Here is a 144,179-nt window from a genome sequence, read left to right on the forward strand (position 1 = left end):
AATGTAAAGATTCAGTGTAGTCCTTGGCTTCAGCAACCGACGCAAGCCTTCAACTATCTCCCTCCTTCATTACGATAGTAAGCCTGGCCAGGAACAAAAACGTTGGTTTAGGCCCAGTTTGTCATGTTCAGACAACATTTCTTTGTACTTGGAACACTATTCCAGCACTTCCAGAGTCTTGTCCTCGTAAATAGCAAAGGAGTGCCGCTTTGGCCTTGCGATCCAGGCAATAAAAGGCATAGGCCTCTGACCCGGCCTCGGGTTGTTAGACAGCGACCGATGCGCTCTATCACTTTTCAGTGGAGAATCCAGGACTCCATCCCCAAACACTTCTGCGAGTAGCTCTGAGAAGTCAGAGGGCTGAGGTCCTTCACTGGATTCAGGTAGTCCAATAATTCTTATGGTATTACGCCGGCTACGGAATTCAAGATCCACAACTTTGGCAAGCAGTTCAGTGTTGCTCTCTGTTAACATAGCACAGGTCGTTTCTGAGGCGTGTGTGCACTTGTCCTGTGAATTTGCAAGCGAAGCAATCTTTCAGGCATGTTCCATCACAGTAGCTTGAATTTGGTCCAGCTTTATCTCGAGTGTCGACATAGTGGTTTTAAAGTCTTCAAAGCGAGCAACCTCCAGTAGGTTAGATATAGCTGCCATGCTAACATCTTTACCATCATCTCCGTATGCCTCATATGTTCTCATACTTTTATTTTGAAGGCAAAATCGCTAAAGACGAAGTGATTGTAAGTAACTGTTGCTGTCATGACAGATCTATTTCAGATCCAGCCACTATCAAAATAATCTGGCTGCGGGCACGGGCCAGATATTATTGCTTGCAGGCCGCCTGTTGGCAACCACTGCTCTACACCATCATACCAAACCGGAAATTATATTTTTAATCAAATGATTGCAGCCTTAGTGAGCATAAGAGACCTCTTTCAAAAATCTTACCCACCCCAAACAGCAGTGTATCTAATCTATGGTTGGATAAGGCAGACAGGGTCTCAGTGGACTGTCTCAGAATAGTCTACTTGCTCACCTGGTTCAGAGCTCCAAAATCATTTTGAATGCATCGTTCAGGACCCCAGATTCTTAACATGGCCAAGGGAGTTTTGGCAGGAGGTGTGAGATGGTTGCACACTTACAATAACCATTTACAAAATAACGAGTGAAGATGTTGCTGTCTCTTGTAAGTTTGCTGTTGTCAGTAGAAATAAAGATCTTTTTGTCTTCTTGTCATTTATCTTCCACATTATTTACCGGAGGAAGCGTTATTACGGCTTATTCACCGGTATTTTGGCTAAAAGTGAAAAAGACATTCTAAAGACATTAACTGATGGACTGAATTACTTGTGGATCACTGTGATGTTTTTAGCAGCTGTTTGGACTTTCATTCTGACGGCTCCCCATTCACTGCAGAGGACCCACTAAGCAAGTGCTATAAGATAAAGACAATTTGAGATTTGAGACTCCTCTTCAGCATTCAAATGGAGTGCAAGAAAGAGCGTGTTTGATATGAAGCATGAAATTTGCTATCACTGTCTATTGCAAAGCTTGTATTACAAAAGGGATAAAAACTCACAAAATGTAGTATAAAGAAACATGGTGTATCACACCACATTAAAAATAGGCCTGTGTGTTATAATGTGTGACCCAGGTCTGAATAACATCAATGTGTGTGATAATATCGAATGTTCATTGTAGTTGTCATATGTTTGTGTGTTCCAGAGTGTTGTGTGTTATGTTAAAGCAGCTTTCCCTCACATACTGGAGCTACTCAACACCCAATTCAGATACGCTAAGGACTCAGACAATTACCGCTATACTAACTCACTGAAGAACATGATCTACAACATTTACTCTCAGAGATGCATCACTCCAATCAATGAAGAGAATGAGGTAACAAAGTCCATCTTTATTCTCTTTGAAAGCAGTGGTGCTTAAAAATTTCTATCAGTTATAGTAGGATTATGGAAGAAGATATTTGCCTAGTACTGTACTTATTTAAGTTTCATACGTTACTGTATTTAACAACATAAATGTCTACAAATTTAAAAACAAATAATCAACAGGAAATGAAAGAGTAATTACTTTATGGAGCTGCTTAGAAATACCTCATACAAATGTTTGTGATAAAATGATAAATGATAATCATACCAAATAATTGAAAGACTTTTAAATGACAAATAACAAAACATCTTGCCGCTTAAAAAAAAATAAGCAGAAATATTAGCCATTGAATTCTAGGTACATAAATTTGACTTGTATAAAGTTTCAAGGTGAAAGTTAACAAACCAAGTAGCTAGTAGTTTTGGCAACAATGATTTTGTTGGCTTTTGTTAATGATTTTATTAAAATAGATTTTCTCACAGTAATGTTGGACTGTATTGCTAAAATGTTTTACTAAATATTGAATTCTGGCCATTTTTTGTAATATGGATGTAACCGGGGGAACTATGAAGTAGCAACATGTGTTTTTCTTGGGGTTTATTCTGACTGCTGTGTTTGGATAACTGTGTGACAGCGGTTGATGGGAGCAAAGTTTCATTGAACAAAAAGTTTAGAAAAGACTGATTTTTTTTTTTTATAACTTCACCAAAAGGAAAATGTTACCAGTTACACACCAAACAAATCTGACACAATAACGCTGAATGATAGTTAATAAAATAAAATATATCACAGTAGATAGATGCCAAATCAAATAAAATATAGAAGATACGCTACGTAACACTACATGGACTGAACGACAGCGGACTGCACTGAAACACACCGGATTTAAGCTAATTAATAAAAGGGAAAATTAAAATAAAATAGGGTGAAAATATGGCAGTGGCTAAGGCGGAAGAGAAATAAAAGCACAGTAGCAAAGCCACTTGACATGTTTTACGTAGGGTAGAGTGGGGTAAAAATGCCCCCTCAAGGACTGTGTATTTGTATGTTTTAAAAAAAGTAATTCTGTAAATAATTGTATTGATATTTTTCTTAAATAACATGTACTGCCTATCTACAGGCCTTAGTATTCTCATATCATATATAACGGTGATGTTCTAAAAAAAACAACAAGCTTTAAAACACTTTTTTTCTTTCTGCTGAAAACGAGATCACTGTGAAGTCTGTTTTCTCTCAGGTTCATCACCAGAATAAGCTTCATGGTGAATACTTTTACATGGCTCTAGTCAATGTAGTCAAAAGTTACAACAAATTTATCTTGACTTTTTCTAGCGGTTATTTTGAGAGCGTTTTTCAAAATATGAATCACCAGACATTCGCATTAAATCAAACATTAGCATAATCACATAACGTGGATTTTTTAACAATTTCTTTACCAGATATACGTAGATTATCTAATAAACACAATGCTGAAACATTTTATATCCTAAATCATGATACGTAGGCCTACGTTACCCAAATCTGCGTCACCATTCACGAAATCCACTCGTCACACACGCGTCACATACACTTGCATCTAATGAAATTTATAAGACAAATGTTTGTCTAGACTCAGCTTCGTGACATATCTGTGCATAATAAAGACATCATAGTGATATTTACCTACTGTAGAAAGGTGATTTTATCACATGATAAATTAGATCTATGCGAGCACTGAGCTCTTTACGACTTATCTGATCGCGCGCGCGCACAAACAATATCGCGAGAAAAGCTGTGGACGAAGGAAACCTCTTAAAGGGGCCACGAACATTTTGAAAACAATACTGAAACAGTGCCTACAGTAGGTATACAACCTGGTCACATGGAATTCAGAGTTGTGCCTATTTTAAGTTAACCTCTGCCAACATGAAATTAATTGGACCACATGCTTATATGATCTGTACCAGCTACACAAATTATTATCATTCATTATGTCTAAAAAAAAAAAGTCCAGTGAAAACCTTTCCAGTTGCAGTCCTAATTAAATCATAGATCAAAACCATATATCCTATTAACACCTCCCAAAAATATTATTACAATTTTTAACCGACAGTTCATCATCTCAAATGAAACAAAAAAAAAATAACAAAATAACAAAGAGTGGAATGAAATGCATTTCCACTGAAACAGAAAGGACTGCGCATGTGCAATGATGCAGAAATAGCATAATGACATACTGATGCGTGGAATGAATGGCTCTTCCTTTTGAATAAAGATTTGTATAAATGCATCTCCTGTCATTATAAAACTTTATCTTTCACTCGGCAGCTGTGAAGTGGAGCAGGAGAACTTCCCACCAGTCTTTGTTTTGGATATTTATATATAATTATTCATAAATGGATACATTTTAATTCTTCTGTTAAAAACAAATAGAGAAATTGTGTAGGAGAGTGGTTATATTATGTGCAAACATATTTGTGCAGTGTGCGCATAAAAAAAAAAAAATCCTATTTGACGCTTGTGACATACTGTAAATGCGCACATCAAGCTGATCACTTTATTTAGCATTCATGTAAACACTACATTCAGATTCATCAATTGGAATGAATTCAGTCCGATTGAACCAAAAATTGTTCATGCCAGTAACCTGTGTAGCCTGCCACCTGGTTTCCCAGCTGCTGCGTTCAGTACACTGCAGAGAGTAATCGCCTAATTCTGCTGGAAAAAAAAACATGTTTTACACCCTACAGGATAGCCCAATGAAGTTCCTAAGAACCCACATGACTTTACCCAGGGGAGCTTTGGAGAAAGCTGAGGAAGTGATTCGCATGTATATGGGTCTAATGACTCAGAGTGACAAGCCTGTGGACTGGAACTGTGAGGAGGAGTACACAGAAGATTTCCCAGAATCCACCACTGAACCTCTCAGCCAAACCGCAGGTAGCACAACTGCTGAGTCCAGTAATCATCTTAAATTACACACTGTCGGGCTCACAAGATTTCAAGAGCTTTTACGCAACAGTTTAACAAGAAGTTAAAGAACAATTTTGCCAATTTACAACCAGCTTATATGCAAGTGAACAATGTCTTTTTCTCCATGTTACCTGCACTCAGAACTACTTGTTTATTTGATAGTAAAAATATGTCATTTGGCATTATCAGGTGAGCTTTTGGCAGCTTCAGTGTTTTTCATACTTCATACTTGAAATGCATTTTTTGAACCACGGACAGTCAGATCGATGGGGGGGTGGCAGTCAGTGTATTATTTCTGTTGAAATTTCCCTACCTTTCTAGCAAAATGGAAACTATAGCCCCCTTTTTCTCTGTTTTCCCTTGTCAAGTATAGCACAGATTTTTTTTTTTTAGACAGACACTTATAAAGTTTTATATAAAAAAAAAAAAAAAAACATTTTGCCATCTGTGAATAACCCCTTTAATACTGAGTAACTTACATTTTAGACACAATGTTGCCAGATACTTTTTTTTTTTTTTTTTCTATTATCTCATTAAAGCAACAAACAAAATGACGTCGAAAAACTAAAAACCACAATGTCGCCTCCTACCAACAAAACAAATTCATATCTCAAATTCTTAACATAAACAATCATTTGTTTGTAATTGTTAGAGGAAATGATCCAAGACTGATTCATAAACAATCATTTGTTTGTTCATTTTTGAACGAATCAACGCTTTTGATCAAATCGTTTAACAAATACCCATCAGTAATACACAGACAAGCAGTGTAATACAAATGAAAAAGGGGGAAAGACCCTGAAATAGAGCAAAAACAGGCTCTCAGATTTAATCTCATTAGCAAAAGAATAGTGAAGCCCCAGCTAATCTTACTTTAGTTGTGATTTTATTATAATTTGCTTTACATTTCCATTACATTTCCTCTAGGTGCCTCTGATTGCCCCTGCATTTGTCCAACAGTGAGCACTGGATCATCTAAGACATCTGCATCCACAAACCATTGGAATATTCACCTGAAACCTAATCCATCCTCAAAAAGATCATCCTTTTCACCTGTGGTAACATTGCAGGGTGGTAATGAAAGAACTAAACAATTCAAGTCTGCTGTCCCACTAGCTCTAAGGACGCCTGCCACGTGGAGATCAACACAAGGAGATCTATCCAACTTCCTCTTTGATAGCACTCCAGCTTTTCATGAAGAAACTTCAAATTCAGAAATGGATCATTTGCCATCACCGGATCTTTTCCCTTCACTTACAAATTTTCAGGATGTATTTCCGAGCAGAACTGACTCAAGAGCTGAGTCAACCTCCTCTGGCCCCAATCAAAAACGCGATAGCACGCAGGACAGTGTGGAGAGGAGTACACTGCTTTTACTTGCCAAGAGGTCTTTAGATTCCAAAATCCAAGAAGGACCATCAAGTTCCTATGTGAAATTATCACAGAACTGGGTTATTGCAACATCGGAGCCAACATATAAAGATAATAAGAACACAGAGATAAAAGGCAAGCCTTTCCAAATGCTTCAACTGCATAAACACATTGTACCAGTCACAACCACAGTTCTATCTTTGAAAGCAGCTGCACATTCATCAGAAGGCCTGAGCACCCTTGTCGAACAGCCTGGTCATGTAAAGAGCCCTCCTGAAAATTTCCAAACACACACCCAAAGTCCGGTGAGGGTGCCAAGGAATTTCATGAGAACCATCCATGAGGTGAAGCTCAGCAAAAGTGAGAAAGATAGTAGCAGCGTTGTTTTAGTATTATTTATGTACTATTTTAGTTTTTATTAATATTTTGAATTAGCTTTTATTTTTATGTTTTCCATTTCCATTTTAATTTTAAGTAATTTTGTTGTGTGCTTTTGTCATTTTTTAATATCACTATTTAGGCTTTATTTTTAGTTTTTGTTTAAAGTTTTATACTTATTTAATTTAATTTAATAGGATAGTTCACCCAAAAACAAAAAAAATCCTTTCATCATTTTCTCACCCTAAAGTCGTTCCAAACCTGTATGAATTGCTTTCTTATATTGAGCAATCTTCAAAGTATCTTCTTTTATGCATACAGGTTTGGAACGACATGAGGGTGAGTAAATGATGACAGAATTTTCGTTTTTGGGTGAATTATCCCTTTAAGCTATATTTTAATGAACTATTCTACCTGAATAGTAGACATCAAACATGTTTCTCTTCAATCATGTGTTATTAATTCTGTGATGATTCACCAAAGATGCCTTTGGTTTTCACAGACAGCAGATCCCAGGAGGATAGGCAGGAGATGAAGGACCAGACGCATCCAGACAGAGAAACACACAGGAACTCTGCCACAGAACATTCTAGCTGTACAATCATCTCTTTTGGCACCGTGCTCATAATTACATTAGTGTGTGGTGGACTTCTGCTCATAACTGTACTGTTTTACAAACAACAAAAAGTAAGTGACTCACAATTCATTTTTGCTCTGCTGAAATGACCCACTTAGAATGGCATCTTGGTCAGTGCTGGTCTGGAGTTGGTCTGGCCTTGGAAACATGCTTTGACCAGTAACAAAAACATATGCTGGTGACTAGCTCTGGTGGTCTTTTCAGTCGGGTGTCCCATGTGATCTTGTTCAAACTGAAAAATAAACATAAAAAAACATTCTTTGAAGTTTCCAATATGAAAGAAAAACACATCATGAAGAACAGAAACCCAGAGATGATGGAGTTAAATATTATGAGACAAAATATTGTCCGGTTGGTTTTTCTTATTCTGTATATGGAATTACAAAACATTTTAAAAGACATCTTTTATTGCTCAAACGGTGCCTACAACTAGGATAGAGTACTAGAACAGGAAATTATTCATCTGGCAGATGGTCCATTGGTATGAAATATGAAAATATTTTAAGCACATTCCTGCACAAACTAAACTTGACACATTCATCTTCTCTTTGCACATTTTGACTTGGCAAACTCTTTCTTTCATATCAGTTAAGATTGTACTCATCTGGATATTCAAAGACACAAATATATATATATGGAGTGTATATAAATAAATATATACTGTATATACAGGGCAGGTAGAATGAAGCCACATTCTAGTGCCGACTTTTTGTCAGAAGCAAATAATGAATCTAATGATGTGCTTGGCTCATATTGTTAAAAGGAATCTAACAAAATATATATTTTATTCAGTACCAATACACAAATGAGTAAAACAGATTTACAATAAAACAAAACTGTTTACAATAAAACAATCTCATGTTAGTTAGGGTTTTTTTTTTCTTCATGTCTCTGTCTTGTCTCAGATGTGCATTATTTCATTGCTTTTAAGTCACATGCTGCTCCTCTCCTCTAACATATGACTTTAATTAAACAATAATAGATAGGGCAGAAGTATGTGCAAAGAATTAGTTGGCACAAAAATGAAAATACTGTTGTTATTTACAACCCATATACCATTGTGGACCAGTATAATGATACTTTCATTGTGCTTTTAAATGACACGAGGTTTAGTAAATAATGACAAAACTCAAAATTTTTGGTGAACTATCCAGTGAAAACACTTTTAGGCATAAAGGCATTTAAATGACGAGTCATGCTGGGAAAGGAAACTGTAAAGGACACAACACCAATAGCATGTCTGTTAGTGAGACATCAGTTTGACATTAGTTTCCTTTTATTCACATACTATACAAAAAAGTAAAAGTAACTAGAATCATTACCAAGATAATGATAAAAACAACAGATCTTACAGGAGAGAGTGGAGCAAAAATAGAAATAGTAGTAAAAAAAAAATGAGAGAACAAAAAGAGACTGAAAACAGTTTGTCAGCATTCCTACAGCCCTAAATTTTCGAAATGTGATTCTTGTGGTGTTTAAACTGAAATCTACCATAAAAGGTCTCAAACTGTGTGGTAATAAGGCTAGAGAAGTTTATTAATGTGAGGTTTCAGTAGTCAAACTTTCAGTGCACAAGAAATTAAAAACAATCATTTTTTTAATCATAAAGACATTGCAATACTGTTTACATACTGAAGCCTTCAACATCAAACATTGGAGCAATTAAGACATTTTAATGACACCTTAAAACATTTGATATACACCACTGTTCTTTGTTTTTTTTCCTTTCTATCTTTGGTTGTTTATAGTGCAAGTTTTACAACTTTATTCACTGGCTCATTAACATTGCATTGATAACCACAAAGTTAATTTCTTTTTGTAATGCATGTGTTTAAATGTCAGAAACTGGAATTAACATTTGTATGGTTTATATTAAGAGAATAAAACGAAGCCACATTGAAAAAAAAATGAGGAAGAATTTTTTTTCCACATCAACTCAATAATTTACACTGTATTTTTATTTCATTTTTTTTTTTATTTCTTTTTTTTTTGTAGTCTACAACACAGATCTTGCATGTGTTGGTGGATTTGGTGTTTAACCAAACCATCCAATTTCACATGCAAAACCTCTGTGGATGTGCCAAAAAATGATTGGAATCCTCCCTGTATCACTGACTTACGTTGCACAATAGTCAATCTCTTTTTACTGCCTGTGGAAAAGCACTTTTCTTTTTGTAATTAAAAGTTTGATTATGTGACAATGACACTATTTTTAAATATTTTTTTTTAAAAAAGTTTGATTTTATTAAGAATTTATTAAAAACAATCTATCTTGGACTAGCAACATGATGCACTCATCAGAGGCCATTATTGGTTGAATGTGAGCAATGCAATGGCCTTTCTTTCTTGTCCTGCCACTAAAGATGGAACACTCTTCAACTTCAGCATCTGTTATGAAATAAACTGTATTTCAACCTTAAACAGAACCACAGGCGGCATGTTTATTGCAAAGTTTCTATGACACAAAGTTTGCAAAAACATAGCAAAAGACATGCATTTTAAGATCTCTGAACTAGAATTATTTCATTCTGCAAGTTGAATTTAAAGCAGATGCACAAAAGGTTGAATCTCTGTGCAGTACCTGAAAGAAGCACCGCAATACACAACTAATTTTGTAAAGAAAATGCTACCTCAAAATAGAAGGGTTTCTTGGAACTTGGATGTCTCCTCTAATTATTCAAACATCTGTGTCTTATCAGAATAAAGAGGCTGACTTTTATAGTCCTAATGGCTTATTTTCAGAGTCTGTGATGATCATATATTGCTATGTGTGGTTAGGGTTAGCCTTATAATTAGAAGGATGACATAACATTGAATTTGTTTCAGTGTGCTGAATTTTCAGCAGATAACATCACAGCTTAACACATATTTCACATCCTAATAGGCTTTTTTATCGTGTTTACTTCATGCATGCAGAGCTATTGATACCACCAAGTGGTGGGACACTGTCAGTGCAAGTTGATGGGATCCATCATAATATTGGTATTTTGATGTGACAAATATCAAATATTAAATCTGTAAAAATCATATTAAATGTGGTGGTACTGGGATATATCAAAGTTACATTTTAAAATGGTCCTTTTATAACAATGTTCCTGAGAGATGGTGCATTACATCATGTGAGATTTTTATGGTTTCCCTCGGGTCCTAAATGAAAAATTATGCTTGGGGGTGGAAAAGCAAGTGTCAATGCTAAAAAGGAGCATGTTTGTTATCACAGTATAGCATTTGATGACTGGACATTTAGAGTAGTTATTTATTACTGTTAGACTTTCACAGATGTATGTCTACTTCCTTCCTGCAAGAATGTGGTTTTAAGATCTGAAAAATGCACTAAAAAGTGTGCCTGAAAATGCACTGAAAAAAAGCCTATTATCCCTTGTGTTTATGGGAATCATGAATATTTGTAACTTAATACATGCACATCTTCTTAAAGGATATTAAATGGAAAATTCATCTAAAAATTTAAATTCTGTCATCATTTACTGACCATCACTTGCATTACTTAAACTTTCTTCTGTGGAACTTAAAATAAGATTTTATATCTTTGCGTAAAAAATGAAATATCCACCAAGTTATTTTGGATCCCACTGACTTTTTAATTGTATGGGCGAAAACCTTCTTCAAAATATTTTTGGTTCCACAGAAGAAGAAAAGTCCTGAGGTTGAGTAAATGATGACAGAAATTTCATTTCTGAATGATCCTTTTAAGGCCATTTTTACAAAGGCTTCTTATCACATCTTTTATATCTGCCTTTGTAAAGACAAATATGGAGTAATCCATTTTTTTTATTCTTAAAGTCCACTAGTACAAGTGAAGCAGTTTCTGAAACATTTATGTAGTCAGAAGTCTTACGACGGTCTTCAAGGCTTACGTACCGTTCAGAGTTAGTGGAAAGATCTGTCAGCTGACATCCAGAAACTAACAAAAAACAAAAAATGCCAATAAGGAATTGTAATGTTCTTGAAATGGTGTGTAACACATCTGGAATACCTAATGGATGGCTTTCAGATGTGTGAGGAAGAAGTTAATGGTTTTCAAATGACTTACCGAGCCTTCAGGGATCACAGAACTAGTAGAAGATGAATTATCTGCGCGTAATTGTTGACAAGGCCAAAGCTTAGCGTGAAAGCCTCAGTGGATGAACAGTAAGACGTAAAATGTGTGTTTTTACCATCGCCTGAAGTAGGGGAAACACTTAATGCATTATTCTGATTCTCTATTCTCTCATGGATAGTGTCTCTTCTAACATCTGAGGTAAAAAAAAACAAAAAAAAAAAAAACTAACACATACCAAAGCTAAATATAATGATTTAAAAAAAAAAAATACTCACTAATAATACTAACAAGTACTTGTCATTTACTATGATATTAAGGAATAAATAAGCAATTAAACATAGTACTGTACTGCACTTATCACTTTTCATCGGGATGAACATTTTTAACAGAAGTATCAGGAAAATAAGAACTATGGCAGCAAGGAAGCAGATGTTGGCGTAAATCGATGGATAAAGATTTTTTTTCTAAAACAATGCAGAAAAAATATTGATATCTGGAATCATCACAAGATTCAATTACTGTATGTAGTGAGAAGAACAGTCCAAAACAATCAAAACCAACACTACAAACACAAAAAAAAAAAAATACAAAAAAACCCAAAGTAAAATATTATTATTATTATATTTTATCATAAATATTTAATTATTATTATTTTAAAGATTTTATTACAATTATTATGATATATTTTATATTAAACTATATAGTTTACATTTCTTGTTCTTGACTATAATCATAATGAAAATATATCAGCAAAAATAAAATAAAATCTATGCCAGGTGTCTTACCTGCCAGCACATTAAAGAGAAACACACAGAGTAATAATTAATACAGGGTAAATAATCCACATGATGCCTTCAGAAACTCAAATTATTTCGATTTTGAAATTCCTTCTTATAATGATCTTTAATATTTTTATTAAAGTGCTGTTCAAGTCCCCCCTTAAAAGCATGCCCACGGAAATGCTCAGTTATTACCTAGAGTCGATGACTCTATGAAAATTAAATTAAATTTCTACCTAAACACTAATACAGTTCATTTTGACTGTAAGTGCAGGAATATAGCAAGTTTACCATGCTTTACACACACACACACACACACACACACACACATATACAGTATATATATATATATATATATATATATATATATATATATATATATATATATATATATATATATATATATATATATATATATATATAATATACACACACACACACACACACGGAGATGATCAGAGAACCCAATGTGGTTATAAAATCTATTTAAATTACAATATTTGAATAAATATATACGTTACATATTTTAATAATTTCCAAATTTTCTTGATGAGCAGCATTATCACAGTTTACTTGTAATTATAACGGTCGATTCCTGAAAACAAGATTTTTTCAAACAATGTTTGTCATCAGCATGTGTGAACAGGAAGTACGCAAAACCATGAAAAAAAGGCTCTGATTCAATCATATTATCTAATAAAGTTCTTTTATTCAGGTTGTTTGACAAAACATTTTTATTAATTACTAGCAAAATGTGTCCTGACAGTTATCATAACAGCAGTTTACTAAAGTCTGTGAACTATTGCACTAATGTTATCTCCACAAATCAATCTACAGATCATTTCTAATTAATATAAAACCTCAAAGAACAATACACAAGATTTAAAAAGGCCCAGTGGACCTCACTTTATGGCTATCTTCTGTTTAAACTCTGCAAGCATGTTCTGCTCTCTCTTTCCATAGCGGAGGCCGAAGGAATTGAGATTGTAGTACGCAACATTCTGCTTCCTTTTTGTGTAAGGCCTTTCTGGAGACCACCACTGTGTGTTTCGCTGGGGATCTGCACTCATGGAGAAGTGCACTGAGAGCTTGGGAGAAGGAGATCCAGCTGTGGGATGAGTATCAGTTCCCCTGAGAACCCGGAGTGATGTTTCTTCAGGAGATTCATCTAGAAATACAACAAAAGATTGAAAGATACATGAGACCAAGGCCTACAAGTGAGATATGCTTTATACTTCCTGCATTTTATATCATGTCCAATACAAGCTTATAATATATCTTATAAGGTCACTTTTTAATCAACATTATGAAGCGTATTTTTCCATTAAACTTAACAATGCATCCAGAATTTTAGATATCTATTTTTATTTAAGTCATATTGTATTTTGCTGCATTAAGACTATTATTTAGTAACTGTTTGATATTAACTATATTGATGGTTTGTTAGAAGTTATTGCCAATTAACGAAGACAACACTGAACTTACCTTCTAAATAATACTGAAAATGCCCTGAAGGGTATGTATCGCCATTTGCCAATGACAACATCAAAATTATGGTAAATAGCATCATGTTTAATGCTTTGGAACCAAAATTAGTTTCTGCAAGAAAGCAATGCAATTAGAAACCAACACACATGGTTATTTTCTGAATCATGGGTTCTTTTTAGAAGATTTATTTATAAGATCACACGTTTTAATGGCATTTATATCAAACTTACAAAACTCAACACACAAACACACACACACACACACAAACACAAACACACACAGACAGAGACAGAGAGAGAGACACACACACACACACACACACACACACACACACACACACACACACACACAAAGAGAGAGAGAGAGAGAGAGAGAGATACACACTTCAAAGAGAATTTAAGTTATCAAAAGCATCAGAAATCAGTCTGTCACATCTGCTCCTATGCAATGCTGTTCACTGATGTAAAAAATGAAATACAAAAATTTCAAAATAAATATAATAATAATAATAATAATAATAATAATAATAATAATACAATAAAAGTATAATATAAATATTTTATAATAAAAATTAATTGTATAATACTAAATATATATATTTATAATGAATTTATATAATAAAAAATATATTTTTATTATATATTTATTTACAATACAAAATATATTATTTTTTACAATACAAAATTTATATAAATTTGTAACCAAAATGCTACTGATCTATTTAACAAACAATAATTATACAGCAACATAAAAGGTAAATATGAACAATAAAAAAGTCTGCTGAAATTGGCAGGAACAAACTGTACATTTATCTATTGCATGAGAAAAAAAAAAAAAAAAAAAAAAAACACTATGAAAAGGACTTAAGAGCACATTCAGTCTGTCTTGGTTTTTACTTGGCTAACCAAACCACCTACGTATACAAAAATAAAATGTTAACATGCATATTTACAACAAAAAAACAAATGTAAATACTTGAATGTCATTCAATCCATCCAAACCCTAATGACCATCATATATATATATATATATATATATATATATATATATATATATATATATATATATATATATATATATATATATATATATATATATATATATATATATATATATATATATGCACTTACACATAGACTGACAATTATGCAACTGAACATGGCAATGGGAGTAAATGGCTTACCTTTACACTTGCAGGTATGGAGGTTGTGTTTGGTTCATACAACCTCCACATACAATTTATCTTTCTCATGCAACAATATTACCTGCGTCATAGCCTCCTCAGTGAATCGCAGACCTCCACAACCCTCCCCACTTTCCCTCTGATCTTGTCTTTTTACCCCGGGGTGGGTCCACCACCCATCCCTTTCACAGGAACATTCCGGAACCACAAAGCCTTTATATATTTGAACTCAATATCATTTTCTATTTGAGGGTAGTTCATTGAAGTTGCAGGGAGCAGACAGATTAAATAAAAATGAGATGATTGGAAAAGCACTTCTCTAAAATCTGTATTCATAACTTGACCGACTAAGAGCAACAAGATTTTAAAGATCACTGGACATTTCATTTTTGCTTGTGTTCATCTCGAGAGGGAAATCTACAAAAGTGCAGACTTACCCACATCTTGTGCACTTCAAATCCTAATTTATTAATTTTTTATAATAAAAAAGAGATATATTTCAAATAACTCAAAAATAACATTCTTGACTAGAACACTGGGCATTTTATGGTGAGTTTATTCAACATATTATAAAGGTAATAATAAAATAATAATAATAAAATAAAAATACAATTTTAACAGTTCACTGCAGAAGCACCTCCAGATGTCCAGCAGCTGCTCTTACACCATTGAGGAACTATTTCCAGATAACTTGTTTAAAATCTGAGAGAAAGAGAGAGAGAGAGAGAGAGAGAGAGAGAGAGAGAGAGAGAGAGAGAGAGAGAGAGAGAGAGAGAGAGAGAGAATATAAACAACAGAGATTTTTTCAGCCGCTCACTGAATGTTTAATTACAGAGTTATATATTCAAAATAATAAAACAATTAATTTGGTTGCTCTTAAGTTTAATAGGTTGCTAAATTTATCGATGTTTTGATCCAAGCATGGTAAAACAGCTTTTGTTCCATACCGTAGTTAAAAAAGGAATGTTCAAGGCTGCTGCAAGAAATCCAGAAGCCATTGGAAAGAATGACCTACAAACAATATAAAATGTTGTTATTTGCTAGTTTAGGAGAAGAACAATCTAAAAACAATGCCAAATCAAGCAGAGAAATAGCATGTGTTAAGGGTAATGAATAATAAAAAAAAAAGGTTCCACAATTAGTTTAGGCAAAATGCATCTTGGTTGGTTTGAAGTAGCAATTTGGATGTGTCTGCCTTGCACATGAGGACAGGATATGATTCAACTATTTACTTACTTAAATAGAAGCACAAAGCCATAGGTCTCCACTAGCATGCCAATACGAGGCCATCTTAGTAGAACTAAAGCCACGCCTCCTAGAAAGAAGGCGGAGCTTCTGAGCTTCTGTCTCTGGAAAAAGAAGTGGGCCGTCCTCCTCAAGCCAATGATGAAGGCCAGACCAGACAGAAACAGAATCTGATGTAGAGGGAAAAGTTTGGAAAATTTATGCCTATACACTATCGATCAAAAGATGTTTTGATGTTAGTTAAAAAAAAAAATTATGCTCACCAAAGCTGCATTTATTTAAGTAAAAAATAAAATATTGTGAAATAGTATTACAATTTAAAGTAATTTTTGTACTTTAATGCATTTTTCGTGATGGCCAAGCTGAATACTCCAGTTTCAGAAATCATTCTAATATTCTAATTTGGTGTTCAAGAAGCATTTATGATTATCATCAGTGTTGAAAATATATATATGTATTTTTTTCAGAATTCTTTGAAGAATAGAAAGTTCAAAATAACAGCATTTATTTATCTATTTATTTATTCTAACAATGTAAATGTCTTTACTGTCACTTTTGATCAGTTTAATGCATTCTTGAACAAAAGTATATATATATATATATATATATATATATATATATATATATATATATATATATATATATATATATATATATATATATATATATATATATATATACAGACAAAAATTTTGAATGGTAATGTATGGATTGTTCACCCAAAAAATTAATTAAAAGTATTTCCAATAAAAATGTCTTTCACCCTCATTCTCAAAATGTAGAATAATGACACACGATTGAACAGAATGACAGAATTCAGTTTCTGGGTGAACTATCCCTTTAAGAAACCTTTCCCATGACCAAAGATCTACATAGTTTTTTGCGTCATGTCTAAACAACAGCTCATTACTGCACTTACGTTTCCAAATGCCAACAGGACCGAGTCAAAGTACAATAGTATTCCAAACAGCACAAAGAACACGCCAAATCCTGACAGACCCACACCGATTTCTAGAATCCAAGTCAGAATAAATTGGTTATAGTTGTATTCTTAGTTAGTCAATAAAGCAGATATTTCTGTGCTCATTTAAAAAGGAGAACAATGTGTTGAAATCTAGCCTCTGCAAACAGAAACATGTCTAAAATAAAGGCCACTCTTAATGTACTGATTTACATTGTTTTAATTTAACTCAACACCATAAAATTACATTAAGTGTGAAAATGAACATACAGTAGCAATGTGTCTGAGTTGAGTTGTAACTGTACAGTAAATCAAACAATGGTTAATGTATATTCAGTGAAAGAAAGACACTCACTCTGAAACTCTGTGATTGTGATCATGGTTTTCCAACTCTTGTCTTTCTTGGCACAGATCTCCTGGTTCTTGTTCCTCGGTTTATATTGGTTTGTGTCTTTCACACAAATGATTGACTTTTGAACCCTACTGTAGGGTGAACATTAACCAAACCTATTAGATGAGAGAGAACTCTCTGCCTAATGATCACTTTATCTCATGTACAGTCTATCACAGTCCATTCACTCGTCCACAAAAGCATGTGTCCACTCACCCTCCGCCCTCATCCTCACATCCCACTAATAACTTCATCTCTAGTATGACGGCTGACAGCTGACCACATGTATGCACCCTAAACAACACCCTTTCACAACTTAATATCCCCTGCCCTTTCATCAGTTTTAATGTAATGTACTTTATTAGCATGACAAATAATTCTACATTTATATTAGCTGTGTTAAGAAGAAAACCGTGCAAAACATACAAAAAAATAAAAAATAAAAATAAAAGCAAGTCAGTTTATCATACAATTTTGGTGACTAGATAAAATTATTATATGGCTTGTTGGAATACTTGATCCTGATTGGTCAGGAGCGGTGTTTCATTAAATAATTTTCCTGCCAAAAAATGTAAAAGTTAATTATGACTTTTTTTTCTCACAATTGCAAGTTTATATCACAATTCTTATCAGAACTGCATGTTTATAGCTTTAATTGCGTTAACTGCAACTTAAAAAAAAAAAAAAAAAAAAAAACACCATTCTGAGGGAAAAAAGACAAAATTACAAACTGACATCTCACAAGTCTGACTTTTTTACCCTCAGAATTCTGACTTAATATTTAGCGAATCTGACTTTTTTCTCATAATTCTGAATTTAAATCTCAGTTCTGTTTAGCTTCTCTCTCTCTCTTTCTCTCCTAATTCCAAGTTTACATCTTACAATTCTGTCTTTTTTCTTAGAATTCTGAGTTTATATCTCACAATTTTATTATTTTTTCTCAGAAATTAGTTTCGCTCTCTTATTTCATGCAAACACAACTGCTGCCATCTTCTGTCTGTTATCAACTGTAGAGAGCATGATCTTGAAGGACTTCAGTATTAATATTACTGTAATATTACTGCAGTGTTATAAATATACAAATCAATAATTTGTGTTCTTTATTTGATGAATAGCCCTTAAATAAACACATAATGTAGGCTGCAGTTCGCCTGTTGACTCAACATTAGCCCTTACATGTGGAAGTGGAAAACAACATGCTCAAATGCTACAAAAACTACACATGCACCTCTTTCTTCCTTATCTTTCCTCATTCACTTCCGACAACAGTGTTATTTAGACACCAATAGGCCTGCCATTACCAACTTTGTTACCTCAACCACAACCCATCCCTCTCTTGGTATCTACTGAAAGAATCTCCAACAAGCTCTTTATTTTCCATTCCACAAATACCTTCTCATTCTATCCACTCATTCTGTGTTTAACAAATTTCTATTTAGACAACCAACTATCCTTCACAACATTACTATAAAGTCGTAATACTTTCAATTAGAGCACGTATCATAAACATACATCGTTAGATATTTATTAGCACCACATTCCATACTGCCGACACACTTTCTTGGTTTTCACTTTGTGCTTGTGTTGTTATTGTCATAATATGCAGAATTTATAGATGCTTTCCAGAAAGGTCTCATCCTTAAAATGAAATGCAAATGTAAATTAAATAAAGCAAATATTCACCACTAAGCTTGATTTCTTACAAGCAATGTTACAAGTGGCCCAGAAACAATTGTGGTTTTAATAAGTGGTTGGGATTTCTGTGAAAAAACGTGTTGGAATGACTGACTTCTGGCTCAACATTATGGGTCTGATTGTGGCGTATTCCATTTTCAATTGCCAAAACAAGACTAAGGCTTCAAACTCTTGTAATAAATAGGCTTTGTATATTTATTGGGCTGAAATGAATCCAGTTTACCTCACAAGTTGCTAAAAAGAGCTTCTGTTGTAACTTGTAATACAGTGTAACCTTATCTTCACCCAGGGAGATTTGCATATTTGCAATGACAAGTGAATGAAATCTTTGTCTGTTTTAGAAGTGTGTCTCATGTTTAAAGTTAACAAATTTGATTTTTTGGATCCTACAAGTAACATCATAACATTTGCAGTATGGGTATTTTTCTTGTTCACCATTCAAATTAGGCAGCTTCTTGCCTTCATTTTCAATTACAGTACAATCACCTGAGGTGTCGAAATACAATTATGGATGTACAAACTCTACTGAAGAAAAGTGATAGGAATAAATGAAGAGTTTTAATTACAAAAGGTTTTAAATACATTCACTTTATTGCATGAGGGTACTTCTAAAGCAAGCACATTAAGTCTTCTGTTTGATTTGCATAGCTCAAGCAGTCTCGTTTTTTCCCCTTAAAATAACATTAGTTATGGTAAATATGAAGACATACAGTGTTTTGATTTGAACATATTTACACAGACCAATGTGCTTATTTTGAATTACTGTAGTTAATCCCACTTTATATGCTACATTTTTTTTTTTTTGATCAAATATTAGACATCTCTGCTTTGACTGTCCAACCGCAACTTTGACCATTTTTTCCAATTATGTACAAAACAACACTTAAAAATGACTTTTAAACAAGGCCTTTAAAAGGATGCTGTAAAGTTTAGGTCAATAAATTAAAAATATATCAGCCTCGATCAGTATCTCCATAATATATCAGATCAAAACTCTCTTTAATCATTTTAAAACCTCATTTTATACATATAAAAATATGCGATGCACTGATCTTGTTTTTCTCTTTCTGAAAAAAAAGGATAAAAAATAGATCTCTATCTTCCCATTAAGGGCCGTTTTTGCTTAAAATTTGCTTCTCTGGAACGTTTTTCTCTTTCCCAGATCTCATACTGCGTTTTAGCATGATTCAGGTTTTTGGTTGGTTGTGTTTTTTTTTTTTTTGTAATAAGAACAACATGATTTCCGTGACTGCAGAGAAATAATAATTAAATGACAGTTTCGTCAAACAAATTCTCACAAAACAGATCATACACAAGCTGAGGCCAGTGTTAAGTTAGACCAAAAACAGAATAATTTCACATAAAAAAAAAAATTATAATAAAAATAAAATTAAAAAAAGACAAGCAGAGAATACAGAATGGGCTAACAACTTGCATGGCATTTTAGAGGTTTCGATATGGGGAAAGATCACCTCAAAGTACAAACAGGAGATTTATAAGGTTTGGCAAATTGTTCTTTACTTTACGATAAATTATAATCAAGCTGCTTGATTACAGAGGTAATTACCTGTGATATAAAAATAATCCAAAATATTGTTCCATTTAATTCCATGTTAATCTATATTTACACAAAAAACTGTGCCGCAGCAGAAAATAAACAGCCAAATGAATCTCCAAATGGCACAACGAATAAGGGCTTTGATATTCTTTTGGGGCAACAGGTAACATAATTTAACATCAGTATATACAGGCTGTAATGCAAGTTGCTGGCCTCACATGAATACGCATTGTTTCAACAAGCAGACTTACAACTCTAAGGACACTTCCAATGTTTCGTCTTTCTCATCTTATTCATCTAACACACACGCTCACAAGTTTTTAGGTACCGATATTTGGTACTGTCCTAGCAGTAAAAGCACTATGATGAGTCCACATGGCTTTGATGCAAAGATTAGAGTAATAATCATATCAATATATATGCTTTATTTATAGATACACACGGTACTTAAAGGCCTGACAATGGTTTGAGAGACTGCAATGTTGACGGGAAGAGGGTTCTCAAGCCCTATTTTGAAACCAGAGAGGACAGTGGGAAAAGAGGAGGCCAGGAGGAGTCACAGTGAGTCTGGCCTTAAAGATGATGGAGGGGAAGTGCCCAATGCCAAGTCTTCTTGCATCAACAACATCCTTTGGATCAAGATAACAACGGATTCATCCATAGTCTACTACTGTCCCAAGCTCCTACTGAGGGGCAGTTTACACGACAACGTTTTCAGCCAAAAACTGGAAACTTTTTATGCATTTTGCCTGTTCGTTTACACGAGAACAGTGTTTTGGGGACTGAAACGCCTATTTTTGAAAACGGGTTTCAAAGTACAGGTTTTTGAAAACGCCACCAACCATTATCGTTTCTGTGTAAACACCCAGTACTGAAATCTTTGAAAACAGTGATGCCATGTGCGTGCGTAGTATGTGTTAAGTATGTAGACATGCTCAGTACGTGTCGATTTAAAAGGCAAGCACGAACAAACATACACAACAATGGTGGAGTACATGTTACTGTTGTTGCTGCTCAATAGTTTGCTAACGCTTCTTCAGCATAATGTGGATTTACTTCACCGATATTACAACCAACAGTGGAGACGCATCATATACAACATATAATCGTCACTTCCCTATAAGTAGTGTTTACTAACAAGGTGACAGCGCCAACTACTGGCCTGGCATACGTAATACAGCGTTTTTGGCCATTTTCGCAGATATGTGTAAACTCGAATTGTTTTGAAAAAGTTGTCGTGTATACGTGAAACTTTTTAAAAATGCAAGGGAAAAACTTTTCTGTTTTTGACTATATCATTGTCGTGTAAACGTAGCCTGAGAGTTCTGTTCATAAATCCTCAGGGGCTGATTGAACACAGATAATTATCATACTAGTAGTTCCAAATCTCTCTTCTTTTGACTTACACATAAACTGAGCTTTGACAACTTTGCTGTAGTCCTTGGTCTGGTTTTTACAACTTCCTCAAGCATGGCTATTTTCCTCTGGTCGCATCTCTGTCATGCTCCTTCCTGTCGCAAACGTGCTTGTTTCTGCAAGAATCCGCCCTGAGCAGCTGTACCCAGCATTTGTAGCATGAATTTGCTGTATATACTCCAGTCAGTAATGTGACTGAGAGTAGATATGAATCTGTAAACATCATCCACTCCTGGCTAGTTTGTAGCTTTTGTAATACGACTGCCATCCTCCGAGATCAAGTCAAAAAAGCTGATTAATTGAATTCAAAGTTCTGCCGCGGGTTATGTACTCCGAATGAGGATTGTGAGGAGATGTGGGGGCAGATAACCTCGCTTGTGAACAACCCTCCAAACATTTTGAAATATTTCTCTGCATGGTGTTGAGTAAATAATTGAAAGGAATACAATGTTTGGCGGAGGCAAAACAAAATGTTCTTGGTGTTCAGTGTTTGTTTTTTTTTCTCCATCTTTTTTTTTGTCTGTTGGACACTCAGAAGGGTTCACCGTCAAATTTGACAGCTGCAAGAGCTAGCTGGAAAAATGGGAGAAGAAGAGAGAACAAAGAGAAGAGGAGAACAAATGTATTGTCAGAGACTGTCGTATTTGTTTTGTTAAGCTGAACGTTTTTCACATTTAAACACAGAAAAATAATAATAAGGGCCAAAACACACTCTTGGCAAAAATGTGAATGCATCTAGAAATGTTTAAGAGATAGTTCTCCCAAAAATGTACATTCTGTCACCATTTACTCATGTCATTGCAAAACTGCATAAAGAACTTTCTTCTGTGGAACACAAAAGGAGACATTTTGAAGAATGATTCAACTCATTTTGTCCATACGAAGTCAATGAAGGAGTCTGAAACAACACTGAACCCCACTGATATTCACTGTACTGATAATTTTGTGTTCCACAGAAGAAAGTCATATAGGATATGAAGGGGCTTAGCAAATGATGACAGTTCTCATTTTTGGGTGAACTAAAGCATCCCCTGGTGCTTGTAAAATGCATGATGTATCAGACCCAATTGATAATGCAACGTGCTGCCACCAGGGGATGCTTTAGTGGACATTTAGTGGACAATTCTTATATTGACAATTTTTATGTCATGGAAAGCAACAATTTGAAAAGAATGACTCAGATGTCCCAGATGGCACTCTCAGCCATGTGTTCTACACTTGACCACACAGACTTCTGGGTAGTAGTGTGCCGGGAAGTCCGATCAGTGTGGGATTGGCAAAAGAATGTATTGAGAATGCAAAGCATTCACAATTTCTACCCACTTAAATATTTTAGAGCTTGGAATAACTAGAAAAATGCCCATGGATTTACAGGATTTAATTAATGAGGGTGTGAATTGAAATAGTAAATATCCTAATTTTTAGTAGATTTGTTTTAAGCCATCTTAAGGCTTCCTTGAAAGTTTGCCGAGGCCCCCTAGTGGGCCCCTGACCCTTGGTTGAGAACTACAGAGTAACAGTGTGTCTAGAAAAGAATCACCCCCTTTAAAATAATCACATTTTGTTGTTTTGCAGCCTGAAATGAAGATGGACACAGTTTTGTACTCAATGCAACTCATAACATCCAAGTAAAAGATAACACCAACATGTCAGTAAAAACACACAAAAAAAAAAACAGATTCAAAAAAGTATGAAAAAAGTTGAAAAAAGGATCACCCCCCTCCTAAAAATGACTTATAAACTCAATCAGGTGTAGCTAATCACCTCAATGGCACACAAATTTGACTTTCACCTGTGATCAGCTATGGTCATTGGTGGAAATCCAAGACATCTCACTATCCAAATAACTGCATTCCTACAGTAAAGCATGGAGGTGGTGAAATCCTGTTCTGGGTGTGTTTCTCTGCAGCAATTTTTTCAATGTAAAAAAAAAGTTCTGATATGTTGGTGTTTTATCTTTCACATGGATGCTATAAGTTGCGCTGAATAAATACAGCTGGATAAAACAAAAACTGTGTTCGTCTTCATTTCATGCTGCGAAAGCAACAAAATTTGATTATTTTAAAGGGGGTGATTCTTTTCTACACCCACTGTACATTAAACACACCATGTGTGACAGGGCCTACATAGTTAAAGTTAACGTTTATAAAAATAGCTACCTGAATAATAATATCTGGCTTAATTGCACACTTTATTACCCACGTGAATCTTTTGAATTCTGAGGTTTGCTACCAAGAGAGAAACGCAAATAGAATACATTCAGTATAGTTGTTCTTTTGCAAGGTGAATGGTTAAACATTCGCATCTGCATTCGCATACTTGTGTCAAGTGTTTCTGACCCAACAGTTAATAAGGTGAACAAATTGTACAACAGTTGGCAAAATAGCTGCATCTGGTTTCCATGTGATTATAAAAGGTGAAAATGTTCTTTAACAAACTGTTAATTAACCACAAGAGAAATTTAGTGTTTATGAAAGTCCACTGCGATATGATCAACTTCGTTACATGCAGTTTTAAACACCAGCATCACCTTTTTAAAATTCTAGTCACATGGTTTTGATCAAGGCTGACTATTATTTTGCCATGAGCTGACTGCAGCTGTTAAGTTTACAGTTAGTCTGTTAACAATGTGTCAAGACTTGATCACTGGATCAAGATCTAAAAATGATGCTGATAATACAGAATGAAAGCCAGTCAACACATTTGTAGGAGCTGTTTGTGGAATAGCCACAAGCCCTGTAATAAATGTGCAGTTAACCAAGATCAAGATTTCTGCTGCAATTTTTTCCATACCAGAATATTTTTCTACCAAAACAGGGTGGTGTAAATCAATATTCAGCGTTGTTATATTTCTAGCTCTACTGAAAGTAAAAGAAAGCAAGGGCAGTAATGAGCAGGACCAGGAAGAGAGTTTATGTGAGGAACTGGGAAGAGAAAGGAAGGGGCGGGGATTGTTGTGCAGTGGGTGGGACTCACCTTCACACCTTCATGATGTGGGAGGAGTCAGAGTACTCAGCAGAAGGGGAAGGGACCAGGCTGGCTGGGGAGGCAGAGGGACTGGGAACGCACTGTGCTGCAATGCAGTGAAATTATGGGGGGAAAAAAATGTCAAAAGAAAACATATGCCATGAAGCAAATGAAATAGGAATTGTGGGACAGAGAGGTGAATATATATACTGTCCTCTCTACAGAGCCACAAGCCAGAAGGCAAAATGAATCCATGCTAATTGAATTTTTGACCACAAAAAATATTGAATGAAATGAAAGAAAACTATGAAGGAAAGTCCAATGCATGATTTTAAATTGTATTTATCATTTTGGTTGCCCATAAATCTTAATCTAGAAACTGAGATCAAAGGCATGATGAATAAAAAAAATATACATTGTATTTTTTTAAATTCTCTCTATTTATTACTGATGTTTGTCCTCTCTGCCTTTGTCCATTCATATGTGTTCTGAAGTTAAAAATTTAGTGACAATAACAAACCTTTATATATTCATAGTCAATAATTTGAGGAAATGTCTTACTCTAGAGCAGTTCCTTAGTGAATTTAGATGGAACTAGAAAGTGTGCTTCAGTACCGAGGTCACACATCTAGATGGTATCTAAAAGCTTCATAAATGTGTTGTGAATTCTGAAACAGATCAATTACATATCAATTCATTATAAATTTCCTCTGCAAAATAGCAAATCTAATAGTTCAACTAAGTCAAACCATAACTATAATTAAAGTGCAACCTCAGCACTGAAGTGTGGTGAAGTGTACATTGAGGACATCGAGGAGCATGTGACATTGAAAGGGCATGAGTGTCAGACAGTGGTCAGACAGTTGGGGTCACAGCTTGCCCAGGCTCCTCAGGGCAGCAGGTTTCCTCACCGGAGAGCAGCCGGCTACGGCGGGAGGCCTCGGCAGCCAGAGCACAGGAAATCTCGATGCGTTTCTCCTGTTCATGAAGCTGCTGCTCTGGGTTACTGGGTCCTTCCACTGGCCCGTCCAACACCGGCACCACATTTTGCAGGCTGGAGAAAGACAGATAGGATAATATTCAATAATATATATATATCCACAGATGTAATAAAGTCATTTTCAAGTATTGATTTCACCTAGGAGGAAATTCTGCCAAAGATTACTCAATGTTGTTTGAAACCAAACCTGTAACCTGTTGTATTTTCCAAAGAACACAAAAGTGAAAAATCAATTATGGTCTTTTTGTACTTGTATTTTGAGAGCTTGACTTGATTTTAGAACTTTGGCAGTCCCTAGTTGTTCGGCAAGTGCTGCGTATGGTTTATGGCATAACAACAATGGCATAACAACAAATGGGTTTGGACGGACGAAACAAAAACAAAATAACGGTTACTCAGTGTGCAGTGGATGAGGACATGATGTGCATCATACTTAGATTTGGCAATCAGTGTCTTGATTCTTTCAACTTTCTTCTGTTTTTCCCGCAGCTCTTCTGGGCTGAGTGGTGTACTGGTCTCAATGTCCAAGTATCGCTCAGGGATCAAGACTTTGTCTGGCATGGATAACTAAAGAAACAATGACACAAATGTCCTTGCCTATACTTCACATCAACCGTTATTAAAAACTGGACAATGTTAATGGTGCTATGCGCAGTGCTGCTATGTGATTTCTAACCTCTTTGTTGAGATCCAGGTCATAGTGTTCAGGTTCCACCTGTCGTCGCAGACGAGCAATTTCTTCCCTGGGTGACTCCAAACCTTCTCCCCTTATGGCCGCCTCAAGATCTTTAATATCCACCTCATCAGCTGTTACTCTCCTCCGCACCTGGATATCGGGAAGAACAACTGGCTCAATCCTTAGCGTGACATAAACTGCAAAATTCATAGAATATATTTTATTTGTTTCACACCATTTTTTCTTGTTTTAATCATACATTTTATGGCACCCAATATAAATATTAGGGGTGTGCCTAAAGCAAATTACTTAAGGGAAATAGCTACTTTTTTTAAACCGCACAGGAACCGGTGAGCCAAAGGAAATCATGTTGATTTACATAAACCTCTAATATTACAACGCAGTAGCAAGTGTGTGAAGTAAAGGAGTGTAAATTCTATAAATGAAATAAGCGCAAATAAAATAGCAGTGTTGCACTTTCCTTATTCCATGCATTTCCTGGAAATTACTTAAATCAATTTCCATATTTCTAAACTGCACAGGAACCCTTACTGTTTTAATTAAAATATATTTAAATATTTATCGGATCACAAAAGGACCTCAAAACCCAAACACAAACTCACTACACCCCAAAAAAAACCTCACAAAATCTCAAAACAACTCAAAAACAAGAGTAACTGCTTCGACTGTTAGAAGATATTTAAATAAAAGTTATAATCATAAAAATATTTTTTTAGTTAAACACTGCATATTTGTTCAGTGATAACTACGAAAAAAAAGAAAGGCTGTAAAACCATAGACATAACGGTCTTAGCAACTATAACTGTACGAAGTTCCGGTTTTATCCGAATACAGATACAGATACAAATAATTTTGTGATTGTTACAGATACAAATACTGGCTTCGCTGCACACCTCTAATAATTATATTTAGAATATAGCGATAATATATTTTGCAGTCTTGCTACTTTTCAAGTAAATTTATTTCAAATAAATTTCAAGTTCAGATAATTTTATTGGACTGCTTTTTTTTCTGTGAAGTGCCTAAATGATCACAACTGACCCTAATAAATGGCTAGGGTATGAATTAAGGCAAGACACTAGAGGTAAATAGGGTAAAAACTGATAGATATCACCAGATTTAACCAGTTGATTAATCACAGTACATTAAGACTATTGTTTTGTATTATAAGTTTTCTTAAAGTTTGTTTAAATGAGCAAATGATGCATTATCAAAATCGACCAGTGCATGAAAAAAGCCAGTAGTGCCTCAAAAACATAAGCTTTTGTAATAAAGTGCATTAATAACCAGCTAAACCTGCAATAATGCGTTACTTCTTCAGTACAGAGAAAAAAATGCTTAAGAATATGACACTAACCACTCTGTAGTTAGCAGATGATTTTAAGCCATCATTGTTCTGGTTGCTGGAGAGGTTGAGGCTGCGCCTCTTGTCTCTGACAGAGTTGCTCTGGTTTCTTCGTATCCTCTCGTTCTGTTCCTCCACACTCATTTTAGACTTTACCTCTGCGGGGAACACTGCACTCTTTGGCCTCTCCTGGGACACACATCCATCACCATTACACAATGCATTTATAAAAGACTACCTATAATGCCACCTAGCCCTATACATTCTGAATCAGAACCCACAAATTGGATCTGTAACTTATATACAGTATGTTGATTAAACTAATGGTACTGGCTATATTTTATAGTTCCTCATGTTTTCTCATAAAATGTGAACCTATTATTGAAAACATGAAGAGTTTACTAGCACAGATTTAACTTACTCTGGAAATGTGACCATTGGACACCTTCCCATTTCTCCGTTGGATGCCATCAGAATTGTTCTTGTCTTCTGAAGGCGACTTGGTCCTTGGTGGAAAAACCCACACCACACAAAAAAACAAAAACAAAAAACAATATTTTTTATAAAACAGCCACCATTATGAAACAAAAAAATCTTGTTGATTATTTTCACATTTGTTTATACTATAACCATGATTTAAATATAAATGATCTTACAATTAAATATAATTAACTTCATATGCTCAGGAAATATCAAGAAAAATGTCAGCCCTTATTTCTTCCTACCTTTATTCTGGTTGGATTGCTCTGTATCAAAGTCACTGCTCTTTTCTCCCTGTGAGTTGTAGTTGTGCTGGAACAGAAGATAGCAAATGTAAACCCAAGTTAAAATATCCTAAAGGAACATAAAGTATTGCTAATAAAATTTCTGTCATAATTAAAACCAGAAATCCCATCCTGACAGGATTAAAAAATTCTTAACAGATTCTTAATTTAATTCTTTTCAGATTGGTTTCATATATATATACATGTATATATATATATATATATATATATATATATATATATATATATATATATAAAAACATACCTACATTTTTCAAGGAAACCATTTCCCCCCAAAAAAAACCCACACACACCAATTCATATTAGCAATTCATTATGTTATATTAGCATACTGAAACAAAAACAGTTGGCATGGGGCACACAGTGAGGGCTTCTACAGGTTGTTCAACAGCTTGATGAATAGCAGCCTGTAAATGCATGAGGTTGTTGAGGCAAATACGGCTATAAGTAAAAGCCATGGAAGCATTTTTACACATCACAGTACTATCACCAGCTTGAATAAATGCAACACTAGCACAGAAACAAGCAAGCAAAAATAAAACAGGTACTAAGGACAGAAATGGGGCAACTGTACAAGTGTATATATGAAGGAACTTGATCTTTCTACCACACACAAATGGAGGGAAAAAATGGGAGCTGTTGGAAGACAAGCTACTCTCATTTATTTATTCCAATATTTGCTATATCTTACAACAGATGTTATATTATGATGAGGTTTGGTTTGAGATAAAGTAATGCATAACAAAATTGTAAATATGTGAAAGCAAACAGATTATATGAAGTGAAATAGTGAAATGGAAAGAAAGGGAAATAATGAAGTTAACTGGTGTAGGGGAAAGGAAGATGTTGTTGACAATGTAGCGATGATAGAACATGGTGCGAAAATGGACACAGTCCTCATTCTCGTAGTGTGGCCGCCTCTCTGAGGTACCTTTCTGCTGCGGAAATCTTCGTTGTCCTTGTAGCCTTCCTGGTGGATGCCTGAATGGGGGCCCATGCTGCGCAGCCAGGCATTGCTGTCTATGGGCAGGGGAGGGACAGAGGGGGGAAAGGACTGGGAGGACTCCAGGGGCTGGTAAGACTTAGGAAGTGGAGGTCGGGGAGGACCAACCTCCTGTGGTAGGAAGGCAAGGGAAAAGAAAAAAAAACAGGAAGTTGGGAAGAGAGAGTAAAAGATATCGACAGAACAGAAATTAAGCAGAAGGGAAAGAAAGAAAGGCAGGGAGGAGGAGAGAAGAGAAGGGATGGAGAGGTGGAGAGTGAGCTGTGCATCAGTAGCAACTAAGCCAGGTGGAGGGCGGAGAGAATCATGGGAAGCATAGAGGCATGGATCCCTCACCACAACCACTAATAAACACTGACCTGCACGGCCATCTGCTTTAACATGGAAATGTACTGTGATGTAAGATTTGAGGTCTAAAAACAAACATTTAACTCAAGACCCACTCCATCTGCTTTAACATGGAAATGTACTGTGATGTAAGATTTGAGGTCTGAAAATGTGCAGTTCAGTCAGGGGCTGATTCTTCTGAATAAACGGCATGTGCCAGAATGGCGTAAAACTCTGGGCATATTTTGGTAGCGTATCACTGTGGGAGTGGGTCACCTATGAATACTAGCAAACACGCACAACCAAGTGTTTAAAAGTGACTACAGCTAAGTAACAACAAAAAACAGAATCATATAGCCAGAAAACAGGTATTAGACACAGAAATAATCTTTGAATCCCATTTCAAGTCATTTACAGGTAATTATCATTCCATGTAGAATTATTCAACTCTGATTAAAATCACTCCGCTTTCTCTTAAGCTAAAAAGCCAATATGGTGCAACAGTGCCCATATACTTTTTCAGTGACCATTATTTTACTAATTCAATTTGCCCATAGGGATTTAAAAAAGTCTTTGTTCAGGATTTATCAGCCACCCAACCAACTAAATACGAAGTGAATCAAAAGAAACTTTGATTTGAAGGGGAAAAGTATTTGAAAATCCGACAAAAAGCCAAAGGTACAAGACTGAATAAAAAAAAAAAACAATTAATTAAAAAAAAAAAAAAAAACTAATAATTGTGAAGGATATAATAAAATTGAAAATGATAAAAAAAAGTAAAACTGATTTAAAGATTCTAATTATGTATATAGAAAAACACATTTTACATTAATTGTAAAATATACAAATTATTCATATAAATATTTAAATAGCTTGAGAGTATAGGGAGAATGATTCCCATTATTATATCATTTGCAGTGATTCATGGGAGTGTGTGGGTGCTTGAAAGTTCTTTTGCTGCAATTCCCTAATTGGTGACAATTTCTCTGCAGAATCATGGGCAATATAGTATTTGACCAGGAATTCCACTGTTAAACATGATTATTAAAAAAAAAAAAAAATTAATTAATGCAGGCTGATGACTTTAACAAAAGCATATACCATCAGTTAACATCCTCGTAGCTCACAGTAGGTATGTAGTTAAAGATATTGTTCAAAATGTATTCCCTATGGAGAAAATGAATGGGATATTTACTACTATAACACAACTGTTGCTTTATTATGGTATCTTTTCAAAGTAAAAGCCTTTTAAAATTATCACCACAACTTCATGGCAGTAGACTATGGTTAGAGGTTTCTTTAATTGAGCATAGTACAGCAAATATAATTTATTGTGAGTCAGGAACAATTCAGGATGTCTGGGATAAACAAAAATAACAAGTCCTATGATCAGACTTGATTAATTACGAGAAGCAGAATGATTTGATATTCCCTTCTTCATTTAAATGAAATGGTCTGGTACTACAGCATACAGTATATGCTACTGCAATGTATTCTGTGCACTGTAATGAATAAGACAGTCTTTCATTGAAGAATAATGCTGTGTGAAATACCTCTGTGGCCAGCTGTTTAGTTGGAGAGGCCTGAGAGCCAGGGACAGGAGAGAAGGGGCTGAGAGGACTCGTCAGACTCACTGAACTCAAGGGACTTGCAGGACTGTTTGTGCTGAAGGAGCCGGATGCTCCACTGGCTACAGGAGACAGATAACAGAGTTAAGGGCCAATGTCACGACGTCAAAAGTAACCTAATATTCGTCCCTGTAATATGCTCTACTTTGCTGCATTTGTATTCCAATAAAAAATAATCAAATCATAAAACAAATGACATTGCTGTCTGTTTCCTGTTTCACAACATATGCACTGCATGAGAGCATTGCAGCATAACTGCAACAGCAGGCACACAACGTTCTCACAACATTCATGTTACATAAGAAAACTGCAGCACTATACAGAAAATACAGAACAGAAGTAGCGACAGATCTTTTCATCTGTTTTGTGACGTACAGCGAATTTGAATGAGAGCTTGTAGTTGACTGTAAGTAAGGGACAGGGTTTATGTAGACCAAATGAATTAAAAAGTCATTTAACAGAAGCATAAGTCATAAAAGAAGTCTGTTGTTTCACCAGACTAACCAGTTATGACATTTTAATTAAAAATTACAAACCAGTTTTACTAATTAAACATATGCATGGATGAATCATTCACAATAAGATCAATAACATGCATTTAAAAAATGAATAAAGTGAATTTTCATTTCATGCTGACTATAATAAATAGCCAGAAACTGGTCAGAAATAAATTATTCTTCTGCTCTGCAGCACCATGGTGCTGAGTGCCAGAATGAACTTGCATAGATTATGTGTGATGCCGCGCAGTATGGAGATCATCTGACCTCTGTGCTTGGCCGTATCCGTGCCACGAGACGGGTTGTTCTTGTGCAGCCCCTCCAAAACATCCTGAACCCTCCAGAACTCCTTCTGAATGTGCCTGTGTACCGGCTCACTCTATTATGAAAATAGAAACAGATAGACACATTTTCATTGAAACAGAGAGACACATGCATTATTGAAGCACTGTCAGGATCATTACAATAATGCATATTCATTCTTATTAAAAGTTCATGAGAGAATCACATGCCATTCAATTACTGATTGCATTATTAATTTCCATTCAAAGGACTTTGAGCAGTTCTTGTTGCATTAAACAGATAATTATTATGGATCTTAATTTAATATTTAAATGAATTCTGTACCATCAAGGTCACCTTTTTACTACAATAATGCCCTCATCACACCACCTACAGTGGATAAAGGTATACTGTATCAATCATGTAAAAATGACCATTTGCATGATAATTGCATGTGCTCATAAATAAATGATTGCCTAAATGGAAAGATGGCAAAAGTCATCAAGGGCTTGTAGTGTAACAGTTCAAGGTTTCCTGGTAACTAATGATGATGTGGAGCCAGTATCCAACGTACCTGCCCTCCAGCATTCAGGTGCTCCCACAGGTCCCCATGGATGCTGTTTACTTCATCCTCTAGTGCCTCAAACTCCATACGGGTGGTGGTCAGGGCCTGTGAAGTACAAGTAACAAAAAATCAGCAACACTTATTTAATCAAAAACATTAGCTTCGCTTATGTGTAAATGTGTTTTCATAAAAGTGTAAAATTGTCTGGTTTCCTACACTGGAGGCATGAGACAGCTCTCCTCTGATGTTAATCAGCTTGTTTTGTAGACTCTCTTTCTTCAGCTGAAGTTTCTCCATGGCCAGCGGCTGGTTCCTGTACAGCTCCATCTCCTGATGCGTGGCCACCAGCACCCCCTCCAAGCTGTCCTGGAAATTGCAGAAAACAATCAAGTAAGTAAGGACAGTAGTTTTAGGCATAATAAGTTGGTTTATATTGAGAATTTAATATTAATTTAATGCTGTAATATTTGTTTAAATATTATATTAAAATATATTATAATAGTATTTCATAACCCTTTTTTTTAGAGAACTCCTAAAAGCTACAAATATACCTTTTCCATTCGCAAACGATGGACTACAGCCTCCTGCTCTTTCACAAGTCGATTCTGCTCACACAAGCGGCCCAGTAGTTTCTGTACAGAGACAAAATGAATGAGTTCATGGGTCTGTTATGTGAATGACAATGATTTGCAAAGTTGTACATTAATGCACGTCTTTGATCAGACAAAAGTGACTTACACTGGTCTCAATCTCATTGAGCTTCAGTGTGGGATGAAGGTCACCGTACACATCATGGAATGGAGGCTCCTATAACAAGAGTGAATAAATAAAATGGGAATTTTAAAAAAAAAAAATCAAAACATTTCAAAACAAAAAAAAAACAAAACTTAAAAAAAACCCAACTACAATTGTTATTAATTTATTAATTTAAAAATTAAATACCAAAACCTTTCAAAACAAATAAATACCAAAACTTTTTAAAAAAATAGCCACTGCAATGTGCTGTTTGCATTATTCAGCAACAAAAACCATCCCAAATGTTGTTTCAATGATAAGCCCCTCCGTGTGAAGGCTATCCACTGAAAATGGCTTTCTTGCTTGATGGTATGAGTGGATAAGACAAATACTGTACACAAAGGACAAAAGCAAGATGACACAATACACAATGACCACACAATGGAGGATGTGATTTTGGGCAAACGAGCACTGGAAATGGCAGGATTCAGCTATTATAAAGCAAAGCAAAAAATCTTAAAACCAAAGGGAAACTGAAAATTGTGGCTCTCATAGCTGAACTTAAAAGTTAAGGCTCTAAAACTAAACCTCTGTTCACTTAAACCTAAAGCTCTATCAAAACAGCCAACATGCCACATCGACCAGGATGCACAAAGAGAGGCAGGCTCCATGACAACCTCAGAACAGCCTCGTTTGTGCCTAACTCTGTCAGAAAGAGGCTGAACTGAGCTTCAGTAGTGCAGGAATAGCAGGTAGAACAGCAGCCTGCCCCTCTAGAGGAGTCTCGACTCTCTTACTTGTGAGAATAGTTTTGCTCGAGGAGAGGAACGCTCAACCATTCTGGTTACCATGCCGATTAGGTGATCACCATCTGTCATCTAGGGCAGAACACATTATCATTCACCTGGCTATATCGCTGACCTTGAATATGGCCGACTTTGATGGAACCTAGCTTATACTTACAATATCCACAGCAGATAGAGGTCATAGGAGAGACCGGGGCAAGTTGTTACACTATTTTAACTCTAGTAAATATTTCTTGTGGTAGGTTTATTTTTGAAAATCATTACACTACACTACCATTATAAAGTTTGGCGCAGTAATATATTTTTTTAATGTTTTTGAAAGAAGTCTCTTATACTCACCAAGGTTGGAATTATTTGATGAAAAATACAACTTAAACAATACCATTGTGAAATATTTTTAAAAAATTAAAAAAATATATATATATATTTTAATATATTTGAAAATGTATTTTTTCCTGCAGATTTTCTGAATTTTCAGCAGCCATTACTCCAGTCTTCAGGCACATGATCCATCAGAAATTATTTTAATAATGAAGCATTTCTAACGGCCGATGTTTAAAACAATTGTTCTGCTTCATAGTTTTGTGTCAGGCTGTGATTCACTTTTCTCAGGTTCTTTGAAATCAGTAAAAAAAATGAAACAATAAACAATTCATAAAACTTCCTTAATCTGATATTAAAAATAATCATGAATCGTTAAAAAAAAAAAAATTAAACAAGCAATTCATAAAACAGCAAAACTGCAAAAGAAACTGTAATTAAAAGAATTATTGTATAGTTATTGTAAAATGTATACCTTGCAAAAATATAAAACATGACAATCTGACCCAATAAAAATGTTGGGCAAAAACTTCCTTAATCTGATATTAAAAATAATCATGTCCACAACTTTTTTTTTTTTTTATCAAGATTTTTCAAAACCAACACCACAGTTAAAAAATAACACAGCAAAAACAAACACATATCTCTTGACATACACATACACCTCCTTAAAAATAACCCTCGTGACAACTTCCCCATGTGACGATTACAAAGAAGCCATATATAGCCGCCGCTGCTGTTAACATGCAACTGTTATAAAATTAGAAAACGCTTTCAAACAGTGTGAGAACTGACACAGAGAGGAGATACGAGAGAAGTGAGAACAGGAGGTGGTGCTTCAGAAAAATGTTTGAGGACTGTGACTACATTTATGACATGGTTGTTAATGTCTTGAAGTGGACAACCAAACAACGGTCAGTTTGTCCTTTAATGTGAAGCCAACAATCAAAAGCTCTCTGTTTGAAACCTCTGTCTGTCTACATGCAGCTGTTTTCTAAAGAAGAAACAAAAATAAAAACTAAAATTGAAAATTTAAAACATAAAACAAATCCAAATATTAAACATAAAAAAAAAACTAATACACGTTTCATGCTTGAAATGCTGCTTAGTTGAGTAGCTCACTAGGTTTCGGAACAGAGCTAATGTGCTGTCAGCATTGAATCTCAGTTGTGGTTGTTGGATCGAGCCTCCTACCTGCTTATCTAGGTACTCCAGGTTCCTCTGAAGCTGCACATCTAAAATGTCCTCCTGATGTGTGCAGTGAAGCAGCAGCAAAGCCCAGTGTGTCAAACACAGCAGCAGCATACAGCACGCAAAAGCATTGGATGGAGAGACGGAGATTAAGACACAGATAAGGACGGTCAAGGCATTGCTAATCACAGCAAAGTGTGGTGCAGCACGCTCATACTCATAAGAACAGACAATTTCATGCCCTCATCAATCATTCATTAGCCAAGCTAGTGCACTTGATCTGTTGCACATACAAATTATCAGTCATGTGATCACATGATTTGCTGGTTCTCAATTGACAAGGCTGTAAATGGAGTGTATCATGTTGAACACATTCAGTGTTGACTTACCATTTTTCTATGGACCGAAGGGGATGCTGGGTAGTTGTAGGGGTACATTCCTTGACTGTAGGAGCAACGGTCTCCAGGGAAATCATACTAAAACAAGAATAATAATGATAATTTAAAGTAAGACACAAAAAAGGCAAGATCTGCTGGAATGTATGCTATTATATTCTACTGTATATTATATTATATTATATTATATTATATTATATTATATTATATTATATTATATTATATTATATTTTTTAATAATAAATGGTAGTGTTAGACAAGAAAAGGCAAGTCCTTCTGTAATATCTTGGTGTTGGGTAATATTTTCATATAATGTAATATAAATCATCACATATTATATTATATTTCTTTTGATAATTTAATACAGGAGTGACGATCTTCAGGGAAATAATATTTAAAAAAGAATTAATTATGGTAATTTTGTATCACTATATAATATATTTTGCAGTGGGCATTTCTTAGCCAGAATAATTTGTAATTGTCACAAGATAATTGATTATGGATACAGGTGCTTTACCTTAGGTGAGCTCAGTGACCTGCGGAGCCCGTAGACTGAGGGGTCAGCATATATACCTTCCTCTCTGAGTCGTCCGAGTCCCCGATCAAACCTGGCGCTGGGCGATCGGGCAGGTGAGGCGAAGCTGTGCGGAGAATAGGGTCCTCCTGATGAAGAGGAGGGTGAACGAGGGACTGACCGTGAGCGTGGCTGTATGGAAAGCCCTCTCATAGAGTTCTGCGCTGAGTCCAACTGGGGGTAATAGGCAGGGCCCTGGGGTCCCATCATCCACTGATGGTCTCGAGGTTGACCATATAAGGGTCCGTCTCGCAATGACCGCCTCCTCTCTTCCATATTCCAGCGAGGAGGTGGTCGGTTGTATGCAGCCGACATGGAGCAGATGCTCTCAGGTCGCACACCAGGTGGGTAGAGGGGATAGTCATCCACATATGGAGGGCCGTTATACACACCGTAATAGTCTGCTGACATAGCACGGTTCACTGTGTAGTACCTGGATGGACTAAAAAGAAGTGTAATTATCATTAAAAGAAAATTAAATAAAAATGTAAATAAAAATACACTAGCATTCAAAAGTTTTGGGTCAGTCAGTTTTAAGTCTCTTATGGTCACCAAGGCTGCATTTATTTGGTGAAAAATATCATTTATTTCAGTGACGACAATGCTTAATATTCAGCAGCCAGTCTTCAGTGCCATATGATGCATCAGAAATCATTCTAATATGCTGATTTGATGCTCAAAAAAACATTTCTTCTTCTTCTTATCAATGTTGAAAACAGTTGTGCTGCTTAATATTTTTGTGAAAACCATGATACATTTTTTTTTAGGATTCTTTGATGAACTATATAGCAATAAAACTAGACTACAAACAAATTAAATGATTAAATTAAATCAGTTTACTAATTGTACCTGTTTTATTTAGTTTAGTTTAACACACTTTTTTTAACACATATTAGAACTAAACTTAAACTATAAAATAAAAAAAAATAAAAAAATACAATAAAAAAATAAATAAAATAAAACTCCTGCTAAGAAGAAAATGATGAGGTTAGGAAGGCACTCTAGACCTCACCTGCGGCCGTCGTCTTGAGCCACTATGACCCGCCGCTGGTTGACCCACTGCTGCAGCTGCGTCATAGAGCTCTTCCTCTGGGCGAGTCTCTCTGGTGCCGTCCTAGGCACAAAGCCCCTCCGCATCACAACATTCTCCTCATGTGGCTCCCGCATGTCCCTCACGTTCTCTTGGGACTGGTATCTTGAACCATTGGGAGGACCATAGTTACCCCAGCCGTTGGGGTGATGGGGTGTCAGGCCTCCTTTCTCCCCCATCTTGCCCTCTATATAAGAGGTAACTGGGGTCACTGGGGTGCTGGGCATGGTGCCTCTGGTTTCTGTGCCATTAAGCTCATGTTTGACAGGCTCGTGGACATCTGGCCTCTGGCCGTTCTCTGCATGAGAGTTGGGCTCGAGACGTTTGGCTACCATGTCGTTTTGTTCTGCTGTAGGGACATGCTCAGATTTATTTCTGCAGAAACAGAAGGAAAGAGAAAGACAAAACATCTGTAAAATACTGTCATAAACAGAGTGATGCTTTTGATCTGCTCAGTGAAATGTTGTTTTATAATGAGTGCACATGACTGGATGTTCCAGAGTATCAGGGCAGCAGTATTAATGGCATGCTCTTGTGTTCCATCTGTGCTATTTTAGTTGTTGCCAATAAGTGTTGCAAACGGGACTTTTATTTTGGCAGCGCTGAAAACATGGCCCCTGAGTGCAGACCATAGACTGTATAAAAACATGGAGACGCATAGAAAACACACATGGATGCACTTGAGCAAGAAACTTCAAACTATGCTGCGATATTTCCAGTTGGCCATTATGTGGTCATATTATTTATGCCATATTCACTGTGTAGTAAATTTAAAATTAGCACTGCCTAGTCTTTATTTAAGAAAATAAGATTCCTACACAGCATGTTACTGGTACGTCCTGTTGCTTACAATGATTGGTTCCTTTTTAGTGACTTTTTTTAAACAATTTCTTCACTTTTGAAAAGGCCATAATAATAATACAGGATTTTATTTTAATTTTTTTTCCAGAAGAAAGAGAATCATGTGGTTTGGAACAAGAGGAGGGTGAGTAGCCTAAATGATCAAAGAATTTTCATTTTTGAGTGAATTAAAATGTAAATATTATAGATGCGCAGAGGCGGACAGTAGTGACGTATTTTTACTCTGCTTTAAAAGTACTTTTCAAGTGTCTGTACTTTATCAAGAGTGTTTTTTCTTTAGAAAACTTTACTTCACAACATTCCAAAGCATAATACTGTACTTTTTACTGCACTACGTTTCATATTAAATATCACTGAATACTTAATTTCATTAAAAAATCTAAAGTAAAAGTAATTCAAAGATTTGCTTGAGTACAAGAAAGTGCTACATTTTTATTGTTCTTAAAGATAAAACAAACAAAAACTTTTATTTATGAAATGTAGTGCAGTACAGAGTATGACATTATGTTTTAGAATGTAGTGAAAGAAAGTTTTCTAAAGAAAAACACTGATAAACTACAGATACTTTTTAAATTTACCTGAGTAAAGTAAAAATACTTCACTACTTTCTGCCTCTGTATGTGTGTGTGTACCTGGATGTGGCCGAGGTGTGGACCCTGGCAGCCTCAGTCATGGCTTGTATCCACTCCTCCTGCTCCTTCTGACTGTCTGCACTGAAGAAGTATGTACGAATTCCTGTGTGCTCAACCTGCAAACAGAACGCAATACTGCCCTTTAAATCCTCACTTTCCTCTTCCTCCTTCTCCTCCTCTTCGCTGGTTGCACACCACACCTGCAACAGAAAAAGAGAGAATAAGAGAAAATTACTGTACTGTCATATAGCCACTCCCACTGTGCAAGAAAACAACTGCAAACCCGATGCCACAGAGACAACAGAGCATGCAAAACAGATCCAACAGAACTCATGCAAAATAGTGCATTCAATTGTTCATATGTACATGAGCAAGCAAATAAAAGCCTACAGATAAAAGACATGCTTAAAGACATAAGCATAAATATAGAAATATTTTTTGGAGAAGTGTTTGGCTTAAATTAATAGTTCACCAAAAACGGAAATTTGCTGAAAATCTACTCAACCTTCAGGCCATCCATGGTGTAGATGAGTTTATCAGAACAGATAAGAAAATTAGAGAATTTGATTAAATTAAGAAACAACTAGTTACATATTAGATGGCCTGAGCTTGAGTACATTTTCAGCTAACTTTCATTTTTGAATGAACTGAAGTTGCAGTGCATGCAAACAAACATCGGTCATGCAGTGATGTAAAGTCATAAATCTAAATGTGGCCAAATTTGTTGACATTTAATATACAGCACAACATTGGAGAAAAGTGTGACTTGCACATGCAGATCAAACAATTATAGTGATTAAACGTTGAGATTTAGCTGAGTAATTTAGTCCAGTTTAATTATTTTATATTAACGACTGACATTAATTTCAGACTACGACATATAGGAGTTTGAAGATACTTATTTACTTTTGTCAACATAATCATTACTGTCAGCTCATGTTAGGAATGTAAGCAGGTGAGTGTGATCTTGTCACTTGTCATGCAGTTACAGGAGCAAAAAGAGGTGCTCTGAAATACCTACTAAATGTGGCTTATACACATTTTGGAGGAAACTCACTCAGGGGTCCGCAAAGATGGGGGGTATTGGGAACAGAGGAGAAAAGACTACATAAGGATGACTAGATCAAATATAAAAGTCAAATTTAGAAGCAGGTTACATGTGGGCAAGATGTGGTCAGGTTTATCATAATGGAGTGGTCATAATGTGTATTAATATCCTGAAAGAAATGGCAGTTAGTACAAAATGTGGCTTTGTTGTGTTGTTACAGATACAAAACATTAGCTTTATGAAGCACATAGACACCTGACAATGTAAAACCTTTATGTGGATATGCTACATTAAATAAGTAACACAATAGTTTACACACAAGCATGCTTATCCAAAACACTGTAGTTCAGAACTTTACCACATGGGGGCAATACAGAATGATTTAGAGTTGATTGTGGACAATATATTATGTAGTCCGTTAAGTAGCAAACAGCAGATACAATTCCAGCTTTTACATTTATGAGATACTTTTTTTTCTCTCCAAACCATTAAAAAAATACATTTTTTGTCCACAATTTAAATAACTGGGGCCTTTTTGTTACTTTCAGGTAGCGTCTTAGGTCATTTCATGATGCAGAAAGCCCATTACACAACCTCAGATTTCTATAAAAGACATGACAGTTTAACACACAGCAGGTTCTGAATAAAAAGGGTGTGTGACCACTGAGAAATCTGACAATTACTGGAAGCTAAAATAAACTGACCAGAAAATGTTGTAATTAAGCATCTCTACTAATGCCAATACTCTCAATAAGTGTCGCATAAAACAACAAACTGCACTTAGTCATCTGAAGGTGTGCCAAAATCTGTTTCATACAATCTAATAGTTAACTGCTCCACAGGACAGTTAGCTAACTGACACTACAAACCATTAAGGAACAAACTGTGTTTTTGAATAGACAAAACCTGATGAACAGGGTTTGTTTTACATACACACAGTTATAGGACTGTGTGAAATGTCTAGTAAGGAGAAAAACCCTGAGAGTTTCATTATACCATTCATTCCTCCATCAAAACAACTTCAATTAACAAGAATAACAAACCTGAAATAAAGTAATCAAACCTCTTATTTCCTGTTTGTTCACTCAACCGGTTACATGCTTTAATTTCTCTTGAACTGAGTAAGTCATTTGTGTCACAGGAAGTACTGTAGACTGTCAAAACAAAAGTTTGCTCTAAGTTTGCATTGCAGTGGTGGCTCAACAAACTTACAGAAATCTGATACAAAAATCTAGCCATGCTATTGCAAGCCTTTTGTTTACCTTTGTACCTGCCAAAAGAATGCCTTGTTTCCTTTGAATGAACCTCTCCCTGAGGAAACCGTCAAACACTCCTGCACAATTGGTTCATTGCAGGGCTTGCCAAATTCTGTGCTAACTGTTTGCATTTGATTTTACAGAGAAGACGTTGTTTTTATGCAGGTTATTCCTATGTGACTCTAAGCTGGCACTTTTAAATGAATGCTTAACTTTAATATAGCTGGTCTTCATTTAAACCTTCTTTATAGTGTGTCCAACCTTACAGCACAACTTTCTGTTGGCAGTTTATAAGTATGCAAAAGGTATTTGACATTGTTTTGTGAAGACGCATGACAAATGAACCATGTTCAACTAAAGTGGCATGATTTATTTGGTACTAATTTGTCAAGTTGTAATAACGAAACAAAACTAAACAAAACAAAACAAAACAAAATAAAATAAAATAACAAAACAAAACAAAACAAAATAAAATAACAAAACAAAACAAAACAAAACAAAACAAAACAAGGAATGAATACGGGAGAATAAATGACAACAGAATTTTTATATTTGAGTGAACTATTACTTTAAATCAACCTGCAGTTTTAGCAACCTAAACAGGTTTTAGTGATGCTTCAATGCTTACAAATCACTTCCTTAAAGGTGGATAGTCACCTGAGTCCAAGAGTATCCTAGAGAAATATTTGTGGTCTATAGGGGACATTTGCATGGCGTCACGTCAGACTGATCCATCTTTACAGACTTCCTCTTAATTAACTACCAGGTACCCTTCTATACAAACAAGCACAGGTGCCTTCTTTCCTTCTTTACAAATCAGAAAGAAGAGCTGACTTCCTGTCACATAGTATGCCAGTGTAGGATTTAGTTAAACCTTAATTATGACCTAATAGAAAATGTCTGTCATCGTTGGTGTGTGAAAAGAAATAACATGCATACTGTAGTTCTCTCAGGAACGTGAGAGCTCAATATCGTCCTCAGTAATACCACATGCTTGGTAAGATCATAGACAAGAACCAACACAACATCACTTTTATTGCAACTAGCCTGCGGATATAAGCCTACGCTTCTGAAAACCGGAAAGCATGTATTAGAATCTCGCTCTGTGGAGGATCTCATATTATAATGACGCCCTCTTTTTGTGCGTTTGATGATGCAAGTGATGGTAACACACCAGACTAGCAGATGATCTGATAAGACTGACAATCATTTCACCTTTTTAATGCACATAAAGAAAGGTCAAGCTACATAGTCTTATTGTAATAGGAGTGTGTTTTGTTGTCTCTCTCTGTGCCAAGAGCTCTCCGTCTCCTATGGCACTGGCACGGAGGTGCGGCCTGGGACACATTAGCAACACAGATCTATTACACAGTGGTGGAAAAGAACCATGTTTACACTGTAGACTTAATCGAATGTCCAAGAGGGCTAGTTTATTGTTAATGTTTGATCATATATTTCAACAGGTCACAATAAAAGTCATTGTAGGTTATTTCCTTTTAGTATAATATCCACAGACATACTTTCCCATCTTTCATCACAATATGTTTCTACAGTTTGGATGGGATTTCTTTACCATTTTCTTCTGGTAAATCCCTCAATGGCCTCTGAAATCCAAAACAAAACAAAACCAATTTTAGGGAGAATACAAAGTTTTTTTTTTTTCTTCTCAGAAGAAACCAGTTTTGTTGTGGTCTCTTATAACTGTAAGGCAAAGTTACGCATGTGGTATTTCATTGCAAAGTATTAGTGAATTCCACTTGTATTATTTTCCATATAATCCTCAATTTCAAACAAAACTGTCACATCTTGAGAACCATCTGGGAGGAAAAGCTCAGAGAGTGAGCAGTTCACCCGTCTACACTCACTGCATCAGACAATAGTCGATCTGAGCCTGAGACATGGTGGGACATGTCAGGCTGGAAAGCAGGTACCAGTGCCCAGAGCAGCTCAATATTAAAAAAGGAAGGCAATTCCCTTCCTTTGCTTTTTGGAGAGCCAGATGAAGGAGGAAGCAGACAGTCAAGCCTCAGCAGATATGGAAATACATTCTGTCGGTCTCTTTCTATTTCTGAGCCTCTGACAGGTAACTGTATACTCTCAGTCATGCAGAGCTACTAAATGTTTGCTGATCCTGGAGTTCAGGGATGTGAGATGTGCTTTTGTAGATAAAAAAAAGCTTTCAGAAAAGTATGATACCAAATAGGGTTTTTAAAATACCAAAAATACCAAATACCAAAAATATATCCATTATATATCCATAACTATTATAATTAAAAGAATGCAAATTGAATTGAAAGGCTAGATGCATGATTTATTATAAATATTTATAATAAAATAAACATTCCTTCAAGTTTTTTTATAAGTTTTATATTTAAAATCTTTATTATTTACTATACATTTATTTAAAAGTACTTAAAAACAACACACATAATTTAAAATAATTTTTAATATATGTATTTTAAACACATCCCTTTGACTGACTTTCTTTCATTCTTATATTAACTTAAATAATAATATAAATATTTAGATTTCGATTATTATTATTATTGTATAAATCAAAAATCTTCTATCCCAGCTGTCCAACCTGCCACACAGCTGGGCGAAGGAAAACAGATACACAAAAGTTCACATGCAACATAGCAGGAAGGTTACAGCCACAGCTGTAATCTGATGCTCTCCAACATGTTGACAAAGCAGTTAACAGCACGAGCTCAAACAACAGCAAAAATATGGGGGAGAGCTGCAAAATGAATGATTACAGCAACCTTTAATGACTAGGCATCATACAGGGCTGGACGGCTCCTTGCATGTGTGTGTGTTCTGTCTCCCACCGTACTTCACAAACACACACGCGCACACTCTCTGCATAGTGTCTGTCTGTTCTGAACACTCTGATGTGTACTTCATACGCTGCAAAGAGACATGTCTGATAAGAAAGACACCTCAGACTAGCGCACTAGGACAAGGTAACCAGCCCAAGGCTGCTGGGAAGAACAAAGTGAACTTGGGACAGACAGCAGAGACAGGGAGGTTTGATCCAAATCGCCATCAACAGCTCCTTCAAATTGGCTGCAAAAACCTGTTTTCATGGTCCACCCTACCACAGACAAATATGCCTATCACAAATCCATTACAAACTATATGAAAGCTGTCTGGCCATATCTGTGCATCCCACATGCAGGTTCTGCCAGTGGATCGGCTGCTGAAGACTTTTCCATCAGGAAAGGATTTCTCAGCTGTAAGTCTGATGGCCTGAGACTCAGACTCACCTCCTGATCTTTCATGTTTCTGCTGACCATCCCTCAGAGAAAAGATTAATCTGAGGCTGAAAGTGTTCCAACCACACAGCAGTTACACAACCAGCACTCATTAATATCGCAGCAACTCTATACTGGGACATAGGAACAAGAAAAATAACCAAAGAGAACACATAACACACATATAAATGTTTACTCCTAGCTATTTAAAATAAGTCGGTCACATTCTACTGATGTTATTGTTTTTATATACAGCCAGTTAGAATTACTGCAAACTAAAAGGTTGTTCGCAAACAAGGATGCTAAATAAATTTAGCTGATGATTATTGATTTTTAAAAAATGCTCTAATTCTATAAGAACAGCAAAGTCCACAGAGGCACAAAAATGATGAGGTGAGGTGATAAACGATAAAACACTGACAGAAAGTCCAACTTCAGAATCAACCCAACTTTAAAGAGCTCAAGCATTTTAGTCCATTGGTATGGAAACTAATATATTTATAGTTATAGTTCTTGGTGTGAACTGGTTTAACTCCAGTTTTACATTTAAAAGAGAGCCTTCCAGAAGAAAATTTTGTCAGATTTACTTATGACTTCTGTTTTGTCCCCAAAGTGTATCTAAATATCCACACACACACACACACACACACACACACACACACACACACACACACACACACACACACACACACACACACACACACACACACACACAGACACACAGACAGGTGTAAGGCCTAAAGCAGTGCAGAGCCAGAAAGTATTAGACTCCACAATGTGAAACCGAAGAATTTCCTGCGTCCAGATGACAAACGGCACTTTTGATCCTTGCACACTGGAGAATGAATTCATAAAAGATTTGGCAACACTTCCAGGAGACGAGACTGAATAAAAAGACCCAGGGCAAGATGCACTGCATCAGTGTTTCAGGGTCTTTTGTGAAGGCAACATGATACATGTAACCGTTCTCTGTCACAGAGCTCAATGAAGAATGGCTGACTAAACACACCTTCCTTTCTCCCTCACACATACAACATATGTGTCTCATTATTTCCTAGTTAATTATTAACACCAAGGTAGGTTATAAGTTCAAAACATGCACACAGGCATTTGTAGAAATACAGTGTGACATATATGATGGTGGCATGATTTTATTATGACTGCCAAGAAAAGAACACTGATCTGCGCTGACGTGGCTCCGTACCGAAACTGCAGCAGAGGGGTCTGTGATATGAAAAAGACACACTGCACAGCTTTTGCCTCAGGGTGCAGATGCAAGAAGCTACTGGATACTTGTGACTGATAGTTCGCTTTGTTCTGCAAATATATCTCTAGAGTAAAAAATAGTCTCTCTTTTGTAGGAGACTGAACAGCTTTGGATATGTTTTCAAAAACACGTGGATACAGAGATGGGTTTTAGTGAAGCTGTGTCTCAAAACCCGCCATTTCCACAGGGGATGAACATTAGAAGTAAATGTGTGATGTAAAAACCATAGTCAAAATACAAAAAGAGAACTTTGCTTTAAAGTAAATATGATCTTAAAGTCAAATAACTGAAATGATAAACCACCTCTTTCTTGAAAAATCAATATTAGTTAATGGACAACAACAATATTGTGGAAAGGACAAGCCACATGCTACACAATATTAGACAGGAGCTGTCTATGATAATGTAATTGAATTTAAATAGAAGCAGAAGTATATGATATATCTAAATAAATAATATTTAAGCCTTTATATTTAATAAATAACATTGTACAAATATACACAAAATATTCATAAATACAAATAAATAAATTAAAATATATTATAAATATAGTATACATTTATAATAATATAATCTTTCTTTATTTTAAAATATAAACAGTTATTTAACTTATTTAATAATATTTCACAATATCACTGTTTTTACTCTATTTTTGATCAAATAAATATAGCCTTGCTAAGCGCAAGAGACTTCTTTTCAAAATCATTAAATAAATCATAACCACCCTAAACTTTTGAACTGTAGTGTATATGAATAATATTAATAAAATAGGTCAAATAAGCACAAAATGATGTTTAAAATATAAGTGTAATTAAAAAGCATTTATAAAATATTAAACTCAAAAATGTATACGAGTACACCTGAATATTCAAAATGATCTTAAATATTCTAAATATAACCAAATATTCTAATTATTCAAGTAAATTCTAAATAACTACCACCTGATGTTTTTTAAAAGTAGTGTCAAAGGTCACCAACGTCTCAGCTTACATACTTCTTTTCTATTGGTCAGTTTAAAAGCCAGGTGCTATAATAAAAAGCAGTTTTACTAGAAACCTAACAAGACCTGCAGAGACACGACATGAGATTCTTGAGCATCTCCAGCCCAACCCTTAGGGGCCCCACAGAGCCGGAGGAAAGACATAAACACAGTTACCAAACACATAACGGTCTCCACAAGTGGAACGAGCACACCTACAGTCGTATGTTATTCCTATAAACACAGTACAATACACGTCCTCAGATGCTACCCAGCATGCACCCTGTCTAATCTAATACAGCCTCACAAACAGGCTAAACATAATCTTATTTTCTAAATTATGATAACTCACCACAACAACGTTCTCAGAGGCGTCATCTGCTCAGAAATCACAGCATACTTGTGATCTCTCATATATGCTTGCTCTAAAGGTCTATGTACTCAAACAAGTGTTGTTTTTGGTGGCCTGTTTTTAATTTTAGTCTTAGTCTAGTCTTTGTGTGAAGCTGTCATTTTAGTTTTTATTAGTTTTATTCACGTTCATACTCTTTTTAGTCTAGTCTAGTTTTAGTCGACAAAAACTGATGACATTTTAGTCTAGTTTTAGTCGAAGAAAACTGATGACATTTAGTCTAGTTTTAGTCAATGAAAATGGTATTTTAGTCTCTTTTTATTAATGCAATTCTATTTAACCCAGTCAATATAGTACAAGTACCTAGAAGTATAGACAAAACCAAAATTTTCTTTTAGCCGAACCCATTTTAAACAAGGTTACCTTATTATATTATTGTTACCTTATAGACTCAAGAATACATCCATTCCAGACACGGAAGACACTCTGATTTGAATTTACAACATTTATTTTACCAACCAAACATGTTAGAAGTACACACACATAAAAACAATAAAAATAAATAAAAACAATAAATAAAAAAATATTAATAATAATCAGCTAATTTTCCACCCAAAAACGAACCCCGGCTGGCCAGCCATCGGTCCCCTTCTCTGTCTCAAGGCTGATTTATATTCCACACGTACTCAAATTAGCTTGGGTGAGCGTGGAAAATATGACGTCATCACGGTGTTGCTTAAAGTTCACTTTGAGTGCTATTCGCATGGCGCATGGCGGAGTGCACGGCATTTTTTGTGATTCCTGACGTATTTAGAGGACAATTACTCCTCATCACTCCCCTGTCGTTTCAAAGAATAGTACAACGGCAAACGCGACAAGTATAAAAGCCTCATCCATTTGGGAAGGTGCGCTCGCAGTCAGCGTAGCCAGGCGGAAGTACAAATCCTGCTTAACTTTGTTTGTTTGTTTTCTAAATAATGCCGTGAGTGGGACTTGAGGAAGTTACGTCGGTCACGTCTGCACAGTGAGACAAAGGAAACAGAAATACTGCAAAATAATAATAATAACAACTAAATGAGATGAAATAACGTTATAACATTTCGTTTCGTCTCGTTTTGGTCAACGAAAATGAAGACATTTTAGCAGTTTTTATTTTGTAAACCACATTTAGTCTCGTTTTTATTTGTCAACAATATTGCATTATACATTTAATTATAGTCATCGTCACATAACCAGCATTTACGTTGCGTCTCGTCTCGTTTTCGTCACATGATAAAAGTTCGTTGACGACAATATTTAGTCATAATTTTTGTTGATGAAAGCAACACTAACTCAAACCCAGCTGCCTGGGATCCTGATAAAAATATAATCTGACATTATGTTTGTCCTAATGGCACATGGTGTGCAAACACACTCATGGACTGCATGCAAAGATGCAAAGTCCACTGCATGTGTGGGTGCTCAATCAGGGTAAATAGGGATTCAGTGGTTTATAATAAAAGCAGATACGCCGTCATTGTATCATGATTAATTCACACACACAGTTTGCAGTTTCCAATGATCATATGACCTACACTGACACCAAGTATCAGATTAACCTGTCACCCCGCCCATCCCTTATTCCTGACAGCATTCAAAACAGTTACCAAAACTGCACAAAGATCACCAACCTTAAAGGCAAACTTGCGGTTGATGTTGTCTGATGCCTGGACTGGTCCAATCTTGAAGCTGAGAAGAGGAAGGCTGCCCAAGACTACTTCTTCCTTCTCGTCTGAATGGAATAAACATTGAAAAGGGGAAGGAAATAAGCATTAAAAAGAAAATACAACAATGAAAAATAAAAACAAAACATCTGTATTCCAACCTAGATTTTAAAAAGCTGATTCTAAAATTAGGTGATAATTCCGTCCTAAATCAGAAAAGTCCAACTTCTCGTTGTGTGTCGCTACACTGGTGATGACAGGCAGTGGTAATAGAAAAGCAGGTAAACTGAAGGTGAATCCCATAATAGATATCCATTTTCATCTCAGCGTAGCGCTAATGACACTGACGCCAGAAGCGGCACACAGTCTGGGAGAGAAGAGCTCAGGCTGGTTAAATAATGGAGCACATCGTTAAATTTTCAACATGAGCAGAAGCGTGGAGGCCAACGGAGATCCAGCGTTCATATTCTCATTCTCCTGTACTGAGAGCTGCTGCCGGGGAAATGCAGTGAACCCACCCGCGTGTGTGTTCTGACAGCGTGGTGTGTGAATGAGAGACAGGGAGGGACGGAGGGAATCGAGGGGTGGAGCAGGTTGTGTTGGTGCTGAATAGATGTGGGTAGAGCGAGGGGGGAGGGGGGCAAAAGATAGCTATCATCCCTCAGTCACTCAGTGCTTCTAGCTCTCGACCAGCTGTACCTGCACTGAACAACCAATCAGAGCCTATTATTCTGTCAACAAAAGCCTAGACAAAACAATCCTGTGTAAGAAATATATATTTACATGGAAACCTATTTATTTTATCCCCACAACAAAATATGCTTGAAAACACAATGAAATGAACATTGCATAAACGAAGGTAATCAAAAGCACAATCCAAACCTGTCTGTCAGGGCTGTAATCAGTACAGACATTGACAAGGAATGTCACTTCCCATATTCAGATATGAGTTTTTTTCGATGGCTGATTTATTATGCTTAGTCCCCCAATCTTAGAAATGTGGTTACAGACTAGCTCTCTGCATAAAATCTAACCTGACTATGCTTATTCACCTTATTTATCTATCTGTTAAAGATTTTTAGATGTTCATCAACTTTTTGTATGCAAAATCCAGTCGTTTTTTTTATAGGAATCCCCACAAACTCAAATTTCTCAACGGGTTCAAATTGGCTACTCAAATTTGCCACGAAGGCCAACAGATCGCTATTAACAATGGACCTTTATACTTGCAAAATTTCGGTAAGATTTCATTCATGTGTCTGCACCTTAAGACTGGTGTCTCAGAGGGAAAATAGATCTGTTACTGAGCAACTGATATTTGTCAACATACACTACTAATCATAACCCCAGATCTATTTTCACATTTAACAATCATTTCATCTAAGTTTCATTTTTTCTGTTACCCTCTCTTCCTCGTACTTGGCATACAGCTCTGATATCTGCAGCGATGACAACAGTGGGTCATTTTTCATCGTCTCCCTGTGTTCAGAATACCAATTGAGGCATTAAATTGCTCTGTCACACATTCTCAACTCTTTTGCACAGCACAGTTGGGTAGATGAATCCGGGGTGATAAGAGGACGTAGGGTGTTGCGCCATCACCAAGATATTAAGGGCAGCTGTGGAGACGTATGGAATACAGCCATCTACTGGCTGTTGCTGATTGTGACTTTTAAGTAAATGACCCCTTCATCCCAGTGAGCCATTCAATCGAGGAAGGAAAGAAACTTCCTGGTGTTCCTGGAGTGTGTTACTAATACATGCTACTAACATCGACTCCTATTAACACTGTAATGTTGGTCAACTGTATGCAGTTATGTTTTTGAATGTACAGCAGTTGCAAAATGTATTACAATACAAGTGAGATGACATTATGTTTGTTGGGATACAAACCTGTACATCACTTTGACTCTAAAAAGACATTTTAGTGCTGCATCTAAGATTTTTCTGATTTCAACAGACACTGATGTCAAAAACAGGAATAATTCTAGAAACCAGCCCATTTTCTCACTCGCTACATGGGTAAGGACGATTTTAATAGTTTGATTTTAGCATGTTGCTAAGCTAACATGACACTCTAATAAACATTAAAATACAAAAAAAAAAAGTGATTAAATTACACTGAACTATTGTTCTTGATACTTTTCAGTATTATTCATAATCAATGCAATTATTCATTCATCTTGGCTCGTCCACCATCTTGTATTATTTTTTTCAGGAAACCGAGGGCATTTGGAGTTTGACATTAGCATGCTGTCAAGCTAAAAATGTAATATTCAGAATATAACAAAATGACAAAACAGACACCAAAATTGGGTAAAGTACACAATATAAACATGCGGTCTGTAAGTATGTTTAATGTCTTTAACAGAAATCTCTTAAGTGGACAAAGACTGCATTAATTTGATCAAAAATACAGTTAAAACAGTAATATTGTGAAATATTATTATGAATTAATATATGTTTTCTATTTAATATATTCTAAAATGTAATTTATTCATGTAATGGGAAAACCGATTTTCTGCAGCCATTACTCCAGTCTTTAGTGTCACATAATCTTTCAGAAATCATTCTAATATTCTGATTGGGTGCTCAAGAATATGTATTATCAATGTTAAAACAGTCAAAATAGAAATTATTATTTTAATTTATATAATATAATAATAATATAATATAATATAATATAATATAATATAATATAATATAATATAATATAATATAATAAATATAATATAATATAATATAATATAATATATAATATATATATTTTTTTCAGTATATATATAATAATTTTACATAATAAAATAAAAAATTTAGTTTATTGAGTTTTTTTTTAAATAGAAATTATTATTTTAATTTTTACTGACCAACCTTTTGAACAGCAGTATATATATAATAATTTTACATAATAAAATAAATTTTAAAATACACTGAAATATTTTTATTGACACGTTTTTAAGTACTGAATGTTTATTTATGATCAATTCTTGTATTTATTTTTTCACAATGCATTTGGGACCATTTTCTCTGTGAAGGATGTCAGGAGAGCTCTTATAAAGCCTTAAAACTCTCCCTCCACAGGCAGCTCACTAGGTTTTGGAACAGAACACGTGTTTTGATGTTGCCTTCAGAATATGAGGGTAATAGAGATGCAGTGTGAAGTAATTAGCCAGAAAGACGTGGGCAAAGTCAACAGGGTTGAATCATGCAGCTGTAGCCCCACAGGCCTTACTTGCTGCACTCACTAATATAATTAAACCTGCTTTGCTGCACACAGAAAAACATATTTGGCAGTGTAAGACATGTTGGTGTCATGGTACAGTTTTTGTTTGGCATGGAAATGGTTTAAATTACTCAAATACTCAACAGATCATCCAAAAATGATAATTATGTCATAATTTACTCATCCTCATGTTGTTCCAAACCTAGAAGGCTTACTCTCTTCTGCAGACCACTAAAGAAGATATTTTGAACAGACAGACAGAATGTGTTTGTCCATATTCAATGAAAGTGAATGGGGTCCAAAACAACAATGGACCTAAATGACACATTATTTGGATAAAATTTATGAAAGTATCTTCTTTTGTGTTCTATGCGACATTAAAATCAGTAAATTATGATTTTTTTTATTGTTGGGTGAACAATCCCATTTCACTATATGGTAAATTTGCATTCCATTTGAAAACTTTTTTGGCAAAAACAGACATGCAAAAAAAATAGTAAGTAGAAAAATAAACATTTTAAAACTGGTTGCATTTAAAATCCATTTTGGCTGGTAATCTAAAGGGATACGTGCTTCAACACTGTCAACTAGCATGATGCTTCTGAACAAACACGTAGTGCTAAAAAACCAAGATAACCTATGCGTGATTGCCGGTCACAATCTCACAAAACAAGTTTGTTTCTGATACGGTATGCAAGAATACAGATACACATGGAACAAGAAGCCAGTCTCTGAAAACTGAGAACACATTAAAAACAACACCAAGAGAAAGTGAAGAGTGAGTTTCACAGGAAGTCTGACATGTTTGGAGACGTTGGGAAACTCTGAGAACACAGTTTCTCATATTTGCATTCCCTCAGAGAGTATCACTGTCAACTATAGTCAGGTGCGCAAACATAAGTACACAAAAACATTTATTGGATCGAAAACCAAAACTACGTGACTGAATAGTAGTGTCATCAGTGTTGTAAGCTTTTTAAACAATGCGCAATGAATCAAAGACAAGGGTATTGTCATAAGATTACGTAACAAGATGAAAAAAAAAAAACATTGATATTACATAACTTAATGTTTTGATTTATATTCTTCTAAATGATAAACTAGTTACACCTTTTTGAGAAAATATGAAGACAAATCACTAAATGATATTCCCAGACGGTGGCGTAAGTGGATCTTAAATCACTTTAAAGTAAATTATATACATGCATATATATATATATATATATATATATATATATATATATATATATATATATATATATATATATATATATATATATATATATAAAGACAAGATAAAGTTATTACATAAAATTAGTGTTATTAAAGATTTTTTTTCTACCTTTTTGTGGGGTTATGTGTGTGAGGTGGTGGTGGTGGGGGGGGGGGTTGAAGACAGAAAGTCATGCTTTACAAACTTAAAAGAAGAAGGGTGGAAAGGAATCCACTGAGAGCCAGTGAACTAGCCTGTTGCTGTTGACATGATACTGGCTGTAGCTGCAGAGAAGGGGGCGGGACATGTGCTGGACATGCTGTCAGCTGACATGCATCATCCACACCTGCGGGGCAACCTCTCATGTACTGACATGCCCAGTGCAAACCCACTGCTTTCCAAGAGCATGCTATCTGCCTATGGAGTCTAAATTTAACCACAAGAGCATAGGTGGGGCTTGGGTGACAGAGAGGTTTGACATGTTCCAGTATCTTGCAAACCCAAAATAGGATGTTTGACATTCTTGTCAAGGAATTCATCTTCCTCAGGAATTATTAGTAATATAATATTTCACAACACTATTCTTTCTTTAATATGCTGACCATTTTTACTTCCCATCAGGACATTTCCTGATGGCATTAACTATTATGGACCCTGCATGTTTTCAAACACACACACACACACACATATATATATATAAAGCATGGACATAATGTTGGTGCTCCTGGAATATTAATCAAGTCTGAAAGGGTTAAAACCCCAGATGTGACCAGTGTTTGAAGAACTGAGCAGAACAGAACTCTGGGATTTAAATGAGAGAAGAACATGAAGGAACATCTGGACGAAGCTGTATACCAACTATCCTAACACCCTCCTCTATCCCACAATGCCTCTGGATGACGTTGATTCTCCATGCATGAGCTGTGAATGACCTCTGCTGCTAGTCTAAAGGAGATGGTCATGTATTCCCATCACACAGATCACAGACGAGAGCATGTGGTGGATGTGTTTGGATAGTATAGGAACTATTCTCCACTAATTTGTTTCAAACTTAAAGGTAAAGTGTGTCATTTCTGCACCAAGCTGAATTGAAAAAATAAAAATGTCTTTCACTGGACAGACAAACAGATAAACAGTGGGAAATTCCATCCAAAACTCACAACAGGTAGAGCAAATGTTGCTATGTCAAATCAAGGATACCTGAACAAACCGAATAGTTAACAGAGATATTTTTACCGTCTTCGGGGAATTCAGGGTTGTTGTTGTTTTTCATTTTATTAGGACTTATACCATATCTCAAACACATAAAATATTATGTAAACTTTTTAAAATACTTTTAGTCTTAATATAATTTATTTTCTTAGATCTCCAACATTACACACTCCTGAGGAATCCAGCTACACTTCATTAAATTCTTTCCAACAACAAGCTGATTATATATAAAAAAAATGAAATGTCATGTAAAAACATGTTATTATTTCAAAGCAAATCAAACTTAATTACCAATGTCTTTCTGTGCTTAGGGTAGAAGGCAACCACAAGTTGAATACTTCAGGTTTATGTAAAGCTCAAGAGTGCTGTCATGACAACATCAGCCCATGCGGCTGTCATGACAACATCACAGTGTCCATGAGAGATAACAGACATGACAAAACAAACAAGTCTAAACATGAAATCCTCTTTTTTCAGCACTAAATGTAATAAAAACTACTTATGTGCAAGATAATATGTTGATATATTGATTTGCTGCTCAAGAAATATTTCTCATTATTACTAACGTTGAAAACCACTGTGCTACTTAATATTTTTGTGGAAACATGAATATTAGAAACACAAATATTTTGTATCATTGTCTTTACTGTCACTTTTAATAATTTGAATGTGTCCATGCTGAATAAAAGTATACTGACCCCAAACTTTTGAAAGGTACTGTAGCATTTTCATGGTATTTCATGGTTCTTTAAAAACAATACCATGCATTTACAGTGCTTCATAATACAATAGTACATTTTTCTTTGACACAACATAGATAATAGTTTCCTAAGGCCTTCATGGAGGATGTGTGCTTGTGCTAGACTGTCATTACAGATCTACTTTTATACTTCTCTTCTCTACTATTGGCAGTACACAGCCTGTGTGCTGAAGTATTGCCATGGGGTAAATTCAAATGTTTTACAGAACAAACTGGTTTGGAAAAAATACATTAAAATCATACAACTCTGAGCTCTTGGGAACTCACTAAATGTTTAACCTAATTTAAGACTTATGCATAAACCAGCATTTACATAAACAACTTACCTTTATAGTAGAAGAGACATCGATCTGTCAGCACGAACCAGCGCTTGTTCCACTGTTTCATGCCACTGCTTGCCTACATTACAGAAAATGAGAAGAAAAAAAATCAAGGCCTTGAAATTACATCTAAGTGCCTAGAAGTTTTCGAAAGAGAGCTGCTTAAGTTCGGATTATGGAATGATGGCTTTGGGCTGTGTATGTGTTTTTTGTTTGTGTGGATGATGATGATGAGGTTTAAGGATGAGCAACAGTACCTGTTTGTGAAGCCAACCCTGCCGGGCCACCTCAGCGTTGGGGTTGCGCCGCATGGAGTTGGAGCGCTTCCCAAACGTGGCGGCTCTCTTGGGTGTGGGTGTGCGTGTGCCCTGGTGGGAGAGTCACAGAGGAGTGTTTACACACACAAACACACACACATACACACACACTCTTATAATAGATAATAGATGACAGACATCCACCATAGCAAGACAAGTGTTGTTATTGTTAAATAAAACTATTTTTAATAGTTGTATTATTTATTAATTAAAATCCAGCTGACGTAATATAAAATTGGAAATGTTAGATGTTATTTCTAATTAGAAAATAAGTGAAATTTGAAATGCAATTAAATTGAGACTAAAATAAATAAAAAAAAAACTAATAAAAATAGCAAAAACACATTAAAAAAATACAAAAATTAAAATAAAATTAAATATATAAATATAAAATCTAATTCAAATACAATAATAGTACAGTATATAAATAATATTAAAGCAAGACGAGACTTCTTATTATTCTTTGATTATTCTTCTAACAGTAATAATCTTACAAAATTGCAATATAATAAAAAAATGCAGATCTATAATTTTAAAGAAAATTGTTTTAATTTAAAATTCAATAATAATAACATCAAAAACAATAGTTTTTTACAGTATTATTTATCAAATTATTTATTAGTTAATAAAGATATATTTTATAATAATAAAAATAATTAAAAATGTAAATATTACAGTATTTATTCATCTTTGTTAATATTAGTTTATAAACATTAGTTTATGTTAGCTGAGGTCCATTAAATAATATTAATGGATACAAGAAGAATATTTTATTCTTTATGATTATAAAATTAATTTTAATAATAATACAAATAATTACAAATTATTATTAACTATATAATTCATATTTACTATTACTACTACTACTACTACTAATAATAATAATAATAACAATACTAATAAAAATAATTATTATAATGTCTAGTTCTATCAGCTACTTAATTTACAGCAGCTGTACTGACCCGTGGGTAGTTCTGGGAGTCCGGGGGCGTCTCAGAAACCATGCTGAGATTGTTGGTGTTGCTGTTTGCTTCACTGGCGTTGTTCACGGGCCCCCTGCCACCCGCCTTGCCATTCATTTCCGAATCAGAGCTCCTGTGAGCACACACACAAAGCCACTGAGCCATCCCAGCTTCTGATACATAACAAACTTCTCATCTGCCTGTGTTCAGTGCACCAATGCAGGGGAATCATTTTCAAACCAATGCACTGAGCTCAAACTGGTGAAAAACTGAGGGTTTATGGGAAGGAAGCACACAGGCATTTGGGGCGCAGCTATTTTTATTCCCAACTGGCACCGTCGCAAAGGCCGCACCCCTGATGTTGCAGTTTAAAAACAGGCCGTTGGTTCACAAAGAATGTGATTGGAGTGGCGAAGAGAGGAAGAAAGAGAAAGAGTTGTTGGTGGATGCAGGCCCACAGTCCCAGGTCAATCATATTGATCTCCTTACTGGGACACCCAGGCCCTCTCCAACAGCCTTCGATCCACCGATCAGCAAGACAGATGAATTTACAATACCCTAGAGCCACCCGGTGGCTAAAGCTTCCATCTTGGAAAGCTTGCTGTAGTGAACACTACCATCCGCAGTCAGTTTATAGCCATACGCAAGTCATTATGAGTCTCTGATTCTCAGAACATCACATAAACATAAGGAACAGAGCATGAACACAGATCAAATGGGGATATAAAAACACACACAATCATTAGCACAAAGTGGGAACACGCACACGACAATAACAATTACTACATTAGGACATGATTCCCACACTAGAAACATCTCTGTGCTAATTATCTAAGGCTTTATTTCGCCATCGCTGCAAAAAGCGGGTATGCTCCAGCAGCTTCCTGTGTCGTAGCAGGAAATGAATAAAATTCAATTCTGAATGGATCTCGGTTTTAATGGCATTGCCCCTTATTAATGTGCTCTCAGCTCTCGACTCAACATTACATCGATCCGAAGGAGGGTGAGATCTTGACAGAGTTAAGTGCATTTTCTTTGTCCAAGAGGAACATTTTAGTAAATTTATAGAGGAAATCCTGACACATTTATCCTCCACATGTAATATGATGTAGTTCAAGACTAATTAATAAAATGCTATCAGTGTAATTTAACCTGACAGTGCTGTTTGTTTATATAAATTTATGTTTCCGCAAGTCTACAATTACTGTATAGTGGCTATTATACAAAAAGACAGACAAAACAGGGCTGGTCTGACAAGTAACTGTTTCTCTGTCTCCTCAAGGGCGTTCACACTGACATTTGCTGCAACAAAGAGACGGAAGTGATTCATTTTCATTGAGAATTGATGATTTCCACCGACATGAGTGACAGTGACTGTTGGGAACACCATGTTTCTAGCAGCAAGTAAACTGATTTCTTGTCCAAATAAAATTACATTTCATTTTTACACAAGATAAAACCCATATTACCTGGAATATTTATAAGACCCCTATTCCTCGGCTGGGATCCTGTAGAGCCCTTTTAAACTGAAATTTGGACCTTCAACCCCTTGGCCACCATTGAAGTCCATTATATGGGGAAAAATCCTGGAATGTTTTCTTCAAAAACCTATTACTTTGTGACTGAAGAAAGAAAGACATGAACATCTTGGACGACAAAGGCCTTAAAAAATAACCAAAAAATTTTTATACCAGGGGAAGATGCCACACTTTTCTCTTTTGTGAAAAACTAGAATTTAAATTTTTTTTTTTCAGGTTATTTTTCAGAATTTAAAGTTCAAAAGAACAGCTTTTATTAGAAACAGATTTTTTCCCCACACAGATTTAACAAAGGCAGTATAAAAGCAGCAGCATATTTACAAATGTATAAACAAAAGCTCACTCACAGAAAGGGGTTCAAAGGTCCGTTCTCTTCTAGATGTGTCTGGATCACTTGCTGGTGTCCAGCTGTTCCATTAGGGTCATTTTGACTGAAAAAAATAAAAAATAAAACACATTTCAATCCATCCACAACAATCTTTCTTTTTGTCTGGAAGAATATTAAGCCAATAGCAGCTGGAACTGATTTTTCATTTGTTTAAGATGCTCCATAATTCATTCTTGTGGCTTAAAACCTGTTTAATAATTCAGCATTACAACATCAGGTCCGATCAATACAACTGCTGTGGATATTAATGGCTGTCAGCTCTTGTGAAAGAGTGTGTAAAGTGTTGACAGCTTTGCGTTCAATATCAAAATATCAACAAGAACAGTTCTAGCAGCATAACTTGTCAGAGTTCTCACACACCTATTATATTGAGTCTATATTCAGAGAACACATGTCTTTTGTCCATATACAGTGACTGAAGCCTGGAGTTCAACTTCCTGTCACACTTTCTTTGACCTCGGCTCATGTGTACTCCCTGTGGATGTGCACTTGTAACTTGTCTCTCGGGTGTAAATCCTACAAGTGTTTGCATTGCTGCATGTCACTTTCCTGGCTATTGATTTTACAACTGCTGAACAGGGAGCAAGCAAATACATTTTCTCTGTTTTCTGTGAGGGTTTGGTTAAAATGTTTCACTCCGAGAGCTATGAATGCAGAGACATTCAAACTAGCATTTAGAGGAGATCCAGGCCATAAGATATAATTTTAGTCATTCTACAAAAAGTAAAGTAAAATTTAGACTTGTTTTGCTTCAGAAGCTTCGGATTTTACATTGGACAAGTGCAGTGTTGTTATTGTGAACCAAAACTAAATTATTAAAATTGATTTTGTTAATTTAAATAAAGCTGAAATAAAATAAAAATATGAGAAGGAAAAAGAAATAAAGAAATTGGAAAATTAGAAAAAGTCTAACTTAAAATAAAATAAATTTACATTGTTAAGTATAAAAATTACTAACACTGAAACAAAAAAAAAAAATAATTAAAGTTTGATAGAAATATTTGAAAATTAAGTAATACAAATAAAAAAGACAAAAACACATAACAAAATGACTAAAATAACAAGTGGTGACCCAACACAGCTCTAAAAAGATTTGAGAATGAGAGCATGTTATACAACCTATCCATGTTGGCATCTGTCTAATTTAGCTAAATCAGCTAAAGCTAAAAGTATTGGACACATAGCCTTGGACACAGACATAAAAATATATATAGTGTTTTATTCTCCCTTATAAAAGTTCATGAACCTACAGTATTTAATATGTTACTGTAATGATGCAGAATTATAGTATGTGTCTAATTGCATTTCATTATTTGCATAATTTAGCAATGAATTTTCCTTGTTGTCTTCAAGTCATGGTAAATGTAAATAAGTGAAGGCAAAAAAAATATGCATTTAATATTATGACTGATCAAATGATGATCAACTAGCTAGAGTTCAATCCATATTTAAACCAGACATCATTGCTAAGCTAACATGACCTAATGACCTCTGTAAGGCTTTTCACACTATGCTTAACCTGGGGTTAAAAAAAAAGCTAACCCAGGGCTAAGACCACTACCACCTTGAGTAAATAAATATTTCACATTTTGAAAGGGGGTTAGCATTGCTTTTAACCCTGGGTTATTAAGTCCTGCTAAATATTATGCTAACTTGATTCGAAGTGCTAAATGTTAACATTTATACACTTGGGAGATATTTTTATTTACAACAACATTAACTCAATTTTATTAGTTCTTCCAGTTGCTAGCTACTGTCTGAGCTAAAGAAACACTACATGTATATTGTGAAGGTGCTAGCATTTTACGGTGAGTTAGTTAGCAACCAACAACCAATCTTAAACTTAATTCTTGCTGCATGAAATATTCATGTGCAGTTGTATAAACTTGTATGCTCTGTTTAATTTCATTACCAGAGAAAAGGTTAAAACACTACTAGCGAATTTATGAGATGATAATTCCACGTGTACAAGTCACATACTTCAATTTGTCCAATAATATTAACCTTATAAATATGCAAGTAAGAAACTTAACCCCAAAGTTTACACATTTGGAATCTGAAATCCTGACTACCCCAGATCAATGTGTTAATCAATGGCCATCAGTTAACAATTTCTTGGCTCTCCTGAAAAGACACTAGGCTTGAGGCCCTTATATTCATCTTGCTCTTGTCCTATCATTTCAGTTTGATGGTATTAATACATACAGCAAACTCACCGTTTAAGTGTTAAGTAGGCCATAGAAGTGCACTTGAACAACACGCCAAATTTGGCATCAACCACTTAAGGACAACAGAAACAGAACACAAACTCTGTGCAGTCTCTGTATACACAGACACACAACACACACGCAGCCTGATAGGTCGGGGGACAAGAAACACAAGCCAAGTATACACTCATGCTGGAGGCATCTACCTCTTGACACCAAAAAGGTACATATAACAGAGCCAGGTGCTCCATATAACATCAGAGGACAAACACTTAGATAAATCTAGCACAACAGCCCAGCCACCAAAATCAGGTGGAGGTGTGTGAGCGCACATGTGCGTGCTCCAATGTGGTTTTGCAACTGAGCATGCCTGCTCGTATGTAACCTATAAACCTACATAGAAGCACTAGAGGCTCATAAACGTCGCTAATATGACCACTAATCAATGCTTGAGTCGTTAGCGAACAAGAAATGATTTAGCAGCATCAGAATGGAGCTTATAAAGCCATCCACAATGGAATCCAGGAAGCACACAAATGAGGTGTAAACGCAATTTAAACTTCGCGCAAATAAACCTCAATATCTCATAAAGATAGTCCATGGGAAAGCCGGCACTGCATTGCAGTCCTGCCTGACCTCCAGCTCAGAGTTTCCCCTCACACAGCTGTCTGCTGCTATAAACTCGTTCCCAACATCCTGCCTTACCTACCTCACTCGCCGGTCCGCGCGGAACTTCAGCATTTTCCTCCGGATCAAACATATAAGTCAGTGGGATGAGGCCAGATGAAGAGAATAGCAGTCTTGTGACGCTGACAGCAGCGAGCCTTTATTGCAGGAGCTGTAGGGTGTTGGATACAATAATTGCTGTCTTCTTTTCTCCCCTTGAGCATGTGTGCTGTTGCCAGCCAGCTTCACACACACATACACTCTCTCTCTCTTTCTCCCTCACTGGCTCAACCTCTATATCTCATTCTGGCTCTCTTGCCTTCTAGATCTGCTCGGCTCAGCTTATTTGGTTACTGGTTTTGTCCGACTCTCTCTCTCTTCCTCACAAACACACGTGGGGCCTCCTATCACAAATCAGACTGAGATGTAGATGCTTTTCCCAAGCCTAACTGAGGAGGAGTCATGACCAGAACTCCCCTGAGATGTCCAGGACAGCCTTGGCTGTGGTGAAGGGGAGTGGCTGAGGCAAAAAACAAAAGACATTACCCACTCAGGTAGACGGCTTTGCATCTGTACCAGCCCCTTGTCAAACCTTACCCAGAGACACACACATCACCCCCACATGGAAATAATTAGTTCTGTAACTCACACAGAGACAAGCTTAGCATTAAAAGCATTAAAAGTCAGGCATATTAAAATTAGGGGTGTGCACGAATATTCGAATACTCTATTTGCAATAATTATTCGAAAAATAAAAACACTATTCGAATTTCACTAAAATGTTGCTTTGCTGGTTGTAAATGCAGTAAATCCTTGATAAATCTTGAGCACGCTAACTTTGTCAAGTGAAATTGAGTTATCACTAAAATGAGGAATCATGAAATACAAACACTGGAATGTCACGACCAGTCGAATTAAGAAAAACAGTGGCACATCACTACTGCAGGAAGGCCCCGAGTGAGCCAAGAGACTACTTGTTTAACAGACTAATGCTATGTATCCACCAAAGCATTTTTTCCCGAGGCTAGCATATTTTTAAAATGGTTTTCAATGGGAGCGGCGCATTTTTCAGACGCCAGCAGAACAACAAAGCACTAATAAATGTTAAACTTTGGGCAAAGCGCATCGCTCATCACTGTCAGTTTTTTTCAGTCAGCCGTCCAAACAAAAACACAGTGGAGGAGGGGCGGGGCAAAAACCGCACCAACCAACTGTCACATTGTACTTTGACTGAACAACAATGGAGAACTTAAAGGGGTCATATGACGTTGCTAAAAAGAATACAAATTTTTTCACCTCTATAAAATCAACCCATTTATGTGGTTTAAGGTTCAAAAACACATTGTTTTCCACGTACTGTACTATATTGTTGCTCATCTATATCCCGCCTTTCTGAAATGCATCGATTTTTACAAAGCTCATCGTTCTGAAAAGTGAGGTGTGCTCTGATTAGCCAGCTATCCAGTGCGTTGTGATTGGCAGAATACCTCAAGCGTGTGACAGAAATGTTACACCCCTAACCAGATTGTGATGCCGTGTGTCCAGGCGCGACGAGACAATACCAATAAAAGCCATTATAAACTAGGCATTTGTTGCATCCAGTGGGGACATAATTATAGATTATAATGACTTATATTGTCTTTTTACGCGTTCCGTTGTGTATCACGCCATATAAACATAAAACTATTTGTCTGCATTTTTGAATGGAGAAACGACAAACAACAAGCACTACTCTACACTGCTCAAAACTCACGTTTGAATCATCAGTGGTAAATTCTTTAAATATGAAATCATACTTACAGGTGTGAGTCAGAACAGCCGGCATTGTAGGTTCAGGAAGCAGTCCTCCGTTAAATGCGTTGCACACACATGAATATTTGGTTTGAACTGGCGAACACGACATGGCGGCATCGGCAGCAGCAACAATACTACAGCGAGAATCAAAGTTACTCCTTCTTTCTTTGTGTGAACATTTGGGCGGTGTTATGCAAATCTTCCCAAACAGTGATGTAGACATGTGGGGGCATGTTTAAATGAGGCGTTTTAGGTGTTTAACTTTTATAAAGAATATCTTTTTGGGTTTGAGACTTTAGACTTTACAACTTTAGGGATCTTATCGATGCATGAACAGCTTGTAACACTCCAAAGAGAAAGGAAAACTTGAAATCGCATCATATGACCCCTTTAATATTGATATATGAAATGTTGCAGTTAAAAATAATGCATGCAACATTTCATTTGTGATGTGTCTTCCACATTACATCAGCAGCTGTTCTGTATCACAGCAACAAAAGCACCTCCGTAGCAATCGCAAGCGTTCACAGCTAGGCATTTTCAGAAGACTGCCTGCTGTTTCCTGCTGGCTAAAAATGCTGGTTGACACAGCATTTTTTCACACGATCATGTACATGTTTTTGTTTATTTTTTATTTTTTATTTTTTTAAACAATAACGTGTGAAACATTGCAAATATTATGCTGACTCGAGTGTACGTGCCTTATAGCAGGGTTTTTCAATTATAAAAAACAATTTTATTTTATTATTTTTTTTGCACACGTTTAATGTTTTCAAGTAGAAAAAACACGATATAGTTTATAAGCTTGTTGTGATAAGATTGTTCTGAAATGGTGACAAAAATAATGTTTTATTTAAAAAAACGTCTTTCTCATTAAACGTCATTTAAATAAACGAATATTCGAATATTTGTTTTTCTGAGCTCAAATACTCGAATGCAATATTTTTGAAAAATTCCCATCCCTAATTAAAATGCCACTTTGTCATATATACTCAAGTCAGATTGACTTTAATTATATCAATGGACATATATATACGACCATTTTCCCTCACTCTAATGACTCATTTATCTTTGAGTAAGATCCATCCAAAACATCCTAGCAGACATCTAGCAACTACCCATCACCCTAGCCACCATCAAGTACACACTACACTAGCAGCCAATTTCAACCCTAGCAACCTCCAAAACATTCTAGCAGGCATCTAGAAATTAACCATCACCCTAGCAAACGCTCAGAACCCCCATCAACCATTAATCAACCACGTAGCAACCCCATCGCATTCCCCAGGATACCTTAGAAACCACTAAGAACATCCTAGTGACCACTTTACACTGTGGTAAACACCCACTACACTCTAGCATCGTTTTTTTATACAGTCAAGCTCCACTTGACTAGTTATATCATAGTTTTGAAGTTAACTGTTTCTGCGCAGCTGAGATAAAACAGAACCCTTAGTGACCGTGGAAATATTATTATTTAATATCTCTTCCATAGTGTACATCAAATCTGAATTTGATCAATAAGAAATTAATTGTATCCGTCCATGTAGATAAAAGAAGCCTGTGGCATCTGCTGAGGTCAGTCTTACGCTTTGCCTTAGCGAGGTGTGTCAGAGCTGTCAAATCCATATATACACATGGCCGTCATTCCAGTTCTTCTATCCGTGGGCCTCAATTATGAGTGGTCTCACCAGATGGTCTCCGTACCACGTCCCCCACTGTGGACAGGTATGATAGGGACACGTACAAATAGAAGGCGGCAGATTACCTGCCCCTCTAAAGGGATTACCTACATATTGTTACCGCCTCCTCACACTGGATTTCAAAGCTTCATATCCATCTCTTGCTTTCTTTAAATTATGAGTTATTAATATTTTAACTGAACTCTTGAATATTTAAACTAAGCCTACAGATTTCACATGAATCATTTGCATTCCAGCTAATCCGTATTGTGTTTTGTAAGACGCATTCAGCATTCATTCCTCAGCTATTATCCTTTCTTAAACCTTGGATATAAAGAGCGCACATTCATTCAACACTAATACAGAGTTGGTATGGAATGTACCATATAAGCTTGTAATGTGTCTGGTTTTTGCTGTACAGAACGACACGTGGCATGCCGAGTCTAAACAGCACTTCCATTTGCTAACAATTTACCTGCTGCGTTTGTGTTGTTAAAAAAACATCCTTCTATGCTGTGCTTAGAATCGAAAGCTACACACTCAAATTAAAAGCGATCCTTGCGGTGAAAGAGTGAAGGTCAGCCAGAGAGCCAGTTTGTCATCTGTGCTTGAGGGACTCAAATGATTCGTATGAGCGCTGTCTCCACGAAAAGCGCCCACTCAGAGATCATCTGGGAACACCACAAACAGACTTAAAACAATATGCGGTTTATGTTTTGTGCAGGGGTGGAATTATGATTATGGTTATGAAATATAATGTCTACTCATTTAGATTGGCAAGATGGAAATCTAACTCAGTGTTATTTTTGTGAATAATGATGGAAAAGAAAGGAAATACTGTGGGGTGAGACCACTGGGGTCATGAAATGAGAAACCAAATTTGCCTTGATCTTTTGGAATATAAGAGGTCTTTGTACCATTAAAACGTCCTGCAAGTTTCATAGCTTAAGACGTCCCTCCCCATTATAAACGAGCCATTTATTTAATCAAGCTCTAAATACAGCTCGTTCTGGATCCATGGTAAGAAGTGACGTCACGGTGCGAAGTGACGTTCCAACCATTTGCATATGACCGCCTCCAGCACAAAACAACTACGCTCATTTCGTATCGTTGTCGCGCTGCGCGCCTCACAAGTGTTCAGTCGACAGACAGAGTGGGTCTGTGTACAGGAAAATTACAATGCCACGCAGTATGTCGTTATTTCCCTGCCAAATGTTGAGAGCGCATTATTGTAGCGCGAAAGTACATTAATATAATGTGCGAGCGCGAATCTCTCTGCTCGCGCGCGCGCGCTCTCAGATACACGTTGCTCTTGTAAGAATTTTCTCTGGGCTCGCTCAGAGAGTATGCCTGCACTTAAACCCTGTTCAGTGCAATCGCGAATCTCTCCTCTTCGCTTAAAGTAAGCGTGTATGTGCTTAGACTGTGTCCCGTGCGTTCACGCATGGCCAAGTACTCTTCTCTTCGAATTCTTTCTCTTTGCTCTTGGCATAAACGCTGTCAAAACGGCAACAACCAATCAGAAATAGGCTCCAACGACTGACCAATGAAAACGCGACATCGTACATGGAATCACCCGCTACTAAAACAGTTCGCTCAATCCGCAAATGTTCTGGCTGGGGGTGTTAATAATTGATCCATAGGCACTGTCGTTAGCCAATCATAACAGTGGGCGTTAACACTGAACTCTTAAAGGGGGAAACAACCCAAAAACAGACTGTTTGAATCAAAGGATGAGAAACAGGGTGGGAAAATGTCATAATTCACTACATTTAAAAAAAAAAATAAAAACTATAGTAATACTATAATTGCACCTAGGGGACCATAATAATAAAATACTGTGGGGTGAGACCACTCTAAAAATTTAAAAATGGAAAAGAAAGGAAATACTGTGGGGTGAGACCACTTTGAAAATATGGGATTTAATATCTAATTAAATGAAGAATCAGTAAAACTACAGAAACATTCTTAAATACTGAATTTTAAAAAATGTAAATATTAATTTTAAAATACTCAAAACATGAAATTTAATGGGAAAAAAACTTGCTGAATACTTACTAAAACATAAAATTTTTAATATTATTTATTTATTATTATTTTTAATTTAAAAGAAATAATTGTTAAAAATACAAAATTCCAAATAAAAAATATTGAAATATTAATATTTAAAATACTCAAAATAAGGTATTGAAAATGTAATTTAGGAGTTTACATTTTTCTCATATTGTTTTTCTTATTTTGCATAAAATATTTAATTATTATTATTATTATTATTATTTCTAAAAATAATATTTTAGATTATTCTATTGTTAGGTGCATTGATCATGCAGGTTTTACATAAAAGTTTATGGAGCTTGAGTTCTGCTGTCATAAAAAATTTTTTTTTATTAAAAATAATTTCTTCAAGAAATTTTACTAAAATTGTCTGGCTAATAATATAATTTGTAACAAATTTCTTTGCATTAAAATGAAAAACACAAAACATAGTGATCTCAGACTTACAGTCCTTGCTGTATTTCTACTGTATATGTCAGATTTGAGTATTTATTACATATTTGTGCACTTAAGACATTTAAAACACACCCAGCTACACATTTGACAAGTTAACCCTGAACATCACCGCTGGTACAGTATTTCATGATCTACAGTACCCCTGTAAAAGGAACCAGTGTGTTCTGGCTGCTGGTGTTCAGCACACTGACAGGTTTTCAGGCTTCAGCTGAGAGTAAAATCTTAAGCTTCTCATCTTCCTGTCATATTATCAGACAGGTCTGAATAAGCATTTTCAACACAAAAAAAGGGATAATAAGAGGGGAAAGAGGGAGTGATGGGGGATGAATAATTAGACTTGAGTGCTGCCTCCAATGAGCTTGCAGCAGCAGCATTGCACAGAGAACCACAAAGCGATGAGCTCAATCTTGATCATTGGCTGTTTTCTGAAGCTCGCAACAGCAACATTTCCGCTGAGTCTATTTCAGTGATAAAGATGGAGTGAATGGCCTCCTAATGTTTGTCCATAGACATAGAATCAGTAAATACATGCAAACAGATATAATTCATGACTTCATAGACAAAATGAATCATGGATAAAATTGATATGACATAGCTTTAAATCATTTTACACCGTATTTGTTGTCATGGAGGTGAGAGAAAAAGTAAACGTGGTGTTTCAGCAGTTTTCCTAGCAACAGCAATCCTGAGATCGCACACGTGTGTTCACACTCACATGCAATGACTCATCTCACAATGTGGACGTCAGAGACAGAGCCATTAAAGGAGGTACCACATACATTCACAGAAAAATACACCAGCTGGGATATATGTATAATGACAGAACATATTTTGGTAAAACGTAAGGCACATGACGAATTAAGGTATATGATAGACTGCCAAAAAAATAAAAAAAATAAAATAAAATCATTATTTAACTTTGTAAATGCTATTATTTTGATTCTTATTTTTGTATCGTTTTCAAGTAATAATACTGACATTTCAAGCTAATTTTACTTGAAGCATAACAATACAAAACAAAAATTCCAGTGAATATATATATTTTACCCAATTGGCAAATTTTTTTCTTCTTCTAAACATGCACTATCGAGAAAAAAAAAAAAAGTACAAAAGTTGTCACTGGGGCAGTACCTTTTCAAAATGTATTAATGTGTGCCATTTCGGTATTAATATACTTGTTTTAGAGGTACAAAAGAGTCCCTTTTGAAAAGGTACAGCCCCAGTGACAGCCTTTGTACCTTTTTTTCTGAGAGTACAAGATTATATTCATGTTTTGAAAACCTCTTATGCTCACCAGTTTTGAATAATAATTTCAATAAAAATACAGTAAATATTAATGCAACTTAAAATAACTTATCTATTTTAATATATTATATAAATATATAAAAAATAATATATAAAAAAATAAAAATAAAATTAAAAAAAAACACATTTTTTCAATATTGAAAACAGTTCAGCAATTTTTTTTAGCAGCCATTACTCCAGTCTTCAGTGTTACATGATCCTTCAGAAATCATTCTAATATGCTGATTTGGTGCACAAGAACCATTTCTTAACATTATCAATATTGAAAACAGTTCAGCATTGCTGCGTAATATTTTTGTGAAAATCGTGATGCATACAGTATTTTTCAGGATTCTTTATATGTATTATTATTTTAAATCAAAATCTTTTGTAACTTTATAAAATTTAATACATATTTGTTGAATAAAAGTAGAAATTTACTTTTAATAAAGTATTTTTAACCATAGTGTACACTGAACAAAATTAAGAGAGCATCATGTTTAAAACAAGAAAAAACAACCCGAAGAAAAATATAATTCAAAACATTCTCTGAAAACAGCTCTTATATGAGTTTCTTTTTAAATTATTTTCTTTAGAGGTTGGGATATTAAAGCTTGAGGCTGTTAGGTACAAAAGACAAAATGGTTGGGAAACTTATGCAACTTTGTTTTAAGAAAGTTTAGATATCTCTAAAGGAAAAAAAAGCAAATACTGTTTTTTTTTTGTTTTTTTTTTGCAGTGAAAAAAGTGGGGGTGATCCCAGAGCAGTGTATAAATGTGCTGTGAGTGGCTCTCTTCAAGGGGAGGCATCATGGAAACTGATACAGGGAGTTTCCCTCTACTTCCCTTCATGTTCTTCAAAGCTAAGGTTACACTTTCGAACTGCAAGAGCCGCCCAGGCCTCTGTGCCTTCACCAAGTGTGATCTCATAGCACAGAGAAAGAGGAGAAAAGAAAGAGAGAGAGAATAAGAGAAAGGGAGGCAGCAGTAATAAAATAAAAGAGCAGAGGTGGGGAAATTTACCTGTTGTCTAAATAATAATGGAGGCTGTAGTGAGTATTGATTGTTAAGACTCACCCAAATGGATCAGTGAACACTGGTGGAAAAGGGCTGCTGACAAAGCTTTCTCTCAGGACTATCCTACTGAGTATTGTGCTCAGTGTGGCATGAGACCATCCATTAAAATGCTTTTCCCTTAATGTAACAGCATTTAAAGGGATACTCCATCCCAAAAGGAAAATGTTGTCATTAATTATGTCAATTAATTATTATGCTCTTCTGTATCATCTGCACCACAAGGATGCGCTGTTTCTATATGTATTTAGCTTTGATTTGAAATAAAACAGCGCATCCTTGTGGCGCGGATGATACAAAAGAGCATACGCAGCATACAGTAATAATGAGAGACAGAGGAAACCGTTGACAAAGGAATTATTGAATAAAGTCATTATTTTTGTTTTCTTTGCTTACAAAAAGTGTTCCCGTCACTTCATATAACCCAGATTGCACGTCTGATGGCAGATGGTGTATTCTGATGATGACTTTCATACTTTTTATGGACCTTGACACTGTTATTTATTTGGCAGTATATGGGACAGTCTCAAGCCTCCAGGTTTTCATCCAAAATATCTTTAAATTGTGTTCCGAGGACAAAGTGATTATTGACAAAATTTTCATTTTGGAATGGAGTATCCCTTTAATACCCGACTTTAAAGGAACAGTTCACCCAAACATGAAAATCAGTCATCATTTATGCACCCTCATGTCGTGACAAACCCATATGCATTTATTTTTCTGTGGAAAATGAAAGTAAATTTTTTTTAATGATCTTTACCCAACTCTTTACACAATTACCATATATGGCTCCAGAGAGAGCTGCAAATAATATATATATATATATATATATATATATATATATATAGATAGTTAATGCTCAGTCATAATACAATAAAACAAGGAACTGTACGAGGGTGAATAAATAATAACCAAATTTAAATTTTTACATGAACCATCCCATTAATGCTCAGTCAGTCCCCTTGCAATGAAAAGGTTTATGCTGCAAGTTATAAAGTAATAAAATCCTAAAGCAATAAAATTTTAAATAAGCTCATCACTCAGACTTTATCACCACTGTCTATTTTGGTTTATTAATTTGATTGTTAGTAGTTTCACATAGCCTGCCACAGACTCAATAAATCATGAAGTATTAAATATTCGCTCATAAACAACGGATAAATCATGTGGGTGAAACTGGCTTCGGGCCACGAAAACACAAAGCTTACACGACAATTCGGTAAATAGATCCACAGATCGGTCTTCATGAATATCCCTCCTGCCGATCCCGCAGAAAGTAAATCTGTCAGACACACCCTGATGACATCACCGCGGTGAAGTTTAATTAGTGCCCACTATCAGGTTCGCTGGCCGAAGCTCAAATCCATCTCCCTCCCCCTCTTCCACGCACTCACTCTCTTTTTCTATTGGAAATATACACAGATGGGCATCGCTCTCTCCCTGACCAAGTCAAACAATACCTTCCAGAACATTGCTGAGCTATGCTTTCTTTGGTAACTGTGAGATTCATTGCTCAACAGTGCAGGTGTGTTTACTTACGAAGAGACCTAGCAAAGCACTGATATACTGTATGTGCATTCATGGTTCCAATTAAACAAGCTGCTTTATGATAACACTAATCATTATGTAATTTATTTTAGACAAATAATTGCGCCACATTACAGTGCTTCATTTAAACAAACAATAGGTGCCTCATTACAAAAGGAGGAAAGACAAACAGTCATACACACACACCTCAAAAGGTCTGTGATTACAGTTAGGATTGTCAGAATGAATAAAGCAGGCCTTTGCTGCCCTGTCTGAAGCAGAAATCAGTCAAGTGTTGATGGAGGTGGAGGTGCTAAAAGAAAATCAGATCAAGGGGAGATCTGGGTAATATAATCCCTCTGTTGGCAAAAATTCAGCTCAGCTTTTATAACTGCTCTACGAGAGAATACAACTGTGTGTAGATTCATGGCCAAATTAGGTTTTTACCATATATACACTACCATTCAAAAGTTTGGGGTCAGTAAAATTTCTCTTTTGCTCACCAAGATACTGCATTTATTTGATGAAAAGAACACAGAAAAACAGTAAGATTATGAAATATTATAAAACTTGAAAGTAAGACTTGTATATACTGTAAGTGTGCCTTTCTAAATTTTATTTCCTTTATCCTTGTTGTCTATTTACAATAAAACCTGCATAAAATAATTTGTGACCTGTGCTGGCAAAATTAATCGCAATGAGCAAATTTTCAAAATTGAGTTTTTTTCATGTTCTCAATCTCCATTAAATGACCTTCAAAATGATGTATGATTTGTTGAAATGAACTAAAAAAATAATGAGCTTCGCCTGAGGCCGATTTCAGAAAGAAGGTTAAGTGAAAACTCTGAGTATGTTAACCCTGAAATGAGGGAAACTCTAGCTTTTCCGTTTCAGAATGGGAGATATGTCAAACCCTAGAAAGCAGGCTAAGTCAACTCAGAGTTGGTTGAACCTCCTTATTGAAACGGGCACCTGACAGAGTCAGCAATGTCAATATCAAGTCAAGAATATGAAGAAAAATCAAGTTAAAGATTTCTGAAGGTTCCAAAGCATGCAAATAAACAGTACAACAAATATAAGAAAGAAACAAATTACATCAAAACAAAAACATTCAAGTAAGAAAAACAAATAGGCTAATCAAATGTAAAAATCATTTTAGTCTATTCATTACCAATAAACTGATTATTAAAACTACAAAAGCAGTTCAATAAAGAACAGTGAGTGATTCCCGCTTTTCTTTTATTGTTAGATTAATACTAATGCGACTGACGGCCTATATATTAATACCTACTATTAAGCACGGATCTAATATAATGTTACACATCAGAAGTTTTTCCCCAAGTTAACCAAATGTTCACTTAAGACATAACAAATTATGTTTGCGTGAATACTCACCAAGACAGATATTTTGAAATTATGTATATATGTGTATATCGGGATCGCGCTCTGTCTGACAAGATGCAAATGCGTCTTTATGCGCACGTTTCAGATGTTTCAGTCAGCATGACTGTTTTGTTTACATCAGTATGGGTTTGAACATCACATTTCACTGCCATCAAAAATTCACCATAAATATTCACAAAACTGAAATGCTGTGCTTTACAACTATAAGAAACTTGTGCTCACCCAAAAGGATCAATGAGCAGTATTATCCTATTAGATCCAAGCAAGTTTAACATTACTGCCTGCAATTCACCTAACAACAAAAAATCTAGACACAAGCAACATTTTGACACCATGTTGTAATAAAAAAATAAAAATAAAACATAAATAAAAAATAATGCATAACTAAAATAAATATAATATGGTATATTGTTTTTACAATAATGTCCAATGGGGGGAAAATAGAAAGAAAACATAAAAAAACCTTACCTTACATTATGATATGTAATATTGTAAGAAATTGTTGAAAACGGAAGATAAAAAAAAAGCTTTTGGAAAAATAAAAGATTAGAGGAAATAGTTTAGGACCTGGGTTAAGCAAAAATGTAACAGATTTGTTTTGGTTAAATGTTCTCATTAGTCCTCTTGTAACCTCTTGTGAGTTGCAGGATCCTTCCACTTAACCAGGGTTTATCAAGGACCTTGTACACTCTTGAGACAAGAGATTAAGAAGGAGGCAATATCCTTTTAGGAACACAGAGGAGTTAGCAAATCCCTGAACCAAAAGACATGGCTTAAGACTGAGACTGGGGTTAAGGCAAAAAAAAAAAATGTAAGTACACAGACCACAACTTTATACAAAGCATGTGTCCTTTGACCTGCATCTCAAACAGACAAACACAATTTGCTTGGGGTGTCTGAAGTGCACATAAAGAGCATGACAAGCTATTTAATACTGGCATTAAATTAGATTTGTAAACCTGAAACATATTGCCACAAAGGCAAGCAATCAATAAAAAACAATTCAATTCAGTTTGAACAAACAATATTGCTGATAAGTGCATGGTTCCTGTTTCCCAAGGTGACAGCTACTGTATGTGGTTGAGTACAGTTTTTAAAATGCATTTGGGACCAAAAAGTAAAGGAATGGTTTATTGAGTTTATAAAATGTCACATTCCTTTAAAACTTTGATTGTAAGTAACTGCCCACTGTTGTTTTCAGAAAAAAAACATTTCATTTACAAGTGTGGTGCTTAGTATGGGAGACAAGGGGCAATTGTAACAGGGGGCAAACACACTTAATTCCTCCAATCAGAAACAAGCTAGAGTGATGCCACTTAATCTGCACATGCTCAGTAGGATTCTCTCTCTGCCTGTGAAAAAAAGAGCACAATCATTTCACCTCAGCAGACGTTTTTAACAAAATACGGATTTGAGGTATGACACTTATTTTTTGGATCTCATTGGAGGTGACATGTTAATATTGCTACAGTATCTTGTATCATTTCATTAAAGTTTGGTTAAAGACTGCTCTTGACTCATCAGCTGATTAATGTGAGTAATATATATAGACGCACACATACATATGCATATACATATACATGCATATTCAGCTGATGAGTCAATAACTTTTTAAGGTGTAGTTTGATATAGTCAGCTTGAATAGGAGCCCAAATATTCAAATACAATATTTTTGAAAAATGCCCATCCCTAGTTAATATTACTTATTTTTAGTGTTACAATTGCCACCAAACACTATTACAATCATCCCCACCCTAATGTGATATCATAGTCTTGTCCTTATTAGTGAAAATATATCAATTGTATTATTAATTAGTGCATCTATGTTTGTTTCTTCAAGATTAATCGCATGCATTTAACGTATTTCAAGTAGTCTGTGAATTATGAAGGAAAGAGTAAAAAATGTTAAATGTTATGTCTCCCCTACTAATGCAGTATATTTTCATTTCTCCATCATAATCAATACATCATAAGAGATTAACTATTAAACACATTTTAAAAGTTTAAAAATGTAACAATTTTTTGTAATTTTAGTTTTGAGCATCTTTGGTATCATTTTTGTCACATAAGCTATGCACTAACTAGAGCACTGCATTCCAGCCTGAGACCGATGGGGCCCGACTTATTAATGCCCCTAGGGCCGGGCCTCAGGCCAGTTTTCACGACATTGCTCAGACGCGGGCTGGGCATCGGGCCTGTTTTAGGCTTCTCCTTATTTTTAGATTTTAGTCATCCATCAGTTATGGTGATGAAAAAGATTTGCAGCGCTAGTGGAAACAACACAAGATAAGACCATGATACTGTGACAAGACTGGCTTGCATTGTTTAGCATCCCTGCCAGCAGTTAAAGAAGAAAAGGAGGACTGGATTAAAACTAGGGCTGCCCACGACCAAATATTTTTCTAGTCGACTAGTAGTAAGTACTTAAATAACTAAACCATAGTGAGCCTTTAATATTAGGCTAGCTATAGCCTATTCCGCGATCCTAACTTGCCATCTCCTCATTGGACACGCCTTTAGAGAGAAATGCACCTTTACAGATTACATGAAAGAGTTTTTGTTTTTGATTTGAATTATTTCATTTTGTGGACATTTAAAGCTTTCTACAGATATATTTATCATGTCTGTGAGGCAAGTATTCACTGAGTATCGGTTCATTTTTGTGAAACAATCCTGTTCATGGAGACCGAGACGGCAGAAAGCACGTCCTGTTTGTTTTCTTTATTTTAAAAAGGTGCAAAGTTTTGTTGATATTGTGAGTGCACTCAAATAAAAGTAGACCCTTTACAGTTCTGAATGATGTATTAGGCTATGTTCAAACTGGCAGTTATTGGGATTGACAAACACATTTATTTACAGGTGCAAGTCTCAAAATGTCATCTTCACACAGCAACATACAGTAGCTTCTCGGAACTCCATAAAAGTGACCAAAGTAATATTAAAGATGGCGATGTCTGTAAAACTGTCTTACCAATATCTTACAAAACATCCTGAACAAGTTCATCTATCAAATCTTCATTAACTGACAGCAGCTTTTATATTTGTGTGGAGAGCTTAGCATTTGTCCTGAAAATTTACGGGTGTGAGTTCAGTTACAGAATGCGGTTGTGATGCCTGTAAATAACCGTACTGTGTGTGAACATACACATACATGTCTCATATTCATGAGAAAAAATGATGGCATATTTTAAGTTGTTTTCACTGTTATAAAGAAAAAAAATGCAAGTGAAAAAAGTGAATAGCTTGTGACATTCTAATATGCTTGAATTGTTTAATATATATAGATTTTTTTGTTATTGGATATGTGCCTAACAGCGCACATTTATCCAGGTTGAATGCTTAAACTGACATTCTAATATGCTTGAATTGTTTAATATATATAGATTTTTTTGTTAAGACTTTACAATAAGGTTCAGGGCTTGAATTTAGGTGCGGGGTTGTGGGGATTGTACATAATTTTACTGATTCTTGCAGTGTGAAAGATCTCGGGACAGATGAGGGAATGTATCATTTTCACATGCTTTTGAGTCTTACAATTTTAAACATTCAAGTGCTCAAAATTAGTACTTGCATGCTCTCTGTGAGACCCCTTTCTGTGAGATCACACCCAAAGTGCACGCACATAGAGCCGCATCTGAGAACAATCGACAAAATTACGTCAAAATGCCTATCTTGAAAATATTTCTAAAAAAAAAGTTTACAAATATGTCTAAAAAAAAATACCCTAACTCCCCCCTCAAATTAAAAGAAAAAAACCCATAAGAGCCACCTAAAGGGGGAATCCCCTCCCCCCCCATTTTTCAAAACAAAATTCAGACCCTGAGGTTCAATAGTTAACATTAGTTAACTACTTTAGTTAACATGAACTAAGAATGAACAATACTTCTACAGCATTTATTAATCTTAGCTAATGTTAATTTCAACCTTTACTAATGCAATATTAAAATCAAAAGTTATGCTTGTTAACATTAGTTAATTCACTATGAATTAACATGAACTAAAAATGAACGACTGTATTTTCATTAACTAACATTGACAAAGATTAATAAACACTGTAATAAATGTATTGTTCATTGTTTGTTCACGTTAGTTAACTTATGGAACCTTATTGTAAAGTGTTACGGATTTTATTTTAGGCATGTTGTGTTGATTTGAGAAGGCTAAACACGATCAAACGTGATCAACTCACAGCTGTGTAATAGGGAAGAGAGAAAGACATGGGCTCCAGTCTGAACACACATAAAATGTATCTATACCTCATTATTTTGAATAGTAGAATACTAGAAGAAATGGTAGTTATGCTTCATTTATTCAGATCCAAATCACACACATACTATGTTTCTAGAGCTCTTTATGCTGTGGTGGGTTTTTATGTAAACACATCGATAATAATTCACAGATAAGAATAGGAAATGTACCCTGGTATTTGGTTTCAAATACACCCATGGCCTTGATAATTATTTCACATAATTTCCTCTGTGCGCTAACACAAAGCATTATCACTCCAGAGCCGAGGCCAAGTAGAAACTGCTGATAACATGTGGAAAAATTATTTGACTGTGACTATTAAAAAACAAACGCAAAAAATAAAATATACCGATTCTATTTACAAACTAATGTTAAAACTAATGTTTCCTTGGTGATGACATCTACAGTATATCAAACTGAGCTAATTCTGGAAACAAGTGCTAATTAAAAGTTTCCATTCCCTAAGCATGAATAAATTAACACATATAGCTGTATTTTTAGTTTGAACAAACTTTTTTATTCAATTACTTGCGAATCTGGACACAGTGTTATGCTAAGTAATTAACATGCTCTCAGTGTGTGAAGCACAAATCAAACATTGACAAAACAGGATTTCAATCAGCTATCAGAGGGAGTCTGTTGGGAAATAGGATGTGACAGAGTTGCAAGTGCTTCTTTGAGGAAAACTGCAGTGAAAACTCATTTAAAGTTGTGCAAAAACGACTAGTTGGTGGGTTGCCTGAATGACTAGTCTGCTAAGGAATCCCTGTATACTTAGGCTGGTTTCGGGTTCACCTTACCCTGAACAGACAAGTTTCTCATGGGACATGTAAAAACAATTTAAGATTCCATCATAAAAATAAAATGTTCATTGTTGGAAAAACAGAATGAGAAGCAACAAAATGAACAAAGATGTCAGTCTATGCATGGGTGTAGCAGCAATGTTTTAAAGGGGATAAATTTAAAGACAAATTGATAAAATTTATGCTTTCAGCACATTTGAGATCAGTATTGTCATTTCATTACACAGTAGAAGGGGCTTAGAACTCAGTTAAGGAATCTGGGAAAGGTCAAACTGCTCCACGGGCAAGGGACATGGCAGTGAAGATCATTCACAAGCCAGTCAGATTGGTCTTGGTCCATACAGCAGTAGTCCTATTTGTGCACCTGTTCCTGTGTCAGGTCAGAGAAGAACTAGGCCAAGCTACAACAGATGCCACTCCTAGATAAACCACTATAGTAAGACTGCAGTGGAACATGAGAGATGATGACACACCTGAAGTCAAACTTTAGTTTTATACTGTGTAAGGACGTGCATGTCCACATTTCATTTGAGATATGTTGATAAGACTGCAATGCGTGTCATGCACCTTGTGGATGATGGCATTCAGACATGTACGATACAATGAAATGATACATTCCTGACACTCCTGAAGCCTCAAGCAGCACTTCAAACCACCTGAATATGCACTCATTTTTTTCCCTCTGACAAATCCTTATTGATGGATGAGACGTAGTTGATTGCACACAATCACACCAGCTGAAGAGGGGTGTTTCCAGAACCATCCTGAACATAATTCCACCTCCAATGGGCAAACACAATTCTTTCCTCACATACGTCCTCTTGGCTGAGGGCTTAGCCTAGCAGGCTGCAATCTTACAAAAAATAGGATGTCTTGTGCTAACACTAGATCATTTCAAATCAAAACAAATTCCCAACAATACCTCCATAAGTCTTGCCAACCACGGAGCCTTAGGGAATGATGGTCTTTCCAACCTTACAAACACTGTCAGCACATGTTTACTAAGGTGTAAGAGAACTGGCCACCTGTGTAGTTGTCAAGAGATGCAATCCTCTCATGGCATGATAGGACAAACAAAAGGTTTAGCAGATACAGGTACAGCACAGGGTTGTCCCAAATCCAATTCATGCAGGGCCAATATCCTGCAGAGTTTAGTTTCGATCCTAATCAAACACAATCCATACAGAAAAGTAATTTAAACCCCAAAACACATCTACACTGTAAAAAATGACCGTGAAATTTACAGAAAAACTATGTAAAATCCATACAGAAAGGTATTGTAAACCCCAAAACATATTTTTTTTTTGTTTAATTTCACAGTGGAATTTTGTAAACTATTAAACATAATATTTTGTTATATTTACAATAACAATATGTGATTGTAATCAAAATTATTTGTTAAAATTACAAATTATTGGTATCAAAAACAGAGAAATACTGTAATACTCATAACAAAACAATTTTGTTAATTTGACATGCAAATATTGTAAAAACTAAAGTTTTAGTCTGTTGTTTTTAAAAATACAAATAAAGTATGTATGTCACTTTACAAGTTTATGCTGTAGACTAATTTTAGCATGATTTGATGAAACGATGCAAATTGAGGTAATACATTTTTTTCCACAAAAAAATAAAAATAATTGTGAACCTGAGAGGTTGCCCATCTATATATATAAAAATATGGCTACAATTATAATAATATTGTTTTTATAATTTAGGCTATTTGTTTGTAGCATATTGTACACTGTAAAAAATAAGTGTCATTTTAACTGTACAATTTTGTAAAAACGCTACAAAAAAAAAGTGTTAATAGGTTAACAGTAAGTTCCTGTACTATATACAGGGAAAAACTGTAAAAGATCTAACCAGACATTTCATGTAATTTTACAGTAAAAATGCTGTTAATTTTACAGTTTTTAGAAATAAAAAAAGAACAAATCAATGTATAATTTACAGTCAAAAACTGTAAACTGATATTCCCAGAATTCCCTGTGTGACGCTCCACATTTGAAAGTATTTTGTTTAAATAATCATGTTTTTTAATAGTTTTTTGTTATTCAGTTGTACATTTGGGCTTTATGTTACATCTTCTGCTGTTTAATGAAAGTTTATTGAATTGTTTAAGTATCGTGTGTCACCATGATGGTGTTTTGTGTTTGCATGAATGACTTTGTGCACCTTCTATATATTAATATAAACTTCTGCTTGTGGCGAAGCTACTTGTGATGAACTTCGATTCTTCATGTGGCTTTCTCTTTTACCACCTGCATTATTATGGTGGTTGTCAGTATGTTAAAGGTACAAAACAGATTTTAATAGCAGTGTGCGTTGTTGAATTTACTGGTTTACATTCAAATTTTCTTGTTTGTAAATAACAGTTTTATACTGTAACATTTACAGTTTTTGGCCGTAATTGTGTTTACAGTTTTTTCTGTATTTTTTACAAAAGTATTCTGGCAACCACAGCTGCCAAAATTATTTTGTAAAAACTACAGACTTTTTTTTTACAGTGTACTGTAAAATTTACAGTTTTTGGCCGTAATTGTGTTTACAGTTTTTTCTGTATTTTTTACAAAAGTATTAATTCAAAAACATCTCCCAAAAATACGGAATGCAAGCATTAAAAACTTAAACACTTTCAATTTAAGTGTGTTTTGGGCAGGTTGAAGCTAAACTCTGCAAGACATTGACCCTCCAGGAACAGGATTGGATATTCCTAGCTTTCTGAACCTTGCAAGTTGTTGAACTTTGATCTCTGGGGCTCTTCTCAGGTCTCAGACAAAATGTCCTTCATGGCACACACTGTTTAGAAACACCAAGACTTTATACTAGGCTTAATTTCTGCACCACTAGCATTATTGTTCTACACTGCAAGTTGTTACTCTTGCCTAACAGCACTTTCATGCTTTGAACTTTGCTGTGTTTAAGCGAGGGAAATTCTTCCAGTCAAAACACCCTGGCCTGCCCTGTTTTTCCCAAGTGTAATCAGGACTCGAAGGTTCTCGCTTACGTCTGAAAGCAAACTCCACATTTACACAAATTTAGCATCTGGGAACAATGAGCAAAATATCCATTCCCACTTTGTTCACTAATCCCTGCAACCAGACATTTCATTGAGGATATATCTATAAAAAAAAAAAAAACATAGAGGTAAGCCATTACTGATAATGTTTTACAAAAAAGTGAAGGGTTGTGGATGGGAGGTGGTTCTTAAACCTGATAACCGTCTTGGCATGAAACACTAGAAATTCATTGTAAGTGTGCAATTTCCACCAGGTTCAAGATGAAGACACATTTTAAGTGGTACTGTTTTGAAGCATGCTAGCTGGTCCAAGCTGATTATTAGTTGGTCCAGGGTGGTTGACCAGACACCAAGACACCTATCAGCTAATGATCATTTGGACCAGCTAATGACTAATTTACACCAATTACCCTGTTCCAAAACAGCTACCAGCTTAAAATGGATTTTCAAGCAGGGACTGCTGAAGGGAGTGTCCATGCAACAAAAATAAATCTCAGGTCATCACAGTAAAAGAAAAGCTATTCAGTTGATAAAACGCTTGAGCCAGCATACAAAAACACAATAGGCTGAGCAAATAAACTGTATTGGTTTGGGGCACATTCAGAATCCAACTGGTTATCCAATAACATCAAATATGACCAATGCTACTGTAAGTTTATGCATGAATGAAATGTAAAGGAAGTCTCAGAAATAAAGCTCAAACTTCACATGAACTTTAAAGAAAATCCCTTGTACCCTCATGCTCAAGTCAAGTCAAGTCAAGTCTGTTTTATTGTCAATTCTTCCACATGTAAAGTACATCCATACAGAGAATTGAAATTGCGTTACTCTCAGACCCATGGTGCATACAGATAACACTAACAGTAGAGCCTAAAAATACAGATAGATACAGATAAAATATAAAATATAAAATACACTATACAAATAAGGGCATGTAAAAAAAATAATAAAAATAAAAATAAAGTTAAATAAAGCAGTGCAAGGCACATGGCAGATAGAGTGCAAACCAGTGAGGTGAACAAACAGTGCAAATAAAAAGATTGTAGTGCAAAAAAAAATGCTCTAAGATTGTAAAATCTTTGTTGTGGTCCTATATTCCAGGCTTCTGGATCCTGCAGAAGCCCCATGCCCCCAACTTTTCATGTATTCACACACTTACATAAACACATGGTCTCCTCTTGCTTCCTTTCCAGACATAGTCCAAACAGCTTAGCACAAAGTACTACCTCTGCACCTAAACCAGTATTAATTAGAAAACAAAACCAAAACTCCAGATGACCTACCTCAGTACGCCTTCCTCCTGCGTGTCCTCTTTCATTCTTCTCTCAGGTCCCTAATCGGTATATTGTTCTCTACTGTTCCTTTTGCTTTCGTTTTTATCCTCTCCAACTTCCTCAACTCTCCCTTTGTCCTTCTCTACACTATACCTCTCTTTTTGTGTTGGCTGTTGAACCAGAGCCAGGGATCTTTTTGTATGTGGTCCAGGGGCCAGAATGAGTGGAATTTAAACAAGAAAACCAGAAACAATCGCTTCTTTGCGGGTAATATCTTTTCTTTTTCCTGCAGCTGAACTCGTGTACACATATGGATTACATTCCCAGGGAGGCAGCCAGCTGGATTTAAGCACAGTGGCTTTCTCTCTCTCCCCCCCTTTTCTCTCACTCCCTTTCTCGTTCTCCTCTACAAATCCCCCACAGCACAGCCCCTGCATGCTCCCTCATTTCTGCAGTTCTGTTTCTACTCCAATCATTAACTCTGATTGGAGTGGCGGTCTGTCCTTTAACCCTTTCAGTGGCCTCCTGCCACTCATTCCCCATGGGTTAACAAAACAAAGACTGTTCTTACTTCTGGATTATTTTGTACTATCAATTAGATTGTGGAAGTGAATATGAGGGCCACTGATTCATTGCTAATGGGCTGCAGAATGTTATATAACATGGTGAAGTAGGGCAGTCCATCTGAGGTTTGGATAGACTATGTCGTACTAAGGCTTCCCAGCAATCCGGGGGGTCAGGGGTTTGTGGGAGCGTAATCATGTCCTGTCCAAACTCTTCATGCTCAGACTGTCTGCTAAAGGTTGAAGGGAGCGGGTGATTAGACATGCTAACATTTGCTAGATTTGATGTTAAAGTTAAGATATTGCTGGGTAAGTATATTTGCACTACTTTAGCAGTATTTCAGTACCCAAACTTGGGTCTTATTCAAAACTTTTTAAATGTGCAGAAATAGTGCAGCATACAGTATGTAAATTAATTTTTTTAATTTTTAATTTTATTTACATTTTCTGGCCTGCAATGTTCATAATCCTACAGTGGTTATTTAATCAATTTGTAATTATTAGATCAGAATGGGCTGACTTGTACATAACAGGATGTAATGTTCCTGAGGATCGCTACATAAGCCATTACTTGCTACCGTTTATAAACTAATGAGCCTGTGTGGAGTTTTGCCAAAAAGCATTCTGGCCTTTCAAGTATTCCAAGGTCACAGTTTATTTACAACCATGCAGATCGCTACTTTAGTGAATGTTACCATTTTTTCAGTCTTCTATTTGTTTATCAGCAATGTACAAAACAGTGAGAACCAGCTCTACAAAGTTTCTATGTACTCCTCTACTCCTTGCATACTCAGTCCTAGTTAAAGGTAAAATTCACAGAAAAAATTATATTCATTATTTACTCACCCTCATGGGTCTTATGGACTATACTTTATGGTATTTGTATTACTTTTGAGGCTTGGCAGCCCCTGGTCACTATTTCCTTTCATTATATGGAAAAGAGAATCATGAACATCCTGCCTAATACCTATGCCTTAATCATTCGATTTGGAACATCACGAGAATGAGCAAATAATGACAAAATATTAATTTCACTTTAAGTCAGTCTCTGTTTCCTAGCAGTGATTGCAATTTTCACTTACAAGGCGTCTGTCCCAGCTCTTCATTCCCAAAACAAACTTCTAATGAAGACTGTCCTCATAACTCATCATAGCGTTTGATGGCTATGCATGTCCTATTACTGCTTGCAATGTGGCAACTTGTTTTCCAGAATGCTCAGGCTAATATACGGACAAGGCTCTCAGTGTCCATGCCATATCATTACACATTCCTCAATGACACTCTGTCCATCTTATCAGACACTCTGGCTGCCTTCTCACAAACATTTTAAGTTCAAGACGAGGGAGGCAGGCAAAACATGCCAGAACATCCCAAAATCCAGCTGGTTCTCAACAGGATGAATGCAGATTTTGTATTTTAATGGAGTCTTGTCTTATGAAGAAAAAGCGTCATCTGACTTAAAGGGATACTCCACCCCAAAATGAAAATTTTGTCATTAATCTCTTACCCCCATGTCGTTCCAAACCCGTAAAAGCTTAGTTTGTCTTCAAAACACAATTTAAGAAATTTCGATGATAACTGGGAGGCTTGTGACTGTTCCATAGACTACCAAGTAAGTTACACTGTCAGGATCCAGAAAAGTATGAAAAGCATCATCAGAATAGTCCATCCGCCATCAGTGATTCAACCGTAACGTTATGAAGCAACGAGAATACTTTTTGTAAGCGAAGAAAACAAAAATAACGACTTTATTCAACAATTCCAGTTTCCTCTGTGTCCCTCCACATCACCGTATGCTCTTCTGTATCAGCCATGCCACAAGGATTTTCTGGATCCTGACAGTGTAACTTACTTGGCAGTCTATGGGACAGTCACAGGCCTCCCGGTTTTCATCCAAAATATCTTAAATTGTGTTCCAAAGATGAATGAAGCTTTTACGGGTTTGGAATGACATGGGGGTAAGTGATTAATGACGAAATTTTTATTTTGGGGTGGATTATCCCTTTAAGTACATTTTAAAAGCATACGAAACAACAACAACAACACCAAATTGATCTATTTTAAAAATTAAACATGGACTGACTTCAATAAATAAATGATTTCTTTTTTTAAATGATGTGCAAAAAATGATGTGCTTGATCTACATTTATGCCCATGGGTTTTCACAGTTTCTCAGTGAAACCCCTTTTATTCAAACCCCTTTAAAATCTCAGTAATATATCAAGTGGTGACATGAGGCAAGGTCATATCCATTTCCTGTTCCATTACCACCTCATTCACACATCATTGTACACCAGACTGGTAGTACACAAATGGACTGATGGGAAAAGTGTGCTCTGAAGTTCTGGCACAAACACCTTTGCATTCATACAGGAGAGAAGCATTTCTGCATGTACCTTCTAGACGGCTCTACTTTCAGGTACAACAGAATGTTACAGAATCTGTAAAGAAACTGTTTGTCGCACAAAGATTTAGAGCACTCAGAATATTTTGCACAGGTCACAGGTCATTATGTTATAGCATAAAAAAGTTTGAGAGCATGAAAGCTTCACTTCCCATTCATTATAATTACATGGAAAACAGCAACCAGCACAGTAAACAGGGCTTGAATTTCAGCGCGGGATTGTTTGGATTACGTGTAATTCTACTGATTCCCGCAGATTCCGCACTTGTAACATGGGAAATTCCCACAAATATTTAATCGTGGCAGACGCTCGGTACAGATGATTGAATGAATCAACTGCACGTGCTTTTGACTCTTACAATTTTAAACATTCAAGTGCTAAATTCAGTACTTGCGCACTTTCTGTGAGACCCCTTTCTTGAGCTCATACAAAATCGTGCACACATAGAGCCGCATCTGAGAGCACGCGACTACAGAATGAAGTTGTGTTGCGCCTTATTGAGTGTAAACGGCCAAAAACATACAAAATTATGTCAAAATGCCCGTCTTGATGAGTATTCATGTGAACAGTCAATTTATACTAAAAGTTGTTGGTATATAGGCTATTAAGTGAATGTAAACAGTTGAGAAACAAAACTTATGTACAGTATAACAGTTAGATCCGTGCATGAGGTCTTAAAGAGACAGCAACTTAAATAAACCTGCTGCTGTCTGTCATTAATGTTTATTTATACACTGAAGACTAACCAGTGTTATTTTAAAGTTCAATAGATTATTCAGTTTCTGTGGTATTTCTGTACCTGAATATTATTGTTATACCTACCTGAAAAACTTAAAGCACAGTTAATTTTAGTTGTATCTTTAAAGCGTATGCTCAGTCACCAGCTCTGCAAAGCTTTTAGACAGGTGGCTTATTTATGCTTCCCTGGTCACCATGGAGTTAGTGCCAGCTCTCTAGCCTTGCACAAACACACACATTTATTTTGGAAAAAGATGCTGTGTGTGTGTGTGGAAAAGGGGTGCAAGGGAAACCAACAGAGGGACAGAGCAACAGTGTGAGGACACTTTGTTTGCTCTGATTACATAAGCATAACCACATGCAAATGTCCACACACACAGTCAACATACAATCTGTTCATATGGAAGAACAGTAGTTAGACAGGATCAAATACAACGGACGTGACATGGATCTAGTGTACATATAAAAAACTTGAAGGATTGTTTTATCTACAGTACAACCAGAGGCAAATATTTGAGAACAGCAGGGGGAGGTTTCTCAAAAATTATGTGATCTGGTATTCCAGTCCATTTATGTCTGTGATATCTCAAAATGAGGAGTCTAGAGTGCTTTCACCTTTGGCACTAGCCAAGGTCGGACTTCAACCTGGCATGGCTCTTGGCCTTAAATTTCAGTGACTTTATCAACAGTGAGTCAACACAGATGGCCAGTCACAGACTCACATACTCACACGTTGAGTCCTTTCAACACAGGAGATAATCGGAGGCACACGTATGCTCGGGCGAGGCCTGCTGGGGAATGTTATTTATCACTATTTGTCTGACCACACAGCAGCTTGATTCATTGCCTGGGGTCTAACGTCTCTTAAGACCCACAAATCTCCCCCTTCTTTGGCCAATTAAAACATTCCAGCACCACAATCCTTTGTTTTCATTCAAGACCATTAACTTGTAATTTACCACTAATCTGTAAACCGACACAACCACAAGCTTCTCTTCTCAAACTGTAGGGTACAAAACTTTAAAGGACACCTGTTCTTTCTGTCGTCGACAAACAGAAACCAAAAACAATCTAATGCCATTTGTGATAAGTTTGTTTCTCATTAGCCATCAGAGAGTTTATTGGACTGCACTTTGATAGGATGGAAGGATGAAACAGGCCACAGAAAGTCCCATTATCCCTAGCCTAAGCGGAACAGGTAAAATGATAAAAAGGAACAGGTACTGGCAGGTTCCATGAACAAGAGGAATTTAAGTTATTTGTATGCCGCTTGCACTGATTGGACTAACCCACTGGGCAAAGAGCACTAAACCTTTTATCTTATCAACAGTGGCACTAATTTTGGAATCCCTAGTGAGATGTGAGCTTGCATTAAAATGCTGATAAGGAGCTAGAGATTAAAGGAGCATGAGAGAACAGAATGTTACTTACCAACACTAAAATATTATACTACACCTCCTCTAGTTTCAAATTAGCCTTAGCCTTTTCTGACTTTTGCTCATAATATTATCTTGAAAATTTTTCCTTTAGCAAGTGGCTAGCATGCATGGATATTCCTCCAATAATGTTTAAAAAGCATCCCAGGATGCACCTCATGAAGCGGTTTACTATTCACATTATGATACAACATTAATTCACCTCAAAGTTTGTAGAAAAAAGGCCTAAAATTTGTTTAAAATATAAAATGAAAATAATTTGTATAATATAAAGAAAAATAAAATATTATTTATAATTATTTTATTATAAATAATATTATTATTAATCTATTTATATTTTATTAAATTAAACAAAAATCAATTAAAAATTCAATTAAATTAAATTAACAAATTTTATAGTCAGGGTATTTCCCTGCCTTTGGCCAGACAAGCTGACATAGGTTCCAGCATCCTGCAACCCTACATAGGAAAAACCGTTTGGAGTATAGGCGGATTAAAAAAAATTAATAAAATAATTCATACACCAAGATCCAAGTATATTTCTTCAAACTGATAAAAAAAAACTTCTGTGAAAGCACACACACTTCCTCTTTAAGCTTAACGTCGACTCCCTGTGGCCATATTGCAATAATAACTCCACTGTCTCTCTTGATAAATAGAGATCACTTTAATTTCATGAGGGAAACCATTCCCTGGCACCAATTCAGAAACAACATGTGGTGAGAAAAAATGAAAATAAATAATGAGCTCTGTAACTTTTAATCCAGAATGCTTTACAGTGACCAGGTCAGGTTAGTAGCAGTTCACAGGAAATGATTAAAAGGATTTCTTCATGGACTGGAAAATGATTACAAACAGTCATGTCCAGATGGATGAGGTTCAATCTCTGGGTGTGGGTTTGTTTTGGAAAGCATATGTTTGTTTGTGTGTATTAGTGGCTTGGACGAGACACATGCAAGTTTAAAAAAGATGTCAACACATTTCTCCTGATGACATCCAGCCATGTTTAGACAAAGGTGCATTCTATATGTGCCTGACGTCTCATCAGAGAGGTATTTAACTCTGTCCCGTTCCTCTTCTTGCCTGTGGCGAAATATTAGGGGTGTGATTAACAGGTCTCTACAAGCAACACGATTATATTCCTCCAGAAACATGTCATCTTTGTTTTCTGATTCTGGACCAGTTTCTCCACTCAACCTTACTATAACCTCTTTAAGAGTAATTAAAGAACTGATTGCAGATCAGAGGAAATATCAGCTCCAAATCACTGGGTTATCATACATCCCCAAGTTGGCCAGACACACTAAAATCTGACTTTCAGTAATGGAGAAAAGAAAGCAGTACAGTCATATTTGTCATCTGAGTATTTGCTGCCTACTGTTTTTATGAATGCTATGAATTCAGACATACTACTTATTTTACATACTGTTGTCTACTCTAACAGAGAAGTATGCATGTTCTGATGCTGTAAAAATTATTTGTAAATAAGTTTATATTAAGTTACTATAAGTTACTAAAAACAGTAAAACTGTAATAAATCTTACATGACATTCATTTCATAGTAAAATACTGTTAATTTTACAGTTTTTGACCAGTAAAAAAGGGCAGGTCAACTTATAATTTACAGTAAAAAAAAAAAAAAAAAGCATACATTGACATTCCCAGAATTCCTTTACATTTGACGGTTATTTAAATGTGTTTATTTTGATAGTTTTGTAATTACTATATAAATATAAAATATAAAAGTGTATGTGTGTGTGTGTGTGTGTGTGTGTGTGTGTGTGTGTGTGTGTGTGTGTGTGTGACAACAAAACTATTAAGAAGATACAATTATTGAATGTTAAAGACAGCAGTATTGTTAAATATTATTACAATTTAAAATAACTTTTCTATCTTTATTTTTTTAACAAGTGAGGGTTAGTATACTATGAACTAGTATTAATTTACAGCAACATTCTGTGTAGCATTATGATCATAACAGCTCCCCCACTGGACAACTGCCAAAAATACCTCTATACCAGCAGAGCAGCCCAGCAGAGAGCGAGTGCGGGACCACTCAAAGAGCAATTAAACTGGCCAAAGCGGTTCACAGAACAAAGGGACCATATATCACTAAAGCCCGAATCCCTGTCTGACATGACTTCCTGCGCCCCACCTCATCTTCTGCTCTCTCTTTCATATTAGCCATCTAAATGATGCTCCAGAGACACAGGTGGGAGGAAGTGACTTGTGCAGACAGCGCACAGATACTGAAACCTCTAATTTACACTTTGTGTGTGCTGGATGGGAGGGGATACGCCTATGGAAACTGGCTATTGCTAATAATTCTGTGGCTAATTAAGACCCAAGATGGCCTTGCACAGTAAATCAAGAACAGACAATACAAGTTGCCATTTCATCTCACAGCGTCAGTCCTTTATTTAAGACTGTGTTCTTTGTTGAACATCAGACTTTTGCCTTGTGTGTCTGGAGTCTTTATGACTCACAACCCTTGCAAGCAAATACTATGGTAGTGGCAAAGCTACTGATGCCATTCAATGGTAATACTTGGTTACTTTTAAAAAAACTAGGGTACTGCATGTTTTTTCCCTGATCTTTGGTATTTACGCAATACAAAATCGAAATTGTTCTAACTATATTACTATGGTTAAAAAAAGGTGTAATTTTTTAACCAACATACTGCTCCTTCATGTTTAAGAACAGTAAAGAATAGTTGTTAAATAACTAAATTTCATTTTAAAATGTCTGGGTCATATATCACCTCAAAATAAAGAAAAGAATAATAATAATATACCCTCTGTATATATGTATTAAATTTGCCCTAAATGTTTCTTTTTATGAGATTCATACGGTTATTAAACAATTGTTCTCATCCACTTAAATATGCTAAGATATCTGCTTGATATCCTTAAACTTTTCTTGCTGGGACAGTTTCTTGGCAATTTCTGTGAATTTTTAGTGATTTAGGCTTTCCTTAAAAAGTCGAACTTGTTTTTTGGGGAAAGGTGTGTCTAAATAAGCTTTTATCCCCACATAAACTCAGATAAACATCACACTCCCACATGCAACACTGAAGAGCTCCTTAGACACCGGACACAAGTGGGGTATTCTTCCCCTTTCCTGTCTGTCATCTTCAAGCTTTTTGTTCACCTCTCCTGTTCCATCAGCCAGTGCCAAGTCTGTCCATCCAGACACCGAGGCCACTATTCTCCCTGTGCTAGCTACGTTGAAGGACTCCAGCCTGGTCCAGAGAGCGGCCAATCTGACAACCGCCACTGCCAAAACAACTTCTGCCAGCTGACTTCTGCCATAGCAACAATGCTAAAAAGATCATATATTAACATGCAATTAGAGCAAGAGTGGATCTTTGAAATTTATGCTGCTGTGGATGCAAAAATTAGGCTTTATAACCCAAACTGCATTGCAAGTGGTTTAAATAGGGTGTTTCATAACTTTAATGTTTAATTTATGCAGTCTTTTCAGCAGATGATGGCAGCCTGCCTATCACAAATTAGCATCTTTGCATTTCCACCGAAATCCAAATATAGCGTAGAAATTAGCAAGTCTAAAATTGAGTCCAGGAGTTTATGGTCTCCCCTTTAAATTTTTAAGCTGCCTCGTGGTTTATTCTGATCAGAGGTTTAAACCCAGAATGCAGGATGCATATCAAAATCCTACAGCAGCATCACCCCTTCTGCAAGTCTTCAAATCAGTTTGTTTTCCAGATTTTGGAACATACCACAGTCACAAAACAGGTGCTTGGTTCTCACCAGAAAAGAGTAAATCAAGCAGATGGGGTTGGTGAAACACCATTCAGGAATGATTCACTTCTATAATTAACAGTTTTTGATTGGTTTGAGGTGATGAGGGCATTTTTTTGTTGTTGTTGCGTGCATACACCTGGGCATCTGGATGACCTCAAACAACATCTGTCTTAGCATCTGTGCATGTATCTTCACTGTATGTCATCTGTTTTTGCTGCCTTTAAGCTAAACTGATGAATCATAACTTAGTCAGTTCATTTACCTCTGCATATGTTGTAGGGATATTGTAGTTAACTAACACTAAAACTAATAAAAATGTGATTATTGAAAGAATAATATGTAATATATATATTGAAATAAAGCTGAAATAAACAAATAAAATATAAATATTAGATGGAAAACTTTAGAAAAAAAGTAGTCTTTGCAACTAACCAGGAAAAAAATTATAAGTTGAAGCATTATTTGTAACTGGAAAATAATAAAAGCTATAATATAACTAAAAATAACTAAACTAAATCTGAAATCAAATAAAACATAAGTATTGAAATAAAGCTGAGACAAAATAAAATAAAACATAAATATTTGATGAAAAGCTTAAATGTAAAGTAAATGAAAATTTGAAATGTTTTGGCAGCTAACTGAAAAAAGGTGAAGGTGAAGAATTAAAATTAACTGAAAGTAGTAACTGAAAATTAATAACAACTCAAACGAAAGCTAAAACTTAAACTTAACTAAAGCTGACCTAAAAATAAAATAATTTGACTTTTTCTTAAATGTTATTTAAAAAAAAAAATACACAAAATGCAAAAGATTGAACTAAAATTAAAAAGAAAACTGAAAATATAAAAACAGAAGGTAATTCAAAATATTAATAAAAACTACAATAGTATAAGTTATACTTAAACAACACTGATATGTTGGATTATTTAGCTCACTTCTAGAAGATCAGAGGAAGTCCTTTAGGTGTTCGCATTTAAACTTCAGTTGCTCATATCTAAACACTGATATCTTACATTTTTACCCTAGATCTGCAAGATATTGTTCTCTGTAAGACAGGAAATATTTGGACTAGCCTCTTCTGGTCTTCAGTCAATGCATCCAAACCACCTTCTCCGTCTAGACACCTTGTATCACATATCGAACACACAAACAAACTCACAAGCACCTATTGACTACCTCACATCTATCCTAGAGCTAGCAACTGAGAAATGACATATTTCTCACCCAGCTAGAGATTCCCCAAAAGAAAGAGGAGATCCTACCTTGCTGGGAGTTTTTATGGCTGAGAATCGTCTCCGTTAAGTCCTCGCGATGCACTTCTTTCACTGCCTCCCTCCCTTCTCCGTTACTGTGCTCCTGAAGCGTGGTTGTGTGGTCTGAAGAGGGGTGGCTGGTGAAGAGAAAGAAAGGGAGAGGGTGAGTGGGTGAGTTAGAAAGAGAGAGCAAAGAATCAAAAGCTCCAGGGTAAAGACGGTGAAACTTGAAACCACCTGTGGACCTCAGACAATCATTTTCCCCTCTTCTTTCTTTCTCCTGCACTCATCAACCTCAGAGAAAATCCCTTCCTGGTGGGTAAGAGCAGCTATTTTTTCCCTCCAATCCAGATTCAATAAAGAAAATGAATAGGTGAATTTTACATCCACAGGGCCATACGTAAAAATATAACTTGTCAGCCAGATTCCTTTTTTAAACATACTCACACAGAAACATAGCGCTTGTAATTTTCCCACACTTGGTTTCCTCCCGTAATAGCATGATTCTTCCAGAGAGAAAAAACCATGGCAACATTTTTTAATAAAGGGAGAGGGCTGAGGTCAGGTGCACTGTGGCTGGCCTTGAGAGAGTGTCTGACTGAGCATTTGGAGAAGGCTAACAGCCATACTAAAGACAGCAATCTCCCGAGAGGCATAGAGGACTGGGATATGGGTGGTGATTACACTGCACACTTTTCATCATCATCTTCTCGCTCACCCTGCATACTTCTGATTGTTCCTCACGTGCCCGTGCAAGCACACAAAGACAAGTGCTGAGTACACACACACATATTTTTGATTTCATACAGGCCTCTTGGGCAAGAACACCCAATAAGATCTCTGTGTGTATGTGTGCTGTGAGAACTGAACAGCCAAATATCACACTAGAAAAAGCATTACATTTTATCTAGCTTATATGGGGTTTAAGTTACAATTACTGGAACTTTCAACGCACATTTAATAAATGCAGCGATATAAAAATTCTGTCCAATACTGATAGGGGATACATTTTCATTTTATGGCTGATAACCGATAAATGACCAATATTAAAATTTATTTAGTGTTGTATTTAGTGTTATATTCTATTCAGTTTGAATAAATTTCAGTAAAAACTATAATGTCATTTCAAAATCAAAAAGTGAATTTAGGCGTCAGTAAAATGTACAGTAGAGTATAAAATTTATTTTGAGATCTACTCAATACATGTATGTTATTTACACATTTTAAGTTTATGAAAATAAGAAAAAATATTTTTAAATATTTAAAAATTGCAACAAAACATATGTGTAAAAAAAAATGATATACAGTATAAATATATATATATATATATATATATATATATATATATATATATATATATATATATATATATATAGGGCTTAGTGAGCATAAGAGACTTCTTTCATCAACAAAACATATGTATATGTATATGTATATATATATATATATATAAATTAGTTATATATCTAAAATAACTAATATGGTAGTGTTATATAATGTATTTTATACCAACAATTCCCCTGAATGTTGCCCCAGCTAGCCTAACTGAGATGAGTCTGAACAAACAGATCATATAAAACTGTATGAAGGAGCATAATGCAGACAGAGTTTTGGTTTGCTATTTGCAACTTTCTGAACAAGAAACCTGAAGTTGCCCTAATAAGAATTTATTAACTGAATAGTTTATTTTGCATTCAGTGAAGTGAGTGAGATGTAGTGTTAGTGAGACTAATCTTCATGCATCAAGTTGGCTTTATTTTTTATCTTTTCAAAACAGCTAATATTACAAAAAATTTGGATAAGATTATCTGCAGCCTTCCTGTTTGTTTTTGCGAAAACCACAGAAATTATCCCTTAAAGTCAGCAAATGTGCCAGTATGCCTGTGAGTAATTACTGAAGTTCTCTGAACCTTTATATCTCCCTATAATCACGTATAGCCAACAAGCTAAACCGCCGAGACTTCCCGGTCCTCTCCACGCTTCTACTTGTGTTTAATGTTATGGTATTTGGCAGTGTCGGAGGTTAAGTGTTGTCAGGCCCACTACTGTAGAGCAGCCGTGTTTGCACGAACAAACCAATGACAGCAGCTCTAATAGCCAACATCCACACCGAGCTACTGCAGGCCTGCTGGGAGTGCGCTAACTATTTTTCATATTTTATAAAGGTGTTCATCAGAGAACTGTGGCAAATGGCACATTTACTGAGGCTACAACAAAACATCCTAGCTATTTCTCTTTTGCAAAGCTGGGCTTTGGCTGTTTTTTTTTATTTATTATTATTATTGCTAATCTGAACATGGTTGGCTATCACTGGAAACAAAAAGGCTTCACCTACACAGCACATCTGTATATGGTATTACTCTGCTTCGCAACTAAATCAGTGTGTTCTGCTCATGAGAGAATGGTGGGAAAATACCATGACAGCTTCTTTGTTCAAGTAAAATCAAGTCTATTGTTACCAGATCTTCACAGTTCTGCGGAGGTTGCACGTTCCCTTAGCTGCTGCTCCTTCAATTTTCTCCTTCCTATCTGGTCTTACCTGGTTTAACAGGGCAAAAGGACACAAGAAAGACCTCTTTCTCACACAGCAGGCGACCAGGCCAACCGTACCACAGAGTGTTGACACAAAGCGCCCCTACAAGGGTGTTGAGCTTAACATGGAAAAACCACGTGTCTCTAGTTGGAGCAAAAAAAAAAGAGCAAGAGAGATTATGGTGTCCTATGCTTTGACAGTATTATGACCAGTAAAGTTCAGACAGTGTCCAGATGCTGTCACTAACAGCACACGTGATCCAGAGAGGTCAGATATAGAATGTCAAAGCGCAATGAATTTTAGCACCTCCAAATCTTTTTTTTCTTCAGGCCTACACAAGGTTTAACATATTGAGGAAATCAAACCATAAATGTTTATTATGGTTATTATTTTTAATTGGTTAATAATCAAAAGTTTGGGGTTGACCAGAATTATGTTTTTAAAAGAAGTATGGTTAACAATAAATAGAAAGATATAAGAAATAAACATCTTTGGTAACCAATTTAAATGTCTTTAAGTGACAACAGTCACTTTTTTTAATGTAATGCATCCTTGCTGAATAAAATAATTAATATCTAAATAAACAAAATCTTACCTCAATCTTTTGAATGGTAGTGTATAGCTAGTTTAATGAGCAGACTGATGGTATAGGAAATACTGGTACTTAAGATACTAATATTGTACTGAGAAAAAGGATTCCCACCAAAAATATAAACTGTTTCAATAATATTGGTTTATTATTTCTTTACCATCAAAATGAATGCATATCAAAAGTTTAAAAGTGGAAAAATCTTTTTAAAAGTTTTAAAACGGCAAACTTAAAATAGTTGTTTCTGATAGCAAAACAACAACAAAAAGCTGTATGCATTAAACAATAATATTCAAAACTAAAACACTGATCTAGACAAGAGAGGGATTTTGCTGGAAAAACATGGAGGTGGTGCCATTATGTTGGAATTTTGTCCATATTAGGAAGCCATCCACTGATTTTAATGGCTCTGAAGACATGAGACTGGGCTTTTTTCCCATGCCCTATCAGTTGAGCTGTGGTAAATCAGGACAGATGAGCAGAGACCATTCAGCGCCTGAGAGAGATGAGCTTGTGAGGGAGAAGGACATGGGCTTCAGGACATGTGCTAACTGCATGCTAATAAAACTGACCATCAGTGACCATGGCTGGACTGCAGTGGAGGGCAAGACATCTTGGAGGTGACATATAAATAAATATATCATATCATAAAAACTGAAAGAATAAAAGAGACACAATAAATGAATCAATCAATCATAATCATGTTAAATTTAAACTTATGTCCACATTTGAAATACAAGTCTTAAAAACTGCATCAGTTTGCAGCCCCCTGGGGCAACCCAGTTTGAACCCCCAACCCAAAACTGCAAAAGTCCTGAAATTTGGCTCATACAGCAAAAATGTGCCTTAAATCATACAATGCGCACTAGGCTTGAGTCCATGACCCATTCTATCCCCCATAGGATGCCATCATGGGAGGCTGTTTGTCTGTGGTTGAGCCCAATGGGATGAAGCTCCAGTGGTTCCAGTTCTATACATAGCACTGACTCCCCTCTCTTCTCTCTCTCTCTTTTTACTTCCGCTCTGGGCTGTGAAACAGTGAGAATGACCCTTGTTTAGCATCCTCTCCCACACTGTGTGTTGGCTTCCCTCCCTGCAGAGTGTACATGTCCTCACTCCCCAAAGAACTCCCTTTCCCAGAATCCTCCCAATGACACGCAACAATTATCATCCCCCTGTTCACATATAGACATAAATAGCCATGACTCAATGCACTTTTCCATCTAATTTTCTTCAGTTAAGAGATGAACCTCTAAACCTCTCCAGAGTGCAGAAGACTTCTGTTAAATGGCAAATGACAGTAATGGCATATTTTCCTGGAGCAATTAAAGAACTATCAAAGTAGGCCAGCTGTAATACATGAAAGACACATGCCCTCTTTTCCATTCAAGTCCATGTAACGTCTTAAACCCTCCTTGGTCTGCCACTGACTGCTCCAGAAACTTGGAGTGTTAATTAAAAAAAAAAAGGCTTAAGACTGGCTCATAATAGAGGAAGCTCTACAGAGAAAGAGGTTTCACTTCAATGCAGCCATTGCATTTTTTAACATTACAAATGAAGTACTAGCTGAATACTGCTGCAATTTTTAAAAGTAGCATGTGAAATAATATACTTTAAGCAACAATGAACGTTTAAAAAGTAATATGCTTCATTGCAACCTCAATATAATATTCAATTCTGTGTGTTGTATCTAGTTAACAAATTAGTTTTGTTCTTTTTATCCAGTTTGTTCAAAAATATTTTTCATTTGGGTAGTCTGATGAGATAACTAAATAAAATATATATATTTTATTTGTATATTATTTATTTCTTATTATATTCATCTTCTCTTCCATTTACAGTAGTTTCAACTTGTCACCCCAGAAATGGAAGGTCAACTCACATTGCATTGTGGGATACAGTACACATGCTGTACACGGCACATTTTGCCAATTTTATATGCATACTGACAATTTATACACTGAAATAGTATATTTGTTAGTATGATAATATGTTACACCATATGGAAAGGATAGTTCACCCAAAAAAGAAAATTTTGTCATAATTTACTAACCCACAAGTGGTTCCAAACCTGTATGAGTTTCATTTTTCTGCTGGTAATGCTGGTAACCAAATTGTTGCTGGTAGCCATTGACTTCCATAGTACAGAATTTTTTTTTTTTTTTATAAAAGTCAATGATTAATGTCAACTGTTTGGTTCAGCATTTTTCAAAATATCTTCCTTTCTGCTCAGCAGAGTAAGAAACTCATACAGATTTGGAAGAACATAAGGGTGAGTTAATGATGACAGAATTTTCAGTTTTGGGTGAACTATCCCTTGAACACAGCCCAAGTCTCCAGCCTTAGATACTGACAGGGAGAAACTGGATAAGCCCTCTGGGCAAGATAACCAGAGACCAAATCTACTGAATCATCAATCTAATTAGTCAGCGTGTTGTTATGCATCTTTGATGATTAAACCTCATGCTGGCCCTTATCAAAGGGTTTCTACATTCATTAGTGAGGACCGTATCGAATTCACACCCTGTCTATTGACTATACTTGCCCTTGTCCATGCTGTGTGTTAGAGATTTGTCCTCTGCCTGTCTCTTTTAATTAAACAGACTCTTTATTCTTTCAGGTCATTAACTCAATCAATAGTCTTTATATTGAAATCAAATTAATGTTCTGTGCACAACTCAAAACAGGTTTCAAACTATTCCAAACTCACTACAGGCCAGTGACATCAAAGAAGCACAGCAGAGATTACAGCAGATTGTGTCAGACATCTGCCGTGACGAAAACACTTGGCACGTGGCAAGGAGGCCGCTACAGAGAAAAGAGAGCTTAACAAAAGGAGGCAATCACAGCGAGGGGCTTTGTGTGGAAGTGGAGGAAGGGTAGGCACTCCTATTTAAGTCAATTATGTTTTAGCGGCTGCTATTGGTGCTGCCATCTAATGACGGCCCCTCCCAACTTTCTTGCCCCACCCTCTTACCAACCGAACACAAAAGGAGAGAGACAGAGAGGACAAAGAAAGGATGCACCATTTCCATTAATGTGTAATTGTTAATCATTTCAGTACAAAAAGCTATAATTGTAAAATTGTTATTTTCATGCAATTGCTAATAGCTTTGGATACCTAGCAGTTGGCGCACTTCCTTCATCACGTGTATGACACGAATCATTTTACATAATTTTTTCAAAACCATTACCCCCTCTTTTTCCAGTAATAACCTGACCTCTTGCTCATGTCAACAAAAGTTAGAGGAAAATAAAATTAAATAAAAAATATATAAAGACATACATTTTTATCCAGAAAGACCTTTTGCCAGTATTTGTGCCTGCAAACTGAACACATGACCTTCGTCTTGCTAGTGCTATTTTCTCTACCAGCTGATCTCATGAATAAAATAAAAAGAAATAAATAAAATGAAATAAACAGGCAATAACATTTTAATCAAAATGATTTAACGGTATGTATTTGTGCCTGGGAACTGAACTCAACCTTGATGTTGCTAGTGCCATGCTCTACCAGCTCAAAAAAAAAAAAAATAGGTTAATTATTAAAATAATAATAATAGTAATATATTAATAAAATAAAAACATTTTTTATCTATTCACAATCAGAGACTATAGGCTACAGAATTCTATCCATTCTCTACTACAACACATGTGTAGAGAGCCCAGCTGTATGAGTACTGTACAACGGCTACCAGATTGGACAGTTTAGTGTTGCTATAGTGTGCGTATAACAGGCTCCCGCATCCTGCAACTGACAGACTCTTCCTGTTCACTTGACATTATGAAAGCTCATCCAGCTGCCTGTCGGCATCATTTAATGGAGACAGCAGATTATCCAGCTCCAGCTCAACTAGAGGGGTACCATAAACCCACATCCCATCATTCTCTGCTGACACAGACTGCCAGTCATATTTCACAGGAAATCACATCCCCAAGAGGATATTATGCTGACTGTCTGTTTGGCCAACAGTTCTGCTTTTCAAATGAGCAGCTTTGGGAATTGCCGATCATTTGCAAAACATGTAAATGAGACACATGGCTGGATAAACCAATGTTACAGCTTTCAGATTAAAACAGCATTTTTCGAAACAACTCTGTGGCTGCAATTTCAGTATCCTAAATGAAACTCTTCAAGTCTTTGTCCTGCAAAACTTTTTGAGACCAAAACTTTATCAGTAACAGGAAGGTTCTTACCTTTCATACAGAAGGTCAGTGATTAACAGGAATCACGGTTATACAGTATAATGAGTCAGAATATTCGGTAGCCGGGTGCCTGTTGCTAAATTTGTGAAAGTTTTGAATAATCACTGTGGATTACAGCTTTTGATAAGCGTTAGCTATCAGCATTAGTCAGTGCGCTGAGTCAACAAGTTATTATCAGTCAGTTCATGTCCTGCAAATCCATAGATCATATATCCATCAAAGGTCCGTCATCTGTAAGGTTTATGTCCTGTTTGTTCCATCTTCCGTGCGATGCACACCTACACACCTGTCTAACAATTTATCTGTGAATTATCAAGGGAGTACTGGAAAACAAGAATATTTTCTTTCAGCTCTTTTGTGTCTTGAAGCCTGCATTAACAGGAGACCACACCTTTACAATGCTTCAACTGTCTGACAAATAATGGTGCTATTATATTATTTGACAACCTTGTCATGCTGTTCAACTGACTTTTCACAATTCAGACTTCAAATTAAAAGCCCTTTTGGGATCTTATTTATTAACACCTTCCTATTTTATATATATATATATATATATATATATATATATATATATATATATATATATAATATATATATATATATATATATATTTCTTCACATAGTTGAACTTTTTAGTAAGGGAAAAAAAAGTATTTACAATTTAAAAAAAATAAAATATATATATATATATATATATATATATATATATATATATATATATATATATATATATATATATATATATATATATATATATATATTTTTTTTTTTTTTTTTTTTTTTTTTTTTTTTTTTTTTTAATTGTAAAAACTTTTTTAAAATAAATAAATAAATCTACTATTGAATCTCTTTAAAATCTTCTAATATTGGATGTTTGCTTGTGAAATTAATGATGTTTACAATGGCATCGGCAACTGAAAACTTGCTTTTTGCATTATGATATATTATGCTAGCTGTCAGTAGTCCATGACAAAAACCATACTTGTCAGTGCAACATAATATTCGAGTGTATCTCTATGTTAATTACTGTGAATGAAGAAATAAACTGTAAAATTAAATCTATAATGGCAGACAAGGCAGATTATAAGCAACTGTATGTTTCAAATAATACAAATAAGTATCAATAAAAATAATAATAATAACTGTAATTTAAAATGGATTGTTTTACCCAGTTGTTATGCAAGTTATGTTTTTCTATTCTTCGAATATTGTGCCTTAAACGCAGCAACATGCTAACTCCATTCAAAAACTCACTGGGTACATTTTCCTACAATGCACTACTAGATGAATCCATTTTGTTGTTTTTTTTTTGTTTTGTTTTTTAGCAGAGCCTGATGACTCAGAATGTGTTGAATCTCTCACCTATTCAACAAAAATCCCTCTCTGTATGAAAATGTGGGCGGGATGGATGAATGAAGAAAAACAACACAGGCTTGAGAGAGAAAAGGTGAGAGAAAAAGGAAATCATCTTGACTTATCACAGTCTAAATAACAGAGTCAATGAAAAACGTGGAACAAATGACAGACAATGCACATGCACCAACCAGCTGGTCAGGTTTTATAACAATCAGTAGACAGTAGAGAAAGTCCACTCACAAAACTCTGATGGGTACTAGAGAGGCTAATGCTGCCATTTGAGGTCTTTTCTTGTCGTCCTACTGTAATTCCCTCAGACTTGGTCCTGTGGCGTGATTTGTGTCTGTGTAGATCACCGGGATTAGGATTAAATGATATGAAAAAGATTGGGGAGACTTTGTGTTTTATCAGTAAACGGGGCCCAGAAGTATGTTTGAAAAAAGACAATCAGTCATCTGTATGGTCCAAATTAAATTTGCATATTGAATCGTGATTTGTCTTTTCTTGTTTGCATCCATTTAACTATATGTTTGCCTAGACATTGCAAAGACGTCCTTATCATTTAAAGAATTGAAGGGCTAAGTTTATTTTTAAGTACATCTTAATTAAGGCCAAATCTGTTTTCAAGAACCACTTAAAAAGGTATCTGACAGCAATGCATTCATAGATATTAAGTCTAAATTTTGGCCTCCTTAAGCTTTCTGTCAAGGCTTTGCCGAAACAGTTCAGAGGAAGGATTAAACAATGAGATTAAACTGTCACTACATTCACTTTAATGGCAGCAGGAAATAATACAGTGCCCAAAAAACGGGTCACTCGAACATGACCCGACAAAAGAAATGAAAGATAATTTCAAGTGTGTTTATGTTCACTACTCATTACAGTTGATTAAACAATAATCTCAGATATAATTTGGTTTTAAAATGGTCTGCCAGGTCAGAACACACATCACAAGTTCTAGGCAGACCAGGCCTGGACTGGCAGTTTTGGGATATTCTTAATCTCACACTCTTTTGGAAATTACCCAACAGACTCAAGCAACAGAAGGTGGTGGAGGGATGAATCAAGCTTCCTACAACATATGGCAAGGACCGACGGAGCCTGAAGTGGACCAGACCACCAATTTACGATCCAGTAAGCGGAGAAAATTACATGATGCTGTACATCTGAGAAGCATGAAAACACAAAACAGATCAGCACACTCCTCCTACCATTCAACACTAATTACAAATGTGGGCCTTTGGGCTAACCCGAAGACCTCAACACCAAAATTAGGCTCTCATTACACATTTAACAATTGAACAAAGCCTGTGATTATGAATAATTAATAAATTAATCATGCCTTTACCATGCAAAAATGTTTTCCTTTTATAAATGTTCCAATAAACTACCTTTTGGCACTTTAAATACTGTATACGCAGCTTAAAAATCATTGCAATTTGCTGCTTTGGTGTTCAAGAAATATTCCTTATTATTTTCAATGTTTTTGCTGCTTATATATACACACACACACACACACACATAATGCTGTTCATTATTAAGAGAGTTTTCTCCATGTATAACCTCTTAAGAATATGCGGTTGTGCTTAAAAAGGGTCTGTTCTTTGATCTTTTCAACTCTGAACAAATTTCTGCGGGGGAGAAAAGGCTTCAGAGGTTGTTGAGATTCTTCAAAGGTGACCTGATTTTTTCAGTTACTGACCTTCCAAAAACATTGCTGTACTTGCAAATGTCAGCATGTCTAATTAAGTCAGCATTAATGTTTTGGGGTCACTGCACTTCAGCAGAGAAAGAATATGATATTCCAGAAGTGTGTGAACAGCGTTACCACAGGCCATCAATGCAGAGACTCAGCAATCATAAGCTGAGTGAGATGTGACATCTCAGTAAAGTCGAGTTGAATACTTCCATCATAACTCAAGAGACTTCAAAGCAGATAACAGACTTCCAGCTAATTATGTAAACACACTCTCACAAGTGTTCAAACACATTAGAAAAGTAGACATGTCACATAATTGCCAGTGCATTTTGGGGGCATACTAAGGTGTGTCATCACCTAGCAAGGAATCGAGACTAAAAGGTGTTTAATTAGTCCCAAGGGAGAAGACAGAGAGCGTCTTGGAGTCTGGTTTAGTCCCACAATGCTCAACCAATCTACAGAGGAAAGAGGATCTGTAATGACATTAAAATCCTAATGGGTCTACATCCTCTGTAACTGATAAAACTGTCTGCAAAGTTTGGACTCGCATCCAATAGATCGCTTGCTGAGTGGCAGAAAAGGACCTGGGATCCTTTAGAGATTAGCATTACATTAGTGTTGATGTATACTGTAACATTAGGCCTAATTATCTGAGTATTTCCATCTCCTTTGCTCATATGACTCATCCCTTGTAAAGCTGTAAATTTAATACCTGTGGGTTTAAGTTCATCACATTAAAGCTGAACTGTAGAGGTTTAACTAAACATTATGGGATTTTATGTAAAAATATTCATGTTACTACTACGTAGCAATAGAAGCTACAGGAAGGAATAGATGTGGCTATCACTTAAAATGCTGTCAAAATCATAAATAAATTTGATACAACATTTGATAAACAAGAAAAATAACACAATTAACTTCATCTTTTCATTGCAGAGGCTTATAAAAGCCTTTGTGATGTCAGAAATAAATTTGATACAACATTTGATAAACAAGTGTCATCTGTTCCATTGCACGCCTGTTTTCATTACAATTAATGCTTGTCGCAAAGCTCATGCTGTGTCTGTAATTGCTCACTCATTGACAATTCACTACAGAAAATAGTGTCATATAACTAAAGAGCAAGCTAAGCGTGACAGGACAGAAAAATACATAAATACAATGTATTCTTGAACATATAGATGTTCCGAAATAATATAATATAATATAATATAATATAATATAATATAATATAATATAATATAATATAATATAATATAATATAATATAATATAATATAATATAATATAATATAATTTGTAACTTTCTTAATATAAGAATGGGGTAGGAGTTTATAAGATTTTTTTTCTTCATCCTACTCCTGTTGTTCTTGTCATGGAATGTATTTTTGTGTGTTTGTTGGATTGTTGTTGTGGTATTTCATGTTGCATTACCATGAAAAGAGAATAAATAAATGATATTAAATGAAATATAATATAATATAATATAATGATTTTTGTTTCTTTTGATTTTGATCCATTTTTATAATATTTCATATTTCCAGCATATTAGAATGATTTCTGTAGGATCATGTGACACTGAAGACTGAAGTACTAGCTGCTGAAAATTCAGTTTTGCCATCACAGGAATAAATCACATTTTAAAATATATTAAAATTGAAAATATTTTTTTGAAATTGTGATAATATTTCATAATTTTACTGTTTTTACTTTATTTTTTTATTAAATAAACACAGCCTTGGTGAGCATAAGAGTCTTACTCCTTACATTACAGTTTACTCTAAAATTGTTGAATGGTAGTGTAATATTAAAATTTATACAACGGGGCCGTTGAATGCTTGAATCTGATTGGCTGACGTTCTAAGGCGTGCAATTATTTTCAGGGAAACACACAGTGAAAGTAGATCCAGGCAGGTCTGGACCGCATTACATGTAAATATCACTTCACCAAATGATTTCTGTTATTTCAAAGGTCTTACAGCACAGTAACCAAAACCCACAACAACACTGGCCAGACAAATAAATATAGTAAGTAATATGATAAAAACAACAGATCATTTCCACATTTTGCCACATAATTATGTTTTATTATGTAGGTAAAGCACATACTCTATCTCTCCTGCTCCATGCAGAACCTTGTTTTACCAAGTGCAACATGTTCCTGGATCAACATTTTTGTTGACCCTGGAACACATAGTGATTAACCAATCAGATTTGAAGAACCAGTTTATAGTTTTTGTGAAGTTTAGGCTTACAATAAGTGTTGGGTGCGTGTACATTGTTGTCATTCATCTATCGTTTACTCTGATTTTAGGCATTACTCATGGTTAAGGTTAGGTTTAGGGGTAGGGATATGGTCAAGACTAATTTTCACATCTAACTCCGCAAAATCAGGATGTGTCTCTCTCCCTTACACACGCACATACAGTACATAACTTACAGTACAGAAACATACATGCTCTAAAGTTATTATCACTACTCTGGCGATTTTATTTTAAAAGCTACATGATATTTATCACAAGCGAAGTAACAACGACGCTGTTTGTGAAGAAAATGAACTTAAAGTTTCTCTGTTAGAGATGCTGCTGCTGAACAATTTTGAGAGACACACAGACTCTCTCTCTTTCTCTCTCTCTCGCTGTGTCTGTCTAATAACTTCATTAATATCTGCATTAGTCTGCTATCAGTGGCTCAAGCCTCCGTTACTAGGTCTAAAATGACATTGTGGAATTAGCAACAGAGGCATTGGATGAGATGCGGAAGAAATTCAATCTTCTCACAATAGCGTTCTAAGTACAAAAACTGGAAAAATGCCTTGAAATATATCATCTGATCAATGTTTTGAGGTGTGGCAACCGTAGTATAAGTGGAATAATTGACTCCAGGCAGTTGAATTTATTAGAAAAATAATGAACCACCTCAGGTGTGCATTATTTTTAGAATAATTAAACGGCCCATCGTCAATTATTCTTTATATATATATATATATATATATATATATATATATATATATATATATATATATATTCTGTCATACTACATCATATAAGATTGTTATATCACCACTATATGTAATAATTATTAATATAATGTAAATATGAGGCTCTTTTTTTTCTCCAAAACTAAATATTATAGTATTAATATTTTGAGTTTGATCTTATTTTTCTATTTTCGGTTTTCCTTTTAATTCTTAAAAGCTTAATAGCTTTAACTTATATTTATTTCAATTTGAGTCATTTAAACTAGTTTTAGTTCAGTTAATTGCCAAGACAACATGTCCAGTTTATTAATTAATAAAATAATTAATATAATTAATTAATTTATTTTTTTCCCAATTTTTTTCCCTATTTATTTATTTATTTATTTATTTATTTATTTATTTATTCAGTTCCTTTAGTTTAGATTACTTAAAGTTTTTCTTTTACATTTTCTTACAGCTTTATTTTAATTACCAAAAATGATTTTAGTTATCAGTTGGACTACATCAGTTTTAAAGTTTTCTATCAGTTTTAGAATCAGAATGCATACAGTTATACTGCAGGGAATGAAATTGTTCACACACTACATCAAAAGGTCTGACACCCCATATTGTGGACGATATAGAAATGGGGAGATATTTTAGATCTGTTTTCAGCTCTGTAAAGACCTGAATGGGATGATAAGATCTGCCAGGTACTTGGTTGAAGATTGACATACATATTTATCTGCTTTTTCAGAATCATTCAGTTGAATAGTTTAATTCCAGCTGAATAGTTCAATTATTCCAGTTGAATAGCTTGTCACAGCAGGTGAACACCATGCAGGGCACTTGGGTTATCACTGCCATACTATCATAATTCTGTGGACCTCAGGATGTCAGTCACTCAGCTCCACATGAGCAAAACAACTGACTGATTGGTCAAGGTTGGTCAGTTGATTAGCCAAAACATCCAGGCAGGTGAAACAACCAAAGCATGATCCAAATTAACACCCTTGGACTGGGCCAGTCATTTCCTATTGGTGTGGAGTAGACAGCAATGGGAGTTAAAAGGGTTAAGATCCAGTTGAGTGCGATCTGTAGCGGCTTTGGCACAGCTTTTGGCAGGCCACGTGGTCCCCTGTGCTAAACGGGCCAGAGACAGAGGCAATCTGTCTCGTCTATGTGCCACCATGCTCAGATGTCCACTGTGTTAATAAAATATGCATTAGTACCTATTTCTATGCAAGAATATTCATATAAATGGGTTGGTGTCAGAATCCAGAGTAAACAGGTTCTGGGTGCATTGAAATAAAATCATTGAGCCCTAGGGAAAAATGCACCTGATCCCCAACCATCTCCATCTGTCATGTCTAACTCTTTCACCTCACTTCTCCCACTTATTCAAATGCCACCCTCTCTTCCTTCCCTTCTATTGTCTTTCATATCTCAGCAAATGGCTATAGCTGTCCCTAAAACATTTATTTGGACCTTTAAGCTAAAGATTAATTGCATTTAATTAATTTTTATTTAATATTTATTATATATACAAAATATATTTATATTTAATTTAAATGAATATATGCAATTAACTTTCTGAATATTAATTATTTTTTCAAACCTAACAAACCTATTTTTGTTTTGCTTGAAATGTGTGTTTGTATTATATTCTTCAAAATAAATCCCAGTTATTTAAGTATTATTATTTATATACTACCACATATTTATTAATATTTTGATTAGATTTTTTTTATTTTATTGACCTTTATTGACTGGATCCATGTTATTTATTATTTATATTCTTTGTTAGTACTTCTTAATATTTTCTTAAAAGAATAAATAGAATTCATATTATTCTTTCATTTTCATATTTTCAGTTTTAATTTTAATAATAATTTAAGTTTCAGTTATTCTGATATGTGATTTTGTCATTTTTAGTAGTTTTTGAATATATATTTATTTTTATTTCAGTTTCAGTTTTAGTAATTTTATTACTTCAACTTATTTTAATTATTTGACGATGCAACATCTTTTTTTATTCTTTTTTTATAGTTTTTTATTTGTTTGACTATTTAAAATATATATTAGTTTTGTGGCTAAGTGTGGCTTAAGTGTTCAAATACCCTTTGGGCCTACTGTATATTTAAAAGGTTGCCTTTTGGGAGCGAGCAGATTAACACTTTAATGCCAGGCTCTCTCCAGCACGGCACCTCTCCTCCTACACTGTCTGGCTCACAGTAATCCACTCTGAAGGACAATGATGGAGGCTATCTAGCTAAGTGCTGTGCATTTTTCCATGACTAATTACATTCACTAAAGCATGTGCTGAAAGATAACACCACCTCCGTAAACACTGGAGCAACATGAATGCACTCAGGCCTTGAGTAACTGCTAGATGATTTAAAAAAATAAATATAATCTATCTGCCTGTGTATATGGTAGTACTGTATAGCATTATACCGCCAAGACTTTGATTTGTCACAGTGCTACAAATGTAAATGACAGAACAATAGAGCCAACAGCTAAAGACATTCTCTGCTGTAAGATCCATCTAACATACAGTTTAGTCAATGAGTTTAGATATGATGAATCTGAGGCCCTAAAACTCATTCACAAAGTTTGACACATTCTTCCATTGTTAATTTAGGCCATAGAAAAACATAATTATTCATGTATTTGGTGTAATGAAATGGGTTTATGGGGTTTAAGTTTCCAAAAACACATCATTTTCCACGTACTGTACATTATCGTTTCTCCTCTATGCCCACCTTTCTGAAACGTGCCGTTTTTTACAAAGCTCATCGTTCTGAAAAGCGAGGTGTATGCTGATTGGCCAGCTATCCAGTGCATTGTGATTGGCCGAATACTTCAAGCATGTGACGGAAATGTTACGCCCTTTACTATACTGTGATGTCATGTGTCCCAGAGCGCCGAGACAAAAACAATAAAACCCATTATAAACAAAGCATTTGTTTCATCCAGTGAGGACATAATTACGGATTATAATGACAATAGTACCAGTGGTTCTCAATTCCAGTCCTTGCACCCCCCAGCTCTCCATATTTTGCATGTCTCTCTTCGTTAAAACATCTGATTCAGATAATCAGCTCGCTAGAAGTGAGCTCCATGCATGAACTGTGTTCCGATTGATATGGTCCCTACACAGTGTTCATTGCTCCCTACTCCCTGAGCAGGGGAATTCTGTTGAAGTTTACTTCACTTCAGAACATTCATTCACAGATTTGCCCTGCGCAACATCTTCACACACAGACAAGTGTGACATCATATACCTCTGTAAATAAATACAATTTAAATTCACGTCTCACACACTTCAATGCACTTTGAATGGAACATATATGTTCTCTTCGAACTGGAATCATGGCGGAATATCCTGTGATGTCCACTTTTCAGGGTACTTACGTTTGAATAGAACAAACCTATTAATCATAGTTTATAGATATATGGAAATGAAATTGGTTAAAGGGATAGACCACAAAAAAAAACCGCTATGTCTTTTTACGCATTGCTTGGCATCGCGCCGCATAAACATAAAACCATGTCTGCATTTGTGATCAGAGAAACGTCAAACAACAAGCGCTACTGTAAAATTAAAATGCACTGCACACATCTGAATATTTGGGTTAAACTGTTCTGGAACAGTGTTGTAAATACAACTTAACCACTGATTTCTAGTTGTGTCCTCTTTTGTAAGACCAAACAAAGTAGTTTCGCTTTCACAACGAAATGCACTGCATCTCCACAACATGGTGGCGGCAGCAACAGCGAGAATAAAAGTTACTCCTTCTTTCTTTGCGTGGCGTTATGCAAATCTTCCCACATCTTGACGTAGCTGAAAAATTGAAATTGCATCATATGACCCCTTTAATTCAACAAAGCATTTTTTAGCAAGCTGAAAATGGTAGGTGCTCTTCTAAAAACGCCAGTTTGAGGGTGCTTAAGAGGAGCACACCGTGTTTAGCTACGTACATGTTCCTCCAAAAAAAAAAAAAAAACCTGGTAAATGCATGTAATGGATACTCAGTGCCTCATACATACAAAAAATAAAAAATAAATAAAAAAAGATATATTTGTTTTAATGTTTTGAATGTATGCCGTACAAATCAGTGTGTTTATTAGTACATTAATAAATTTTAAATAATTTGAATACAAATACTATTTTACAACATCCAGCAGCACAGTTAAATAGTCTAAATGGAGAGATAAAAGATGGATCTAGTCTTTACATCTGTTTGTTTGATGTTTGAATCAGGTCTCCTCTGTTGGAATAGAATTGACTAGATGGTGCTGTCACAAAAAAATAGGGTCCTAGAACATCAGCCTCCCTAGAGCTGCAGTCCTGAAACTATGCGGTATTGCAGAAATACCCGGCTTATTGAAAATGCACATTCATTCTCTGCCAGCAGGAGGTGCTTTCGGAACGGCAAAAATAAATTTTTAAAAATTTAAGAATTTAAAAAAAGTATTTTTTAAAAATGTTACAAATTTAAAATTAAAGTGACTAAAAATATAAAAAAAAACACAATTAATGTAACAAATTTAAAAAAATATATAAAAAAACACAATTAATGTAACCATTTTAAAGAAAAAGTAATGTTTTGCTATAGCTTTTGGAGAAAGGGAGCCGCCATCTTGCAGTACCACAGCATGTGACGTCACAGGGTTGGTTCTCTCCAATGGACAGCGCAGTAATATAAGCATTTCTTTACTTTTTGAACACACAAATGTTATTTTAATGCACAAATGTGCTGGGTTTTCACCATAATTGCATCACTAATAATGCAAGGTGCAACTGGATGTAAACAAGAAACGCTTAATAACGCATCATTCATTGATATGGCAGACCTTTCAGACATATTTGCATTACACTGGCTCATTCACCAGTAGTGGTATGTAAAATGTTTTATGTTTACCTGCAAATACAATATGCTTACCTGCTGTAACACCTATCTGAACGATCGGCTTCCTCAAGTTTATAATTCTTACATTATTCTTTTAAAGTGTATTATTGTTTAAAGCCTTGTCTGCTTAAACATTAAAGTGTTTTTAAGCCATTCAAGCGCAAGACAGTGCTAAAGAGATTACATGCATATAAAATCAACAGATTTCAAATTTGCATCTTGCTTGCTTGTGTTTTGGCATAATATATACATTTTTTTCATTGTCATTTTCAAATGGAAGGAGTTATATCAACATCGCTAAGTGATATGCTGATAAGTCATGTAAACTGAAAAATCATAATCCATGCATTTGAATGGATGTCCAAGAATTTCAATGAATAATGACTTTCGGTCTTGTTTCCAAGCTTTCATATGGCTTTTGGAATATACTTGGAATGATGATTATGAGTTATATGGACTGCTTTTATAGAGTAATACAGCAATTTGACAGCCCGAGTTCTTCACTTTCACTAAATGAAAAAGAGCAACCAGCATATTCTTCAAATTTGTGTGTTTGTTTGTTTGTTTTGTTTTCCACAGAACAAAAAAAGTCATGCAGGTTAGGCAGAGTAAATGATGATCAGATCTTAATTTTTGAGACAACCATCCCTTCATGATGCCTCAGAATGTGCCGTATTGGGTTCTCCAGCACCCTGATCTAGAAGTACCGCATTCCATAACTACTCAGTATTCGTTCTGGGCGCTCATAGTATCAGCACTGCATCAGAGAGCGAAGCTGATGCATACAAGAGACTGAGACAACAGAGATGCACATGCACACACACATTTCCCTCCTTTTTTGACAGCACAGCCTTCACACAAACCACAACCAGTGTTACCAGCCATCAGAATAGATCCTACATGCTCCAACCAATGAGAAACAGAGACAAAAGTGCATTTCCTTTGCACAATCCAATCACATGGCAGATAAACAGAACAGAGAGAGAGAGTGGCAACACAAACAGATACACTGAGACAGAGAGTTAGTGTGCTTCCAGAACAGATGCATCTTTTTTAGGGGCAAAGCACCGCATTCATCTCTTTTCCGCACAAACACACACACACTCTCCCTCATGAAAGCACATTACAAATCCATTTAAATGCCATTTCATCTAAAAAAATACAAATTCTCCAATTATTTGGATTCAAATGGTTTTAAGTACCAAACACAACTTTATATTCGATTAGTGCTTCATTTGAAAATCTTTCCTTTAGAGATGAGCAACGTTTTTCCGAATCAAGAACGCACACCCCCACTGGGAGAAATCCATTACACAAGCAGACGCTAAAGAGGATGCCTGTTGAAGTCAATTGAGTTTAACCTCTCAATCTAAATGTGGTTCATCCAAATAACTCTGACTTGGCAAAGCTTGTTCTCTCTCAGATTTGCTGGGATACTCTGCATGCTGGAAGGCACTTGATTAGAACAAACCTGGTATTGACAAGAGCGGCAGAAAGAGATGTACAGAGGCAAAAGAGAATGAAAGACAGACAGGTGGCGGCACGCTGGGGGGGACAAACAGGCTTGAAGCCCATCTGGTGGGACTTCAGCATCTGTAATCATGGACAACACCCCAAAAATGATGCATGTGCCTGCTGAGGACAAACCAGATCAAAACGTTCAGCATGTTGGACGGGATGTTCCGTCTACATTTTTTGTTCAAGGCTATAAAATATTCACTTAAAAGCTTCTCATATCAATTAATCATAAGTGTGTGAACATACTCAAAAAAAAAATGTCAAACAATTGATATGCAAAAACAGTCATAAAATGCACACATTTTTAAATGTGTTTAAAATAAAATTAAAAATTTACAAAACATAAATAAAATCCCACATACACAAATATCATCACTTACCAGGAAACTGCTAAAAGCTTGTTTGGCTATTCTTGATATGTCCACAAAAAAAAAAAAAAAAAAAAAGTAAATATAACAATAATATTAAAAATACAAAATGATGAATCAGATGTAAGCAAAGAAAAAAATATCAATAATTGTCCTGTTATACGCAACGCTACTGACAACAGCAACAAGACTAACTGCTGCAGGCAGTCACGGCAAGATGCTACAATAACAGCATCCCCTTTTCAGGAAAGGATGGATAAAGGAGGGAGTGACAAGCGTACCGGACAAATGGAGGCAGGGGGGAGGAGGGACACTATGGAGCATGCTCACTGAAAATCCCTGGGTATTTAAGTGTCACGTGACCCGCTCTGAGCTGTCAATCATCGCTGGCTGGAAAATGAAAGGAGTGAAGGGGGCAAGAGAGAGAGAGGGAGAGATGGATGGGGGACCATTATGTTGATAGGTACAGTGCGGAACAGAGTGGAGGATGGTGCCATCATAGCTGCTGGGTTTTTTTTTCTGTTTAATTAAAAAAAGAAGGAGAAATGAAAACTGTAATCTCTCACAGCCCACCCCTAGGCAAGAAGCCCACCAATGACAAGAGTGTTTCCGGATTAGAGCCATGGATTAACCCTTTCTAAACTGAGCTACATGTGCACACACACACACACACACACACACACACACACACACACACACACATAATATATTTTCATTATTATTAATCACATGACAAATGACAGTGCAAGCATACCAAAAACTTACATTTGATCATTTTTAGAAAGATTTTTTAAAAAAGAGATCAGACTCCTTTTGATTTTTCTGTTAAGCCAACATGAATCATCTGTAACAATATTAAAGGAATAGTTCATTGTAATTCCAAACCCATATGACTTGCTTTGGCTGAACACAAAACACACTTTAATGTTTAAAAATAAATAAAAATAAATAAAAAAGATAATAAAGTGTCAAAGGTACTAGTTCATGCGACTCATGCGCCATATTCCAATTCTTCTGAGGGCACAAAAAATGATGAACAATTAGCCTAAACACATACAGTATAGAAAGTTTGAGTAGTTTGAGTAGTTATTTTCAAATTAATTCAATGAATACAGCTCTCAAATCCAATATAGCGACACATCAACATTTGACTGATATTGCCATTTTAGATTTGAGCAGTTTACAGTGGTTTGATATGATAATATGATGTTATTACATTTACATTTAATCATTTAGCAGACGCTTTTATCCAAAGCGACTTACAAATGAGAACAGTAGAAACAATCAGATCAACGAGAAAACAACAACGTTATACAAGTGCCATGACAAGTCTCAGTTAGTCTAGTACAGAACACGTAGCCAGGTTTTTTTTTTTTGTGGGGATATGATAGAAAAGAAAAAGAAAAAAGGTTAGTACTAGTATTAGTTAGTTAAGTGCAGGCGAAAAAGATGAGTCTTTAGATGTTTTTTGAAAATGAGTAAAGACTCAGCTATTCGAATTGAGATCGGGAGGTCATTCCACCAGCTGGGAGCAGTCCAGGAAAAAGTCCGTGAGAGTGATTTTGAACCTCTTTGGGATGGCACCACAAGGTGCCGTTCACTTGCAGAGCGCAAACTTCTGGAGGGTGCATAAGATTGAACTAGTGAGTTTAGGTAAGTTGGCGCCGTGCCAGTGGTCGTTTTGTAGGCAAGCATCGGTACCTTGAATTTGAAGCGAGCGGCTACTGGTAGCCAGTGTAACCTGATGAGGAGAGGAGTAACATGAGCTGTTTTCTGCTCATTGAAGACAACCCTCGCTGCTGCATTATGGATCAGTTGTAGAGGCTTGATAGTACATGCAGGAAGTCCCGCCAGGAGAGCATTGCAATAGTCCAGTCTGGAGAGAACAAGAGCTTGGACAAGAAGTTGGGTGGATTGCTCTGACAGGAAGGGTCTAATCTTCCTAATGTTGAATGAGGCAAATCTACAGGACCGGGTCGTTGTAGCAATATGGTCTGTGAAGCTTAACATATGATAAAACAAAACTACAAAATAAATTAATGTTAAATATTAAAGAACCAATGACTGATATTGCCATTTTAGATTTGAGCAGTTTACAGTGGTTTGATATGATAATATGATGTTACAAAATAAAGTAATGTTACATATTATAAATAAGGTCAAACTTTTGGCCATACTGTCTTTGTTTTCCTTGTTAAAACCAACTTCCCTGCCTGCCCAGCATCGCGAGTGAAATAAAATATCTCTCTGAGAAAATGTTTAGGAGTGCACAGCACATAAATATCGCTATAAATCAATATGAGGTTATAAAATACATATTATAAATGAGATAAAACACTTACTTTCAGCGTTTCCCTTTTAAAAAGAAACCTCATCTGTTCACATTGCGAGTGGAAGGAAATGTCCTTGAGAAAAGTTAAGGGGAACACGGCACATAAATATAGTTATAAAACTATATTTGCTGGATTGTTTTGCACACAATTACAATGTTCACGAAAGTTCTGCCGTGGTGAAAACTACACCCCAGTGTGAATAATAGAATATATAATAATCAACTATGCAATTATAGCTATTTTTCATAATGTGATTTTTGGTAAATTGTACAGTTAAGGTCAATTCAGTTAGGGTCAATTTGAATTTGATGACAAATATCATCATTCTTATTAATTATAATAACAGTAGCCTACATGGAACCCATAATAATTCCAAAACAAAAATATACAAAACATTATTGCCCTGTTTTAAGTTCATAGATAATAACAAGTGAGATTTCAATTATACTTTGACCACTGAATTAGTAAAAGTCCCCGGTTTCCATTTGAGCAATCTGGTCACCTTAATTTTTTGAACAAAGAAATGCAGCCTGGGTGAGCGTAAGATATTTCTACATAGCTATATAGCCTACATCTATCCATGCATCATCTTACATATATAAGTGTTTCTTGAGCACAGTAAGCTAAGAGTCAGTGGCAGGTGATGGTGCTCATATTTCAGCCGCTGAATCTGCAGCTGGATTTAATCTAGTCTAATACCTCACATTCCATAAACTCACAACTGTATCAGACACACTAGAGAGAGCAGCACCCATAAACACACATCAGAACGCTCTTCACATGTCCACATGCCTCTGCCAATACAGAAGATTACTGCAATTATACATTATATGTTTCTTCTTTCATGTTTTTTTTTTCGAAATAGCAGGCCTTCAAAAAAAAAAAAGTATACACCGCCCTCTAGTGACAAGCTGTGTACAGTGTTTTCTATGCACAAATCTTTCAGATGCGCCCTCTAGTTACGAACGGGCTCCTTAATGACATAATATACACAGCGCCCTCTACTGACTGTTAAAGAAATCAAAAGCGAAAATAAAAATATTTCTCATCTCTCTGCCTGATATAATAAGGTAGGTCAAATACGATATACTGCAACAATAGTAAGACTAGTAGGATGATTTTCTGAATATAAGCAGTGACAGTATAAACCAAAGAGTTAGAAGTGTTCACTCAACATTTTCAATTGGTCTACGTTTTATAACCGTTTTATTTGAAAATTAAGATTAACTTTTAGATATTTTAGATTTAGATATTCCTCATAACTTGCTTTCTGTATGTTATCCCTTTGAAAACAGGTTATGCCATAGATAGATAAATGTGTCTGTAAATGGGTATTTGACAATAGGCAGTAATAACGTTTTTTTTTTTTTTTTTTTTTTTTTTTTAAGACCATTTTTGAAGAAATACATATATTTACAGTATGTAGTGTGAAGTCTGATGTTTGAGAAAATATAGCTTTGTCGATTACTTAACTGTTTAAACATTTTTACTATTCTGTAACTGAATTTTGTCCTATGGTGTGACAGCAAAAATTAAGAAAATAAAAGAAATAAAAAACTTGAGACTTATCTTCATTGTTAGACACTTATTTTCATATAGTGTTATTTATTTAATATGAAATTATGAACAACATCATTTTTTTCCCTATGACTTGTTGGACATTTTCAAGACAAACATTGCTCATCCGTTCAAAACTACTGAAAATTATAGCATTTTCAAATGAGTCATGATTTTATCTCCCCTGCTGCAATACTCAACTGTTTTTATGATATTTCGAGATAAAACAAGTCTGTGGTTCTCTTATGTGTGTCACACCACAGGACATTATATCACACTAAAGGACAGAAATGGTAGTTATTGCTTTAAATAAAATTAAAGTATTACTACATAAAATTAAACATATCAAACTATAAACAAATCAAAATATAAATACAAACAAAATCAAAAACAAACAAAAACAAAATCTAAATAAAATTTTTATAACATTTTAGTTCATTTATTAAGTCAATCAGTATGTTACTGAAACTCTTCTAGTGCTCTCTGCTGCATGTGCTGCACAACTAAATATGATTGATATTCAATATTCATTAAGATGTAAATGAATTTCTTAAAGTACATGGCTGTTTTTATTTTAAGGCATCATTTCAATTATATTTACTCTCTACATCACTCTCATCCCTTCTGTGTGGATCCCTGTTAATCAATCACCTCTTATTTTTTTCTGACATGTTCGTGTTATATCTTTCACTTGGATGCTATAAGTTGCACTGAATAAATGCTGGATAACGTCTGTCTTCATTTCAGGCTACAAAGCAACAAAATGTGATTATTTTAAAATGAGTGTAATTCCATGACCCCTCTCTCTCCCACTCATTTCTCTCCCTCAGTTCTTTCTGTCTCAGAAACAAAGTATCAGATTTTATACTTATTTTCATGACAGTTTATAACAGTACAAGTTTTCAAAGTTATAACAAGTTATAAAAGTTTAGAAAATATTTCAATGAATGTAATCATTGCATTTAAAAACACTGAAAATGATCAAAAAAGAATAAAAAAGTATTTAAACAGATCTTATTTAATTATTTAAAATGCTTCTTAAAGAGACCTTTAAGAGACAATATGTGTCACACCGGTGGATGTTTCAGCCTTTTGTGTCAATTTATGACCTTGCTATTCCTAGCTAACCTGTCACTAGCAGTTAGCAAGACACCTTTGCATAATTTTCCATGATTATGTCGTTTAGACACTTGTAAAATTATGCCTGAGCTATTTATTAATTTTTATGCTTTTCTTTTTCATTTAAGTTGTAATTTATTAAACCATGCTTGAGACAGTCACACAATAGGACAATTCTGAGATTTAGAGCAAGTAAAAACATAAACTCTAACAAAAATTAAAATACACATCAATCTTTTTTTATTGAATTTTAATTGAATTAAGACTAGTCTTTTTAATCACAAATCCCATTACAGATGCTTAACTGGTAAAATGTATTACAAAAATAAAATGTTTTTATGTTAATTATACTGGTTAACAAATTACATTTATGCTTCAACATCAAGCATATTATAGTTCAAATCAAAAACATGCATTTTGTCCCTGCATTTCACCATTATAGTCAAGATTTTACTGTCTGTCACAGCTGCCACAGTTCAAAGCACAAAGAAAACCCCCATTACAAGACAGTGATTTCCACATATGGTTGTGTCCATTAGTGATAGGGAAAAGAACATCTTTCCATTTAATATCATGCAAATACATTGCACTTAGGCCCACGCCCATTTATCTTCACTCTAACACAGGAACAGACACTGACATAAGCATTGCTCAGCTCCGGCAAAATACCACTAGGTTTAATGTGGGTAATGAATGTGATTACTCTGGGGAATCGTTCACCCGGTGCGCCCCTGTGGCATCAAACACTGAGGCCTGGCTTAATGATCCTTTGCAGAGCAACAGTGTGTTATCTTTGGCTTTGAGGTTACAACACGAAGGGTTTGTAAGAAGGCTGTGAGATGAAAACAACAGGGATTTGAAAGCGAACACTTTATTTCCCGTCCTGAATACTTTTGCACTAATACAGTTCTAAGGGAAAAATTAACATCAATTTAGTGTCGCTTCGTGGGGTGATGTTAATGCACTTCTGTGTACTGATCGTACATCTCTAAACCAAATCAAATAGACCATTAAATCATCCTTCCAACAGGCATGAAGAAAAACTCACAAGTAAACAAAATAGTAATTTTGAAACTTTTTTTTTTGTTTAGATGTTTGAGTGGGAATTCTGCGATTAAATGGACACGACATATAGTTCCTCTTTTTCTCCTTAAAATGAAACTATTGTATTAAGGACTAGAAAGGACAGCCTGACTTGTGGCAAAGAAAAACCATAACAAAATGCATATTTCAGGAATCCACACGACACTCAGCACAAAACATTTCATCAGACTCAAGTGAGGTGTCCTTCCCTGGCAGGAACCACGGAGTTCCTTGGATTTGTGACTTGTGAGCCCTTTGAATATTTAACTTTCTGTCAAACAACAAACAAGGCTTTTAATTAGCTAGTACTGCGTAGTCTTTGAAAAATGTCCAGACGGAAAGTTGGAGAAAGGCAGTAGCTGATAGTCTCTTCAACTTCCTGAACACGGCGCTGAAAGCGACAGCGGTCCCTGGCGATTTCCTCCCAGGGTCCATGACGGTCCTCATCGCAGCTGGCATAGAACTCCTCGACCTCCTCTACAAATGTCACCTGTGAAAGGAATGTTTTAATAAAGTTTCATCTACTGTTCAAGTTATTACATATTATACATATGGGCTGTACATTCTGCGTTATTAAAACCTAGTAACCAATGAACATTCTCTACATTCTTAAAAGCGATCAAATGAGTTACGGTAACTAATAAACTAAAGGAATAATTATGGTTAAATCAAAAAGGCCCTGTCAACTTCAGAATATAAACTGTACAAATTAACATCCTTGCTTTACAATGGATTCACAGTGAAATTAACACCCAGTGCTCCTTTTCCTCCTCCATTTTCAAGACTCACCCTTTCACTGTTGCTAAGTAACATGTGATTCCCCGTAAACTGTTGATTCATAATGTGTGAGTATATGATTGCTCATAATGCATGTGAGTTGCCATCACTCCATCACTCCAAATCTAATGACTCTTTGACTAGTGTGATGCCAGAGTCATGAAACACTATAAAATGATAATGAGTAATGGACAGAGCACGAACTCAGTCTCCCTGGAGACAGCAAAATGGAACCATTGCATCAGATCATCACAGGCACGGGAGGAAAAAAAAAAGTAGAAAATGATATTGCATGGCTTTACATCATTTTCTCAAGCTGGCCTATACTGCCATACTGTCAAAAAATGGAAATAAGGCAGAAGGGCAGCGAGAAAGAAGATTAACTGTTGCTAGCAGTCATTGCATAGAATAAAAGATTATCATCATCCATATAAATACACTATTATTGGACTGATGAAGACCTAAGGCCATTAACCATTATTCCAAATACATGAAAGGCACTTATTATTTTGTATATTCTCTTACTGTATTCTTCCATTTATTTGAGATCTTCTGTAACATTATAAATGTCTTTACTGACACTTTATCAATTTAATGCATACTTGTTGAATAGAACTATTAAAATCCTTACTGACCCCAAGATTGTGAACAACAGTTTATGCAGAAAACAACAATAACCTAGATTAATAAATGATTTAAAAGTACTTCTAATATTTTAGTTTGTTACCTAACTGAATCGTATTTTAAAAAGTGTTACCACTTTCTTATAGCTACTATTATTTAATCCCCTTGTGCTGCTGCTGCAAACACCTCAATTTCCTCCAAGGGTCAATAAAGTCTTATCTTATCTAAAACAACTACATTAGATATTAAATAGAGCATGTTGGCAGTTTAAAAAAATGACTTTCCTAAGGAAATTGCTGGCCCCTCCACCTCAAAATTAACTTTTTTTTTTTTTTTTTATTAACTAGACTTCTAATAACAACTGCATGAATCAAAGCAGGAGTAACTGTCTCCATCTGATTCCTTCTGCCATTCCATACATAATAAGGTGTTCTTAAGCCAACCACACTGTCACATTATGTAAGCAAACACAAAGCCCAGACAGATAATTATATAAGTAGTTTCAGACTGAAATGTGATAATTCATTAATTGAAGTCAATTTTATACAAACCTTCTTCAGCTGAATGGCTGTGGCACTGCTTGAGCATGGCACAGGAGAAATCTCTGAGAATCCACTGTCCAGCCTCTCCTCAGCCTCCTCTCTCTTGTAGCGTGGCGTTCCAGGCGCTTTCTCCTTCCGGCACCCTTTGGGGGTTTTCCTAGTCTGTATGGGAGCCTGGAAGTTGAAGGGGCTGTAGGGATCTGCTGAGCAGCTAAAAGAATTCCACAACCTCTGATTCTCTTCCTCATCTATCTCACAGGCGTCTTCGCTGGACTCATTCTCTGAGAGCGAGGGCGATGATGTAGGAGGAGAAATCTGGGAGGACAGATGCGATGGCGGAGACTCTGAGACCAAAAAGTCTGTAGTAAGAGGGCTCGGCTTGGCAGCAGTCCTTATGGGAGCTGTGAAGTTCCTCGGGTTATAAGGATCCCCGTTTTGGCACAGAGAATTCCACAGCCTCTCGGTTTCAGAGTCAGCCTCCTCTTCATCCGAATCTTCCTCGGATTCATCATCGCTATCATCTACGTCCTCGGAGAAGTGGGATGAGCCTTCACTGTCAAAGCCATCATCGTCATTACTGTCCCAATCGCCATCATCCTCCGACTCGGATTCGCCGCTGCAAGGGCTGCCCATAATGTAAGCGATGACCTTGTTTTGACATTGAGAAGCGGCCAAAAAGGGCACATTTTCAGCAGCCGGAACTGTTTCTGCTTTCTTTTCAGAGTCCTCTTCCTCTCTTTCCTTAATTTCTTCCTCACAATCGACAGGTGCACTATTAAACTCACTCACTGTAGTGTTAGTATGAGATGAGCCGTCCTCGGAGGCAACAGGGCTGGCTGTTTCTAACACCTCCTGTTCCTTGGAAAGCAGCTTCATGTGAAGCTTACTATTTGAGTGTTCTTCCTCAAAGCTGGAGTAGCCATTATCTTGATCTGGAGTCAGAATTGCCACCTCATTGTAGACTCTAGTACAAACTAGCAGTTGCTGCTCAACATCCAGTGGAAGCTTGTATGAGTTTTGGAGGGATTTTGACTTGGATAGGCTTGCATTGTGGGTCAGCTCTTTGGAGCATGAGGGTCTAGCGCTTTCGTTGTGCACTGATGGCACGTCATCGCTGCGGACACACAATTCGGTCGTCACGGCAACGGCCGCCGGCGAGCGGCTTTGATAATAGCCGACACTGTGATGTTCTCCACAATGCTGCCAGCTCGTATCAGTCTCTTTTTTGCTCTGTGCTACGTTTAGCAGCCAGTTTGGAGGTCTGTCGTCGGCCTCCCAAAATCCACCCCACCACCAGCTGTTAGTGGTTCGCACGGACAGCGTATCCGGGCACAAATCGCATCCGCTTTCTGGTTTGGCGCGCTCACCGCCCGCGCGCCTTTTTTCCAGCGCGTTCTGCAACACTTGGCTGATTAAATTTCTCGCCGTTCCGAGGTATCCGGCCGACGCTTGCTTTTGAAGACTGAAATCCTTCTGTGAAGCGCTCTGAATTCCCAGCTCACTCAGCGAATCCTGCGTGAACCAGGAAGGAGTCCCCGGGTCTCTGGAGGACGCGCCCGGCGGGGTTTCATGCTGGCACCGGAGATATGCAACGTTCAGAGGGGCCAGAGAGTTCCCAATATCTAGATCTGACGTCATTTCAAATGCTGTTTGCGTTCTTGCGGGGAAATACCTCTGCAGGAACGACCACGCAGGCCTGGAAACTACAGAGAACACGTTTACCCACGAGCTGTCAGCGCGGGACCGCGTGTCCCCTGGAGAAAAGTGTCCATGTGTGCTCATACTTATGAAAAATATGAAATGAGATGAACTAACATGAAAAACAGACTAAGCTTTTAACTTAACTAGATAACTTATTTCCTTTATAAGCGGCTGCACGTTAAACACTGTTTAGACTTAATTTGCATAAAAGTGCTCGAGTTTAGAATGTTAGATTTAAATGTCTCTTAATGTCACTAATATACAGGACAGTTTTTATTACAACTTAAATATGGCCTTATAAGGCTTGGCTGGTTAACGCAGCTAGTACCAAGCTTAATGTATGGCTAAATGTTAGCTACGAAAAACGTAAAACGCTCCGTTTCTCATTCCTTTCAGCCCTTAATACCATCCATGAGTACAGATAAATATTCTCTGGGAAAAATTAAAGTGTCCATGTTGTTTAGGCTGCGTTGAGTCCGACCCGGCTCGCGGAAATAGCTTCAGCGTCCATATTGACCGCAGTGTTAACGCCAACCGTGCTGTCCTGAGGAAAATAACACCACCTATTTCTGTTTGAAGGGATTGTTGAAACAGCAGAAGGAAAGGAAAGGCATTTTGAGGCGGTGTAAGAGTGAGATAGGCTGGTATACTCCAAATGAAAGCTTGAAACAAAAGCCATTTTGACGTCTGAAGGGAAGCGAGCGTCGGTTCTTCAACTGTTAGTCTAGTCACCTCAGTCGAGCCCAGCTGCCGCGTTTTTCGGTAGAAAATATTGTAAGCTGTAGGAGAAAAAACGGCTGTATCATCAAAATCGAGTCAAAGTGGTCTCCTTAGATTTAGGGGGAAAAAAACGTTTTTACTTTGAATTCCTTTTAAATAGAACTACTTTGTCTCCAGACTCGTTGACGTCGCCGTTTCCCTCGCTAGCCGCGGAGCTAAAGAGAGATTTCATCAGAAAAGCTGTAAGGGAGCGTCTCTAAATTTCAGTAGCGCTCGCGCTCTAAAAGGGACCGTGGTAAAATCCCGATCTCACGTGGTACTTTGATACATGTGTTATATAAGATGTTCTGTGCTTGTCACGCAGCGTCCAGGCAATACATACATAAATCCCCCCAGGATCTTCGATATCTTTAATGCAACTCTCTGTTTGAGCATTCTTCTAGTCGTTTAGTCTAATCTAGTCTAAGTCAAGAAAGACTTTCAGCATGTATTTGACAGATCCATTTGTGCCTTGGTGCAAAGCCTTATTTGGAGAAACTGCCTGCACTTAATCCCTCAGGCACAATCTTAATGCTTCACGAGGAATTGATTGTGCATGCTATTTGAAAAAGCATTTTTTCAGCAATTTCTTCCTCTCTTTTCAATTGTGGCTTTCACTAAATATCGAGACCCGGACACATAAGCCAGTCTTTATTAAAACAATATTTCAAGAGCAAGAGTTTTCTCTGTTTCCGGCTCTCTGGTAAGAGAAGGAAGCTTATTAAAGGGTAACTGCAATGGTTTATCTAAAAAAAATTCACAATTCTGATTTTATATCCCACAATCTGGACTTTTTTCTCGCTTTTATAATTGCAGGTTGCAAGATACAATTTTTTTTTTTTTTTTTTTTCAGAATTGCAAGTTTAAGAAAAAAAAGAGTAATTGTGACATTTTATCTCACAATGCTTTTTTTTTTTTTGTAACATTCACAATTATCTTTTAATTCCATGGTGAAAATAAAGCTTCCATTAGAAACCCTTCTCCGTGCAACCGTGGAGCGAAAAATAAAAACAAATGCCTACCTCTGATTTAAATTATAGATCTGTACTCTATTTACTCTAGTTTTCCTATACATTTTATGTGAAAAAGATGAATTTTATTCCCAGGTTGTCCTAATTAAACTTGCTCTCAGTGGACTGTTTTAATTTGATACATTAACATGGATAAATGAGACATTTATGTCATCATAATTCTCTAGAGGAATATCAGAACAATGAGTAATGTGGAAGAACATGGACTGTTCAGACAGCTAGTTAAAGCCTTTATGATAAACCCCAGTCTAATTAAGTTGACCCCCCCCCCAAGCATTTAGGACACAAATAGTTGTAGATGTCGGGGTATTTCACGTTGGGCCGTTCAGTTGGATCATTTCTCAAACAAAAGGAAGGTTAAGGAAAAGGGGCACTGACATAGACCATTAAAATTTAGTTTCTTAATATATCTCCTCCTCTCAGATTCACATAGGGTGGTAAAATAATCCTTTGATGTGGTTAAAAATAAGGATTGGTCTTGTCGATTACATTTCCCTCCAGTGGGTGCAGTTCTCAGAGTAATATGACACATCATGCTCTACTTTTGTCCTAAACCCTTGTTTTTTTTGGGTCGACAGCTTATAAAAATGTAGTTGTTTTTTTTAGCTTGTTGGCTGTACACCTTGTCACATAGCAGCTTTTAGGCTTTGCTCTGTTTTTTGTTATAAGTCAGAAATGACAAGGAGGCAGCTTCCCGCAATAGAAAGTCAATTGAGAGCATTGGTTTGTTTTCCACCCCGGTGTGCATGGTCTTCAGATTCTGACGCGTTGCGCTCCGTCTCTATACAGAACTAGTGTTTTGCACAAGTTTCATCATTTGGCACTGATCATTGCACCACCTCAATAGAGGTTTATGTGGTCCAATAAAGGAAAACTGGCAGCCAAGGTAAAAAAAACACTCACAGGATCAAGTCAGTTTCCCTGTGCATTTATTAAGTGCAAATAAAGTTTAAAAACATGGTTTAAAATAAGAAATGCATTAAACATTCGGTCTAGAAACGAATAAAATGAGATAAAGGCCATTTATAATCCATAAGTCACATCAAAATTATATTCTCAGCATTAACAGTATGCCAACCCTGCTGATTTTAATCACATCCTCTTTATTTATTAAAATAAGGGTCACAGATGTTATAAAAGTACTATACGTTTAAATCCAAACTCTTCTGCATACACACACAAAACATTATTATTATTATTTTTTCTAAAACACTCAGCTTTGCATTATGGGTTGGCATGCAATCATACAATCATTTCCCATTAGGTTAAACATCACACAATAGTGCCCTTTGGAGGGAAAAAATACACATACACAACCATTTGTCATTTGAAGGAAAGTTCAAAACTTGGGAAAATGTACTTCATATCTGAAATGGAGCTGGTTTGTCTGGTTAGAAAGAGCTATAGAACAGGGACTGCTTTGAACTGGATAATCATACCTATAAGTTTGCTTAAGGCTACTGGATTGTTAGAGCACCTCCGCATACAGGGGTTGCACTTTTGACTTGTAGGTTATTTTTGTAACACAAACATCAATGCCACTTTGTTAAATTAGACAATTTTATGCAAGTAAGATCAAATATAATTTAAATAGATTTCCAATTACTTAATTTCTTTTCTAAACTTATATGAGCTATAAGGTTGTTCTTCTCAAAATCAAACTGAGTGCAAAGTAAAGCAAATCTAAATGCAAAATCTTTAAGTTGAAAAAAAAAAAAAAAAAAACTCCTGTGGTATATTTTACATGCAGTTTTACATACTGTACAAATGTGGAATGGAAATTGACCTAACTACAGTCTAAAGCATTCATTTCACTCCCCCTTTGGCACACACACACACACAAAATTAACCAATAAAACTTGGAAAAATGTGAGGTCAATATACTTGACAAACAAATGCAAAAATGCAATATTTATCCAGTAGCAAATATTACAACATGCAAATCAACTATTTCCAAACAGAAATTTCCTTGTGTAGGTTATGCTTATATCAACAAGGCAAAATCAAATCCCTTCAAAAGCCTTTTCTGCATATAAAGTTGCGCCCCATCATTTTGGAAAGAAACAAATCTTAGAGGTTTATGCAACAAAATTCATATTCCTGGTTTGTCTCCTTTGCTCAATATACTGTACATGCAATTCCTTTTTTTATGAACCCACCTATTTTACATGATCAAAAATCTACATTCCCTCTGTACTGTTTGTGTCACTTCCTGCAGTGGTTATATGAAGCAAGTTAATTCCACAATTTCAAGCCAAAGACTATTAAGTGTTCATCCCTTTTTCATGATCAGGTAAATGCCACAGGCAATCTGAAATTATCCAACTTTACAGTACAAAAGCGTTCCTCACTATTAATTCCTAGGTAAATGTCTGCAAAATCTGATACAAAGAGACAAAACTAATGTCACAGGACACAACATAGCTCAAAATTGAGCTGCAACAGAGAAACATCTTAAAAAAAATAACTTAAATTTCCATTAGCATTCTCAAGAAGACAAAATGGGGCTTTAAAGTTTCACAGACATCAATTTTCCAGAAATCTCCCCAAAAATATGGCGCATGAAAGTTATTTCATCTTTAAATATTCTGTCTGCCAATCCTTGTGTCACCAAATGGTTTTTGTCCCATAGTGTCACCAAGAACCGCTTCCATAAATCCAAGGTCTGGTTCACATGGTGCACGGTACCCCACCAGAACAGTATCAAGCGATGACACTCCATCACCGACTCTACACGTCTCCTGGGAGAATTAACAAACACAAACCCCCACTGGGGGAAACAGGCTTCTGAGCAGCTGGGCATCTCCAACTCCAGACCCATAAGCAAAGACAGACACAAACGCATGCACACTGAAGGACTCATGTGAAATCCTTCATTTCCAATGGGCATCCACACAAGTGTTAGCGGTTTATGTCAGAGCCAAGCTGGTGCCAGCCAACCCAGCGATGGCCCGGGGTGAGGTCTTTCAGTTGAATAATGGTTTCACCCAGCAGGGTATTCTCCCAGAATGCACCCTCACTCAGTACCCGCAGGTGAACGGTTCTTTGCTGCAAATCACCACGTGGAATCTTGTCATACACCAGCTGCAAAGAGAAAAGAAGACAATGTGAGGTCAGTCGAGAAGAATCATAAAAATAAAGTGCAACAGTGCCTGCCTGCTTTCCCCCCCATAGGGATTTAAAAAAATCTTTATTAAAGAATATTACAGATTTTTTATAAGATCTTTATTTTCATAGACCGATTTTTCTCACCATCTCATTGTAAGTGGGGTTGCATGTTCGCCGGGCTGCCTTGGTCTTCCTCTTGCTAGTTTTCTGAGGGTCTGGGAGGAGGTACAATTTGACGTATGGATCAGGATCTGTTCCGTCCTGCAAAGGTTGCTGAAAAAAGTTCCACAACACATTGGTGAGCACCAACTTGACCTTTTTTGTTTGCATTATGAGCATATGCATGCGAGTAATGTCAGACACTCACCAAGCCTCTGATGTGCATCACCATGATAAAAAGCTTGTCGCTCTTGTACAGAACTGAGAGCTTCACTTCCCCTGCCACTGTACCGGGAACAGGAGCCCAGGACACATCTGGAGAAAAAGAGGAGCTGGACTTAATGTGGACAGGCGTGTGTTAGCATCTGGCTTGCAAGGTACACTAAAGGTGAATTAAGTAAATAACGTAATTGGATTTCCAGAGCTCAGACCGACAGGACAAGAACCTGTTGAACAGAGACCTTTATCACAAATCAGATAGCGTGGCCTGTGACAGAGGCAGCAGCTGCCACAAAGCAGCTTTTACTCATGATGACTTAATATTTAACTAGTTCTGATAGTGAACTATGGATTAGTTTTCTATACTTTTTGTTTTTGTTTTTTGGGTCCCAGTTATAAAACTCGTGTGTCACAGTGCATTGGGTTAACGTGTGATTGTAGGCACATTATACTAGTAGTTAACAATAACACTCTGACCAAGTACTGGGTGTGTCACTTTTTCACAAACAAGGTCACATGGACAGCAGCTGATTGGCCCATAGATAATTTCTTTACATTAACTCATGATGATGTGAGGGCGGGCTGAACTGCATGACCTTTGAATCCATCACATACAAAAGCATGTGCAAGTAGAGTGATTCAAAAGAAGTGTATGTGGGTGTGTCTAAGACAAATAAGGAAATGAAGAATACCTGCTGGTTTGTTATGGAGTGCATTAACAACAGTTCCTACACTTCCTGCCCGCTCGTCTCTTGGTAGAGGGTGAAAGAATGTGTAGATCAGATCACACTGAAAGAGGAGAGGGTAACATTAACTCAAACAGATACTAAAATAAGCAGGTGTACTGTCACAGTAATAGAATGGATGTCATGCAATCTGGTTGCATTCTTAAGATGTACAGCACAGAACAGAAAGCATTCATGGTTTGGAAACTGGTAGTGCCAAACCTGTCTCAAGACTGATACAGACCTGTGGGTAGACTGTTTACAGACAACATGTGTCCGATTTCACAGAACACAGACAGATTCCAAGAAACATGCCAGACAAACTGAAACTACTCACATTACTGTAAGCTGTACACATTCTATTGACTATTAGAATTATTCAGAAAATTAAATAATGGAGGTGTGGTTAGTGAATGTAAGCTTGCATTTAGTTAACTTTCATTTTCAACTGCACTACTGTTGTGAAGTTTGGGGTCAGTAAGATTTTTAAGCAAGTCATACTTTTATTCTGCAATGATGCAAGAAATTGATCATAAGTGACAGTAAAGACATATGATGTTACAAAAAAACCCTGAATTCAAATAAATGTGGTTGTTTTAAACTTTCTATTCATTAAACCCTGGAAAAAAAGTATCATGTTTTCACAAAATTATTAAGCAGAACAGCTGTTTTCAACATAGATAATAAGAAATCTTTGAGCAGAAAATCATCATATTAGAATGATTTCTGAAGGATCATGTGACACTGAAGACTGGAGTAATGGCTGCTGAAAATTCAACTTTGCCATCAGAGTAAATTACCTTTTAAAATATATCTAAGATAAATGGATTTAAAATGACAGTTTTTAAACTGTATTTTGTCAAATAAATGCAGCCGTGTTGATTTTTCAGTTGTACCAACCCCAAACGTTTGAACTGTAGTGTACGTGGATTATGAGAAGAAGAATTATAAAGTATAAAAACTAATGCGGGGTCAAAGGTTACCTGTGCCACCTCTTGAGTAGCATGGATCAAATGCCAAACATATCCATTTAGCTCCTCTTTCCTCCTGTCTGCAAGGGCCTCTCCTCGAGACCGACCAATCACAAAGCGGCTGGGGAAGCTGTGGGAACATTACATAAAGAGGGGTGTGTAATTACAAACACACTGTACATGTGGCTTATGTACTGCCACTCAGCCATTACTATAAAATTCACCACGAAGGGGTGATCAGGGTCCTGTAGGGCCTTATTTTCCAATAATTAGAATGAACAATACACTGAATACACTGAAATGAACAGTACTGAGAAGAAATGTACAATGACCCGCTTTCATTACTCATCTTTCACTGATTTCAGACTAAATAAATATATCCACTGATAACAGAAACCTGCAATAGTTTCCAATACACTTTTTAAATCATTTAAAGGGATCATCACGCTCAAGCTGTTCCAAACCTGTAGGAATTTCTCTCTTCTGTTGAACACAAAATAAGATATTTTGAAGAATGTGGGTAACCAAAGTCAATGGGGAACAGCAACTGTTTGGCTACCCACATTTTTAAAAATATCTTGCTTTAGGTTCAACAGAAGAAAGAAAGTCATAGAGATTTGGAACAACTTGAGGGTGAGTAAATAACAATTTTCATTTTTGGGTGTATGATGTGTTGTGTGTACAGTGAGCTTTTGATTTCATAATTCCTATTTCTGTCAGGTTTTAATATTGTACCTGGGTAGTTTTGATGAAGGGAAGATGAGCTGCAGTTTACTGTGAAGTTCATGGAACTCCTCAAATGTCCTCTGGACTAAAGTTGACCCCTGCTGACCTTCCCGCTCCACTTTTACAACATAAGACTGCATGAAGGGAAAAAAATATATATATATTAACACTGAGATGCATATCATTGGATTTGGGCTAAAATGCACTTTTAATGCAGTCAACTTACATAGCCTTTGCTTGGAGTATAGGTTTTGATGTGTCTGCAGACGAATAGGTTGCGAATGACACCATCACTCTTTAAAGTGTAGACACGGGGAGCAAATGACAGAACGGGACGCTCCTCAGAGGATGCAAATTTCATTTGGGCCAGGTTATGGATGAAGAAATTGAGCTTAGTAGCCACACTGCCAAGACTGGACTCGATTAGCCTAGAACAGGGGATAAGAATGAGATGAAGGCCAGAAAACAGATGGATTCAAAGGATAGTGGCAATAACATAAGTGGTCGCTAAGGTGTGCAAACTTGGTTATTACGCAATTGCTAGGATGCTCTAAATGGTTGCGAAGTCATTGCTAAAGTGTTCCAGCTGGTTGTTAGGTGCTTGTTTACTGGCACCCAGGGCACAACTCAAGGAACAAAGTCTCCAAGTTCTCACCTGGTGAAGTGCATGGTGGCATCTGCTTCTGATTCATGTGGTCTCAGAGCATCATAAACATATTTCAGATCATCCACATCAGACAACTCTGGTATCCCACTGGAGAGCATCTGCACACAAGGGTTACAATGTTAGAGCAGAAGGACACAATGCAATTCAAATAAGCATTCAAATAACAGGCAAACAATAAAGCAAACCAGGGAACATTACTGAAACTCAACTCAACAAGTACAAACTAAGAGAAGTATCTGGTGTTATCTGGGAACTCACCAGCCCAAGCAGATTGAGAAAAAGATGTGCATGTTTCCTAATCAGATTGTAGGCTTCACAACACAAGTCCACAAAATCATGGAAACGGCTGGATGGCTTGTCACCTCCATTGATGACATACGCCATGTCAGATGTAAACACAAAAGGAGCCCGGTCCCTATTTAAAAAAAAAAAAAAAAAAGGGTGGATTTAAATCTGTGATAACATTTCCTATCAACAGCTCAGATCTGGTTTAGCTCAAAAACATTCCTCTGTTCCTTTGTGGACAAGCAATATGTAACAGAGGTTGTTGTGGGTTGTCTACATTGTTCTGAGAGACAATAGTTGCAGTGATCAATTTTTGTTTTTTTTTATGTTCTTTTTGTGTACCTACCGTTTGATGTTGCCAAACATCTGTGCATGCCCCAGGAACTTGCCAAAGTCGATGTGAAACATGTGTCCGCTAGTCTTAAGCATGATGTTGTCATTGTGGCGGTCGCAGATTCCTAGAATGTATGTGGCCACACAACAACCAGCACACGAATAGATAAAGTTTTCCACTGCCTGTGAAAAAAAGAAAACAAAACATCCAATCAACAGAATTAGTTTATAACTAACCGCTTTGAGGCAGCAAAGGTATTAACCACCAAATCTGAAAACGCATTTTCATATTATTAGGACATGCAAAATAAACATGATGCAATCCAGTGCAACTTAAGCAGCCATGGATCATGTCAGAGCAAAAGACAGTTTGCACATGCATATTGGTTTAGCAAATGTAGTACAATGCTACTACAGAGCACAGCTGTACCTTTTCATACTCATCCTCAGTGGGGTTGTGTTTCTGCAGCCAATCTGCCAAAGGCCGGTCTTTGAAAGAACCAGTCACTCCATGCTCAACCTGGATCTTCCTCAGGGTTTCTGCACTGGGAATCATCTCTACCATGCCTAGACAAGGGCAAAGAGGTTTTATAAAATTACGTCTGTTCACATCCTTAGAAAATCCCACTGTGTACAAATTTATCTAAGTTTAGATATTATCTATAATATGGGGTATATACATATAAGGTAGGAAATGACCCAAAAATGAATTCTAGGATGGTAAATACTGTAGTTAACGGTTAACAGAAGTCTTGACTTCGGAGGATGGGTGTTTACCTTTGCCTCGTCCAGTAGAGAAACAGCGGAAGATGACCATCCTCATATCAAGTCCCTCCTGGATCCAGATCTTATTCATGATCCGGATGATCTGCAGCGTCAGCATGTCCTGCCGCAGGTCATCTCCACACTGAGCGAGAAAACACATGAGCATAAACGACCAAGACACCATCTGAAAAACTGTTTCAATGCAGAACCACTGATCCATAATGCACACAGACATGGGAAGGCGGTACCTTAAAGATGACATTGACGTGGTCCCCCAGAGCATCCTGGTTCTGGAACGACAGCTTGAGGGGCACTGCATTAGAGTTGAAGTAGGAGCAAGACTACATGAAGAGAGAATGAGAGAGGTGTTTTGTTTTTGATGTGTCAGCAAGAACAACATTATGATCTCCACGTGCATGATATATAAAGACACAACCTGTACCTGTATGTTGATGCCCTTGACGAACAGGCCCGGGTTCAAAGGAAGTCGACAACTGCTGTTCATAGAGAAGAACTGTTTGACCTCATCCAGACCCTCCCGGAGAATAGCCTGAACACCAGACAAAAGACAAACCACGATTAATGTGCTGACCAGACAGTCTGGAGAACATTACAATTCCCTTAGGGATCAACAATCAGTCATTGGCACAGACCTGTTCTTTCAAGCTTAAAATAGTTAGAGCATTACGGCCATCAACCAAATGAGAAATTTAGAAGCCGGCTCTTTTTAGCAAATTATTTTTGTTGCTGGTGTAAATGAGGAATGCTGAAGCTGACCTGTCTGGATGAAGGTGAGGCATCTCGAACACGTTGGGCTATTTTAGCCAGAATATTGACCAGCCAGCATTGCCGATCAAACTCTTCTCTCAAACCACGACCAGAGCAGCAGAGAAGAGCCGCCAGCAGATACTGATACCTCACGCTAAACTGAGAGTCTTGAAGAGCATCTTTCAGCAACCTACAAAGAGAGAGACACATGAACATTAGTATTGATGATGCTCAATGATCCAACATGATTGCACTCACAGACTAAAGATTAATCACTTAGTTATTAATACAGTGAGATTGCACTCACAAACTGCAGTTTAATCCCTTAACCCTTTAACTGTCTGTGCACTATCCAAACTTAAATTGTTGTAATTTATGAACACTTTGGAATATAGACCTAAGGTTGGTCTCTTTTTAAACAAGAAAATTAGCAGATTTTGGCAAAAGTGGAATTTATTTGGTATAAAATTAAAGCCTTGTGTCTAAATAAGTTATTTATTATAAATATTTTACATAAGTTTTACTCTAAAATTGGTATAAAATTAAAGCCTTGTGTCTAAATAAGTTATGTTCCAAACTTGAAGTTGATATGAAAAAAATTGAGGTTCCTGTGAGATTTTATTATAGCACACACACCGAAAACAGCCACTGGGAGCCATGAAAACTCCTTTGAATTTTGTTTAATTAATTTTTTCTCTAGATTTCTCTGTCAATTTTACTTCTATCTCAAAATACCACCAAATATGGAATCCTGAGACTCAGACCTTTCCAATGATATGTTTGTTGCCAAGATTATAAAAAGTTTTGATTCTAAAAGACCGTAATGCATTTTGTAATATGACACTTGACACTGCCCACTAAGGGGGAGGAGACCGCCATAAGATTTTAAAGTACCATTTCCATGGTAACGCAATGTCTGATTTCAAAATGGTTTTCACAGGATGAATCTTGGGCTTCTAAGCTTTCAAATGATATATACTATATGATGATTACTAAAAGATTTTATAGAGAAAAAGGACAACAACAAAAAAAAGAGCGCCAAGCGTCCCACAGGTGGGATGGTGACAGTTAACAAAGAGCAAGTTTACATGCAAGCACAACGTGGTGAATCTTATTCTGAACATGTAATCTACTATTAGGAAGCTTTAGAATGTTTTACATTGTGACATTTCTCAGTTCTCATAACTGTAAGGCATCTGGAATGAGAATCAGTTTTAAATGAGAAAAGAGAAAAACAGAATGTGTATTTTACTTGTAGGGTAAAATTAGCTTAATAGTTTTGAATAGAGTGTCACAATGCCAAAATACTAATTTTAATAATAAATATTTTTAATAAAATGTATTCTTCCCTCTTTAGGGGTAAAATGCAACAGTATATTTATAAAGGCTTTGAATGATCCTCTATACAGAGAAAAAGACCTCATCTGTACAGCAGGTGGAGCTGTGATATGACTTCACAGAATTCATATCAGTCAGTATGAGACAGTGTGAATATACATGTGCATGACTTTAACCAGTCAGCACCATGAATGCATAAAAATGTTATACACATTAATCTCATTAACTATATAAAGAATCAAATATCAGTTTTACATGGACAAATCTGAATGTGAGAATAAGAGCCAGCATGACCAGATTATTCAGTATGTGTGCTCTATGTAAAGCCACCGGGTTTTTAAGTATAATCTGAGGGTAGAGGACACACCAGAAGAGGTAGTGAGCAATGCGTATGTCCCCAATGGCCCTCCTCAGCAGAAAACGCACCAGGTGACTGTCCAGATAACACTCGTACTTCAGCGCCTGCGTAAAGAGAAATCGTTAGAGAGCAATTTGTTGGATGGGGAGGGAGAAACCAGAGGGTGAGAAAACAAAAAGGACGGAAGGTAAAAAGAAAGAGCGGTAGGATGTAAACAGATCAAGGTCAATGTGAAAGGAAGGAATAGAACAAGGCCTTCGCTACCTGCACTAACTGAGGAAGGAAGTCCAAAAGCTCAGGATCAGAGATTGAGTCCATCCACTGGACCGCTGTCCGCCTGCACTCCTGATCTGGAAACCTGGTTTAAATGGGACATTAAGGTCATCATTAAATCAAAATGGACAATTTTTATTTATGTTTTAATGAAAACCTACTTTAATGGTGCTTTTTTTGTGGGTGGTGGGGGGTTTAGCAGCCACTGAAAATTGTCATTTACTCACCGTAATGTTATTCCAAACCTGTATGACTGACTTTCTTCTGCTGATCCCATTGACTTTCATTGTGTAAGCAAAAAATGTAATAGAAGTCAATGGGAACTGAAACTGTTTTGTTAGCAGAAACCTTAAAAATATCCTCTATGTTCCACAGAAAATTAAATTCAGGTTGGAATGACATACGGGTGAGTAAAAGACAGAATTTTCAGTTTTGGGTGGACTATCCCATCTTGGTCAACCTGGTTAGAGCTGGTAGACCACCCTGCTGGCTCTTGGTTAAGCTGATTTGATTTTTTTTTTTACAGCGACTTACAGTGCATTCAGGATAATATTTTTTACCTAACGTGTTCCCTGGGAATCAAACCCACAACCTTTTGCGCTTCTAACGAAATGCTCTACCACTGAGCCACAGGAACATTTTTAACAATAACAAAGCTTTAAAATAATGTCAGTAAATGTCAAGAGTAGATATCTGCGCTCCACATGTGCTCTTCTGGACAAATGTAAAGGTCAATTATTCATGGTCTACTCAAATCAGCCCAACTGCTAACCACTGAAGGACAGTCAAGCTCTGCTTAGCCTCCAGCTAAACAATGGTGCAAGCTGTTGCCATGGTTACCATAACACTCACGTGGCGTTCAGCAGGCCTAGGGCATCCAGGTGGTTCATGCATCCCCACTGGCGGAGCAGGGCATAGATATCAGGAAGACATGCCCACTCCCAGCTGGGTGCGCTGGCCAGGACCAGCGGCAGACGACTGGCTTCAACGTGGCAGAAATAACGCTTCTCCCACAATAGACGCCGGTCCTCTGGAGTCAACCTAGATAAATGGATCAACAATAAATGTTACCAAAAAGAGTAAACAAACATGTAAAGCATGCTTAAACTTATAAAACAAATATTTAAATTGCACATTATATGAAGAAAAATAAAGATATTGTATATGTATATTTTATGGTCCTTTCTATATGAAAATATATATAAAAATCTTTATTACATCTTATGCCAATGAATTATGGCACTTGCACTAGAAATGTAAAAAATTATAGTTTAATAATAATAACAAAATAAAAGTGTTTTATATATGTTTTCGATATGTCAACTTGTAAAAAAAAAATCTCCATTATTAAATATATAATTTTCTCAGTGTTTTTCCAATCCATCGGTCTGATGGTCTGTTTCATGGAAATGAACACATACAGACATTTCTCATGAGAGCTCAAGCGTACCGCAAACATAAGTTGTTAATGTTGTTTCCAGACAAGCAGCCATGGATTGCAATCTGTCATCTACACGCCATCATTGTCCAAAAACACAATTACCCAATCCGATAAAGCTTAAAAGTAATCTTTATTTTGACAAAATTATGATGCTGGTACAGCAATTAAGACAGCATAAAGTGTCCAGAAAGGTTTCTGTGCGTTGGCTCTCACTGCAGTAAAGGATGAAAAATAACCTCACTCAATCTCTAGGTAATTTATACTGCATGTTTTCTTCTACGCTGATGTTCCAAACCCACTGAGTCCAGAGGTAAACACTACAGAAGGCCAAGTTAAACAGAACTGAATTTTCATGAATAATATTTAAAAAACATAAGAGGATTGACAACAACTCGCGATAGCCTGTACAAATACTGATAAACACACCATCCATGGCTTAAAAACACTTTCAACATGTGTTTGGGTCCTTCGTGCTGCTCATCTCATCCGGGGAAACTAGCATGTGAGCTGGCTGGATGTCATTTGTAAAAGCAGACACACATTAGTGGCACCGTTTAGCTACTGCGCTCTTCGTTGGCTTATGAATTCATGTTGGGGAGTGGCCTCTACCTCTTGGGATGACAGCCATAGGGCAGGACCCAAGGATCAAATTACCTCTGCGCCTGCTGGGCCATACGGAGTCATCAAATGGCTCAATATACTGGGGGAAGGGTTTTGAAAGCCTCATATGGTCACACCCACGCTCTTCACAGCAACATGCAAACACTACTGTCATTAGATGACTACATATCCCACAATTCACAGGAGGCTGGAGGACTATTGATTTCTGGCTGCAGTTGCCCAATGCAACCTAGAGGCCCTTCTGGGAATCAATCGGTATAGAAAAGGACAACCTCATTACATAAATTTAATAAGTGTTCTTGCTGGAACAAAAAAACATTGGGCAGCAAGACAAACATCTAGATTTCTGCAATTTTGGGGGGTGGATTGAGGACAAATTTTTCATTTTAAGGGCATTGTGGGTAGTTTTCTAGCATGTTACAATGCAGTTTCTAGAATGTTCTGGGTACCTGTTAGGATATGGGGGTCAGAATCATTTGAAAATTAATTCACAAAAAAAGTGTTTCTAAAAAAGACATTAAAATTGTAAAAGAAAACATTTCTATTTCATAGAAATACTGTTGTTTCAAAGAAATGCAGTTCTATTTAAAATAATCTTGAAAAAAGTATCGTTTCCACAAAAAAAGTGTTTCTTCAGCATATTACAATCATTTCTCAAGGATCATGTGACACTAATAAACTGGAGCAATGGCTGCTGAAAACAAAGCTTTGCCATCAAAGAAATGCATTTAAATATATAATACATCTAAACATTACAATCAAATTCAGAGTTTTTTCAAAAATATTTTTATTTTATACCCCAAACTTTTTAAATGGTACTATAAGTTTTTGCTCACTCAAAAATCTTAAATCTGAACATTTAAGTAACACAAAGTAGCACATCACCCCTCAAAAATGCTGCACAATTTGAGAATTTATATCTATAGCACAAAAAAAAAAAAAAAAATTAAAATGAGCAGCTGTAATAGGAGCAAGAGTTTCTAGAATCGATAAACTGCATGAAAACACCCACATGTTCATGTTTACAAAAAAAAATAAAAAAAATAAATAAAAAAAAGAGAGAAAGATGAAACATTAACTCTCTGCTGACACATACCAGATCAGAGTTTACACCCAGCTCAAATGCTCAACCTTTGCTCCGAGAGCTGGAGACAATTTATGACTGAATATTTCCAGGCTGGTGTGGCTCCAGATTTTACACTGCAGCAAATGTTTCAGAGCTCCACAGGCTCTGAGCAACAGAGGCAGAGAGGAAAAACAGCTGATAGAGAAAGAGAAGAGAAACCGAGCCAGCTGGGGAGGATATCCACATCAACTGTCTAAAGTTGACTATAACAAAGTGAGTACTGTAGAGCACCAAGCCCTGTTGAGCACCACGTATGATCTCATTTTCAAACATAATAGAAAAGTAAAAAAAAAATGCCCTGATGCATCAAAGCAAAATAAGTAAATTATTATAATTTTCTTTTTTTATAAATAGATATAATAATTATTTGCATATTCTATTTAATATAATAAAAATCTCATCATAATAATAGCTATTAAACATTATACTATAAAATTAATTACATATCATATACATGCACTACTATTCACAGGTTGGTAATTTTTTTGTTTTGTTTTTATGTTTTTGAAAGCAGTCTCTTATGATCACCAAGGCTGCATTTACTTTAAAACATTAATATTGTGAAATATTCTATTTCTGCAGAAACCACTTTATTATTAATAATAATTTATTTAATTAATACATTTTGATGAACAGAATGTGGAAAAGAACAGCATTCATTTGAAAAATATTTTTCTGGAACATTATAAATATCTTAACCGTCATGCATGATCAATTTAATGCATTCTTGCTGTAAAGAAAAGCATTCATTTCTTTCAAAAAAATAAATTTTATTAACTCATGTTTTCAAAATATATTTGAAATGTCTTTTTAATATTATAAAATGTATTTACTGTCACTATTGATTAATGCAAAATTTATGAAAAACACAGACACAAAAAAACAAAAAAAAAAAAAAACTTACTTGCCAAACTTTTCAATAGTATAGTGTATTATCCTTATAGAGTATACTTTATAAGAATATTTAATTTACATTTAACTCTACAGTCTTAACAGTGTGTGCATGTACTCAATTCCTGTTTTTTTCACCCTCCCCTAACACCAGACCTTTCCAACACCACATGAATTCTGCTATTCCTCCCACTGTTGCTTGAAAGGAGGGATTAGAAGGGGAAGCAGAGAGGAACACAGAGGACAAAAGGTTGTTTTCACTCCCAGCAACAAGGATCTGACACCAGCTTCTACATCCCTCTGCTTCATCCTCTCATAAGTGTCTGATCAGAACCTCAACATAACTCTGAGCTTCTTCAACCTCTGTCCCCATGCAAACATGCTCATTTTGGATCAGAAAAGAGATTTCATGCTGTGTGTCACAGAAATATGAATGATGCGTAACAACAGCTGAATATGAACTTGCATTCGCTGGTTATTTGAGGTTGTAACTACACTTAAATCATCCCTGTCCTGTAGAAGATGCCGCTTTCATTTTTCAACATAATACTTAAATTAATAATTACATTAATATTCATTTGAATTCATTTTATTTAATTTAATTGAATAATTAAACGTTAAGTAGCTGGAGTAGTTAACGTGGTGACATTAAATAGATGCACATCAAGCTTTGCCAATTTTAATGAGAGATCTTGATCTGTTCAATCCAGCAATACATTAACACCAGTGGTTTCCTAGTCTAAAAGTAAATACAATATGTTGTTACAAGGCATATAGAGCATTTTAAATGCTGATAGAAGGGAAAATTATTTTTTTCCCATTCAAGGAAAAAAGAACCTGGAATACATTAACACAGTAAAACAAATAATTAGATCAGGACGCAGCAGTTGCTTTAGGATTATCAGACAGCCAACTCACCAGAAAAGCGACTTCTTGTGCAAGACATCATGTAGCTGCTTCTGGCTGAGCTGGTCCAGGCGGGAGAACTCGTACTGGGGGCTGAATTCTGCAGGAGCCGGGGTGCTGAAGCGCACTTCGAAAGAAGAAGTGGGAAAGTCCACCTGAAAAAACGAGGAGTGTTTTGTTGAAAATGAGCCATTGTTTTAACAATGGAGGGTTTAAACACACAACAGTTAATAGAAAGAGTTCTATGTCTAAACTGAAAATCTAATGTCAGTGCTACCTCTTTATTTGACCTTTACTGCATTTCTCAGACAATGTGTGTATACGCTACAGTTCAAAAGACTGCATTTTTTTGAAACTGAATTTGTTTTGTAAAATGGGTTAATGATATAAAGAAAACAAACGGCTATCACAGGTAAATTTTTTTCCAGCTCATGGGTTGTAAAGAAGGGACAAGAGTGAAATTAGGAGATTTATGTTCCAAAGCAATCACTGAGGTTCACGGTCACGGCTGGCAGCAGTTAACATGAGTGCTGAAAGCCGTAACAGCACCATGAACAGCTGAGGCTCACCTTAAACATGCCAAGATAAAGGGACAGTTCACCCAAAAATGAAAATTACCCCATGATTTACTCACCCTCAAGGCATCCTAGGTGTATATGACTTTCTTCTTTCAGATGAACCAAATCGGAGTTATATTAATTTTCCTGGCTCTTCCAAGCTTTATGATAACAGTGAATGAGTATTTTTTTTTTTTTTTTTCAATAGTCCAAAAGAAGTCCAATAAAGCACATCCATCCATCATAAAAAGTGTCCCACATGGCTCTGGGGGGTGAATAAAGGCTTTTCTTTTTTTTTTAAAGAAAAATATCCATATTTAAAAATGTATAAACCATAATCTCTAGCTTCCACTAACAGTCGTAGAGCCAGGAATTTTAAAAACTCCGATTGGATCTGTCTGAAAGAAGAAAGTCATATACACCTAGGATGCCTTGAGGATGAGTAAATCATGGGGTAATTTTCTTTTTTTTTGGAAAACTACCACTAACTAGTACCACTAACACTAAATGTTAACAGCAGAGATCCAATATACAATCAGCTAAAGACAAACTGAAACTACAACCACATGCACCCAGTGACAAAAACAAGTTTGAAGTCAAGAAAACTATATTGATAAAACTATAAACTTTATAATGAACAATGAAAAAAGCTTTTAGAGAAAGCTCATGGTAGGGACTTCTGGGTCTGTTTACACACTTCTGTCAGCCGGGCTTGAAATCAGTCCAGCGTTTATTGCCATATGCCTCTCAGCATCACACTTCATCCATTAGCAGAGCAGAACACACTAGAATAATGAGCACAGAAGTCCCTCATCCATTTCATGACCTTCACACCAAAAGTCCCCCATGAGGCAAGTCAGTTCAATCAGCGGCCAACTTGGTTACATCCCTGCGCAGCAATTCTCTAATGAAACTTATTTGGGGCAGACAATGCATTAACTAGTTCATGAATTAAAGTGAGGTTGTATGGATAGAAGGGTCTTTTTTTTTTGGTTTGGTATCAGTCTTAAAAAAAAAAAAAATCACTCAGAATTTCAAAGAAAAGTCTGAATTGAAAAGAAAAAAGGAAAAGAATGTGAAAAATGGGGTCAGAGAAAGTTAGAGAGAGAGAAAAGCAGCAATGGATAAGTAGAGAAGCTAAAGGAAGCAAGCGCACATTAGGTGGTTTTAATGAGCCCCAGATGTGTCATTAGCCCCAGATGCATCTTGGCTTAATGGGCAGATTGCAGGGACTGACTGAGAAAAATCTGCCACCTCACACTGAATAACCCCAGCACCTTAATGAGGGGCAGAACCTACTGAATAGGCACAGGACCAGGCTTCGCTCCCAGTTTAAACTGCACAGCCCACTGCCCTTAGACAAAGCCATGCCATTCGGGCACAAAAGAGCCCTATTGGCACTATTATGGGCTGGTTTGGCATGCAGAAATGGCAGAAAGAAGAACGGGGATTGTATAGTAGGAGGCCTGTGCGGAGGGTGGGAATCCAAGTGAAGAGAAAACCATGCACACACGTGATTTACCGCACAGATTCAGAACAATACCAGCGGGGAGTGCTGTTTACAGAGAGCGGCGGCGAAATGTCACATCTAAATGTGTTGAGAGGATATTATTGCATGTTGAGGAAACGGTGACTCAATGAGCACAAGAAGATCTGGGGTGACATCTCAGGTGTTTGTGTTGACTGTCTGAGTCTGTTTTTAATAGAGCGTTTCCTGCACTTCTACTTAATCTACAGCCATGTTTAAAGAATTTATCTTGCTACACCACGGTTCAAAAGTTTGGGGTCAGTAAGATTAAGAAATTAACTTTTATTCAACAAGGATGCATTAAAATGATCCGAGGTTAATATTTTTATATTTTAATAATTAATAAATGCTTTCTATTCATCAAAAATTATTAAGCAGCACAAAAGTTTTGAACATTGATAAGAAGAAATGTTACTTCAGCAGCAAATCAGCATTCTGAAATGATTTCTGAAGTATCGTGTGACACTGAAGACTGGAGTAATTTTTCTGAAAATTCAGCTCATCACTGAATCGTTATCTAAACCACAAGTTTGGTCATATATGATACAAAATAGCAAGTACTATGTTAATGTGATATCCTATACACAGGAACTGATGTCCTTTTGCAACAACAAAATCTGAATAAAAGATCTACTTTAGTGTCATCAAACTATTTCCTGTGCTTACTTTGCCTGGGGTTGTTTAGATGCATGTAAAACAGTGACAATTCTGTATTCATCTTTCTCTCTCTGCAGAGCTACCTGACCTACTTTTAGGACACTTTACAAGTAGCAGGACAGTTTCTTCCTACATTTCCACTAGCACACTGGCCCGACCCCATTACTGCTGAGATTACGAGCCAAGCACAGAATACACTTCCATTATACTCCTTTACTTATAATCTAACCAGACATGGCTTCAAAAATATACATCTTAAACACCTTAAACCTATTATCTATGCATATGTTCTCAATAGCTAACTTTACTGGGCAAGTATGCATAAAAGACCCTGGGGAAAAAAAAAGGGGGTTGACCGTGTGATGGTGGGTTTGTTTTAAACAGGAAGGCTCATCCTTAAGGCCTGATAAGAGCCTCTTTGGCACTCTGCAGCCTCCTGGATAAAAGACAGATCAACCACAGGGAGGAGATGAAAAAAAAAAATGAGCGCATGGAAGAAGAGCATGTTGTGAGTAAACGCGACTTTACAGAGAATGTGTGTGAGAGTTAACAGTAATAGATTATAAAGTAGGACAAGCAGGAAACAGTTTACTATATGATTACAATTTGATTTGAGCAAAAGGCCAAACCTGAAGGATGACACTGTCTGGCTGGCTGAAGTTGGGCAAACTGGAACGAGCATTTCCACTGCCAGGGGTTGAAGGCCAGAGACCCAGCAGCTTCCTCCCACATGTTAGAACACTAAGGAAGAGGAAAAACAGGGTCAGAAAACATGTAACATCCGCTTATGGATGGGGAATACGGACAATAATATACTTGACCTACTAAGTACATTTATGTGTTTATCTTACAAGCAAAGGTACATATTTTTGCTAGTAATGTTTTATGGCTTCTGTAAAAAACAAAAAAAAATCCTAAAGCAAACATGTCTTCCTA

The 144,179-nt window shown here is 36.1% G+C and overlaps 6 protein-coding genes and 1 long non-coding RNA gene across 9 annotated transcripts in view; 1 reads left to right on the plus strand and 6 right to left on the minus strand.

Annotated features, from left to right (window-relative positions):
* LOC122146599 overlaps positions 1–3,643 on the minus strand; it is a 16,553-nt gene extending 12,910 nt beyond the window's left edge. The window contains exons 1-2 of the long non-coding RNA XR_006161122.1: positions 3,550–3,643; positions 3,403–3,463 (exon numbers count right to left, since the gene is read on the minus strand). This is a non-coding gene — a long non-coding RNA (uncharacterized LOC122146599). The remainder of the gene's footprint in view (positions 1–3,402; positions 3,464–3,549) is intronic.
* The window catches only part of LOC109092295, a 15,875-nt gene extending 8,391 nt beyond the window's left edge, over positions 1–7,484 (plus strand). Inside the window, exons 4-7 of one of the 2 annotated variants that reach the window (XM_042766311.1) lie at positions 1,726–1,896; positions 4,617–4,806; positions 5,767–6,570; positions 7,091–7,484. In XM_042766311.1, coding sequence (XP_042622245.1) covers positions 1,726–1,896; positions 4,617–4,806; positions 5,767–6,570; positions 7,091–7,314 — 1,389 coding nt within the window. In that variant the 3' untranslated portion in view covers positions 7,315–7,484. The remainder of the gene's footprint in view (positions 1–1,725; positions 1,897–4,616; positions 4,807–5,766; positions 6,571–7,090) is intronic. The other variant, XM_042766312.1, reaches the window with a different exon arrangement.
* Positions 7,485–12,751: 5,267 nt separating this feature from the next.
* kiss1 (KiSS-1 metastasis suppressor) lies at positions 12,752–15,180 on the minus strand. Its single transcript, XM_042766314.1, has 3 exons — positions 14,736–15,180; positions 13,550–13,663; positions 12,752–13,232 (listed from the first exon to the last, which is right to left on the minus strand). The coding sequence occupies exons 2-3, from the start codon at positions 13,632–13,634 to the stop codon at positions 12,967–12,969; spliced, it is 351 nt and encodes a 116-aa protein (XP_042622248.1). The 5' UTR covers positions 13,635–13,663; positions 14,736–15,180; the 3' UTR covers positions 12,752–12,966.
* Positions 15,181–15,271: 91 nt separating this feature from the next.
* On the minus strand, positions 15,272–17,761 carry golt1a (golgi transport 1A). Its single transcript, XM_042766313.1, has 5 exons — positions 17,297–17,761; positions 16,900–16,991; positions 15,972–16,150; positions 15,683–15,746; positions 15,272–15,437 (listed from the first exon to the last, which is right to left on the minus strand). Exons 1-5 carry the CDS (start codon positions 17,319–17,321, stop codon positions 15,396–15,398), a joined length of 402 nt encoding a protein of 133 aa, XP_042622247.1. The 5' UTR covers positions 17,322–17,761; the 3' UTR covers positions 15,272–15,395.
* A 4,743-nt stretch (positions 17,762–22,504) lies between these two features.
* On the minus strand, positions 22,505–84,577 carry LOC109092290 (pleckstrin homology domain containing, family A member 6). The gene is made up of 27 exons (XM_042766315.1): positions 83,003–84,577; positions 59,457–59,540; positions 57,572–57,704; positions 56,550–56,660; positions 56,299–56,371; positions 49,532–49,632; positions 39,703–39,902; positions 38,132–38,584; positions 37,063–37,561; positions 36,540–36,626; positions 36,154–36,207; positions 34,630–34,710; positions 33,836–33,904; positions 33,649–33,729; positions 33,314–33,463; positions 33,107–33,202; positions 32,518–32,629; positions 31,679–31,815; positions 29,727–29,909; positions 28,738–28,802; positions 28,432–28,537; positions 28,023–28,199; positions 26,645–26,794; positions 26,402–26,535; positions 25,880–26,022; positions 24,978–25,074; positions 22,505–22,574 (listed from the first exon to the last, which is right to left on the minus strand). The coding sequence occupies exons 1-26, from the start codon at positions 83,035–83,037 to the stop codon at positions 24,980–24,982; spliced, it is 3,609 nt and encodes a 1,202-aa protein (XP_042622249.1). The 5' UTR covers positions 83,038–84,577; the 3' UTR covers positions 22,505–22,574; positions 24,978–24,979.
* Positions 84,578–118,521: 33,944 nt separating this feature from the next.
* Positions 118,522–123,998, minus strand: LOC122146601 (protein phosphatase 1 regulatory subunit 15B-like). Its single transcript, XM_042766316.1, has 2 exons — positions 121,340–123,998; positions 118,522–119,877 (listed from the first exon to the last, which is right to left on the minus strand). The coding sequence occupies exons 1-2, from the start codon at positions 123,110–123,112 to the stop codon at positions 119,686–119,688; spliced, it is 1,965 nt and encodes a 654-aa protein (XP_042622250.1). The 5' UTR covers positions 123,113–123,998; the 3' UTR covers positions 118,522–119,685.
* Positions 123,999–125,733: 1,735 nt separating this feature from the next.
* LOC109072545 (phosphatidylinositol 4-phosphate 3-kinase C2 domain-containing subunit beta-like) overlaps positions 125,734–144,179 on the minus strand; it is a 39,492-nt gene continuing 21,046 nt past the window's right edge. For both annotated transcript variants that reach the window (XM_042766317.1, XM_042766318.1), the window contains exons 14-33: positions 143,873–143,984; positions 140,514–140,656; positions 136,369–136,557; positions 135,508–135,601; positions 135,253–135,347; positions 133,557–133,737; positions 133,222–133,329; positions 133,028–133,120; positions 132,792–132,921; positions 132,445–132,581; positions 132,028–132,197; positions 131,655–131,811; positions 131,385–131,494; positions 130,956–131,157; positions 130,739–130,863; positions 130,016–130,133; positions 129,000–129,096; positions 128,297–128,403; positions 128,074–128,202; positions 125,734–127,905 (exon numbers count right to left, since the gene is read on the minus strand). In XM_042766317.1, the coding sequence (XP_042622251.1) occupies positions 127,723–127,905; positions 128,074–128,202; positions 128,297–128,403; positions 129,000–129,096; positions 130,016–130,133; positions 130,739–130,863; positions 130,956–131,157; positions 131,385–131,494; positions 131,655–131,811; positions 132,028–132,197; positions 132,445–132,581; positions 132,792–132,921; positions 133,028–133,120; positions 133,222–133,329; positions 133,557–133,737; positions 135,253–135,347; positions 135,508–135,601; positions 136,369–136,557; positions 140,514–140,656; positions 143,873–143,984 (2,680 nt within the window). In that variant the 3' untranslated portion in view covers positions 125,734–127,722. The remainder of the gene's footprint in view (positions 127,906–128,073; positions 128,203–128,296; positions 128,404–128,999; positions 129,097–130,015; positions 130,134–130,738; positions 130,864–130,955; positions 131,158–131,384; positions 131,495–131,654; positions 131,812–132,027; positions 132,198–132,444; positions 132,582–132,791; positions 132,922–133,027; positions 133,121–133,221; positions 133,330–133,556; positions 133,738–135,252; positions 135,348–135,507; positions 135,602–136,368; positions 136,558–140,513; positions 140,657–143,872; positions 143,985–144,179) is intronic.

The sequence above is a fragment of the Cyprinus carpio genome, chromosome A11 (genome assembly GCF_018340385.1).
Source record: "Cyprinus carpio isolate SPL01 chromosome A11, ASM1834038v1, whole genome shotgun sequence".
NCBI lineage: Eukaryota > Metazoa > Chordata > Actinopteri > Cypriniformes > Cyprinidae > Cyprinus > Cyprinus carpio.

Bases quoted from the DNA above. Each gene is read 5' to 3' on its own strand.
- kiss1 (XM_042766314.1), bottom strand. From the start codon at position 13,634: ATGATGCTATTTACCATAATTTTGATGTTGTCATTGGCAAATGGCGAT. The intron at 13,233-13,549 runs GTAAGTTCAGTG...TTGTATTTCTAG, and splicing joins TTTTCAGTATTATTTAGAAG to ATGAATCTCCTGAAGAAACA.
- golt1a (XM_042766313.1), bottom strand. From the start codon at position 17,321: ATGATCACAATCACAGAGTTTCAGA. The intron at 16,151-16,899 runs GTAAGTGCAGTA...CCTCTACATCAG, and splicing joins TCCTGTTGGCATTTGGAAAC to ATTCTGTTTCTGTCTGGTCT. The intron at 15,747-15,971 runs GTAAGTAAATAG...TATTGTTTGTAG, and splicing joins GGCTTTGTGCTTCTATTTAA to GTCATTCTTTCCAATGGCTT.
- LOC109092290 (XM_042766315.1), bottom strand. From the start codon at position 83,037: ATGAAAGAGGACACGCAGGAGGAAGGCGTACTGAG. The intron at 33,203-33,313 runs GTAGGAAACCAG...TGTACTTCACAG, and splicing joins AGCTGTCTCATGCCTCCAGT to GCCCTGACCACCACCCGTAT. The intron at 28,803-29,726 runs GTACCTCAGAGA...CTTCTGTTCCAG, and splicing joins AAGATTTCCGCAGCAGAAAG to CACAACTACAACTCACAGGG.
- LOC122146601 (XM_042766316.1), bottom strand. From the start codon at position 123,112: ATGAGCACACATGGACACTTTTCTCCAGGGGACACGCGGTCCCGCGCT. The intron at 119,878-121,339 runs GTTTGTATAAAA...TTCCTTTCACAG, and splicing joins CAGCCATTCAGCTGAAGAAG to GTGACATTTGTAGAGGAGGT.